The 128,140-nt window shown below is 49.5% G+C and overlaps 5 protein-coding genes and 3 long non-coding RNA genes across 22 annotated transcripts in view; 4 read left to right on the top strand and 4 right to left on the bottom strand.

Annotated features, from left to right (window-relative positions):
• LOC122373845 overlaps positions 1 to 13,474 on the top strand; it is a 16,882-nt gene extending 3,408 nt beyond the window's left edge. Inside the window, exon 3 of the long non-coding RNA XR_006255118.1 lies at positions 13,397 to 13,474. This is a non-coding gene — a long non-coding RNA (uncharacterized LOC122373845). The remainder of the gene's footprint in view (positions 1 to 13,396) is intronic.
• A 4,908-nt stretch (positions 13,475 to 18,382) lies between these two features.
• Positions 18,383 to 22,870, top strand: LOC122373844 (histone-lysine N-methyltransferase SETD1B-like). The gene has a single exon (XM_043352219.1). The coding sequence runs from the start codon at positions 18,383 to 18,385 to the stop codon at positions 22,868 to 22,870; it is 4,488 nt and encodes a 1,495-aa protein (XP_043208154.1).
• A 677-nt stretch (positions 22,871 to 23,547) lies between these two features.
• On the bottom strand, positions 23,548 to 38,159 carry LOC122373846 (ADP-ribosylation factor GTPase-activating protein 2-like). Of its 2 annotated transcripts, XM_043352221.1 has the most exons (14): positions 37,960 to 38,158; positions 32,592 to 32,680; positions 31,679 to 31,781; positions 31,132 to 31,263; positions 30,774 to 30,923; positions 29,521 to 29,682; positions 28,991 to 29,110; positions 28,497 to 28,675; positions 28,051 to 28,200; positions 27,501 to 27,807; positions 27,166 to 27,279; positions 26,863 to 26,964; positions 25,875 to 25,922; positions 23,548 to 24,602 (listed from the first exon to the last, which is right to left on the bottom strand). In XM_043352221.1, the coding sequence occupies exons 1-13, from the start codon at positions 38,032 to 38,034 to the stop codon at positions 25,920 to 25,922; spliced, it is 1,686 nt and encodes a 561-aa protein (XP_043208156.1). In that variant the 5' UTR covers positions 38,035 to 38,158; the 3' UTR covers positions 23,548 to 24,602; positions 25,875 to 25,919. The 2 variants fall into 2 exon arrangements, with proteins under 2 accessions (XP_043208156.1, XP_043208155.1); XM_043352220.1 differs by lacking the exon at positions 25,875 to 25,922 and having other exon boundaries at positions 37,960 to 38,159.
• Positions 38,160 to 39,256: 1,097 nt separating this feature from the next.
• On the top strand, positions 39,257 to 108,733 carry LOC122373847 (proton channel OtopLc-like). 12 transcript variants are annotated; one of them, XM_043352229.1, is made up of 16 exons: positions 39,287 to 39,379; positions 42,170 to 42,492; positions 57,595 to 57,738; positions 66,522 to 66,583; positions 97,349 to 97,463; positions 97,621 to 97,743; positions 98,010 to 98,102; positions 100,168 to 100,327; positions 100,666 to 100,826; positions 101,434 to 101,599; positions 102,039 to 102,293; positions 103,728 to 103,957; positions 104,445 to 104,638; positions 104,995 to 105,175; positions 106,679 to 106,852; positions 107,242 to 108,733. In XM_043352229.1, the coding sequence occupies exons 2-16, from the start codon at positions 42,286 to 42,288 to the stop codon at positions 107,374 to 107,376; spliced, it is 2,400 nt and encodes a 799-aa protein (XP_043208164.1). In that variant the 5' UTR covers positions 39,287 to 39,379; positions 42,170 to 42,285; the 3' UTR covers positions 107,377 to 108,733. The 12 variants fall into 12 exon arrangements, with proteins under 12 accessions (XP_043208163.1, XP_043208164.1, XP_043208161.1 ...); XM_043352226.1 differs by lacking the exon at positions 102,039 to 102,293 and having other exon boundaries at positions 39,328 to 39,379; XM_043352222.1 differs by lacking the exon at positions 98,010 to 98,102 and having other exon boundaries at positions 39,360 to 39,379.
• LOC122373849 (death-inducer obliterator 1-like) lies at positions 70,813 to 75,372 on the bottom strand. 3 transcript variants are annotated; one of them, XM_043352237.1, is made up of 2 exons: positions 75,066 to 75,372; positions 70,813 to 71,251 (listed from the first exon to the last, which is right to left on the bottom strand). In XM_043352237.1, exon 2 carries the CDS (start codon positions 71,244 to 71,246, stop codon positions 70,980 to 70,982), a length of 267 nt encoding a protein of 88 aa, XP_043208172.1. In that variant the 5' UTR covers positions 71,247 to 71,251; positions 75,066 to 75,372; the 3' UTR covers positions 70,813 to 70,979. The 3 variants fall into 3 exon arrangements, with proteins under 3 accessions (XP_043208172.1, XP_043208170.1, XP_043208171.1); XM_043352235.1 differs by having other exon boundaries at positions 70,813 to 73,569; positions 75,066 to 75,352; XM_043352236.1 differs by having other exon boundaries at positions 70,813 to 71,327; positions 75,066 to 75,147.
• LOC122373850 lies at positions 83,290 to 86,933 on the bottom strand. Its single transcript, XR_006255119.1, has 2 exons — positions 86,461 to 86,933; positions 83,290 to 83,985 (listed from the first exon to the last, which is right to left on the bottom strand). It is a non-coding gene; the product is annotated as an uncharacterized LOC122373850 (long non-coding RNA).
• Positions 108,734 to 113,264: 4,531 nt separating the features above from the next.
• LOC122373842 (early nodulin-75-like) lies at positions 113,265 to 120,686 on the bottom strand. Its single transcript, XM_043352217.1, has 4 exons — positions 120,646 to 120,686; positions 119,726 to 119,998; positions 115,306 to 115,395; positions 113,265 to 114,952 (listed from the first exon to the last, which is right to left on the bottom strand). Exons 2-4 carry the CDS (start codon positions 119,988 to 119,990, stop codon positions 114,105 to 114,107), a joined length of 1,203 nt encoding a protein of 400 aa, XP_043208152.1. The 5' UTR covers positions 119,991 to 119,998; positions 120,646 to 120,686; the 3' UTR covers positions 113,265 to 114,104.
• A 1,989-nt stretch (positions 120,687 to 122,675) lies between these two features.
• Positions 122,676 to 126,971, top strand: LOC122373843. The gene is made up of 4 exons (XR_006255117.1): positions 122,676 to 122,963; positions 125,691 to 125,818; positions 126,502 to 126,646; positions 126,889 to 126,971. It is a non-coding gene; the product is annotated as an uncharacterized LOC122373843 (long non-coding RNA).
• The last annotated feature ends 1,169 nt before the right edge of the window (positions 126,972 to 128,140 follow it).

Below are 128,140 nucleotides of genomic sequence, written 5' to 3' on the forward strand. Positions count from 1 at the left end.
AATTGGAATAATTAAAAATTCAATTAAATAAACGTTACTGCTAAACGTATTGATGAACGGGCTATTCATAACAGATAATGCACCTCCTACGAACGGTTTACTACACGCTGTTAGGAAACATAAAATGTTGTCGTTCCACACACGCCAGTGCGCAGGGCAGTTGTGCCATCTGGCCCTGTCCCGGTTCCCATACCCACGTGTTGTGTTGTGTAGCAGTTGGCACAAGAGGCTCCAACAGGACAAGCGCCGGCAGTCGGAGGCTCGACTCTGCCATCACGACACGCTTTGACAGGATGCGTGAATCCACGTATCCCGTTAGTTTGACGGGGTAGATTCGGAAATTTGACCCTTCCTGTACCGTCTGGCTGGGCTGCAAAGGTGTGGGAATCTGACCTTTCCAACACTGCATGGTCGGGCTGGATATGTGGAGACCGGATCTTTCCGACATTGCCTCTCCAGAACATGCTCGAATCATTGTTTCATTTTCTTGATACCGGAAATTTGGTCACGGTAGCTGCCCCCGTGCACGTGATGGTGTTTTTCGCCGGGCCCGCCCTCAGCGTGACCTTGCCTTGCCCAGTCGTTAACGGTCAGATTAGTGTGACTCGTCGTGCCAGCCATTTCACGGCCCGGCTGCGCGGCCGGCCCCGCCGGCGCCGGTTCCGACGGACCCTCAGCTGGTCCACCCCCGGCGTCAGGTCCCGGGTGAAGGGCGGCGCCGGCGGCACGCAGAGGCTCCGACTTTGCATCGTTGGACATCTCGTCACGCTGCTTAAGGACATTTAAATCATCCGAGATGATCAGATTAAAATGTATCACGAATAAAATCAGACACTGAATTGAATATGATCTGTCATCGAAATTTATTCTTTGTCATACAAAGCCCTTTGCAATAGGCATTTGCTTCCTAAATACGTATCTGGGGAAACGTTTATTGAGCAATGTTTGGTTCTGGTCTGTCGTATTGTCAAGCATCTAATTTTAGGCTTTAGCTAACGTTTGGTTTAGGTTGGTGCACTCGGTAAAGGTCACAACTTTGACCTTTCCATCGGGGAAAACGCTCAAGACAGCAGGCAATCGTATAATTTGTCGGTCGATATCCTTCTTCCTCTCCGTAACGGTCAGCATTGTAACTTTTAGGCAACGATTTAAATTGATCCCACATTTCGCTGATGTGCTAGCTCAGAAATGGAAATAATGTGAAACGGAATTATATTTTGGACTGAGTAGCTCTACATCAGTTTGAACTCACTTCGTACCGAGAGGCGCGAAAAGTTTTCAATCTGGGAAATGCACCACCAGCCCATTTATCGGGCTGAGAAATCGCCGGGTTCACTCGCCGTCCGCTGGTCAATACATGGCCTACTTGTTCATCGCCGTGGCTTGCAGTACTTCAATTGGATCTCGGGGATGACTATGCACCAATCGAGGCGCTTGTCGACCCATGGTGGCTGTCATTGTTGGTGGTTTGAAAAGCTCTGTATTCACAGCTAGGCAGTTTGCTGTTCAAGACAGTAAAAGCAGCTTGAGTAGCATACTGGTCCGGGGGATTATGCTGTAATTTGAATTAGTTTGGTGTGAAAATGAAGAGGTCCTTGGCCAGTTTGTCAGCGTCTGGTGGTCAGTCTGTCGGTCAGGTGGTCAGTCTCTCAGCCAAGTTCTCTGTCTTCTTCGCCACTTAGTCAAATGGTTGTTCTGCTAGCCCGATGGTCGTTCTACCCAGCAGCAGCTTGGGTCTGGTCGCGGTGGTCAGTCCAGTGGTCAGTTGTACGGGTGGTCAGTCTGCGTCTCCTCTGTCGGTCTCGGTTCCACTGAGGGTGTCGGTGGCGAAAGCTGGCGGCGCCGCCAGCCGCGCCGGCCGGCCGCGGTCAGTCTCCTGCGGTGCCGCGGTCACCGGCCGACGGCCGACGGCGAACGGGAGCAGGCCGACCGACGCCACTTTCGCTCTCACTGCGTACTGCGGTCACGGGCCGCCGGCCGCGGCCGGTCACGCGCCGTTTTAACGCCCGCCAGCTCCCCGAGACCGACGCCAGCCTCTGAGGACGGCGCTCACAGCGGCTCGCGAAATCGCAGCACAATTGGCGCAGTTGGCTCATTTGGCCTTGGGGATCGGTCCCCGCCATTACGAGTCCCCATGTTGCTCTCAATTACGGTCACAGTTGAATTATAGTTAAGCGATGCTGGCTGTACTGTTCCAAGGGCACTGGTAGTATACGAGCATACACATACCTCGCTGCATACCATCGCCTTTGCTCCCTGACCTGCACCGTATTTGTGTCAGTCGTGGTTTTGTCGCAGTTGAGTGCGTCGGGTAAAAGGTCAGTGTCAGTCGCGAATAGGTCGCCCTATGTCACCCTCCACTGATCTAAGCCGCAATTTTGTATACAAAGTCGTGGCACATGCATACTGTCTAGTGACGGTGCGGAAACTGGAAAGTTATTCCCAGGGGAAATAGTTTGAGCTGTCATCTGACGTGACTGAGAGCTGTAAAGGCGCGCCGCTTGAATAACACTGAATGAATACAGGGAAAGACTCAGAGAAGAAAAATATAACTCATAACTAGCATGCTGAGCTTGGTCACTGCATGGCGTGTTATATAAGGTTAAATCAGTACATGAAGGCTGGCGACGTTAAATCAGTGTATGGCGGATGCTCGGGTAATTGGGCTATGTAGACGGAACTCACGGAAGATCTTGGAAGCAGGCAGCGAATAACTATCAGATAAACTCACACTCCGGTGTACAGATCTCTTCAGGTGCATGTGGCCGGCCTGACCGCCATGTGTGACCCCGCCGCGCCGGACGCCGGTTGCTCGGCCCAGTACCCATCTGGGTCGCTGTCGGCGCCGGCGGCGGTGCCGTCTCGCCGTTGGGCACCTGCCACCGGCCACGCCTCTCCGGACGGACCGGATCTGAGTGTCGGGAGATCCGCGAGATGGACACGCCACACTGGATAATCCCACGCACCTGGTGCCCGTGGAGATGGTGGAAATCGGCTCCCATTTCTCGATAGTGGCGAATTTAACGTAATTTCTCGTGATGCTGAATCGAATTTTCAAAGCTGCATTGTCTCGTGATGCTGAATCGAATCAAATTGTCATTGTCAGAGCCGCAGTGCTAGAAGTGTCATCTTTGAAAAGGGGTGACGGAGAGGCTTACGTACAGAACACAGAACATATTACTAGACGGGCATCCAAGAAATAAAGCTGGAAAGTTTGAACTGAGGCCTGTTTCACTAACAAATAAAGTGTGTAATTACAAAGAAAAAACTTGAGTTTAAAAGAAATATTTACCAACATTTGAAATTTGGATTTCACGAAACCTCCGAGCATGAATTTTGAGTTTAAATTTTACCAACTTTTTACAAGAAAAAAGTTTGTAAGAAACATCGAAATTGCAAACTTTCTGTTTCACGAAGACCAAAAACTTGAAAGAAAACGTTGTACTTACAAACCCGAAATTCCAGTGGCTCTTACGTTCGGAATTTTATTACTTTTTGTGCAATGATGCAAAGCAATCAATTATTTAAAACAAATATGATATGCTGAGTCATTATATGTTCTTTTTACTTAGCACAATCCCTACGAACCAGCTACGAGCAATAAATAAATATCGTCATGTTTTGTCATTCGCGCGCCATAATTGCATTCAACAGTCTTCTGCTGTCAAAAGTTTTGCGTGTTATTTTCTTTCAATGATAAGATATTGTGAACTATCATTTATACCAATTAGAAACAGCATCATTATTTATAATTTATTCATGCATTTTTTGACATGAATACTAGACATAATTTGATAAAAAGAAGCAATATCTGTAACATGTTGTAGTTCTTGATTAAAGGGACCCTCCCACCTTCAAAAAAGTTAATGAATTGGCATGAAAGTGATGTCGCTCGGTTCAGAAAGAGCAAAAACGAATATCTACTAAATTTCATTGAAAAATATTCACCGGTTTTAAAGATATTAGACTTTTACTGTTGTTTACTTTTTGGGATCTCCGCTGTTCCTAGCGACTTTATTTGAAAGTGCGGCATTTGTTGCGCTCAAAGCAGCATATACCACCGCGTGCTACAAAACGTTTTAGTCAAACATTTAACTGACGTTCGAAAGCCTGATGACGTCATCAGATTCCCGTAATGGTTAAGAGATAGGGACCACGCTGGTCCCACCCTGCAAGTAAAGGGAAGAAATTTCTTGAACACCATAAAGCTGCGGGGGTTGCGACCAGGATAAATGGTGGTTTCTGAGCCTGGCCGCAAACTTGGCTATCTCAACTCAAAACTAATGTTAAGGTGGGAGGGTCCCTTTAAAAACATTTTTACTGTTTACAAGTTTTTTTTGCAAACTCTTTTTATCGGAGGTGCCGCTGGTGATGAAGTTTAGTGAAATCCGATTTTACATACCTATGTAGCAGGGGCGCGGGAACTACTTTCCGACTGGGGGGGCACACCATAATAGAGATCAACCTAGGGTACCCCCAAATCTAGTTTTCTCACCAGTTTTAGGCCACTTATTTTTCACCCCTCGGCTTTTTCAACAAAAAAAGAAAACATTTGCAAAAAAAAGTGTGGTATTACGTCTCAAAGCTGTGGGGGCACCGCCCCCACGGCCCCAGAGTTGGGGGGGCAAGCTGCCCCTACTGCCCCCCCGGCTCCCGCGCCTATGCTATGTAGTTTGCAAAAATACTTATGAATTGTAAAGTTCAAACACTTGTAATCGCAAGTTTTTAGTGAAACAGGCCTCAGAACCGTCAGCAATCCAAGTCAATTTCGCACCCATGTACTGCCTGAACGAAACCATACTGGCGGATACACTCACACTTTTTAATTCGATGTAACTTTGACAATTTCACATTCCCACAGGCTAAACAAATGTTTTACTTGTTAGCGTTTACATAGACACACATAGTGCTTCATATAAAAAACGAATAGCTGGACTCCATAGTGTCCACTACTACAAAAAAAACATGCAAAACATGCATTGTGAACAATAGGTATTCATACGATTCGCTTGGTGCGCACTGCAGTGCATACTGCACAGTGCACAGAACGGAATTATGTGAATATTTGGAAACATTTTTCCCGACTCGACTCTGCACTTTCTTTCTAATGTTTCATACATCATTCATGTATGTACTTTCGCATGTTTCTGCAAACCAGATGGCGTCGGGACAATAATGTCATAGACACGCGGGTCAATGTGTGCCGCTGTCGGCTGTCTGTCATTCTTTTATGCATCGGTAGGTATCGGTGCACTGGGATGCTCGGACAGCCTGTTTACCGACAGAAAGTGTCGTGATCTTCCCCGCGGTGAAACTGACCACCGTCCTCGGCCGGAGAGTACAGTGTATTGGCCGCTGACCGCGAGGAAAAAGACCTCGCCAGAAACACAGAGAGACAACCAAGACTGAAAAGATAGGGTTGTAGGGGAAGCGGGGGTAACACCGCCCCCCTAAGCTTTTCGCCAAAATGAGAGAATATGTGTGAAGTCTCTTGGTAGTTATTGTTTTGGTTACAATATTTAAACATTTTCTCACGTGTTTTAGGTACTTATTTTGCATGCTCCTAAAAGGTTTTCATGTATCACGACTTTTAAAAATACCTTGCATATTTGCTGCCTACAAATTGTGTGGGTAACCCCGCCACCGGTGTTGATGTTAACCCAACCAATTCCTACGAAAGCTTTTAATTGTTCAGAGATCGTGTGCGATGAGTTTCCTGTCGGTAAGTGGTAATTTTCGCAAATAATCGGTAATGGACACCTAAATAGGTATAGGTTCATCAGCTGTTTGCCAGTTTTATACAGCTGGCAAGTGCTTGGTCGGGATGCATGAAAAATATAAAGTAAAAAATCAAATAAGCTGCTTATTCCCGATTTAGGAACATCTACGAACATAAATAAAGCGTGTCTTTGGAGTTTCATCACTTATCACGCTACAAACAGGAAACACCGCAACCTCAATTGGGGTAACACCGCCACGGGGTGGCGGTGTTCCCCAATAAGTGATCACAAGCAAAAATCGCCAGCGGTAAGAATGTACTACACGGTTCAAGCAAACTTATCTTACTGGACAAAGCCGATCAGTTATTTTTCGATGTAATCAAGTAAATCAAAATGAGTCTATACTTAAAGACATTCAAAAGTGCTCCCAACTCATCGAATTTTTATAAGAGAATGTGCATTTTTCTTTAAATGCCCACATTGAGCTTCGATTACACTGAAACACCGGAACACAAATCAGAAGACGCTTGCCTGCGTGCGGTCAATAGGAAATAACGGATCTTTACACTTCACATTTCATACTTTCGCCGCCAGATGGGGTGGCGGTGTTTCCCACAGTGGCGGTGTTACCCCTGCTTCCCCTACTTCGCGACTGAAAGGAAAGGAAAGACAGGATTGGACACTATGCTAAAAAGTCTGATAATTCGAGCATTGGTTCCAGCAGGGTAGTGTTGGATCTGACATACCTGTGGGCATGGGAGTGACAAGTCAGGCGTGGTATAACCTAACCACTCATTGGTGGGTTTCTGATCATGTTGGGTAACCGGCCGATGGTTGGAGAAAACACGGACTCAGTCCACCACTCGCCACGGAGACGGCATTGTCGCTGTTCGCTCACACGCGCTGTAAGAAGAGAGGCAGGAACAGGGTCCAACTGGCTAGGTGGCTGGTATATAACACTTAAGACTCCAATGAGTAACTGGTGTCTAGCACCAGAGACTGCAATAAGTGGCTGGTATGTAACATCAAAGACTGCAACAGGTGGCGGATACATTGCATTATCAGTAGCCACTTATTGCAGTCACTTTGAGCGCCAAGGACAGTCACAGAGACTGCAATAAGTGGCTGATATGTAACATCAACGACTGTAACAGCTGGATGGTACATAACTCTAGAGACTGCAATAGGTGGCTGGTATATAGCACTAAGAGCTGCAATATGTAGTTGGTATATCACACTAAAGACAACAATACATAAGTGGTTGGTATATGTATAGCTCTGGAGACTGCAATAGGTAGCTGGTATAAAACACTACACTGGCGGATCCAGACTTGCGTTTTGGGGGGGGCCAACTCCTGCAAGTAACCAAACCTAGGGTACCCCCAAATCCTGTTTTCTCATCGGATTTAGGCCACTTATTTTTTCGTCACAGCCCTGAAACGATATTTTTTTAAAACTAAAAATAAAAAAATATAGAAATGGTAGCCCACCCAACCCGAGCCTAAATGTTACTTTGAAAACACTTCAAATTGCTTTTGTCGACCAATTAGCCCGCTCCGGGTCGGTGCGTGGCGCAGCCTTCGCGGGCTGGGAGGTGTCGGTTGGACCCCCTGCCGTTCGGCCCCTGATTAAGCTAGAGCTCGCGGAAAAAAAAACAGTCGTGTTGCCCGTGAGTGACGAGACGAAGCCGATGATACCCGATTTTAAGGTCCTTGGTCATTGGTTGACCTTCCAGGGCGGTGTTTCACGGTCGTGCTGACAGCCGCTGACAGCGCATTCCGCGAGCTAAGGTCAGCCTTCGGTAGTGTTGTGGGTATAGGCTTGTTGATGTCTCCATTGAAACCAAAAGTGCCATCAGCGCTGGCAGCGGCTGGCAGCGTGCCGTGAAACACCGCCCAGGTCAGGTCACAGACCCAAAAGACGGAAAAATCAGGACCTGTCAGAACCTCCTAAAGTAAGGCTGTAATACGTTTTTTTTTGTGCTGATCACAAATTTCATGTTAGTTTGGATCATAGATAATGTCTTCATGCGTTTAGACCATGTCGGGGCAGGTCAGGTCAGATCAACCAGTAGGGGTACTTATGGGCGTCCGTATAGCAGGTGTCCACTACCACTGGCAGCTACGTAACATGATACGAAGGCATCAAAACTACTTCGTAAATGTTCAAATGGCTGCAAAATGCTAAATTCAAAATCAGCTAAACGAAACTATCCTAGAAACATGTTAAACTCGGAAAAGTGCACCGAGGTCATCAAAGGTCAATGACCTGACTTGACCGTAAGGTGACATTGGCATCCGCCCTAATGCGTGGGAGCAACATCATATCACATGTTTGAGCGTTTTAAACCACGAAAAGACTATGAAAGCGCGGATAATGTGAGCCGACATACGCCGAATCGCTATTCCGGCCAAACATGGCCTCCAACATGGCCAAACATATGGTGCGTTCGGAGAGGCACATTCCATGTGGAATCCGTTGAATATTCCATGCGCGCGGAATATTTCCGGAGATTAGCCGTTCAGAGAGATACGCCTCCGAACGCGGCACGGGGAATATTCCCGGGGACGGTGAATATTCCATGCTCTCCGAACGCACGGATAGTCTCGAGAAATAGGCCACAAGTCAAAGTTCACTTGGGTCAGGGTCATGAAATTTTCAGACTTTGTCACCATGAGGGTACTAAAGTTTCGTCGCGATCGGCTTCATGATACCTTACACGATAACTTCACACGTCGATCGAGAGTTAAAGCATGGATGAAGGAGAACCAGGGGATGAAGGTTCTTTCATCCATGGTTAAAGTGTGCAATAAGAACTTCTTGGGTGAAGACAAGACCAACACTTTTATCAAGCTCACAGATTTTTAATGATACGGTATTTTCTCTCTACCTACTACGCCCTTCTCACATTCATTTTTCTTAAGTGTTTTTGGGGACAAAAAATATATGTTGTTCCCCTTTCAGGCTTGGGGGCATGACCCCTGGATCCGCTAGGCCGAAACCACGGAATATATAGTCTACGACAGACGTAGTGACGTGTCGTAGACGTGTCGTAGACTATATATTCCGTGCCGAAACTAACTAGGTCGTTTTCAAACGGTCTGATATTTCAGGTCATAGTTTGCAAACGGCCGGTGTTTTCAGGTAGTTTCATATGGCCTGACTGGGCCAGGCCGTTTGCAAACGGACCGAATTTTCATACGGCCTGTAACATATATTCAGATTTCGACATCTGTCGTAGCATCAAATGCTGATGTGGCGCACTCAAAAGCCGGAATTGGTCCTTGGATGCCGTAAGGACCCTTTTAAGAAATAAGTGACCCGACTGACCCTTAGAGATTGGCCTGAGCTGTGACCGAAATAAGTCTTTTACCGTTTCGCAGGAAGGGACAAAAAGGTCCCTCATATGCTTCTTGTACAATTACGAAACAAAACAAGTTTTTTTTTTCAACGAAAACTCAGGGAGTTTTCCTAAAAAATTTATTGCGCATATTCCGTGAATGAAAAGTTACCGGGTCATGTCAGGTGAGGCTGCCACAGCAAGTTTGTTAACTTGACAGCTCAATCGATATTTATGCAATAAGACCTTCTCGGGTGACGATAAGACATGACGACACTTTATGAAGGAAGCTAGTAAACCCGGTAGTTTCTCCATAGGCGCGGGAACCGGGGGGAGGGGGCAGTGGTGGCAGCTTGCCCCCACCCCCCCCAACTCTGGGGCCGTGCGGGCGGTGCCCCCACAACTTTCAGACAGAATACCGCTCCTTTTTGCAAATGTTTTCTTTTTTTGTTGAAAAAGCCAAGGGATGAAAAATAAGTGGCCTAAAACCGGCGACAAAACTATATTTGGGGGATCCTAGGTTGATCTCTATCATGGTGTGACCTCCCCCCCCCGTCTAAAAGTAGTTCCCGCGCCCCTGGGTTTCTCTACGCTATTGAATCACGCTGCTGATTCTAGTAAGTATCTACTACACAACCTTCTCACATTAATTTTTCTTCGAGCGTTTTGGGGGGCCAAAAGATTGTTGGCCCCCTCTTTCAGGCTTTTTGGGCCCATGGCCCCGGTGGCCCCCTTGAATCCGCCAGTGGGGGCAGTGCCCCCACAACTTTCAAACGGAATACCGTCCTTTTTTGCAATTGTTTTCTTTTTTTTTGTTGTTGAAAAAGCCAAGGGATGAAAAATAAGTGGCCTAAAACCGGTGAGAAAACTAGATTTGGGGGGACCCTAGGTTGATCTCTATTATGGTGTGCTCCCCCAGTCTGAAAGTAGTTCCCGCGCCCCTGACTTTCTCTACGCTATTGAATCACGCTGCTGATTATGGTATCTACTACGCAACCTTCTCACATTAATTTTTCTTCAAGCGTTTTGGGGGGCCAAAAGATATGTTGGCCCCCTCTTTCAGGCTTTTGGGGGGCCATGGCCCCGGTGGCCCCCCTGGATCCGCCAGTGGGGGCGGTGCCCCCACAACTTTCAGACGGAATACCGTCCTTTTTTGCAACTGTTTCTTTTTTTTTGTTGAAAAAGCCAAGGGATGAAAAATAAGTGGCCTAAAACCGGTGAGAAAACTAGATTTGGGGGGACCCTAGGTTGATCTCTATTATGGTGTGCTCCCCCAGTCTGAAAGTAGTTCCCGCGCCCCTGACTTTCTCTACGCTATTGAATCACGCTGCTGATTCTAGTAGGTATCTACTACGCAACCTTCTCACATTAATTTTTCTCCAAGCGTTTTGGGGGGGGGCCAAAAGATATGTTGGCCCCCCCTTTCAGGCTTTTGGGGGGGGCCATGGCCCCGGTGGCCCCCCCCTGGATCCGCCAGTGAAACACTAGAGACTGCAATGAATTGGTGTACAGGGTGGGGCAGCATAATCGGGAATAAATATCAAACGGGATTATTTGGTCATTAATTTAAAAATATAGCTCCAAGCACTATTTTAACAACATCCCATCAATCGGTCACCTTTTACCTATCCCTCATCCTATTTGACCGCCCTTCGCGTCGATGACCTTCTCAAGGCGGGTCCAAAAGCACGCGCATGCACGTGCAACCTCCTGCTTGTCCATGATCGCCCATCAGCTTCGTACCTTGCTCTGAAGACCGTCTTTACTGATGATAAGTTGTTCATTAACCTTCTACCAAAAAACGCTCCATGTAAAGAATTTGGTCGGATTTAAATCGGCGGAGTTGAAGGACCAGAAGTTTTTGGTTCATCTCAGGTGGAGGTGCCCTACACAATAACATGTCGTCCTCACTGCAGTACCAGCACGGACAGAGTCCTCGTAAGACGTGATCTGGACCGTCAGTGATCCTCTGTTCCGACGGCTCCACATGAGTCTGCCAGAGTGCGGATGTATTTACCAGAGGTGCTCATTTTATCTGGGCTCGATGAAGTAGGGTGCACCACGTGCACCTCCCTTGAAGACCACCCATAGGTCCATCACCTCAACAGGATGTTTACTTTGCATGACCGCTGCAATATTCTCGATACAATCCCCCATATGGCATGCCATTCTTTTTTATCGTATTCCAGTCGGTGATAAGATTTTTGGTCGTTGAAGTTTTGAACATTGTTTCTTTTTAATATGCTCAAGAGCTTCTTCCTTATATTCAAGTGAGTCATCTTGTATGTCCTCTGCTAAGAGTTATTTTACGACGATTACGTTAACTTTTTGTCCTAAGTATCCCCACACAATCCTTATCGTCCGTGATAACACGTTGACCTGTCCAGCAACCTTTACGTGGAATGGCATTGTTTTAAACAAAATGTTCTTGTTTTACTCGTTAAACATTAGTGTCTATGGGCGCGCGCAAAGCACTTGGAGCACCGTCGAACTATTTTGCTGCTCTTTTCCAGGAAGTTGCATGCTCATGGATGTAGTCCTGTCAGATGATGCACAACTTTTGGGCGCTTCATTGCCATGATATAATTTATCAAAATAATGCCATGCCTACTCATGACCAGAGCCCAAAAAGCATTCCCGATTATGCTGCCCCACCCTGTATAACACCAGAGACTGCAAAAGGTGGATGCTAGATAATACCAGAGACTGCAGCAGGTGGTTGGTATATAGCACCTGAAACTGCAATAAGTAATTGCTATATAACACCGGAGACTGCAATAGGTGACTGGTACACAACACCAGAGACTGCAATAAATTGCTGTAAGGTAACACCAGGGACTGCAACGATAAGTTGGTAAATAACACCAGAGATCGTCATTGGTGGCTAGTATGTAACACCAGGCACTGCAATGAGTAATTGGTAAATAACACACCAGATAGGTACTGCAATAGGTGAGTGGTACATACATAACACCGGCGAATGCGATAAGTGGCTGATATACACCACTAAAGACTGCAAAAGGTGGCTGGAGCATAACACCAGACTAATGCAATACAATACCAGACAACACCAGACTAATACAACACCAGACTTATACAGACTAATGCAATATGTCGGTAGCATGACTCATCGGATTTCGAAGTGACAAATCAACTTTACGTCACTGCTGGACGCTGATTTCAATAGGAATATGTGTTGGTGTCCCGCAACAACTCTCCCCTTCGTTCCATACTTCGCGCCTCTATTACGAGCACGCCCGCAAAATGTAGTCGCTGTTATTATGCATTCACCAGGTATTGTAGTCTCCTGCTACTTTTTCGTTGTGCCCCAGTCTTAAGTCTTCACCGTAAGATACGTTGAGGGTGCACTGCAAGTGCAGTTTATGAATACATGGTATGCATGTATTATCTGTCTGTTACACTATCTCAAGTCAAATGCGTTTGCTACGTAATGTAGCCGCTGGTGTTACCTTTTGTAATCACCCGTGGTATACACCAGCCTATTGTTCCAGTCTCCCATTCTGCACAGCAGCACAGCCTTCGTACATACTGCGCTGCTAAATTAGCTCCACTGCTAAATACACCATCTGCATACACCATCCAAATACACATCACCGGTCACCTATTGCAGATTTAGCGTACTCACCGGAGGGTCACGCAAATAACGATCAACTTCCCACGAACACGACCACCTCTACTTTACTCGTAATAACTCACTCCACGGACCCTGCACATTTCCTGCCCATCCCTGCTCCAATGAGTGGTAGTGGGACATGCGTCAGATCTGAGTCAGTCAGGCACTAGATACCTCTGCGCAGCGCGGAACGGAAATCTGCACAGACGTCTGGCGCAAGCATGGGGTGCCGCCGTACCATCTGTGTCACAATCTTTTCACAAGCTTTTGTCATCATTATCGCAAGACAGAGAAGCGTGACGAGGCAGTTCTTGGCGTGAAACGGTCTGATTTAGATGACTCAGACCTCTGAGAGTTAGCGGAGTCATTACCGATTTCTGTGTGGGTGTGCCAACTGCCAAAACTCTATTGTTTGAATTAAAAAATGAAAGTTGAGACCTCCTTTTAGCTTGTGTTTCAGCGAAATAGGACAGGTTCAATGCGGAAGTGTAATAAATGGTGAGAGTGTAGTTACTCGTATGCCAAGACGTCAACGACTTGGCCATTGGCTCAACCTCAGTGATGGGGACGACATGAGTTTAGATATCGTTGTGACTCGCAACGATTACCAGTTTGGCATTCTAGTATTGTTTAAAGTTTGGCCGTGAATAAACCAAATGTGTAATATCTCAGCAGTGTAGTGACTCGGTTATCACTTCACAGGTATTGCTGTGCTCGCGTCGGTGTTGGCGCAAGGTGATGATCGGTTTCGGGACCGCCCCATTCTACCATACCACGAGGTAAGTGGAACATTCACCACATCATGGGGGTCATCATCATCTACATATGCACTCATAACTCTTCGTAAATCAGATGAAGCATCGATAAATAGCCGTTAGGTAGTGTTTACCGGAGCGTGCTGTGGGCCAGTCTACTTCCAGTTATCAGCCGCGGGCTGGTCTCTCCACCAGCCACATCTTGTATTGCGAGGTTGTCAGCTTCTTTTCTAACACACACATTGAAGCAAAAATACATCATCGATCCAAATTCATATTCCTGAGTTAGCGCACATTTGCGCAAGTTTGTGCTATGTAGGCAATACTTAATGGATCAGTAGTTTCCACGGATCACTGCACATGGCACAGCACCATGAAATCACGAGCTGCTGAGTGCTGGAGTTTTCAAAGCATGCCGTTATAATGCATGAGGCGCAAATGGTGGCGCCGTTGGCGCCGTCGACACATGGCACACTGAAGCAGCGCCAGTTGCAAGGGTCTTATCACGTGGAGCGTGCTCTCTGCTCGCGGGGCCGTAGGCGGTGCAGTGATCCGAATCCGTTTCGGCAAACGGCGACTTCTCTAGGGTCTAGCCGAGAGCTCCGGCGCTGCAGTGTTGGCAGCTGCTGTGGTACTGGTTGCTGGATACTACTGAGCCTCTGTGGGTAGCACAGGTAGCTGCGGTAGTTTCTCTCGCAGGTCCACGTTGGATTCCCTGTTGGTTCCACATGAGTTGCACGTCGGCAGCACTGAGCTGCTAGGACTTCTCCCTCACGTTGACATTGATAGCTGCTGTAGTCACTCGGTATTGCCACCCGCTGTCGGCAGCTGTAGGAAAACTCTCAGCAGTCAGTCGGTATCAAAAACTGATATGGATAGACTAGTCTCCGTATGGTTGTCGGCTGCTAATAAGGGTAGACAGTTCTGGGACCGTATTTGCAGTCGTATGACTTCCGACAGCCACTGTCACTGCTCTAAAGTCTGGAAGGTATGATAACCAGTCCACCACTCCACTTCCGACAGCCACTGTCACTGCTCTCGAGCCTGCAGCCGGTCTGACAATCATTTCCCGCTCTCGGTTCTCGTCGGTCCGACATCCACTGTCACTATTCTCGAGCCGACCACCATCGGGGGCGTTCACCGGCCTACCGGAGACGGCTCCGGTGAGCCGTGACCGTCGGCCCCCATACGGACAGACGTCTCTCCACGCTGACCCAAATGGCACCGGGTCCGTCCGCGGCGGCCCTTCATCGCCGGCCACGGCAGAACATGACCGCCTTTCGGGTCACTTTCGCACGCCGGCTACCGAAGGCGGCAGAGGAGGAGGGCTTCACACTCGGGTCGACAGATAACAGCGGTCAGTGCTCCGCTGTCCGCAGCTGACGCCGCCGGGAAGGAGACGAGAGGGTCTGTTCTGGACCACTGGATCACACTCGACGAAATCGGAACGAATAAAGTGTAAGATTTTGAACTATAGCTCGTTTATAAATACGGTAAAGCGTTTTCCCACGAACCACTTCGACTGTTAACCCGCGCCCAGATGGGGTCTGCCGAGCAACGCGGTCTGATGGGGGGGGGGGCATTTTGGCCCCCCCTCAGATCTCGAGAACCACGCAACATAGCGACAAGCGCTAACGGTGTTGGATAGCCCCAACGGGGAACTACCTTGTGACCCAATTTCATTGACCTCGGTCAAACCGATGACGTCACAGGTCAGGTCAAAGGTCGAATTTTCACCGTTTACAGGCATTTCAAGAAATGCGTTGTAAAATCGTGTAAAATGCATTTCATTGAAAATCATCGATGGAGAAATGTTCTTCAAACACATATTTTGCTATTTGAGGTCACTGATACCAGGTCAGGTCACAGAGGTCAGGTCACTGGGGGGTCACAATATGAAAGTGTCGTGTGATACATGTTTTATGGTCCATTTTACATGACAAATGCGATTATGTGGGTCAGACAGACTTCAGGGCCAGCTTAGGTCACGTTTTGGTCAAGGTCAGGTCAAGGTCAGGTCAAGGTCAGGTCAAATTAGGTCAAATTTCAAAGTTGATATTTTTGCATAAAATGGGTATCGATTCGATGCAGCTCGTCACGGGGAGTTCAGTGATGGTCTCCGTTTTGCGCTACGAGGTCTAGAATTGCTAAAAATTGAGTTCAAAAATTTGACGTCATCAATTTTTAACAGTTTTTTCGCTATAACTTGGCCAAAAAAAGAGGTATCGATCTAAAATTTGGTATGTATATCGAAGAGCGCAGGGACTATCACATATATCCCGGTTTTTTTTCGAAATTCAAAAAAAAAATGGAAATTTTTTGAGTTTTTCTAAAAAAATCATTTTTTTTCATTTTTGGGGGTTAAAATTCCAAAATTTCGAAAATCCGAGATAGCAGTTTTGTAGCGCCGTTTTTTGTCTACACAACCACATAAAGAACTTTAAAATTGCTTGTTAACTGTAGAATTGGTGAGCGTTTCAAAATGTCATGTTTTTTGCTCATTTTTACTCGAACATGACCTCAGTTTGACCTCAATAAGTCCTGACCTGAGGTGACCTGTGACTTGAAATTTTGTGTGAAGGTGTCAAATTGATGTCCGGTAAGGTACCCAAAATTTGGCGGCGCTGCGCGCCGCCGTTTTCTCGCTATTTAAGAAAAACCACAGGGGGGCCAAAATGGCCCCCATCAGGGCGCGGGATAAGCGTGGGACGGATGGGAACAAACACATGTCCAAAGACTCCATGTGGTCAGTCAATCGGTTTACTGAAACCCTAAATCAACACGGCATGACGACATCACAGTCTTCTTTCATGGCGCACAAATGAGCCTAATACTCCCTCCCGCTCCCAACTGAGACCTCGACACACAGACATCTGTTGAGCCGCGCCTACAATGCCCACAGCTCCCAAATTGGTTACGTATCTTTGGCAATCGATGGTGTGCTGGAATGCGTACCCCTCACCGCGTGTTGCGACGCTCTGCGGTCAGCCGCGGCGACTGGTCAACAGCTGGGAGCCCCGACGGCGTGCGAAGCGTCCTCGCCCAGGCCCCGCGGGCTGTTTCACAACTGAGCGCGCAGCGCGAGGCGGGGCCGCGCGGCGCACCGCAGTGCTGTCGCCGGGGGCGGCAGGCATCGTGTGGAAACGGCCGGGGGCGGCCCACGGACACGGCGCCGCGCTGTCTACCTTGAGGTGACGCACGCACCAGCAGCCACGGCATGCAGGGCCGCGCCCCAGGTCACGGTTGGTAGACTGGGTGTGCAGGTCAGGGCGAGGCTCATGGCAGTGATGCATGATGACAAAGGTGTTAGGAATGACACGGACCGACAGAGATTGGTCCAAAACGCCTTAGTCATGAATGAATCAGAATAAGAGCCATGCGATTTGGAGAGTAAGATTTTTAACACGCACGCCAACGTATAGGCTTGGTAACGATTCGTTTACACACACGTAAACACGACACGATTGAAACTAGCAAACGTGAACTTGTGTCAGAAACATTGGTCCATCCCACGCAGCTGGCTGACAGGCAGATCGGTGTCAAAACAGGCAGAGGGGGACGCCGATCGGCCGGAGGTGACAGCAAACTGACAGGAAAGGCGCCAGGGGAGGGGTCAGGGAGATACGAAATGACAGGCGCCAGCGATCCTCGTAGGGCAATGCACCGATGGCTTGAAGTTATAGAACGTCGTGACTTGTCTACCTGTGAAAATCTGGCTGTATCAAAAGACTGCGTCAAACTGTTTGTGGGCATGCATGTATGTATGCGTGCATGTGTGTGTGATTGCGTGCGCGCTGGCCCTCACGGCTTACATCTGTCTAAATACGTTCTGTAAACGTGTTTGTAAGCCGCCGTCCACGAGCAGGCACCTACTGACCACAACTCGTAATAGTTCGGCTCACACTGTCGCGGCTCCATGCGCCCATCACTCCGTCTGAGCCCGTGGGAACCTTACGACCACCCCGTGTCTCCCCGACAGGAGAGAGTGCCGCCAGGAGCGCCGCCCGCTCAGCCGGAAGGCGACGACTACCCGCACTATGACTACGATTATTATGATGACGCACAGCCCAACCCTCCCAGCCGGCTGGACAAAATCCTGCCGCTGGTCAGGTGAGTAGAGCGATAGGAATCTCCCCTTTTACAAGGGTGTGGTCATTTGGAGCTTTTTTGTAGAGAAAGCCGGAAGGCTTCTCTTAGACAGCCAAGTGATATACGACATACGAGTGATATACAGGCACCGGCCAAACTGCATTTCCAGTTCATGTTGAGATATCGTGGGAGCGACGGAACTTACACGACTGGAAGATTTCAAAGATTTCATGTCCCTTTAGTATACTTTTTAGAGCGTCTTCCAGTAGACATATCATTACGGCCTGAGCAGACAGTGACCCCGAATGTGAGCTTAAAAGATTCAATGGAACCGCTGTTGTCTGACCAGACTGCACCTTTGTTTGTGGGCTGTGGTCGTCCCAGCTAAGCTCGCACTGTCTGACCGAGAATCCCTCTGCGTGTCCAGGTTTCAGTGCCGCGCCGAGGGCTACTTTGCCGACCCGGAGTTCAACTGCGAGGTCTTCCACTACTGCTCAGCCTCTGGAGCCCGGTTCACTTTCCTCTGCGGCGAGGGATCCAAGTTCCACCAGGTAAGACACCCGTATGCTCTTTTGCTGTTGCTCCTTCAACGCTATGATATTCGCACAGCTATTCGCATCGTTCAAAATCGATCAGTAGGTATTGTGATATGCTTGTGGGCATTTGATCCTGGTTCGTAGTTTAGGAAATGACGGTACTCTCATAGGATACTTTTGTGTTTCAGAAAACGTTGATCTGCGACTTCGATCACAAGCTGCGCTGCGGCGGTGACGGCACACTGGAAGAGTTACCGACACACTCTGACACGCTCTCCACCGAGCACCTCTTCCCGGCCGGCGAGATCATGAAGATGGGAGTCACCACCTCCAGCACTTCTGCTCCCGTTCAGCCCCAGCGGTACCAGCCGGAGAGCCGACCACTCGTGCGGCGACCGACTCTGGAGGCGCGCCGTCGGCACGACACCGCGCCTGTGTCCACTGAGAGGAGCGGACCCGAGCGCCAGCGACTGGAACCGCTCGGTTTCAACCGCGGCCGGCCGCTGGACCGCTACCACACAGCGGGGCCGACGATCGAGCGCAGTGACCGTCGGCCTCCCGAGGACGGATACCGGGCTGTCCTCAACGACATCCACCAGACGATCCGCGAAACGGAGGTACCCCAGCTGCCCGTGCTGCCGCTGCTGACACCGGCACAGCGCCGCCAGGATGAGGGTGTCAAGGAGAGTCCTGCACCGCCGCCGCGACTGCACATTCCCAAGAGACGACTGACGTCACGGGCAAGCAGACGACGAGACTCGTATGGCCCGACGCCGCTTCGCCGACCAAGTGTGCGTCACCGCCGCTCAGTGGACTGGGAGGAGCCCGGCCTGCTGGCACTCAGAGATATCGTTGACACCAAGGTTGGCAGGTTCTTCCCCGGAAGTGGCTCGCCTGTTGCCCAACGTCGCTCTGACGACGACCTCCTGCGAACGGAACGCGACTTCGACGCAGAGTTCTTTAGAGAAATGGACGGGGATAATTTCGGCGCGCCGTGGCCCGCTCCAGTGAGGAATGAGATCGCCGTGGAACAGGCGCCAGTGGGTCGACGGAGGAGTCAGACAGCTCGCCTCGGACGGGTTTCAGATAGCAGTTCTGTCTGGACCGGACAGACTCGCGAGGCGGTGCAACACGATTTCGGATACAAGCGTGGACGTTCGACCGAACGGCAGACTGCTGGAGCACAGGACAGGTCTTCAGAGAGCGACTCAGCGAGCACGTTATCTACAGAGACTGCCACCGAATCTCAAGACGACCTAGATTCCGCCGCCACTACTGAGCTCTTCGACGCTTCTGAATACGGCACACCCAAGTCGGATTCGATTCTGTCTGCATCAGAAACGGCCCAGCTCGCCGAATCCGAGGTGGCTGCGTCATCGCCGGTGCTCGCTCGGAGCCGCACCCGGCGTCAGCAGTTCCCGTTCATACCGCGGCGAAACGAGGGCGTGGACCAGCTACGGGAGCTTCAGCGGCAGTCTTTCGCCCAGCCAGTTAGGTTCCAGGCGCCGCAGCCCGGCCAGCCGTTCGTCAACACCCAATTTGTGAACGTCGGTCCTCAACCAACGCCGCCGAACAACAGGCAGGAGAGCGACAGCGATGACGACATCACGGACCGCCAGTCGGATTTTGGAGGAGCTCAACGTTTCCAGCCTGCGAACACGTTCGTGCTGCAGCCTGCGCGATTGCCGTCCCAGTCGGCATTCGGTGGTCCCATCTCATCGGGCAGCGCCTCTGCAGCGAGACCACCCAGCTTCCGAGCGATCGGCTCTCAGCCAGCCGAGCAGAGCTTCACACGACCTCTGCAAGACTTTGCAAGGCCCCAGCAACGATTCCCCCAGCCCCCGCCTGGCTTCCCGCAGCAGCAGAGATTTGGACAGCCAGCGTTCCAGGATAGTCAACGATTTGGCAGGCCCCAGTCTCCATCCGTGGTGGGAAACCTACCCACCTCGTTCCAAGCTGGCAGCTCCCCTTTCAGTCCCAGGCCTGGCTCTGGCATTAGCGTGAGCTCCATCTCGACATCGAATGGTCCTGCTGGTTCAACCGACGAAGACGAGAGGGGCTTCGACCGCCAGCCGAACGGTACCCCGCCGGGACCTGACGACAGTGGTCCTCAGCCGTCGGGTGGCGCCCAATTCCAGCGGCCTGGTTCCTTCCAGTTCGGCAGGCCAGCCGGCCCACTGCCCTCTGGCTTCCAGTCGCAGCCGCCACAGTCACAGCAGCAGTTCGGTTCCGGACTCCTGCCGGCACCAAACGCGCTTGGCTTTAACACGTTCGTGGCTCCGCAGTTCGCGGCGGCGTTCCAGCGCCTGCCACCACCTCCAAACCCGGCCCGTCCCGGCGACTCGGCGCCGCTCAGTGGTCCATCTCGTTTCTTGCCCACAACCCGGGCGCCGGGTCAAGTGTTTGCGCCTACCCTCGCACCGTTCTCCTTCAGTTCGCAGCCAAGCCCAGCGACCACCGCGAGACCTCAGACTGCAGCGCCCAGTGTCATTCCGCCGATCGCCGGCTCGGAAGCACCCCTTTCCTCATTCGAAACCCGGGATCCAACCGTATTCCCTGCCCTTGATGAAGAGGACGACAGCGGCTTCGGTGGAGGTGAAAGCGATTTCTTCAGGCCCGGCCCGGACGTGGTGAATCTCCAGCCCGTCGATGACGAGTTCTTCGGTCCGCCGACTGGCCGGCCTTTGCTCGACGACCCACCACCTCTGGAGACCACCGCGCCTGCTCCGCACATCTCCAGCCCGCTGCCCCCGGGTGTTCTCTCCGCACTGGCTGGTGTCACCGAGCCAACGTCTCCATCCACCACCGAGGAGCCGCGTCCAACCCAGGGACGGCGCCGCTTCAGGACCCGAAGGCCGGGAGGTCGCCGTCGTTTCCGTCCCACCTCTGCTCCGGAGGTTACCAACGACGTGGAGCCCGAGGACGACGGACTAGAGAAAGACTCAACCAGAGATCTTGCTTCGCCGACTCAAAACGAGGGCATCACCAGCCAGAGGAGACGTCGTCCGCCGTCGCGAAGGCGTCTGGCCGGTCGTCGGCGAACCACCACCACCACGGCTGCGCCGGTCACCGACGAGGCGACCGAGCCTAGCGAGACTGACACCGAGACCACAGAGGAGGCCGCGCCGGTCGCTCCAGTGAGGAAGTTCCGCCGACGTCGGCCGGTTGGTGGCAGCGGCTTCCGTTCCCGGCCTCGTGCCCGGCAAAGGCTGAGGACCCGCCTCCAGCAACAGGAGGAAGAAGAGAGCGCTGAGGGAGAGACCGAGACCGTGACCGACTCAGCTGCTCAGGAGACTGGAGCGAGTCAGCAAGCAGCTGAGGAGGAGAAGCAGGTGGCTCAGCGACCGAGCCGTCGGCGACGACCGAACGGTGCCTCCCGGAGGCCGTTCCGTAGGCGCAACAGGGTGAGAACCACCGAGGCTCCCGCCACTGAGGCGCCCAAAGAAGATGTCGAGGAGGCCGACGTGCCTGTGCAGCAGGAGACTGAAGAGCCGGCAGAGGAGGGGATATCCGACAGTGACAGCCAACGTCTCACGGAGGAGACCACTGAAGACACGACAGAGGCAGCAGAGGTGGAAGATGACGACGACGAGTCGGCTGCAAAGACGACCCAGCAGCGACTGCAGGAGCTGTACGAGAGGCGGCGACAGAACAGACTCCAACTCCGCCGTCAACGGCCGTCCTTCAGACGCAGGCCAGCCGCGCAGGACGACGAGGTCTCTGAAGGGGACCAGGAAGACACCGAAGTCGCCTCCTCCAGAGACTCTCGGGAACGGCGGATTGGCAGCCGGCGCCTGACGCAACAGCGACTGCGGCTACGCGTCAACCGACCTACCGACGCTGAGATCACCGTACAGGTGGCGCAGACACCTACTGAGCGCCCAGAGTCCGACGGGGAGCAAGCGTCGAAACAGGTTGAGACGGACGAGCAGCCGACCAAGCGGCCGACGGAACAGCCGACGGAGCAGCCCACTGAGCAGCCGGCGGAGGAGGAAGAACAAGATCAGGAGCAGGAGGAGCGGAGACGGCCAGGGCGGCGCCGGTTCCGCACGGACCGCGTCCGACAGCACCAGCGTCTCCGCCTTCCCCCGCGGACCGGAGGTCGGGTGTCCACACTGGCCAGTCTTCTGGTGGAGACCGGCGGTCCGACCACCACGCCGAGCCCTGCAACCACCAGCCAGCCGCCGACCGCCGCCGAGTCACTGGCAGCGGTCAACCTGGAGGGATCCAACATGGAGAGTCGCGGCCAGCCGCCCAAGCGGACCCTGCTCGGGTCGCTGGTCCAGCGCCAGTCAACGGCTCCTCAATTTACGCGCACCACACTCACACCGGTGCTAGCTGAGACGGAGAACCCGGCACCGGCAGCCACCCGGCCTCTGGGTGCCGTCGAAGAGCATGACCGCACCACCAGCGAGCCGGCGGAGACCACTGCCGCGCCTACACAGACTGAACGGACCACAGCCCAGACCACGGCCGAGACCACGCCGGAACCGGTCCCAGAGACCACGGCCAGGACCACCGCCGAGACGGTCCCGGAGACTACCGTATGGACCACCGCTCAGACGGTCCCTGAGACCACAGCGGCGAAACAGACGGCGGATACCACAGTCTCGGTCGAGGCTGTCACCACGGGACAGCCAGAGTTCATTCCATTCGACAGCACAGCGCCGGAGGTCGGCCTCGACATGATTGTGGAGCAGGTGGCAGCCACCGAGGCGCCCACAGAGCACCCGTCCATCACCATGGCCACTGACGCGCCACTGTTGCCGCTACAATCGCTGTTTGCCGGCTTCTAAAGGGGGCGTCACACGCAGAGAGTTCCTCTGATGTCATCAAATATCAACAGCCACCGCTGGGCTGAGAATACAGTGGTCAGTGAGGACAGTGCTTAGCACGGTTTTACATATGACAAAGTGTGTAGCTGTATATTTTCTATGAGTCTCAATGTGTGTACAAGTAATGCTTGTTTGAAAGAGGCTATGTAAGATGTGGCAGAGGTTGATCAAAGTGTGGGCAGATGGCACCCGCTTCGGCTGACAGTGCCAGCTCAGCCAAAGTAATCTTGTGGATGGTGCATCCATTAGTATTCATTTTTTGTTACTCGTCCTTCCTGTAGCGGGATGTAATGTTCGCTGCTCCGTTACCATCCCCATACATAGGCCGTCCATCTGAGTTCTGTGTACCGCATGCCGATGTCAGATGCAAGCTCAACCTGGCTGAGAATTGAGCACTGACCTATGACGTCATCGGAGGTGCGTGGGCTGGCCTGGAGCGAATCGGCAGCCTGCTATCGAGAGTAACCTTCCATGTTATACCATCAGCGTGCTTTACGATGCTATTTATTGTGAATAAATGTGTGTTGAATATCTTGTTGTCCGATGTGGCTTCCACCCCACGGTATCTACATTCCCGTAGTTAAAGGCTCAGGTTTGACGTACAATATGTCAACGTTCACCTCATCCAATACGCATCATACAAGAGGCACTTTATTCAGATAACATGAGAAAATTTAAAACAATAAGCCGAAGCACCTTTATTTTCGAATCCCGAAACGTCATAAAATGGCTCGCGAGCTCGTGATATCTATAGCTACGACTCTTTAAACCAAACCGTACAATCACTGCAACGTTCAAACCCCCACCGCATACACTATGTCTCGGGCGTCTCGCGGATCGCCCCGAATGCAGACAGAAGAGACAGTTACTCCCTCGCGTTCAACCACCGCGGGAGAGCGCAGTTATAGGACGGCCAACGGGGGCCGACTCACACGCCCGAATATATAGATAAATCAGATTGAACCCAACGGACAACATCGACATGCCTCTCACCGACGATCATGTTATATGAGGCTACATTGGCGCCCGGGGAGCGGAGCTTCAGGTCCGGAGATGGAGGGAGCCTGGTGTCAAACGCTCCGGACCAGACTGCCCCGACCGTCAGCCCTCCACCGTGGGAGCCATGAGCTGATAGCAACGCAAGGCTTCTCAGTAGCGAGCAACTCTGCTCCGTACACTTCCGAGCAGCCATACAACTTCGGCATACTCCTAGAAGTTCTGTTTGGGTTCGCAAGACTTCGCACATCTCAGTACGACTTGGTGTGGATGCAGACAGCTCAGAACGGTCAGACTTCTGCATCGCTTCAACCAACGACTCTGCATCGCTCCGATCAGAGGCGTCACATCGCTCTAACCAGAGGCTTCACGCAGCACGGAATGCGTCATTCGCGTCACACTCTTGCGCGCTAAGCTAGATAGATCTCTCCACACCCACACCCACACACGCACAAGCACGCGTGAACACCAGTGTCATCCGGACATCCGGCCAGCGCGATATGGCCCATCAGTGTCGCGCCGCGGGCACTTATCAGGCCTCCGGCAGTCCGCAGGATTGGCCTCTTGTCAGCGCGGCGCGGCGGCAGACCGCCAGTCGCTGGTGGCTGTCCGCCTCTCTATTTGTCTGTCCGCCCTAGTCGGCTGCTCCGCCGGCCGGGCAGTCGCCGCTGGGCGACTGTCAGTTCCACGATCGGTCCTGGAGAGGGGAGCGCCGTCAGCGGATAGAAGTGGGGATATCGTCAGTGTCAGAGGGAAGCGGTGTTAGCGTCAAGGTCAGATTAAAGCGGTGTCGGCGTCGAGGTTAGCAAAAAGCAGTGTCAGAATCAGAATCAGAGGTGTCAACATCGGTGTCAGTGAAGAGCGGTAGTGTCAGTGCTAGGGCCAACAGTGAACGGTGCGAGTGTCACGATCATGCAGTAAATAAAACGTACAAAGCCTTCACTGAATAAACCATAACATACCATCATCGCACAAAACAAAATGTTGAAGGGTCCACATATTCCCTCGTGAAATAGCATACCTACCTATTACTGACGTCATGAAGTCGGAAAACAGATAGCATACAATGCATTAGGATAAAGAACAAGACCAAAGTAATGTGGCTAAAAAAATGAACATAACAGTTAACACTCATAACCTTGACTAGCTATATGAACTGATTTAATCATCACTATCAGAGAAATAGCGCATGACGTGCAGTAGGGACAGGCATTAGCATAGCTTATTTGTTCAGGGCGTCGGAGTAGAAAATTAAGGTCAGTAAAGGAGGGCAGTGATTGGGTTGGTTCGTACACCGTACAGATATGAAATAACATCGCATAAAAGTCCAAGGAGTAGGCTCACCTGAACCAATCAGCAGACTTATAACTCACGGAACATGAACTTGCTTAAAATTGAATAAAACATTATAGATACTGATAATAATTATGAACGTATGAGCCTTTATGTAATTCAAGTGAAACATAATGCCATATTTTGTCAAAAAGGCAAAAAGAAAAACGTGACATACCCGAAGAAGCAATTGAGGTTATGGTGCACACACCAAGCTGTGTATGACACGATAGCACACGGTATGTCACAAAGGGGAGGCGGAAGGCACCGATGCCATTTAAGGGCTAGGCTCTTGGGTGATCAATATCAGCGACGTTACTCCCGCTTAGTGTTGTCCTCTAAGAGGAGAGAAACCAAGCCACAGCGGATGATATGAATATATGGAAAAGCGGGTGTCGGGTCAGTGGAATTCATCCGTGCCGGATAGGTCATGAAGACCTTCAACATCAAGCCTACCATGCACCACTAGCACCACCCCAGCCGCAGCATCGGACGGAGAGAGGTCCAGTAGCAGGCCATATAGTCTGGGTGCCTCACTCCCCACCACCACAACCAGTCACGGCGGCGGCCGGACGGGTATCGCCCACACCACATGCAGAACACACAGCGAGCAGCAGCGGCCAGAGCGCCCACCCACCGTTCGTACAGCCTTAGCGGAGCTGGGGCCGACGGAGACGAGCCGTTACTGCAAACAGCAGCGAGCCGGGTCAGCAGGGCTCGAGCCGTCCACAGAGCGGCGCTCCCGGGCACGGCAAACCAGAGATCACACGAAAACCACGGCACTCGCACGCATAGAAAACACACCGGAGATGAAAGGCACGGCGAAGGCACCGGATATCAAAGACACAAGAGCCCTACAATTACAGTAAAATGTACTGCAAATCTTAGATCAAACGCACAGCAAACCCACAGCACTCATTCGCACACATTTACTTCCCACCGTGGAAAGGGTATTAAACGCACAGCACACATCACAGCGCACATCATACACACAACACACACGTCACATCACACATCACTCAAACGTCACACAGCACATAACCCACGTTACTCAGCACACAGCACATAGCCCACGTCACACACAGCACACAACTCCCGTCACACACAGCACACAGCACACGCTCACCGACTACCAGGCAGCCACACTCCATTCTGCTGGCTGGCTGCGCTACGATTTGCGCTGTGCGCGGAGTGCGGACCACAACTCTGTTAGTAAGGTAAAGGGTTCCCGACGCCGACTGCCGCCGGGGCTTCGGTCCCGGTTTCCGGTTCTCTAAGACTATCGTTAGTCACTCTCATTACCCAGTCTGGTAGAGTATAACGTCTGACACCACGCTATCCACTAATGGTTCAACCACGAACCAACAAACCATTTCTACGCAACATGCATCTACAGTCCGTAATCACCCGTACCCTACGGTGCATCTAACTCATGGTTTGACCACACGTTCGTCCCTGAACGAATGCAGTACCGATAAACGGTACTGGATCATGACAAAGTAGAGCCTGTTGATCGATAATGGCCCTTACATAGTCAGAATCTGAGCCTAGGAAGGGCAGTGCAGCCTGTCTGATGGTGGGATGGGATAGTAGTTAGACGCACCGGCAGGTGACGCTGGACTCACCTGCAGGGAGGACATGACGCCGTTGGCCAGGGTGCCCAGTTTGCCGGCCACCTTGGTGACGCCCTGACGTACACTCTCTTTGACATCCTCCAGATCAGGAGTCTGCGTCGGCAGAGCAAGACGACAGAGGGCAAGAGAGCGTCAGGTCAGGTGTGATTAAACAGAGCGGATCAGTCAAAACTCACAGGGAACACTTACACTTACGGGAGACACAAGACTCACCCAGTCCACAGCTATAATGTCCACAAACGAGTAGGTACACAATGGGTTTATACCGACCAGCCGGCCCCACGCCATACTGACCTGCATCATAGGCCCTCCACCGCCACCGCGGTTCGTCTGCGGCTCGCCGAAATAGTCGGCAGAGGAGATACCTCGGGCACCCTGGAACCGGTTCATGTTCTGCTGCGACTCGAACTGAAACGGCGGGGTCCAAACGCGGGTCAGAAACTCTGAAGTCAGATCACATCATAGCAGAGGGGTGAGGAAAGAGCGTACGCGGATTAGTAATAATATGAGCGCTAACACGTTTAAATGGTGCGTCAATTAAGGCTACGTAAGCAGTTCAGGCTAAGACTATTTAGGCTTTAGTTCCAATCGTGGTCATGAAACAGTATGTGATGGCATCTGACACTCACCGATGGTCGCTCGTCACCGAAGTACGCTGCCGACGAGATCGCCTTGGCGTTGCCGAATTTCTTCTGGGCGTCATCACCGCATGACGCCTTGCTGGTATCGGTGGGCGGCGGGCGCCGGGGCGCCGACGAGGGCGTCTTGTCCCAGGAGGACGTGGGCGCCATTTCCCAGGAGGATGTGGGCGCCTTTTCCCAGCTGGAAGCCGAGCTGCTGGATTTGCCCCAGCCGCCGCCGCTGCTACTACCCAGACCGCCCAAACCGGTACCAGACGAAAAGCCGCCAAAGAAGTCGTCATCGTCGCTCTGTGATCTGAAACCACGAGGCGGGATGGAATAGTTAAGAATTCGCCCCACCTGGCGACTAGATAGAGCACACACAATGACGTTGCAGTGAGCTCAATATCGCCACGATAGGTACCATCTCTCCTGTCTCCCGCACCATACACAATATCCGCCAGTCTTCTAAAGCAGACTTTCAAATTAATATTTCCGTCTCACAGACTAGACAGACATTTTCCGTGACTCCCGGAGCACAAGTCCACGGCCCGCTCACTTGGCCTTGGAGGAGAAGCCCAGCTCGAACTCATCCATTTCGTCCCGGCGTGAGAACGCGTCGGCGCCGCGGCGTCCCAGCGGCTCGGCAGAGGCCGGCGCGCTCTGCTCGATCGTTTCCATGTCGCTGAACGCAGAGTGGCTGACGGCACTGTGGGCGGAACGGGTGGGAGCGTCAGTATCGAGTCAGGGCCAGTTTTGTCAAAACTGTCTCGCTTTACCTAGTACATGGGGACGTGAAAACGATAAAAAAAATAGCACGGTAAGCAATAATACAAAATAGCATTAGGTAGTCGTTCTATCAGTCCGAGCCAGTCCTACATCCCTACGTCGCAAAAACCCGTGTAAGCTCTCCCGTCCTACTCCTGTCCCAGGGAACAGCCACCCTTCCAAGGGACCGCCTATCTCCACGGGGACCGACCACCCATTCCCGTCGTATCTCCATACCCGGAGTTGCCGCCGCCGAAGCCCATGCCGAGTCGCTCCAGCTGCTCGGCCTTCTTGGGGTCCATGTTCTTCACCCTGTCGGTCTGCTTCCGCTGCTCCAGGCTGAGGTCCTGGTAGGCGAGCCGTACCGAGGCCAGCTGACGCTCCTGCTCCTCGGCCGTCTGACGGGCCTCCTCCTTCTGTGCAGGTGACCGGGGGCGAGTATATATAAGAGACGTAACAATGAGGGATAGACATCGCGGCAACGAAGTGCCAAATTAATAAAAACAGTTCATAAATCATAGCATATCAAGCGTGTAAGCATTGTACACAATATCCACAGAATTAATTTCATATAGTGCGCAGGCGCAAGTTAACTGTAGCACGTAAGTACACCGCAGTTTTAAATATCGACAGATAACAAGGGTGACGAGAATGGGCCCCTTTACCCCACAGATCCACGTATAACTGAGCCGGCAATACGGTGTCATTTGTCGCCCGATCACGCCGCCTACCTTTGCCTCGGCAGCCTGTACTTTCATCATGTCCGCCTGCTCGGCCTGACGCTCAATCTCCGAGAAGTCCTTCTTCACCTTCTGAGCGCCCAGTCCTCCTCCCAGTTTACGGGCCCCCAGCTGTCGGAAAAGGAGCGCAGTCAGTTAAAGGATCTGTCACTGATAAGGTGTGGTAGTGCGGAACTGAGGCGGCCGTCCCGGTAACGATAAGGCAGTTTCGACGATATATTTATGACGGTGTCACGGCAGCCGGCTACAGCCGTCATGCGACGCTCCGGCTCAGCTAACAGTGAACAAATCAGCTTCACGATACTGGAAACACACACATCACGTTACATTTAACCAATCATTGAAAAGAAGTCAACTAATATCATAATCCTTATCGCATCATAACAACATAAATCCAGAAACTCACTGATCAAGCGTCAAGATAGGTACGTATTACTCGTCCAACAGTGTGCCCGTGACAGTGTGTTGGTGCGTCGCTGAGTGCTACATCTCCACCCCAAAACCACCATTACCGCCCTTACCTTGCCGCCTGCCGGTCGCCGCTGTCCGATGGTCGACTTTCTGATCTGTTGCGGCGCCGCCTGGGGGCTGGTACCGAGCACGTGCTCCACACGCGGTCCGGCGCCCGGCACCTGCACCGCACCGTTCGAGGCCGGCGCGCCCGACTGCGGCTCCGGCTCCGGCTGGGCAAGATCAAGAAGGTGTCAAACATGGCAGTAACGGGCAGACAGACATGTTAAGTTCTCATTGCAAAACGATACGGGAGGTACAGGGTGTTTCACAATAAATGTTACTTTTGAATAGCTTAAATGAAGATCTTACTTGTTCGTAAGCGCGTAAATTTTATATGCATTTTGCTGCAAATTTGTAGCGGTTTTTAGTCCCTACATTTTTTTTTTTACAAACCGTTAACGGTTCCATCAGTATGGACGTGCAATGCCAACACCGTCAAAACGGGTCAATTCGCCGTGTACAGATGATGAGGCGGTATGGGTGGTCATGCATTACGGCGCTTTGCGGAGTCTGACCGCAGTGCGACGGAGTTTCGGTAGCCATTTAAAAGGAGGAAGGATATTCCGTCAAAAATGTCTTTCAAACGGGTAGTAGAAAGGTTCCAGAAGACTGGAAACACGAGACCAGCCCCGACTCCTGGCCGGACGGCGATCCCAGAGAATCTGGTTGAAAAAGTCAGACGGAAGGGTGGCATAGTGGAGAACCCGTGAAGGGTGCTGAACTGAAAGTTATATGTTCATCAGTCCTACTGTTCTGCTGTCTCATGAGGTAATACTCATGAGCCATATTGTAATACATGTCACTGAAACATCGTCGTTTGAAAAGCAACATTCATTGTGAAGGACCCTCATGAAGCTTAACAGCGAATTGACCTGTTTTGATGGTGTGGACATTGCACGTACATAAAGAATGCAGTTGATGATTCGTCATAATTTTTGTAAGGATAAAAAACCCGAAAGAATTTGCAACAAAATGAACATGGAATTTATGGGCATACGAATAGCTGAGGTCATTTTAAAAGCTTATCAAAAGTAACGTTTATTGTGAAACACCCTGTAGGTGTGAGGCAGACCCGGCGCCGGCAGAAAGACTACCACAGCTACAGATATCTGAAAGTTGTCCAAAAAAATAAAGGATAGTAACTAGACAGAGGCCGTTGGGTTAACCATGGACAAAGAGATTCATATGATTCAGATCGAGACACGAGAGTTCATTATTATGTCACATGTAATATCGGCCAGCAGCTGTGAGCACAGCTCACCTCGTGCGCGGACAGCTGGGCGGCGGCCGAGTACTTGTTGTCCTGGGCCGGCGGCTGCTCGAACTGAGCCGACGAGTGCTCGTCGAAAAAGTCCACATCGGGCTGCGCCTTCTCTCCGCCGCCGTCGTGGTGTTCCGACTCGATGTGAACCTGTGACATTGGTGACAAACACACATGAACAGACAGCAACACTGAGTGTACCGTCACGATGTCAACTACAGGGACATTTTCACAACACAGTGCAGTGGCGCGGCAATAACATTTGTCTCCTGCCATGTAACATTTGTCCAGTCAATGTCTTGTTGAGGCAGTCAAAAGGCGTTAGCATCGTTCTTACGCTAACGCGCCGCTACCGTACCTGCGTGCCGTACAGCTTCATGGCCTGCACCGCCATGCCATGCAGCTTGTCCCGGTAGAGCTGCGCCGCCCGCGAGTGGTACTTTTGCTGCGCGTCCGTCGTCGAGCAGTTGTGCTGGTGGAAAAACTTGCGCTGCCGGCGGGGAGGAGTTGTCAGCCAATTGAGGACGGCAATGAGATTATAGGTAACTGGCAATACAAGTAACCTATTAGGAATGGATCACGAAATACGACTTGGGTAATAACAAAAAGAAGTACCTACACAACGTTAAATCGCCATATCAAAAGGCACACCGCGATGACAAAGAATATAAAATGACCTTCAAAACTGCATTTAAATGAGGATGAAAAATCCATGGTTTTATTGTCATATCCGACTGAAAGCAATGGTGATATACTTAAAAAAAAAACTCAATTTATCAAGACAATTCATGGCCAATGACATTGTTTTCAGGAAGTGACGATAACGGTGTAACGCTGTATCGCGAGATGAAATAAATTGACGAAACTTTTGCACAAAATATCGAGAGAAAACTGCCGTCACTAACCGCGTTTGCGTTGCCGCCGAGCTGCATGTTGCGCAGCTGCAGCCAGGTCCAGTTGGTGTCGAGCTGGGTGGAGCGGACGAACGTCACGTGCACGCCCAGACCCCTGCCGGCCGCACACACACACACACACACACATACACACACAGACAGTCAGACGGTGGGAATCATACACCTTCCGAGAGATAAATATTGTCGATAACTGACTGACATATGATGATGGAACATGATGCAATGAAGAAAAATATTAAAAAGAGCATACACCTTTGCAGAATTGCTTAGGTGGCCACAGTTCTAAAAATGTAACTATCGCTATTCGCTCATCATTCATACAAAATCATCTTACTACTTTATCTTCCTTCCTACTTCAACAGTTTCATCATGCCTACAAAACGTGACTTTTATTACTCCTTGCTATGTTCCTCTGCATGAAAATGTAGCACAGGTAACTTGGTTCATTACTTCTTTACGACCGGCAACCTTTCACACAGAAATCCCGTGGAAATCCCTACGATTCACATAGAAATCGTATGGATTTTACACATTTCTGAAACCAAGCAGCATCTACTAGACCCGCTGAGAGCGCTGAGATAGCAAGTCACACACTAAATCCACCAATACAGCGAGCCGCCAACTAAACCCACAGACACATCCTGTTTCGATGGGTTTCATTGGTGGCCCCGGCGCCCGTCAGTATGGAACTGCAGTGATTGGCTGGCTGGGACAGTCCAGTGGGTTGGACCACTAATCAAAAGCTAGCAGTATTGCATGGGACATATGACACCTGGATAAACCATGGGAAAAACGTTTCAGCACAGTAGGTTGTTACCAATGCTGCACAGCACTGCGTCACTCTCCAAGGCTCATAGCATACAGCTCACGATGTGCATATGCATCTTCTACGCCACATCCTCACCTGTGCACAGCTGAACAGTCTATGCAGAGGAAAACACCATATGTGACACTGGCCCAGGTTGGGTTTTTGCAGCTGCAGTCAAAGCAGACCTGAAAAAAAAACACAGAAGCAAGTCTTGAAATAGCAAACACTGGAACTGTTGCCTACCTTATGAAGTGTTGAATAAGGGATGAACCCTGAACAGTCCTTCATGCTAGAAGCCTGTAGATGTGAACCTTAGAAATTCATAACCTCCAACCAACAGACAGTGTCAACTGATGACAGTGAAAGAGGCAGACATTCCATACTTTGCAGTCTTTCCTTGATATTTCTAAGTAGAGTGTTGGTAAGGGCGTGCTTTTTTAAGCAATGCTTAGCTATCACTTTTCAGAAAGAGAACCTACTAAACTTCCTGAAAATTAGAACCTGGTGCAGGGACAAATGCAGAATGCTCCCCTCGAGCCCTCACTCGATTTGCCACGAACATCGGCCACATCATTTTTTATAATAAATTTAGTCCGAACCTTTTGAATGGAAGGATTCACAAGGACAGAGCCTCCGCTAAGCGATGCTTATTGGGTTGACCCTGCCCTCTACCCTCCGATCGCGCAATTCCGGTTCTATGATAGAATTTGGAGTCCAAAGTTTAACGTACGCACATGTCCGCGCACGACCGATCCCCCACTGACTTCGACCGGTCCCCACACACTGAGTTCGCCTGGCTACGGTCTGCCACCAACCGCAACCACACCTGTCAGGAGGCCCATAAACGTCAAGCGCCCATCGCGCTTCGAGCCCGGACTGTTGTAACTTGTAACCGGGAACGCATGCTTTCACCACGCGGAGTCCAACGCTCTACTGAGTACCGACTGAGCTACGGGACCAGCCAATACCTATTATACCTACCGTAAAATGAGGTGTTAAGGAACAGCGGGGTGCTAAGGGATGGTTGCGTGGGAAAAACTTTGAGTCATGTGTTCCCAATTTGAGAAGGTTAAATAAAAAATTGAGTGTGTTAGTTGACACTGTTCAGTTTTGTTAAATTGTTCTTGACTACAGGACAAAATGACATGGTTGACATGGACATGGTTTTTCAAGCAAGTGATTTAGTTGAGAAAAATGGTTTTGAAAATCATGATACATTTTCACAAAATTGAAACATCTCCAAAACTCTGTGTCATGTGTGCATCAGCTGAGAAACTAGCAGGTGTACAGGGAAAATGAATGCATAGGTGTATTGTCACATGTATTGCACATGTCTCTTGCAAAAAAAAATTACAAACCCACCCATTCATTCATCATCCTCTTCCTCTTTTCCAGACACATGCATATTTTGTGGGGTGGGGTGCTACCTAAGGGACAGGGAAGACAAAATAAAAAAAAATATCTAAATAGAATTTCATAAAGTTTTATTTCAGTAGGCATGGAAAACACCAAATTCTACATAAAATGCTGGCAAGTTCATGCTTTTATCTCTAATGCATCTCAAGTTAACATCTCAAAACTCCCTTAACATTCTATTTTACAATGATGGGTCAATGAAGACTGATGTAGCCTGTAGGTAAATGTGACCTGTAATCATAAAAAGATGACAACAAAGAGGGTAACATAAGGACAAATGACTAGCTTCAAAGTGGGTTTTTGTTGCTGACAGAAGGGTACTTTTTGGTTCATTACACATAATTGGCTGAAAAGGCCATTAGTGGTGAATGAGCGTGACTTGTTTTGTGACAGAATATGCAAAACATTTCATTAAATAAATTATGCCCTTTCAAACCCCAATTGTGAGCATTTGATGGCCATTTCTTGGAATACTATAGGTCATAGGTCAGTTGGGGAAACTACGAGGTGAATGTCAAAAAATTGATTGGTCAATAAATGGACTTTTGATGACCATATATGGGCATAAATGCAGCCCCCGCTACTAAGGGTGAAAAATGGTATAACAAGCCGGTACTTGCCGTATCGCGTCCGCGTATTTGGAATTTCCGACCTCGACGAGCGTCTGTGGTAGAAAACCACCACTTTGGTAGGGGAAACTACTGCTGTCTGCTACAATTTGCACTGCATGTCAAGCTATTGTAGCGACATCTATGCATATACCTACATTTCCGACATCGACGAAAATCTCGCGGCGCTTCGCGCCGACCCGCGCCGCCCATTCATTCATACTGGAGACCAAAAGAGATTATGAGTTCAGAGTTGTGACAAATACCTAAAGCAACCACCACGTATGATATAGGTACCTATACATTAACAGTTAACTATCAGATTGACGGCATGTGTCAACAATTATACCCTGATAGAAGACCGGAGGCTCTGGTTACCCGCGTAAAAATGAATACTTCAGACGCGTACCGCGTAGGAATTCAGCCCAGTAGGTATCGTTGAACAGATAGTGCATCGGCCTGAAAAAGTACGGTAACGATACCTAATTTTGGGTTTTTAGTCGGCCGATCCGTCCCCCCTGTCGAAAATCTGTGGCGACGCCCCTGGCACGTAGGACAAAAGTATAGTATCGCAAATGTTCGTACAGTATAAAGTACGCATGGACAAAACTACGTCAAGGACAAAAGTACGCATGGCAAAAGTACGTACATACAGTATAAAGCACGAATGGATAAAAGTACGTCAAGGACAAAAGTATGTACGCATCGAAGAAGTACGTATAGGTGCATTATTAAGCACGCATGGACAAAAGTACGTCAAGGACAAAAGCACATATCGTAAAAGTGCGTACAGCATAAAGTACGTATGGACAAGAGTACGTCAAGGGCAAAAGTACGTAGGTATCGCAAAAGTACGTCGAGTATAAAGTACGTATAGAATAAGTACCTACGTCAAGGACAGCGTATCATAGAGGTAGGTACGTACAGTACAAAGCACGTATACCTAGACAAAAGCACGCCAAAGAACTAACCAGTAACCATAAACCTTGAATTATCCCACGATCATCCTCACCCAGAGCTCTGCCATATACCCACTCAATCAGTAAGAAGTAATGGAAGTTACAGGCAGTACGCCTTCTTCCGTATATATCAAGACTTCAAGACTTCAAGACTTCAATAAGAAAATACGCATCGGAAAAGTACGTAAATTATAAAGTACGTATATCGCTAAGGTACGTACCCTTGCTGACTTGCATAGATGTCGCAACCGGTCGCAACTACAGCGAGACATGCAGTGCAAACGGTAGCAGACAGCAGTAGTTTCCCCGACCAAAGTGGTGATTTTCTACCACAAACGCTCGTCGAGGTCGGAATTTCCAAATACGCATCGCGTCCACTTATTGGAGAGAAAAGGCTTCCATTTTTCACTAGGAATTAGCGTGATTTAATTAAATTCGGCGAATTGACTCGAAAATGGCGATAGGAAAACGGCTTTTCTGCAGGTTCTGGGTGTCACAATCAGCTGGCCATTCAATAAATGGATTGGTTTTATGAAAGAAAATTGTTAAAAGGTTTAATTTAATTACAATAAACAAAAAATATTAAATTCTAAAATAATAACATAACCACAATTAGAAAAACCATACCGTAAAACGGGGTGTTAAGGGACAGTTTTGAGGTGTTTTGTTGTATAACTCAAGAAGGGTTGGAGATAGAAGCATCAAATTGTCAGCATTTTATGTGGAATTTGGTGCTTTACATGCCTGCCACATTAAAGTTTTTAAGATTTATACCTGCATATTATTTTTTATTATTTTTCATGACTGTCCCTTAGCACCCCAATGTGGGGTGTTAAGGGACACTTATACATATTCCAAGAAATGGTCGTCAAATGCCCACAATTGGGGTGTGAAAGGACACACAATTTATTTATTGAAATGTTTTGCATATTCTGTCACAAAACAAGTCAGGTTCATTCACCACTAATAACTTTTTCAGCCAATTACGTGTAATGCAGTTTACGCTTGTGGAAAATGTGCTAATTATAAGGTAAACAGAACCAAAAAGTACCCTTCTGTCATCAACAAAAACCCATGTCGAAGCTAGTCACTTGTCATTATGTTGCCCTCTTTGTTTTAGCCTTTTTATGATGACATCACATTTCCCTACATCAGTCTCCATTGACCCATCATTGTAAAAGAGAGTGTTGAGATGTTTTGTTACATAACTTAAGATGTGTTAGAGATAAAAGCATGAACTTGCCAGCATTTTATGAGGAATTTGGTGTTTTCCATGCCTACTGAAAGAAAACTGAATGAAATTATATTTAGATATTATTATTTTTTATTCACTGTCCCTTAGCACCCCACATTCACCTCAAAATATGCATGTATCCGGAAAAGAGGAAGAGGATGATGAATGAATGGGTGGATTTGCACAAGTTTTTCAGGAAACATGTGCAATACATGTGACAATACACCTATGCATTCATTTTCCCTGTACACCCACTAGTTTATGTGGTACACACAGAGTTTTGGAGATGTTTCAATTTTGTGAAAATGTAGCATGATTTTCAAATCCATTTTTGAACCAAATCACTTGCATGAAAAACCATACCATTTTGTCCTATGGTCAAGAGCAAAACAGTGTCAACTACCACATTGAAGTTTTTATTGAACCTTCTCAAATTAGGAAGTTAATATGACTCAAAGTTTTTCCCATACAACTGTCCCTTAGCACCCCACTGTCCCTTAACACCCCATTTTACGGTAAACAAAATAATAAAAATAATGACATTTTTAAACCACGGTACTGCTTACATTTTTTGGCGCGTCTGTTTCAATCCGCCATATTTGCCAATCACGGTTTGACCTTGCGTTGTAACTCTGCGATTTAGAGCCGCCAGTTACTTATGCACCGGGTGAGTGTAGGTCTTGTGTGGTTAAAAAACACTTATGCCTTATTTTTTCATTTAAATGCTAAAATTAATTGAAAAGATGAAGTCTGATTTTATGACCATATATGGTCATCGCCCCGCCCACTCCAGCCGCTGATTGGCTAATCCAATTTTTGTTTGGCTCCTCGTAGTTTCCCCAACTGAGGTGTCCCTTCACACCCCACATTGGGGTGCTAAGGGACAGTGAAGAAAAATAATAAAAAATCATATGCAGGTATATGTTTTCAAAATTTAAATGTAGCGGGCATGTAAAACACCAAATTCCACATAAAATGCTGGTAATTTGATGCTTTTATCTCAAACCATTCTTGAGTTATATAACAAAACAATTCAAAACCATCACTTAACACCGTTCTACGGTATCATAGACATTTTGTGCTACTTACCCAATATAACATATCTCAATTTATTAAGCATGTACCTAATAATGAACGCCAAAAATGACACTAGAGCAAAATGCTGTTTATGATTCATAACACGAAATAAAACATAGAACAATGCTGATGCAAAATGTCAGATGAGATAAGGTGGTATGTCGCCTCACCTTGTTGGTAGGAATAGCACGTAATCTTTTGAATATTGCCATTATATCACCCTTGTGTGGTACATTGTCTGCCATTTTGAGGGTTTCTACACTGGATTCCACTTAAATATAAAAATACCCTAAAATAATTTTACAATAAAATTCCACAGCTGTCCTACGGTACAGCGCCACTTATCGCCTTGAGCGCCACCTCAGCAACAGTCAAGGCTCGGTTAAAAATAACTGATGACGATTTATTACTTTTTCCCGATCGAAAACACAAACCCTACCAATCCCAACAGCGTTATATTGGCTTAGTCACGCATTACGATATTCATGTCTTTGAATTGGATATACCTATAACTTAGACAAAAGACAGGTTCTATCGGTCCGTGGTTTTGCATGATACAATCATTTTCAGAGGATGACCCCAGACCCTACCTGATCTACACGCGACACTAGTGTTTTGATCCAATTAGACCACTGATTTAGACACATCCCCGGTCGTTGCTCGTAGGAAGCAAACATGCAAGCGGATCGAGAAACATCGGGCCGATTCGCTCACCGCGCCGGCTGTTTGGTCACCTTACGGCTGAGCATGGCGTCTTCCGGCCGAATGGACATCCCTGTGTCGGATAAGCTGATTGGTTAAAGCTGAGCTGGTTGGAGCTGATTGGTAAAAAACCAAAGCCTCGCCGCGGGTGGCTGTATTGTCGGATAAGAACGCATTCCTGGGATAAGGACGCATTCCTGGCGTATTTTCTTTTAAAATTGCCGATAACTACGAATGGAGGCCGAAATCGGCCGTAAGGAGGTAAACAGATAGGTTTTCGGACACGGGCTACAAGATGGCTATCTTAGTTTCAATCCCCATGTTAAAGGTGGCCCTTTTCCTACGATAGGCCTACCTTATAGGGTAAGGGTGAGCTCCTTTTGTTTGGAACCTCTTATACGGCCATGGTTTGAATTAGGTCACAGGCCATAACCCGGTTAGGCTGGGGTGGTGTGACCTGACACTCGTTGACCGGGAGGATGGAAAATGCACTTTTAAAAAGATAGTACCTAGGTAACATGGGGTGGTCCTGAGGATAAAAACACGGGTAAGGTAATATGACAGCATCCAAAGTGATTGGTGAGTAGCCAGTTTCTGCTCCGCTCCCGAAGGCATGACCGGGCCGGACGGACGGAGCTGAGGGTGCCTGTAGTGCCGTCATCTGCCGGTGGTTCCGCGTGCCGACCGGCGCTGTCGGTGCCGTGCCGGTGCCCGCGCCAAGTTTAATATCAGGTCAAAATTAGCCGGAGCCGGTCCGGCTGGGCGGTCGGCCACGTCCCGTCGGCGGAGCCGGAGCAGGGCGCGGACGGAACAGCGGCGGACCCGAGAGCCAGTGGTGGGCGCACGGGCGCGCCGCAGCCGACGAGACCGACGCGGCCGCTGAGACAGGTGAGCACCGCTGGTGAGCCGGGTGAGCGGGGCTTCTGAAACAGGTGAGCGGGATAGCTGAGATCGACCTTGGAACGACTGCTGAACGTATATAATATGTATCGGCATGGCTTGCAAGTTATAAGACGGGTGAGCAAGGCAGTGTTGAATTTTGATACAGGTTAAAGGGGTTGTGACAGGTAAGAACAATTTCGATGCCAGTGAGAGTGAGAGCTAGTGAATCAGCCAGATGAGCAGTGCGACTTCTGGGTTAGTCGTTCATGAGCGTGATAGCTGAGGCATGGGAGCACGGCTGGCGACACAAGGTGAGCAGTGAGCACGGCTGCAAAGAAACAAAAGTTAGAACGATTCCTGAGATCCTGGGACATATAAACACAGCTTATAGTGCCGGTGAGATAGGTGAGCACATGAGGGTTGCTGAGCCAACCCATGGGTAAGGCGTACTGCTGAGAACGATCCGTTGCTCTAGACATCCTATGCATTACGTATATAACTGACATATGATAGTGATACCACGACGTCGTCGAGTGTTACGCGCATTATGCTGTATGAATAAAACGTTTAACAATTAAATTCCAGCTATTGCTAGTTGGGTAACCGGACAAAAGATCGTAAAGCAGAAGATCGTATGACAGAAGATCGTAGGCAGTTGATCGTATGCAAAATATCGTAATGGATAAAGATCGTACGACATAATGCTCGTATGGACAAAAGATCGTATTCGCTAAAGATCGTCAAGGAAAATGATCGTATGTCAAAAAGTCGTAATGGATAAAAATCGTACGACATAATGATCGTATGGACAAAAGATCGTATTCGCTAAAGATCGTCAAGGAAAATGATCGTATGCCAAAAAGTCGTAATGGATAAAGATCGTACGACATAATGCTCGTATGGACAAAAATCGTATTCGCTAAAGATCGTCAAGGAAAATGATCGTACGCCAAATGATCGTATGATATAAAGATCGTACAGTCAAAATATGGTATTCACATGACAGGCACCGTTCCGTGCTTCTATCCTCAGGATACTGAAATCCTTCTCCTCCACGCCGCAACCTCCCTCCGGGCTGGACAGGCAACTTTATCTCATGCGGGCTGCTCCCTTGGAGCGGCACCGCTGCTCCCGAGGGAGCGCATCCCGTAGCCGGGTGCAGTGAGTGCCTTGGGGCTGGGTGGCCTGTCCTCTGGACAGGCTCAGCCCCGGCGACTCACTAGGGTGCCTGCCCAGACCAATGTCTCCCCCTATATCCTATCATCCTCCCGGCTCTGAAATGGTCTCATTGGACCGAAAGGGCCTAACCCAACAAAACAAAACAAACAATCACATGGCACATGGTGCAGCCCAACTCCAGCGCATACAAAGCTTATCAATTTCTATGTTCGCTTAGTAAGTGGCCGTCGTAAGCTCGACCATACATTGATGTTATTTCAGAGCTTAGATGGCTCAATGACACCTAAAAGCAACGCGTTGTATATGTGCCGAATAAATGAATGTATGTGCTGCCGTTTTCATGTACCTATTTGAAGTGAATACAACTAAACCCATGTTCCTCCCCCCCCCCCCCCCCCCACCGCCTAGAAGGTTAAAATGTTGCTTAAGCGGCTGAAGTAAACGGCGTTGAAAACACTTTTTCCTTCGCACTGTTACATTTTCATGTAGAATCGTCATCGCTTTACGAGTCATCAACAGATGTTTATCGCGTTATCACTATCGAAGTCGCAATCCTCCTAGTCATAGCATCCTAGTTTCAATCCAATCCTAGTTATAGGAGTCATTGTTATCGAAGGCCGGTTAAAGATGTCAATTGTCCATTATTGGTAATAACCACAAACAACTTGTATGCGATCATTTCTTTTGACAAAATGCAAAATACAAGCCGTTCAAACGACAAACACCCGGCCAGTTTCCCCGATAGCCTGCCTGCATCCTAACGAAAGCTCAATGCCCGCGGCCCGCAGACCATATCATGCCACTCTGTTCGCTCTGGCAGCTTCTAGTTCTCTGCTCATACTTCCAGCCGTTATATTGAAAAGACTTCGCTTCGCTCGCTGCGCTCGCTCGCTCGTAACAACACTATTCTATACGATTACTTACTTTACGAACGTAACGTTACGATCTTTTGTGGAACGATCTTTTACAACATATGATCTTTATCTTACGATCATTTTCCTACGATCTTTTTTGTACGATCCATTGCTTTACGATCTTTTGCTTACGATCCTTGGTCGTACGATCTTTTGCGACATACGATATTTATCTTACGATCATTTTCCTACGATCTTTTTCATACGATCAATTGCTTTACGATCTTTTGCTTACGATCTTTTTGTCGTACGATCTTTTACAACATACGATCTTTATCTTACGATCATTTTCGTACGATCTTTTGCATACGATCAATGGCTTTACGATCTTTTGCTTACGATCTTTTTACCGTACGATCTTTTACAACATACGATCTTTATCTTACGATCATTTTCGTACGATCTTTTTCCATACGATCTTTTGTCTTACGATCTTTTGTCACGTAATCGCTAGTTGCTACTTTTCTGACTAAAACATAGAGCTTCCATCTTGTTTTGCTCTGCGCTAAGTAAACGTTCACTGTCCAAAGTAAACGGCCCGGTAGAGGTTAAATGCAACCGTCTCATGATTGTGGCGGATCATAAACATCTAGCCGCGCTGTTGACGGTCGACAGTCAGTCTCTAACACTCTATCCGCCACGCAGCTGTGAGCCGCTCACCATCCGTTCTCTGTGAGTTGACTCTGACTCACTGTGTTGACAGAGTCGGGGTGCAGCAGCGGTCAGGTGTTACCGCAGGTGGCTGTACCCCGTGCCACTCCGCGCCGTCCGTCCGAACAGCACCGAGCGGCGACATGTGGACTCGGCCGCCGCCGGAACATGAGTAAAGCGGTGCATTTTGTCGCCGAGGAGCCAGGGTTGGTCGTTGAGGAGGCGCCCGGTCGCCCGGAGCCCGCGGAGAGGAACGGTGCGCGAGCGTCGCCGCCGCTGAGGGTGCGAGTGCGACTCCTAGAGACTCCTGACAGGGAGGAGCGGCGCCGAGTGGTCGACCAGTGGTGGCACGACTGGCGCGATGGCAAACTGCCGGTGAGTTCAAACAGAAGTTTGCCTGAAGGTCAGGTGTGCTTTCCAAGGACCCCACCTTTCCACCCGGTTAACCTGGCCTTTCTACCTACCCTTTCTGCTTCTGATTACTACTGTTTCCACCACTGACGACCTGAGTTATGTTTGAGCTGCCGTGTTTCTCGCTAACACCGCCTCAGTGACTCACCTGTTGCCGACCTGGCAGCCATACACTCGTCAGCACGTGTATTAGTGTGGCTGTCAGTTATCCGGCGCGGTTGCCCCAGGCGCCTGCATGGTTCGTCTGCCTGTCTGCCGTGTAGCGGGGCTGGCGCGGTGCCCCGGTGCGGCGCCCGTCTCGGCCGGATGTTGAGCAGTTGATGCGGCGCTGAATAAACTCGCCCAGTCGGCGGGGCTGTATCTTCTCTACCGCGCTGTCACCGCGGTACCTCAGTGTCCGCCCATCGGAGGTCGCCTGGTGTGACCGGCTCCAGGGGGCGTGGCCGAGATGTGTATATTGGATAGAAGGAACACACTGCAGTATACTTGAAATAGAGGCTCGAATCTCGATGTTGATGGAACGAGCCGGCAGAAACGATCATTGGTTGGGAAGTTGATTATCTGCGGGCTACAGATAAAAGGAAGCTTGTAAGCTTAGCGATTGGCAATTGATAGGCATGGGACAGACGTGACCGCCATGGACACTCGACGGCCCTCGACATTAGCGAGCAGCAGTGACCAGCAGTGACTGCGTGACAGTAGCGGCGGAACACCTTCAATTAAGGGGGGATACTGCCGACTTTTGGTCCCAATCTTTCCATGCAACGCCCATATAGGGCTAATGTTAAAATAGCAAAAGCAAGGGGGCACGGTGTCCCAGTGCCCCCCCCCCCCCCGTTCCGCCGCCTATGCAGTGCGTGAGCGACATTGAGACCGACAATTACCTGGCGATTATAACGGAGACCGACTGACAATGACCGACGGTAGCAAAGTAAACATAGTGGCCGACTGTGGGTGACAGCGACACTAGGTTTTTTTTTTTTACGTTTTGCCGAGAGCAGACGGTGACCGGACAGTGACCAACAATGCCGCAGCCCTCTGACGGTCGCGACGGTCTGACTGATTGAAAACCTGCGCTCAGCCGATGATCCCTGCGCACTAACAAGCCCTGTTGATGCGTGGTATACAATCACATAGACCTAACTAATCAGTCCAGGATTCGCATGACTGGCATAGCGCATTATACCCCGCGGTTCAATTGGACGCTACCTCGTGCCTTAACCAGTAGCTGTCGGAGCCTCGGCTCCCGAACGTGATTTACGTCATATCAGAAATTTACTAGGGGCATCGGGATAATTAAATTCACAAATACGGCTAGATAATGGCTACTGGTGGCTGTTTTGGGCTTCCTGGTTTCGATCGACAACCTGAGAGAGCACTTCGCTTAGTACCTATACGTTCGAAGAATAAGGTTGAGCCCTAGGAAATATTCGCTCGCCTTCGGTATAGTTGCATTTATGCACCTAATATTCCGATTAGATATAGTTGCTGAGTCGTAGAGCTGATGAAGCGTTGCTAGCATTCTAATTCACCTGAAAAATAGCACGATCGACCCTTAGAGAAACTTTATTCCCCCGCATAAATGATTATCAGTAGGTATCCCGTATCCGGCAGGGAAATAGAAAATGGGTGGAGGAGGAACTGGATACTATCCATGTAACATGCGGGTGGCATACCAATCCAGGCAAAGTGCCCACGTCGACTATCTAGCAGTTTTCGAGGGTCCCATAACGTTTACCGCCACATACTTGGGCGTCAGCGGTCACACAGTCTGTACCAAGTGGCCGCATCGGGTTCACGGGGCCGGAGGAGCTACGGATCAAATCCCGGGCTCCAGGCGAATGCACGCGGCCAGCGCTGCACCTGGGAGGGCATAACGGCCGGACGGGCGACGACCAAACGAATCTAAGCCAGACGAACGACGCAGGGCAGGCTGGTTTACAGGCGCATGGGGCGACAGATTGCACTGTCTGCTCGCATGCCGTCGTTATTAAATAGCAGTTGGACATATATGGGGGCATGAATGGTTAAGTTGTCTTGGTCTGCTGGCTCATAAGCGCCCCCCCCCCCCTGAAAAAAACAACGTAAATATAAATGTTAAGCATGCGATATCAATCGGTAACATCATCAAAAATATTGCTCTCTGAACTCATAAGAAGCAAAACATCGCGCAGATCATGGCTAGTCCGCTGACGGACGGTGCTGCCGCTGACAGTCCGTCACTTGGCACCGTGCAGGGCTCAGCCGGCCGCCGCGCTGCTCCGCGCCGGCTGAGCCTCGTCGCCACAGCTCGACGGCTGCCCCCACCTGTCCGGGCTGAACCGCCGCAGGCGTGTCTAACAGGCACTCATGGCCTCGGGCTGTGTGCTGTGCTTTACGTGACCTACAAACACGCACAAACAGACCGAACGTGTCGGCGCCCGGGGTGCGCCGAATGGTGGACTGTCGAGCCGACAGTGTGTGTGGGGGGAGGGGAGGGTGTCGTCGGCGGCGATGGGAGCGTCGGTCGAGAGATGTTGAGTGTGTGACGTGCCTGACGATCGGTGACACGCGATGGCCTTTGACGAGTTGGGATCTAGGGAAGGCCGGGATGCCTATTCGAAAATCTCCTATCGATTAAAAAAAAAAAATGACAGGTATGATGGAGGTCATTGGTTTTAATCGCCACGTAAACTTATTTTTGCGTTAGAATATCATATATGAAAGCAAAAAAGCGCTTATAAACTGGCTTTAAAACTTTTGAGTTTCTGTTCACTTTTCCGTTAACCTTCGCCCCAGTGGGGGGGGGGGGGGGCATATGTTACCACCCTGTCGCGTTTTTTGCGTATAAATAAAAAACCGCGGCGCGTAGCGCCGCGCCGCTTGGCATAGCTTTTTGTTCATCAATTTTGGGTAATGTGTGAAATTTTTGACCACAGGTCATGTCAGGTCAGGTCACCAGGTCAAGTTAACTGACCAAGCCTAAAAAAAAGTTTGCAATCATATCCAGCCTGCAGTGTTTGTCAGAAAGGTTTGAAACTTGGTGGATTGCATGCTGTTATGGGGGCCTACAATTTGTATATCTCGGATTTTTTATATCCGTGACCTAAGGTCAGGTCAGTGGCGTGACCTTTCCATTACAGGTCAATGGAGAAAAATGAAAATGCCTCTAGATCCGTGTGTACGCATCGGAACAGTCCAAATATTTCAGAATCACAATGATTTAGTCCACTCGTGATGACCAAGGTGTCATTTTTGCTGATAGCCTCTAGACAGGTCATCTGAGGTCACTTGAGGCTACAAACAGTTTTTTGCCAATAACTCGCGATTGGAAAGAGATAGAACGCTGGGGATGGTCTCATTGTGTTTGTCTTGTTGAGACGCATCGAATGATATGCAACATGACCTTTGCCGGTAAGGTCATGACCTTGACCTGAGGTCAAATTTTCAAGTTGACCTTTCGAGGTCAAATTATAGTTCATTCGACGCGTCTCGGCTAGGGGAACACGATTCTGGCAATAGAAATGTCGTAGCTTTTTGTAGTCGAAAGTTATTGTCGAAAAACACTTTTCGTAAAAACAGCTATTTTTGGAGTTTTTGCCCTCTGCAGGCTAAACCGTTGACCTGAGGTCAATATTGATAATGACCTTTTCAAAAGAAGAGTTCAAAAGCTATCGTTTGCACTTCCATCCGTTTTTCTAGCTACCATAGTTCCTGAGATAGCGGCATGTTTTCTGAGAAATATAATGACAATTGGCAAATTTTGACCTTTGGTGACCTCTGGTGACCCCAATATTGCTCTAAGGTGAAAAATGACCGAAATACTTTCAAACGTACGCATTGAGAGCTATCGACTGCTTTTTACCGCGTCTTTCTAGCCCTCTTAATTTTTGAGTTAGAGGTGGGTGGTAACATATGCCCCCCCTCACTAGGGCGAAGTTGGCTGAGACCGCCACTGGGGCGCGGGTTAAAACATTTGGGTCGAATGCATTGAGTTTAAACGTCATTCTTCACAAAATAAGCCTCAAATAAAGCACCGCAATTTTTCTCAACTTATGTGTCCTATTTGCTTTGTAAGTGGAGTTTTAAACGGCTCCGTCATATGATAGTGTCGTGGCAGTATTTAGAAACTCGTTTGCTACATATATGGACAGGCGAACCGATAAACTTATCGGTCGTTTTGCTACTATCGATCGATAGAACTACATAGATACCCTTGAAATTCAAGAAATGCAGCCCGAAGTTTTTGCTACTGCATTGCTAGATGTTAACCCGCGCCCCACTGGGGTCTGTGTATAACACGCCCTACTGGGGGGGGGGGCTATTCATAGCCCCCCCCCCCTCCTAACTCCGAAACTACTGGGCCGATCGTCAAAATTCAAACGGCGTCTGACAGCCCCGGAAAAACTGTCGAGCGAAACCTAATTTCATTGACCTCGAGGTCACCGATGACGTCACAGGTCAGGTCAAAGTAAAAATTATTAGCATTTTGGCTTATTCACATTTTGGGCTCTGGCCGCCGTCTTACAAGTCATATCAAGCTCATTTTTGGTTTCCACACTCGTGAACAGATGCTCTAGATACATTGAGGGTACCAAACTTGTACTTTGATTTTCAGGTCAGGGTCAGGTCATCACAGGTCACGGAAATATTATATCATGCGTCGGTCACGTGACACATGTTTTATGGTCAATTTGGGCCATAGACTTCGAATTTGATGTCGTCTTTGTCATTCGAGGTCATTTTGAGTGGAATTTAGCTTAGGTCAGTTCACTTTCCCAGCCAGCAATTCGCTTGGGCTAAACTATGGCAAACGTCGGGCAGCTTGGGCTTAGCTTGGGTTTGCCCACTTCGATCAAAACCAATGCATTTTTTACTTGGGCTGAGCTTGGGCATGTCGCAGCTATGCCCGAGTGTGGCCAGCTGCAGCTCAACCCGACATTCGCCCGCGCAATCAAAGCAGGCTCAACTTGGGCGGAGCGCGGGCTGATCAAGCTGGTTGTCTCCTTTGGCTAACTGGAGTAAAGCCGGAGTTGAGCCATACTTGATCGGCTGTTCACGCTTGCGCATTTCTGCGCCAGTCAGGTTTTGCTCGGGCTTACATCGGGCTACCGCCAATCGTCGCACAACTAGGGCTAAGCTACGGCTGTCCGGAGCTCGCAGAGCGGGCATACCTCCGGCGGAACATGGGCTTAAGTCGGCGTTTTTGTGTCATACGCCGACTTTAGCCCAAGCCCTAGCCGACTTTAGCCCGACTAAAATCTCGGGCAAGCCGCACTTCAGCCTGCTTGGGCCCGGAGTAAAATTGCTGGCTGGGTTCAGGTCAAAAAAGGTCAAATTTTGAAGTTATAATTTTTCAACAAAAAAGGTGCCTATTGGATGCAGTTTGAGCTCAGGAACACGATGGTGTCATTTATATTGGTGTACGATGTCAAATACGTACTGAAAAATTGATTTGAAAAATTAATAATTGTGAATTTTTTGCAATAATGCGTATAACTTGGCCATTTTTGAAGATATTTAGCTGAAATTTGCTAGAGTTAGTCATAATCATGCATTCTGTCACATATATTCCGGTTTTTTCTAAAAGTCAAAAACTTTCTGAAAAAAATATAAAAATATGAATTTCGAATATTATTATAATTTTTTTTAAAATTTTCAAAATTTTGAACATCAGAGATAGCAGTTTGATAGCGCGGTCAATTCTGAGTCCTTTCATGCAAAGAAATTGGATCTAGCTTAAAAACTGAGCTCTTGGGAGCGATTGCCGTGGTTCAATGTTTTGCGTCGAAATCGGACGAACATGACGTCACTCTGACGTCATTTCCGGCCGACCTATGGTAGCTACGAAGTTCAAATTTTGACACAAGGTGTCAAATTGATGCAGCCGAAGGTACTGAAAGTTTGGCGCCGATCCGTCAAGTGGTTTGGAAGCTATTGCAGAAAAACGGGAGGGGGGCTATAAATAGCCCCCCCCCCCAGTGGGGCGCGGGTTAACAGAAGATAACTGGGGTTTTATTTGGAATTATTGCGCCAAACCTTGTTGACGGAGGTCAGCACTCGTCGATACCGTGCCGTCTCAGACTTCGCCGGTCCATCGAACTGAGTTGAGCCGGCCGTCCAAACGAGCGGGCCAACCAGGAAAATAAACATTCAACTCAACCGTTGTTCCACTTCAACCGTCTCGAACTACGAAATGCTCGTCGGAAGTGATGCCATGTTCAGGATTGTTTTACGTCGGCCGCGATGGATGGGGTTAAATTCGACTCCTCAGCGAGACAGGGCCGCTATTGTTAGGCGCCCGTGATACGAGCAGTCTGGACTTCACCCGGTCGTAGATGTCAGGTTCAGAGTCGAGGTCGGCTCGACACTCGAGTGTTGTCATAGCTGGCTCAGCATCCTTGGGCTGAAGCTGACCGTGCAGGGGCGATGGATGCGCGCTGAGGCAGCATGGCTTAGCTGTTAAAAATATTTCACCGAAAAAGTCGATGACAATCTATATCATATATGTACAGGGGCGCCGCCATGGATTTTTGACTGGGGGGGACGGACTGACCGACTGAAAACCCAAAAGTATACATTCTTACCGTGGCTTTTTCGGTCGGATGCATTCAACGTTTAAAGCAAATACCTATGCCACTTTTAACATAGGGTTTTGAACTGAAGTAACAGTTTTGTGGCTTGAGCTGAGACGAGAACAAATCAGGAGCTTTTATGGCCCAACGATCACCCTAGCCAAATATATCGGTATCGATTTTAGGTTTGAAGACTGAAGTCATTCCCATAGATTACACTTTGTCATTCTCTTACCGAGGAATCCATTCCCTTACGGAAAAATGCAAGCCAATCAGCATTCAGCTGGTTTGAACCGTTTGAACCGTTTGAACTACGTACTATGCTTGGTCAACGCGCAATCAGCTTCCGCTGCAATATAGGTAAGTAGCCTCTACGAAAGATGGAAAATAGTGATGTAAAAATAAATATTAAACCCTTTTGCAAATATTCATTATTTTCTGACCATTTTCAGTTTAAAAACTAAAACTGTGGCAAAACAACTGGTTTGAGGAAAGTAGTTTAGGATTAGGCATTTCCTTAAAGGGACCCTCCCACCTTCAAAAAAGTTAATGAATTGGCATGAAAGTGATGTCGCTCGGTTCAGAAAGAGCAAAAACGAATATCTACCAAATTTCATCGAAAAATATTCACCGGTTTTCAAGATATTAGACTTTTACTTTTGTTTACTTTTTGGGATCTCCGCTGTTCCTAGCGACTTTATTTGAAAGTGCGGCATTTGTTGCGCGCAAAGCAGCATATACCACCGCGTGCTACAAAACGTTTTAGTCAAACATTTAACGGACGTTCGAAAGCCTGATGACGTCATCAGATTCCCGTAATGGTTAAGAGATAGGGACCACACTGGTCCCACCCTGCAAGTAAAGGGAAGAAATTTCTTGAACACCATAAAGCTGCGGGGGTTGCGACCAGGATAAATGGTGGTTTCTGAGCCTGGCCGCAAACTTGGCTATCTCAACTCAAAACTAATGTTAAGGTGGGAGGGTCCCTTTAAAGTAATGGCTATAGACCGCATTCCCACCGAGTACGCAGTTCCGCGATGACAGGTCGGATAAGAGCTGGAGATTTTGTTGGCCGAGGTGGCAGGGGTCGGCCAATGCATGTAGGCCCACACCCCATATACCTACTAACCCCGCGTTCGATGTCTCTCGGACGACGAAGATTCTACGTCGCCCGTCCAATCACGTTCCATAACCGCAGCCGAGCCCCCGCTGACCTTGAACGGGATTGGCCGGACGACGTAGAATCTTCGTCGTCCGAGAGATATCGAACGCGGGGTGAGTATCTAAACCTCCTGGACCCTCTCAGATTCGGAATCGGCCGTTCCATCTCTTCCATCCTCAGGACAGTCAAATCCTTCTCCTCCACGCCGCAACCCCCTGCTCCGGGCTGGACGGGCAACTCTATCCCATGCGGGAATAGCTCCACTGGAGCTGTAGTCCTTTGCCGGGTGCAGTGAGTGCCAGTGGGCTGGGCTGCCTGTTCAATTGGTCGGGTTCATCCCAAGTGGCTCACTGAGGTGGCTGCCCCGACCAATGTCTCCCACTAATTCTTTCATACTTGCGGCTCTCAGCTCTGAAATGGTCTCATTGGAACGAAGGGCCTAATCAAATTTCGAGTAGGATAACAACCAGTAAAACGCCTTTTGGGGCGACCAACGGAGCGAGCGAGAGGGTGGGGTGGGCCTTGCACGTGCGAAATTGCGAGGGGATACCTCCAACGGCAACTAACTTGTGCACTGCACCCTTCTAACCGGTCTCTAACGATGTGCCAAATTTGAGCGCAATCAGCCTAGCCGTTCTCGAGATCTGGAAGCGGCACCTTGCACGTGCGCACGTGCAAAATGGGTCCCAACTGACTTTTGCACGGCACTCTACTAACCGGTCCCTAACCATGTATCAGATTTCAGCACAATCGGTTCAGCCGTTCTCGAGATCTGGAATCGACCCTGCATGTGCGCACGTGCAGCAGCGCCCCAACTGTGGCACACGGATATGCATTGCCTAGTGGGTATACATACCTACATGCCAACTTTCAGCGCAATCGGCCCAGTAGTTGCCGAGATATTGAAATTGTTACAAAACTGACACCTCTTCGTTTTTCACGTGGCACGTGCATATGGGGTCACTCACATGCATCGGGAATAGTCCGATGCTCGTTTGAAGGAGTGAATCTAGTGCTACCCTACAAAAAAATTACCGCATGTAAATCGGTCAAGTGGTTGCTGAGATATAAGCCTAGCAAAAGCGTGATCACGGCATGCTCAGAAATTTCCGTTAACCTACGAAAGACTACGCTCGCTTCGCTCGCTCCGTAATGAGTTTGGGGGGGACGTCCCCCTTCCATTCTGAGAGTGGGGGGGACGCGTCCCCCCCGTCCCCCCCGGTGGCGGCGCCCATGTATATGTACAGTAAAACATTATGCGTAGTAGATATTTTAAGGTGCGATTTGACTCAATAGGATTGCAAGGATATACAGATGGGGTTAAATGCATTTTTAACCCTGATGCTGCAATTTTATTTGACATGGACGAAAATCGACATTATCTTATCGGTCAATTGCCATGCTCCGGGGCCCGGGCGGATACTGACGCAAAATAGACGGTAAAAACTTTCAAATCGGCATTTGGGGTACGCCAAAATGTCATTGCAAATGCTGCCATTTCGTGTCGGTCGTCCACCGACCATTGTCGTCCCCTGAGCCGGTCGTCTGAACCCCAGTTCCCGCTCCCCTCTGAGCTCGCGACGACCTTCAGATGTTGTCATGGTAACGCTTCTGCGCGGCGGCGGCGGCGGCGGCTGGCGCGGGACCGGGGTCTGGCCGATCGACGACGGCGGACCGCCAGCGGCCGACCGGCGGACAGTGGGCGCCCGGCGCCATAGGCCGCTGGGTCAGAGACTGGGGACGGTGGTCAGTGGACGTGCTTAGAGTGTGATTGCTGTAGAGTTGGTCTCTATTGCACGATGGCGACGGTTCGTGAACTGGGAGAACGATGGAGCCCGTGAATTCGGCCGACGTCGAAGCTGAGAATGAGGAGGACAATGTAAGTTGGTAGGGTGCAAGCAGTGGACTTAGAATGATTATATCCGATTCCGAATGTGTCGCTTGTCGCCATGGCTTGCCCTGTGTGTGTTTGTAAATTTGCGATTCACTTTGTTCAAATTATAAATAAAAACGTGCAGCCTCTGCCATACCTATTTGATTCTGCCTTGAATACGGTTCGAGCCTGTCGAGTGTCTGCAGTCGTTTTACCGGAACAGTGCTCGACCCCCGGTCTTTTGTTTGCTTACACAGCTTCTGCAACGCTACGACTGACGATACAGCCACGGGTACCTATAGGTCCTCGTAGCTTCGCGATAGAGACAACGTGGACGGACGGTATAGAGTTGGAGGCGAGCGATTAACGCCGAACGGGAGCGGATTAATGCCCCGTAAGACTTTCACTAATATCCACGCATAAAAACGGCGTCGACCGTGATGCGTTTTTCCGCTCATGTGAAAGTTTCTGACTCAAGCGACTCAAACTCAGGCAACCATGATGTAGGCCACGTCTAGTGACCTCATATCAAGCATTAAGTAAATGCTCGGCCTTTGCACATCAATTTACCGATTGCTTTGCATTTTAGCGATCGATTGGGTTGAATGGTCATCGAATGCATTGCTTAAACCTAAACCGTAAACGTATATCATCTCATATATATTCGACACCTTAATGTCAGGTTAACTTCATGTTTCAAGTCACTCACCTGGTGAATATTGAGTTGGAAAATTGTACTTGTGACCCCTTTTAGTTATAACCGTCAGGTCATCTTAGGCTACAAATGGTTATTAGCACTTCAGCAGTTTTCAACAGTATTTTTGACAACGCATGTCAGGAGAATGAAAACACTATTTATATGTTCAGTTCATCAATACCGATCGCCTGACATACCCATTTTCTCATACGTACAGGTCAGGTAACCTTGACCTTGACCTGAACCTTCGCCGGCCGTAAGGGGGCAGGTGCCACCCGCAGACGATTTTTTTCGTGATTGGTCGGAGTGTGCTCGCCATCGAGAGTTGAGAGTTTACATACCTGACCATTGATACGAACCAGGCGTGACACCAACCGGCAACCGCATTTTCAGGTCAGGTCAGATCAGGTTACTGACCTATGATGGCATAAGTGAAACTATGCACGGTCCTAAAATGACGCAACTTCTCAACGATTTCATGCATTCATGCATTTGGGTCAGGTCGGGTCAGGTCAGGTCGGGTCAGGCCAAGTCAGGTCAGGTCAATCAGTAGGCGTCCCGACGGCTATCTACAGTAGGTGTCGACCACCATTGGCAGCTTCGTACCATGTTTCATAGGCACCAAAATATACTTATCAATTGTTCGAACGGCTGCTTTATTCGAAACCGGCTACGAAAACTTCTGAAAACGTCGTAAAATTCGAAAGGTCACCAAGGGTCAATGACAATGACCTGACCTTCAAGTGACCTTGACGCCCACCGTAGTGCATGGGACAACCATAATTTCGCATGTTGGCTTGGCAAGTGTACCTATAGTCACAAAGAAGTGTGGAAACGCATGGATAATGTGCGCTAACATACGCCGAATCGCGAATTCTAACATGGTCTCGAGGAATAGGTCACAGGTCAAAGGTCATCGGGCTTAGGATCATTAAATTTTTAGGGTATGTATTATGTAATATGTATGCAAGTGATAAACTCGAGGTGCTGGAGGTTTCGTTGCGATCGAGTCGCTTTTTACGCGCGTTCTTTGCGTAAAACAGAGGAGGGGTCCATCCGAACTCCTGTAAGTGCGAGGGGTAAGTCAAGGTGCGAACTATGGAAGCTTTTATTTTGGCGCCGAAATATATCGCAGATAGCTGCAGGCTACCATAAGCACAGAGAATGGTGCTTCCCTGCACACCTTGCAAGATCCGATACCAGTCACGATACTTTATTTTTCACTAAAGTTATCGGAGCATTTCGCCGATCTCGATCAAACTGAACCAGCGGGTTGGGAAACCACCAATGGACTCAAGGAGCCCCATGGAATCGAATTTTTATGCGATATAACCTCCTGTTAATAACTTCGGGACCCAACAGACTGTGAGCTAATCTTGGCCTGTGGTCGACATCCAAAGCTGACCTATACTAAAAAAAAGTATATTATTGGATGCGTCTGATCATGACGAAGACGATGGTGCCATGCTATCGTGGCTCTGCAACCATGTTTAGCGAAGTTATTCGCCAAAAACAGAGTCCCTACCTTGGGGCACTTGACATGACCTCAAAGGTCACCGTTTGATCTGAGACCTGAAAATCTGATACTTATACCAGTCGCTGCGTTTCGCAACGCTGTTGTTTTCCGCGATGCTCGAGCTCACTTCGGGGCGAAACGGTGAGGGGAAGTTCACTCCATCAACCGTTTTGTACATACATTCGGATGAGGTGTGGAATATATAGAAAATCGATAGGTCCGGCGATAGTTAACCCGCGCACCGACGGGGGGGGGGCGGATATCCGCCCCCCCCCTGAGGTTTTTCGCGAATAGCGGGAAGCCGCGAAATTTGGTATGACTATAACCTCATCAATTTTACACATGGTGTGCAAGTTTGAACCTCCTACCTTTTAAGGTCAGGTCACCAGGTCACTTTGAATGACCCAACCTAAAGTCACTTTTTGCAACTTTGTCACCGTGCCAGAGCTACAGTAGATGTCGGAGGCCTTTGAAAGTCGCAGGATATTATTAGGTCATTAGTAGCTACAATTTGTATATCTCGGAATTTTGATATCGGTGACCTAAGGTCAGGTCAATTTCGCGACCTCCCCATTATAAGTCAATGGGGGAAAAATCAACTCCCTGTTTTTACCACTAAAACGGGTCGGAATGGCCCCATATACCATACATGACTTCATATACGATCAACCTTCACTACCTTGAGGTCTGTTTTGCTGTTGGGCAGCTCTGAGGTCATGTGACGTCATCAAAGGTCACCAAAGGTTTTTGGCCAATAACTCCGTACAGGAACAAGATACAGACGCGTGGATGGTCTCATTGTGTTCAGCTCGTCAAGACGCATCGAATGATATACATGATGACCTCGAGGTCACGTGACCTGAGGTCAACCTTTGACCTTGACCTTTCGAGGTCAACATATATATCATTCGATGCGGATTGACAAGAGGATCACGATGATGCCCTTAGTTTGTTCCTATCTTGACTAATTCGAAAGTTATTCGAGAAAAAACTCTCCATATCAAGCGCCGCCATTTTGACTTTTTCGACCCCTGTGACGTCATCTTTGACCTGACCTGAAAATGACCTTCGTAAAAATTGTAGATCTTGGCCGTGCGTATCCGATGCCGTTTACCGCTTGTCGCTATCTTGCTTCGTTCTCGAGATCTCAGGGGGGGGGGGCGGTCATCCGCCCCCCCCGTCGGTGCGAAGTTGGCGCAGACCCCCGTCGGTGCGCGGGTTAAGTTTGGCTCAAATTTTTTGGTGAACCTTTTTAAGCCAAATTATTCAAGCGTTAAGTTTAAGTCAATAATTCATTCAAACTTGCCATCTACCATGTGCCAGTGTGACAGTGTCCACCGGTTACTATTTTCCACGGACGTATAAGTAAACGTTTACGTTTATATAAAAAATAAATGTTTATTTATACGTCCGTGCTATTTTCAGCGCGACTTGCACAATGTTGCATATAGGCCTATCAATATGCAAGTATCGTCATTATGCCCAACAATCAATACGCTCCTTAGAGCGCACACATGGGATACAGTGAACCTGTGCACGGCAGAGGAGCTGAGAGCACAGCAAGGCTGGAGAGGTCACGAGACATCAATACATACTAGTAGGTACCGTATATCTTTCTTTCCGAAGGCAGTGTCGCCGATATCACCGTTACCAGAAAGTCAAGGTCGATAACGCACTTGTGAACATGGCAAGCCCAGCTATGGATGTTGCCAATGGTTGATGATCATTGACACCACGACTAATGTCGTCGGTGCTCATTGGCTGTCAGCTCCGTGTCTGCTGGTATTTGTGATCGATGGCTGGCGACTGCTGTCTTCTGTAACTGTCGTCGGTGACTGGTAACGGTCGGTGAAGACCGGCAACTGCACTGGCGGCCCCAGCCGGGGGATAAGGAGGGGAGGGGAGCTGCCGCCAAAACTGGGAGCAGCCGATGTTGGAGTGTGCAATGTGTATCCATGTTGACGTAGCTGACCTTTGATTAACCCGCATCTTTTGGCACGGATCGTATTTTTAGGTCAGGTCACCGACATATGAATCTATGACCTCAGGTAAACCTCTGCACGGCTCAAAAAGGTCGCGACTGAGTAACTTTCTCACTACAAGGGAATCTGTTGCTGGAAGTTAATCTCGAAAAGTAAATTCCTATGTATTAACAACATTCCTATCCATAGGCGCGGGAACCGGAAGGGAGGGGGGCAGTTGGGGGCAGCTTGCCCCCCCCCCCCCCAACTCTAGGGCCGTGGGGGTGGTGCCTCCACAACTTTGAGACAGAATACCACACTTGTTTGCAAACGTTTTCTTTTTTTTCTGTTGAAAAAGCCAAGGGATGAAAAATAAGTGGCCTAAAACCGTCGAGAAAACTAGAATTGGGGGTACCCTAGGTTGATCTCTATCATGGTGCGCCCTCCAGTCTGAAAGTAGTTCCCGCGCCCTTGTTCCTATCTCATATTTGTGTTCAGTTCAGGTCACCTGAGGTCAGACCAATCTGACGTGATTCTACATTAAAACTCGCCGATAAAATATGGAAACTGATCTTGCGTAATTGCGTGTCTACATTACGCCACTGAGGTCATTTGAGGTCATTGGAATTTGTTGTCAATAGCCTGTGATGGCAAAATTGAGTAAGCGAATCGGAAAGGCCACCTGAAGCCATTTAAGTCGAATGATATGCAGCTTGACCTGCCTTGACGTTTCCGGCTATGACCAGACCTTGACCTGACCTGAGGCTGTTCATCTTTCCCAAACAAAAAATTATAACAGAATACGATAGACCGTGACAGACGTGATGCTCTCCGGCCATTTTTGCCGGAATAAGATATCAAAATGTGCATTTTGACCATTGAGTCACTGACTTGACTGCAAATATCACCGTTTTTTTTTTGGGGGGGGGGGGGTACCTATATCTTAAAGTTGGGTATGATTTTCGAGGTTTTAGCGTGCGATTTTAAATTGTGCACGATTTGTCCTTTTTCGTGCATCTCGAGCTTAATTTCGGGGAAGGGTAACGAAGCAGTGCCCTCCTCTCGACCCCTATATATGTAAATAACCGATATACCTATCTTCCGAGAGGACCATGACCCCATGCTCCTGCTGCATCGCCAGTGGGAAGCTGCTGACTGACTGTCAGTGCCTCTCAGTGGCTGGTGCGGTGGGTGAAAACACCGACAGCTGCGACCGACTGTGCCGATGACTGACTGAAAGCCAGTGTCGTTAGCCGCCGGCAGTGCCGCTCAGTGACTGACGACCCCCTCTCGGCCAGCGCAGGCGGTCTACTACCGGACGATGCCGCGGTACCCGTACCTGCAGGAAATGAAGGATAAGCTACTCAACTCGTCACCCAAGGCCGAGATGGAAGACACCACTACCGAGACTGTCGAGCTGGGAGAGACGCCGGTGTCAATCATAAAGGTAAGACGATAAAACCCTCGCCTTTATCGACGCATTGTCTGGTGGTTTCGTTCCCTTATGTCAGCGATATTGATGATCTCTGGAATATCAGGGTTATTGGCGAAAGATATTTCAACATAATGGGACAGGCGACAGTCACCAACAGAAGCCAGCCTCTTCGGTGGCGAGACCACTAAAATCTCTGACGGATGATCAGATCATCTGATACTCCGGCGCCTCGATAGCGCGGGGTTAGCAGGAGCTGACTCGGGTCGCTCCGTCTTAGACAGGAAATCCACGGTGGTCCAACTGCCATGGAGCGCGAGACGCGGGAAACATTCGACCTCATGACTCATGAGAACAGAGGTGATAATACGGCGATCGCCTTCCAATCACTCTTAACAAGGAATACAAGTAAATGCAGGGTCCGTATACTCGTAAAACGGGTAGAGTTTAGACGAATGAATGATTACTTTCGCTCCGTCTAAAAATGATCGCCAAGATTAGTTGGGCCAGACGGAATGTGGCACCTTATGTTATGTGGTCTGCCAGGCCCTAACGACCACTCCGTGGATGCGTGGATTAATAAATATAATTAGTTAGGTACAGTGCATCGTCCTGCATATCCGGGACTGCTCAGTACATTACATATAACAAAGTAGCGTACCTCGTTGTGAATCCTAGGTCTTCGTTTGTTTGATTTACTCGCCCTTTGGCCGTTTATGTTGGTACGAGTTGAATCAGGAGACCCTATGATGTATCGATAAGGCCACCAAAAATAACAATTCTGTGTAAACACGTGCCGCGGCTGGTGGGCGTTGGAGGCTGGGCGCGGCCGTGGGACCGGGACCGGCTCTGGCTCGCGGCCACGCGGACCCAGCCCGACCTGAGCAGCGTCACACCGGGCGGTCAGCTGCTGAGCCGGGGCTGACGCTGTGCCAGCACAGGCGGCGGTCTTCCAAACGTTACGAACGACGAAGGTCTGGGCCAACTCGTCAGCCACCTGGCGGCCATCGCCGGTAGCTATTGGTTAGAGTGTCTGGCCGGTAGGCGGCGCGCAGGTCGGATGGTCTCAGGCCTCAATGTTCGCTACTCGCTAGAAACATTTTCCCGACCATAACGCCCATTCAGAAATAAGCAGTGGCGTACCCAGGAATTTGCGAAGGACCAGGGCATTGGACGAGAGGGCGCCAATCAAGGAGGGCGCCAACAACAAGGAGGGCGCCACATATCTGAAACTTGAATGTGTCAGTTATGTTCGTACACGTGCAGAACGAACATAACTGACATTGTATATGCGTACACATCGATCAGCCTCAGGCAGCGGTACACGTGCGGTACGAACATAACTCATAACTGCGAACGTGAAAGTGTCGCGGCCGAGCATTCTGGGTGAGTCTGTGGTGCGCGTTGCATCACTGTTCCGTTGCTATTTTGTATTACTGGTGTCATGTGCATTGCTACATTCAATATAATTTCCTCACTGAGAGCCGGCTTTACTCTTATCTATCGGCGCTACTCCGTACTCCGTAGGAGTAGGTATCTCCGTCACGTCTGCGGTCGAATATGTAATAGCAATTGTGTTTTTCTTCAAACGCCCTTAAACTGAATCGAAATGTGCTCTCGCAAGACATGTCATCAAATAGCCGATTACAAAAAGCAAAGTATTTTGCTCACAGTGCTGTATATTTACAAAATATACCTACCACTAACACCCAGCGACGGACATCTCTCACCTTGGCATATATCCACAAAATATAGCACTATAAACTCCCCACGAGGGACGTCTCACTCCTAAAATGATGCGGCGGTTTCTACGGAACATTTCTCATAAAACTTCCTTCCCACGAGTGACACCTCTCACAGTGACATAGGTATATGTTCAAAAAATATGAAACTTCCAACTCCCTACGAGGGACTTCTCTCAGAGACTAGAGCTGCAGCATTTCTACATATCCCATAACTGACACCATACTCATGAAGTCGGAGGGCGCCTTCTGACCAGAAGCACGCCAGTGAGCCGGGAGGGCGCCCTCTGATCAGAAGCACGTCAGTGTGTCGGTGGGGCGACCTCTGATAACAAGTACCTCACCGGTGAGTCGGAAGGGCGCCTTACGATCAGAAGCACGCCAGTGGGTCAGGAGGGAGCCTTACGATCAGAAGTACGCCGGTGAGTGGAGAGGGCGCCTTCTGAACAGAACCATGCCGGTAAGTCGAGAGGGCGCCCTCTGAGGAGATGCATTCCAATTAGCCGTGAGGGCGCCTTCTGATAAGAAGCATGCTAGTGAGTTGGAGGGCGCCTTCTGGTCAGAAGCACGTCAGTGAGCCGGGAGGGCGCCCTCTGATCAGAAGGACACCAGTGAGCCGGGAAGGTGCCATCATCAAGGAGAGCGCCGCTATCGACTGGAGGAGCGCAAACACTGGACAGAGGGGCGCCGCCATAATCTAGGAGCGCGCCGTTATCGACTGGAGGAGCGCCAACTCTGGACAGAGGGGCGCCGCCATCATCTAGGAGTGCACCGCTATCGACTGGAGGGGCGCCAACACTGGACAGAGGGTCACCACCATCGTCCAGGAGGGCACCGCTATCACTGAAGGAGCGCCAAGACTGGACAAAGGGGCGTCGCCGTCATCATCTAGGAGCTCGTCGCTGTCGACTGGAGGGGCGCCAACACTGGACAGAGGGGCGCCCCATCATTTAGAAGCGCGCCGCTATCGACTGGAGGAGCGCCAACTCTGGACAGAGGGGCGCCGCCATCATCTAGGAGCGCACCGCTATCGACTGGAGGGGCGCCAACACTGGACAGAGGGGCGCCACCATCGTCTAGGAGAGCGCCGTTATCACCAGAGGAGCCGGAGCGCCAACACTAGACAGAAGGGCGCCACCATCATCTAGGAGGGCACCGCTATCACTGGAGGAGCACCAAGACTGGACAGAGGGTTCGCCGTCATCATCTAGGAGCTCGTCGCTGTCGACTGGAGGGGCGCCAACACAGGACAGAGGGGCGCCCCATCATCTAGGAGCGCGCTGCTATCGACTGGAGGAGCGCTAACTCTAGACAGAGGGGCGCCGCCATCATCTAGAAGCGCGCCGCTACCGACTGCAGGAGCGCCAACTCTGGACAGAGGGGCGCCGCCATCATCTAGGAGCGCACCGCTATCGACTGGAGGGGCGCCAACACTGGACAGAGGGGCGCCACCATCGTCTAGGAGGGCGCCGTTATCACCAGAGGAGCCGGAGCGCCAACACTGGACAGAAGGGCGCCACCATCATCTAGGAGGGCACCGCTATCACTGGAGGAGCACCAAGACTGGACAGAGGGTTCGCCGTCATCATCTAGGAGCTCGTCGCTGTCGACTGGAGGGGCGCCAACACAGGACAGAGGGGCGCCCCATCATCTAGGAGCGCGCTGCTATCGACTGGAGGAGCGCTAACTCTGGACAGAGGGACGCCGCCATCATCTATGTAGAAGCGCGCCGCTACCGACTGCAGGAGCGCCAACTCTGGACAGAGGGGCGCCGCCATCATCTAGGAGCGCACCGCTATCGACTGGAGGGGCGCCAACACTGGACAGAGGGGCGCCACCATCGTCTAGGAGGGCGCCGTTATCACCAGAGGAGCCGGAGCGCCAACACTGGACAGAAGGGCGCCACCATCATCTAGGAGGGCACCGCTATCACTGGAGGAGCACCAAGACTGGACAGAGGGTTCGCCGTCATCATCTAGGAGCTCGTTGCTGTCGACTGGAGGGGCGCCAACACAGGACAGAGGGGCGCCACCATCATCTTGGAGCGCGACACTGTCGACTGGAGGGGCGCCAATACTGGACAGAGGGGCGCCGCCATAATCTAGGAGCGCGCTGCTATCGACTGGAGGAGCGCTAACTCTGGACAGAGGGGCGCCGCCATCATCTACATAAGAGCGCGACACTGTCGACTGGAGGGGCGCCAACACTGGACAGAGGGGCGCCACCCACCATCATCTAGGAGCGCGACGCTATCGATTGGAGGGTCGCCAATACTGGACAAAGGGGTGCCACCGGCCCACCATATCGTCTAGGAGGGCGCCACTATCACCAGAGGAGCGCCAATACTGGACAGAGGGGCTTCGCCATCAACTAGAAGCGCGCCGCTATCGACTGGAGGAGCGCCAACACTGGACAGACTACAGGGGGGCGCCAGTCACTGAGGGCGCCGGGGACGATGAGCCAAAGGGACAGGGCATGCACGGAATGTCCTGTATGTGCGTACGCCACTGGAAATAAGTTATGACATGGATATGGAGGATGAAGTCCTGCTGGATATCCCTTGCTTTTGACGTGCGTGAAGTTAGCGTCGTATTCCGCGACGGATTCAGCGTCGAGTCCGAATTTCAACTAAACCCAACCTATCCGATGCAGTTTGGGACGCTGATTCCGAATATCGTATTCATTTCAAATTTCAAGGTCATCTTCAAGGTCAAATCACGGATTGAAATTGAGTCCCCGATTTTTCCTACACCGATCGTCCGATCCGATTTCTGAAGGTCGCATTCGAAAGCTAGGGTCAGAATCTCGAATTCCCTAATATATACCTTATTAAAAATATTTGACCTTAAAGGTCAAATCACGGATTGAAATTTTGAGTCCCATCATTTTTTCTACACCGATCGCCCGATCCGAATTCTGATGGTCGCATTCGATAGCTAGGGTCAGAATCTCGAGTTCCCTAATATATACCTTATTAAAAATATTTGACCTTAAAGGTCAAATCACGGATTGAAATTTTGAGTCCCCTATTTTTTCTACACCGATCGTCCGATCCAATTTCTGATGGTCGCATTCGATAGCTAGGGTCAGAATCTCGAGTTCCCTAATATATACCTTATTAAAAATATTTGACCTTAAAGGTCAAATCACGGATTGAAATTTTGAGTCCCCCTATTTTTTCTACACCGATCGTCCGATCCAATTTCTGATGGTCGCATTCGATAGCTAGGGTCAGAATCTCGAGTTCCCTAATATATACCTTATTAAAAATATTTGACCTTAAAGGTCAAATCACGGATTAAAATTTTGAGTCCCCCTATTTTTCTACACCGATCGTCCGATCCAATTTCTGATGGTCGCATTCGATAGCTAGGGTCAGAATCTCGAGTTCCCTAATATATACCTTATTAAAAATATATGACCTTAAAGGTCAAATCACGGATTGAAATTTTGAGTCCCCCTATTTTTTCTACACCGATCGTCCGATCCAATTTCTGATGGTCGCATTCGTAGCTAGGGTCAGAATCTCGAGTTCCCTAATATATACATTATTAAAAATATTTGACCTTAAAGGTCAAATCACGGATTGAAATTTTGAGTCCCCCTATTTTTTCTACACCGATCGTCCGATCCAATTTCTGATGGTCGCATTCGATAGCCAGGGTCAGAATCTCGAGTTCCCTAATACATACCTTATTAAAAATATTTCACCTTAAAGGTTAAAGGACTCAAAATTTCAATCCGTGATTTGACCTTTAAGGTCAAATATTTTTAATAAGGTATATATTAGGGAATTCGAGATTCTGACCCTAGCTATCGAATGCGACCTTCAGAAATCGGATCGGACGATCGGTGTAGAAAAAATCGGGGGACTCAAAATTTCAATCCGTGATGTGACCTTTAAGGTCGAATATCCGTGATTTGACCTTTAAGGTCAAATATTTTTAATAAGGTATACATTAGGGAACTCGAGATTCTGACCCTAGCTATCGAATGCGACCATCAGAAATCGGATCGGACGATCGGTGTAGAAAAAATTGGGGACTCAAAATTTCAATCCGTGATTTGACCTTTAAGGTCAAATATTTTTAATAAGGTATATATTAGGGAACTCGAGATTCTGACCCTAGCTATCGAATGCGACCATCAGAAATTGGATCGGACGATCGGTGTAGAAAAAATAGGGGGACTCAAAATTTCAATCCGTGATTTGACCTTTAAGGTCAAATATTTTTAATAAGGTATATATTAGGGAATTCGAGATTCTGACCCTAGCTATCGAATGCGACCTTCAGAAATCGGATCGGACGATCGGTGTAGAAAAATCGGGGGACTCAAAATTTCAATCCGTGATGTGACCTTTAAGGTCGAATATCCGTGATTGGACCATTAAGGTCAAATATTTTTAATAAGGTATATATCAGGGAACTCGAGATTCTGACCCTAGCTATCGAATGCGACCATCAGAAATTGGATCGGACGATCGGTGTAGAAAAAATAGGGGACTCAAAATTTCAATCCGTGATTTGACCTTTAAGGTCAAATATTTTTAATAAGGTATATATTAGGGAACTCGAGATTCTGACCCTAGCTATCGAATGCGACCATCAGAAATTGGATCGGACGATCGGTGTAGAAAAAATAGGGGACTCAAAATTTCAATCCGTGATTTGACCTTTAAGGTCAAATATTTTTAATAAGGTATATAAAGGGAACTCGAGATTCTGACCCTAGCTATCGAATGCGACCATCAGAAATTGGATCGGACGATCGGTGTAGAAAAAATAGGGGACTCAAAATTTCAATCCGTGATTTGACCTTTAAGGTCAAATATTTTTAATAAGGTATATATTAGGGAATTCGAGATTCTGACCCTAGCTATCGAATGCGACCTTCAGAAATCGGATCGGACGATCGGTGTAGAAAAAATAGGGGACTCAAAATTTCAATCCGTGATTTGACCTTTAAGGTCAAATATTTTTAATAAGGTATATATTAGGAAATTCGAGATTCTGACCCTAGCTATCGAATGCGACCATCAGAAATTGGATCGGACGATCGGTGTAGAACAAATTGGGGACTCAAAATTTCAATCCGTGATTTGACCTTTAAGGTCAAATATTTTTGAATCCATGACCGGTTTCCACCGGCGGTATATTGCAAACAGTGAACATGATGAGGTGCAAGTTCATATACAGGTGGCGCTACTGGCGGGCAGGGAATAGGAACAGGGACAGTCACAGTTAATAAATTAGTAAAGTAGACATGTTATTTGTTAGAGGTTAGGGAGATGCCAGTAGCGTCAAATAGGCCATCAACCATGAGTGCAAGATAAATCAAACTCCGCACCGGAACCGCATAGTCGGGCGTGACACCGGCAGTAGGCATGTCGCCATGCCTACTGCCTACTGCCATGCCTACTGACCCTATGGTATATATATTGACCTTTAAGGTTTTTAATAAGGTATATATTAGGGAACTCGAGATTCTGACCCTAGCTATCGAATGCGACCATCAGAAATCGGATCGGACGATCGGTGTAGAAAAAATTGGGGACTCAAAATATCAATCCGTGATGTGACCTTTAAGGTCGAATATCCGTGATTTGACCTTTAAGGTCAAATATTTTTAATAAGGTATATATTAGGGAACTCGAGATTCTGACCCTAGCTATCGAATGCGACCATCAGAAATCGGATCGGACGATCGGTGTAGAAAAAATTGGGGACTCAAAATTTCAATCCGTGATTTGACCTTTAAGGTCAAATATTTTTAATAAGGTATATATTAGGGAACTCGAGATTCTGACCCTAGCTATCGAATGCGACCATCAGAAATTGGATCGGACGATCGGTGTAGAAAAAATAGGGGGACTCAAAATTTTAATCCGTGATTTGACCTTTAAGGTCAAATATTTTTAATAAGGTATATATTAGGGAACTCGAGATTCTGACCCTAGCTATCGAATGCGACCATCAGAAATCGGATCGGACGATCGGTGTAGAAAAAATAGGGGGACTCAAAATTTCAATCCGTGATTTGACCTTTAAGGTCAAATATTTTTAATAAGGTATATATTAGGGAACTCGAGATTCTGACCCTAGCTATCGAATGCGACCATCAGAAATTGGATCGGACGATCGGTGTAGAAAAAATAGGGCGACTCAAAATTTCAATCCGTGATTTGACCTTTAAGGTCAAATATTTTTAATAAGGTATATATTAGAGAACTCGAGATTCTGACCCTAGCTATCGAATGCGACCATCAGAATTCGGATCGGGCGATCGGTGTAGAAAAAATAGGGGACTCAAAATTTCAATCCGTGATTTGACCTTTAAGGTCAAATATTTTTAATAAGGTATATATTAGGGAATTCGAGATTCTGACCCTAGCTTTCGAATGCGGCCTTCAGAAATCGGATCGGACGATCGGTGTAGGAAAAATCGGGGACTCAATTTCAATCCGTGATTTGACCTTGAAGATGACCTTGAAATTTGAAATGAATACGATATTCGGAATCAGCGTCCCAAACTGCATCGGATAGGTTGGGTTTAGTTGAAATTCGGACTCGACGCTGAATCCGTCGCGGAATACGACGCTAACTTCACGGACGTTTGCTTTTGTGGTTTAGTTAACACACTGCCACATTTTGTGTGATGATGTGAATGGCGAAACAATGAGGTCCTAATGATTCGAGAAGATATTCGGATCTATATCTGCAGCAAAACTATAATCGTTATTAATAAATGCATTGCAAACTTTTAACTAGTAATCTTAGGCGACTCGTTAAATCTAGTTATATATAGTTGCATTAGAAATGCTTTAAACGTTTTGGGGTTATTTTGGGAGATAAAACGATATAGAGCCTAGGTGACACTGAAAATGAAACATCCGTTTTCGCACGTTTACCGATTCTGTTTGTTATCGATAATAGCCAGAAGTGAAAAAGATTCACTTACCTACTATGCCTCTAAGGAATCTAGGAATGGGTCTTCCACAGCTGTGTTGGTCAGACCTGGAAAAGGAGGTAATTTTTTATTCTGCGTCTGTTGCAGGTGACACCGGACCGCTGTGTGTCCAGTCCAGTGGAACGTCCTGCACCGCCACTCACCCCATCGTAAGGATCTCTCTCTCTCTCTCTCTCTCTCTCTCTCTCTCTCTCTCTCTCTCTCTCTCTCTCTCTCTCTCTCTCTCTCTCTCTCTCTCTCTCTCTCTCTCTCTCTCTCTCTCTCTCTCTCTCTCTCTTTCTCTCTCTCTCTCTCTCTCTCTCTCTCTCTCTCTCTCTCTCTCTCTCTCTCTCTCTCTCTCTCTCTCTCTCTCTCTCTCTCTCTCCGCCCCAAATGTCGGGCTAAAATTATATTCAGGGTCCGGAATAATTCATGTAATTCTGAAAACTATTGACTGCTGGCATACCTACCTATAAAAAGTCGGCAAATTTTATTTCTGTAGGTGAGTGTCAGTGTGTCCGATAAAGAAGGTTCGACGCTGCTATGAAAACCACACATCAAGATACCCTTCTCCCTGCCACCGGTCCGCGAACTGAAGCGATGCCGCCCCGTCAGCCGAGATTGAGGGCGGTCATTGTTGGGAGCGCGTCGGGCGCCCCGCTGCAATCGGGAGCGGGGCGGGGGCGTCCAACTGTCCGAGTCAATTGGCCAGACTGCCTGTCGACGCCAGCGTGGTCGGCTGAGTTACAACATTGAGGCCGACCGGACGCACGGCAGCCGCTGGCGGCGGGTCGCGCCGACTAGCTGCCTTCGATCGATGGCACGGCCACAGCACGCCAAACGGCCTTCCTCGGCTCTGGAGCCAACCGCCTGCCGCCCGTGAAACTTTACGGTTATAGTGCGTATGGCTCAAACTTCTATTTTACTATCATTATATCCTTATATAATCGTAGCATGCAAAGGAGCCGTTTTTAAGCAGCACGCTAGTGATGAATAATACAGACTTTGCAGAGTGCATAAAAGTCCTTAAATTCATTTGGTATTTTAGGGCGTCATAATTATCATCACCAACATGTTCTTATGCGGAAAGTATTTTTCCTTCAACAATCAACAAATGCTTGCTCATCGGCAGACATCCGGAGAATCATCTACCTAGGTAAATCGGTCTCGATCTGCAGTTCCGCCTCATGAAGTAGGCGGCTGTCTGGTCTGCCGTAAAATCACCGGGTGCAGGCGATGTCATTACCGGCCGGTAGCAGGCCGCCGCCAGCGCTGATCATTAACTCTGGGAAATTGCCCAGTGAAATGAGGCTGCCGGGGACCTGCGCGCCGCCAGGCTCCAACTGGCGGATCCCTGCAGACCCTCTGGGACCGACTGCGCCGCTCGGCGGGTCCTCTCGGCCGGCGCGGGAGCAGTGTTTATTGGCGGCGCTGCTGGCGGCACGCAGCGGTGAGCGGACGAACGCCGGGACAGCCGGGCCGCCGCCGCCGCGCGCGCGCCGCGCAGTGCTCAGTGCTCACTGTATCGATTCGCAGGCGCCGCCGATCCGGCTGGAAAGGCTGCGCGTGCCGTGCCGGGCGCCGGTCGATAGTGGAGCCGGCGCGCCGGCCGCTGGCGCTCCTTTGTTGTGGTGGGCGTTCCGCGCGCCAGTCGGCCGCTGGCGGGGCACGGGCGCGCGCGCGGCCAGCAGCCATGGACTCGGCCAGTGTGCCGCTGGCCACGGTGGACTCGATAGACAGTGAGGCGGACTTTGTGGACGGCGTGGACGCGGCTCTGGCCGTGGCCGGTGACACGGGCGGAGGCCATGACACCGAGCAGCGGCCGCCCGCCGAACCGGCGCTCTGCCTCTCCAACCGCGCCGTCACGCCGATGCTGGAAGGGGGCGGCAGCGTGGTGGCCCGCCTCAACGTGGATGCCAACGGGTCCGGCAAGTAAGTTCGCTTCAACGGAGAGTTGTCGGCTGCAGTGCTGCGTATAAAATCCAGCCTGACCGCCGCGCTGCACGGCCGCTTGTGTACCGGCAGTGGCTGGTTAGCCTCCGTCATTGTCGTGTTGATAAATGGCTGTTGTTCATCTAGCCTCATTCAGTCGCCGCCGAGTTGCGGATTGCCATTGTATTTCCAGTGAGCTCCACTGTAGACTTACAGCTACTGAATACCGATGTATCTGCTCCGTCACAATCTGAGCTGCGCGTGTGGCCTCGGCGGGTTGTTTCACCCCTTTACGACCGCTCTCCAGTCCATTCCAAACAAACTGTGCCGCCGCTAGCGGGTAGTGTGTGGGTGGTCGGGGCGACCCGGCTCGCCACTGCAGCTATCTTACTCAGTAGCAGCCAGCGGGTCACTGCTACCTGCCAGTGTGTATAACGTGCCACTTCCGCAACAGTTTGGGGCAGCCACCGGCGCGGTGGGGAGGGGAGGCTGCTGGCACGGATCACCAGGACTGCCGGCGAGTGACAGGCCCGCTGAAAGGCGAGGTCTGTCTCGGCTCGTCCCCTGGGAAATGTCAGACCGGTGTATCACAGGGTTCACGAGTCTCCTAGGCTGGCCGCAGTGGCTCAATGAGTCACTCTAAAGCCCATGAGACCCGTGATTTGCCATTTCTCTAGCTGTGATTTCATTAGATTAAAGCCGCTGCGATCCCACGGGACAATTAAAACGGATTCTATTCTCGGCTTTGGTTTATCACTTGGGCTGCCCTTCGCATCGGCAATGCCAAAGGTGTATAGCTCACCCGTCCTCAGCACTGCTATCGACAGCACATTAGGGTTCGACCCGATGTTCAGTGCCATCAAATATCAATCATGTTTTAGACTTTCAACGAAAATTCGCTGGAGAGTGGAGAGCTAAAATGCAGTTCGTACGCGTTATTCGCTTCAACCGAATTCGGCTTTACGTCGCCGTATGTCATGTGCGAGATAAATGACCAGGCCATGGCGTAGTAACAATTCATAACCTAGTCAGCCGACGTGACGGCAACATAAAGTTTCCGAGTTTGGCAAGGGATGCTGTGCTCAGAAACAGTCCGCTACTTCCAGCAGTTCTGCAAATACTCCTTCTCGCGAAATATGTAGCTGAGGGGCTGCATCGATTCGCCTCGTGTCGGCAACTGTAAAATTGATCGGACTGAAGAGTAATCAACAAAGCTTGCTTTTCTAATCGATCAGAGCTTTGTAGAATCACAATACCTGAAGTGCAATTGAAGAACTGCTTGCCTTCAAATCTGGCCAGTTGTGGCCATTTTATGTGCGGGATTCAGGCACTTGTCAATAACCAGAGTGGCGTGCCATTCAGACCCTGAGTGAGTCACAAGGACACGCAGTCGTTCCGTTTGAACTTCAAAGGCTTACATTGGTCACGCGGCCAAAACTTGTGCCTACACCACCACCCCCGCGTTAGTGAGCTCACCGACACGGAGGGGCGTCACGGCCGCTGGCGACCACCGGATGGGACTGATGGGCGGGGATCGGTCGGTGACCGCGCTGTCCGCTCCGTCCCACTTCCTCCCCTACTGACCCGGCGGTCACCACACTGGACCGTCCTGTCCTGCACCGCACCACTCCCCAGTCCCGTCCCGTGAACGGAAATGCAACTGGGATTCCTCTGCTAGCCGAGCATGGTGATCATGATCCATTGCAGATAATCATGATCCATTGCAGATGGACGATGTTTATTGCATGGTGAGAAGCAATGCAATGTTGCTTGCAACCTCCCCCTGTTGCAATTTGGGGAAGTACAACGGACACAAATGATGAATGAACGAATGCGCATTGAAGAAAGGACATTAGCTGATTGTCCTTATCGGTTTCAGTTCCAAAACCAACCGTTTTTCAAAGGAGATTTTGCTAAGTGCGGATTATATTACCTTCCTAGGCTTCGTACTTCCGGTTTCTGCTCGCTTCAGGACCGTACCAGAGCTCCCTTATTCAGCCCCGCGCCGCGCCGGTTCCGGCGGGGGCGGCCGGGTGCGTGCTCCACCATCTGTCGTTGGCCGTCTCCCGCCGCCGGGAGCCGGCCGCATCCCACCCTCTCCGTGCGGCGCCCGTCGCCGGCGACAGCAACAGATGGTAACGGCCGTCGGCGCTCGCTCAGTAGTAACCGCTGTAGTAGCGGCTGCACATCGGAACGTGCCACGAATACACGCTCTGCAGGACGGCGCCGCCGGCGTCTCGGCGATGGCCGCAGCCGGTACGGGCGCGGCGCGTCCTTCCTATTGTGGTCTGCGGTCGCACCCGCTCCCCTCCCACCGTACTGCCGGGTGCGTGTCGGGCCCGGTCGATGATTGGCCGGTGCGTGAGAGGGCGGCGAGCGGCGCGTGACGCCCGGCCGGCTGCCGTGTCCCGGGGCCGTTAGCCCGGCCAATGTGACAGCGGTGAGTGGGATCTGTCAGACGACACAGTGCGAATGTGCATCATTTATAGAGACACGAGACAACACAACACGGGGCCCCAGGCGCAACGGAACCACAACGAGTCAACGGACTCCACTGAACACATAATTCAGTCTACTCACATTGGACACTGACAGCCAGCTCGGTAGGACAGGTCTGTATCGCCGTTCTCGGCGTCATTGCCCGGCGGCCGGCTGACCGACGGCGGCCGCTGCTCGGCTCCGCTCGGCCTCGAGCCTCTCCAGTCGCACGGTCAGCTCCGGGTCAAACTGGGCCGTCAGCTGGAGCGCCACGGAGGCGGCACGCGCCTTCAGCTGGGCCACCTCGTCCAGGGCGGCGTCCAGCTGGCGGGCGGCCGCCTCCAGGTCGGCCACCACTCGGTCCAGCTGGGGAGCGTCCCCGGCCGCACCGCCGCCACTGGGCATCGCGCCGCCGCCAGACATCGCACCTGCCGCACACACGGGACGGTGCGACAGTGGAAGAGCACAACTGAGTTCACACACGCTCACATAACGATTGAGCAGCTGAAACGAAACATGAACAGTGTTACTTTCCGCACGAATATTTAAACGTATTCTTTTCTAATCAAGTACAAAGAGAGTTTCTTTGCACACCTCTTCCACAACGATGACAAGTATCAAATATACACATGACAAAGTATTGCGACCCCGCCCCCATTCCGCCATTCCACGAGTGGCCGACGTCACTCCCGTCCCCACGTGCTCTGCAGATGTCCTGAAGGGGAAGGGAGGGAGAGCAGCCGCTGCGCCGTGGCCCTGCACGGGGATGTGTATAATCAATCACTCAGCTTCCGGCGTGCCTCAGCCGGCTGCGAAAACAAGCTGATGGCCAGCTGACCGAACGTGAATGGAGAGCCGTGAACCGCGATGTGTCTACAAAGGACTGACAGAGGGCTGAGTGTCGATAGCCTGGGGAGGAGCTCAGCTAGAGTGGCGTGGGCGTCCTCGGGTGACCGGCGACGCACCCCATCAGCCGCCGGCTCCGTGCAGCGGCTCGTCACGGTGCGCCGGCGGCCGGGCTGGTTTGCACCGAGACCGAGCTGGTCTGCACACAGACCGGGTGTGGTGAGTCGGTCTGCACGCCGGCGTCGGCCAGTTCCACCACTAGCCGGCGCGGCGTGGCCGGCGGCTCCATCGGGCGGCCGTCCGTGCGGCGCCGGAGCCGGCCGTCCGCGATCAGACGCCACTGGTCGTCGAATACCTGTCGACCGGGACGGTCTGTCCGACCCCCAGACGGAGAGGCAGCTTTCTCGGCGGCCGGCCAGCTCGGCACGCACGGCCGAACGTCGCCGTCAGGGCCGGGGGCGCGTACGGCAGGCGCCGGCCGCCGAGGAGATTCCACAGGCGGCGGCCGTTGGGGCGATTCGACAGGCGCCGGCCGCTCAGTAGCCTCAGCACAGACGGGGTCGGTACGCTGCACAGCTGCAATAGGCCCGGCACTGTGTGCGTCAGGCTCTGTTTGTTGCTCCACGCCAGTTGGTGAGAACAGCCCGACCCGGCGCCGGGGGAACACGGCCCGCCAGTAGAGCGGGTCGCTCATCTCCCGCTCGATGGTGCAGTGGGTGTTGGTCGGCACGTACAGGAGCTCCTCTATTATATCTTCCAGTCTCCGCCCGGGGCCGGGCGCTGGATCTGAGGGCGCCGCCGGACCGTCGGTCGGTCTCGGTCTTATCACAGTAGGGATGTCTTCCTCTTGAGGCGGCCAGCGAGCGCCGGGCGGCGTGCTGGGCAGGCACTCCTGGCGTTCCTCACTGAGCCCATCGTCACCGCGTGACGGCGGGCGGCGCCCATCGCCAGTGCCACTTTTCCACTCCGGCTCTGCGCTCCGCTCCTGAAGCAGTCGAGTCCCAGAAACTCGGTCTGGACTTAGACACTGCTGTTTGTCCGGCACGGGGCGCCGCTGTTGAGAGAGCCGTGCTCCAGTAGCGGGGTGTGAGCTAAGCGGCTGATGACGTCCGTACTCCTGGTCAGGCTCAGCGCGCCGCTCACGAGGGAGCCGTGCTCTAGCGGCTCGGTTCGGGCTGAGCAGCTGCTGCTGCTCGTGCTCCTGGACCGCTTCAGCACGTCGTCCTAGCGGTAGTCGTGCTCTTGTGGTATGTTCTGGGCTGATCAACTGCTGACGCTCGCGTTCGTAGCCCGAGTGATGACGGCGCCGCTGCTTATCTCCCGAGGGATGTTGGTGCTGGTGCTGGTGCTGTTGGTGCTGGTGCTGCTGGTCCTCGATGGTGTGGGACTGCTGTGCGAGCTCTTCCGTCCCGTCTCCGTACAGCTGGTGGAACTCGGCCGGGGCCGGGGTCGGGCCGGTGGCCCCGGGAAATGTATCTGGGAAGAGCAGACTGCGGCCGGTGGTATCCAGGGAAGACTCGCTGGCGGTGGCCGGGTGCGGCGGCGACCGCTCGGGCCAGTTGCTGCCGCCGGCCGTCTGCCCCTCAGCCGGCGATTTAGGTGTGGAGGCGAACAGCCTGCCGGCTGTCGGCGGCCTCCTCGCCACCGGGGTCTCCGCCTCCGGCTGCCGACGGCTCTGGTGGTGCTGCTCGCCACGCGGCACAGGGTGCGCCATTCGACGCGCGAGCTGCAGTCTAAACACGTCTGGGTTGCGGTTCCAGGTGGCCGTCCTCCTGGAGCCGCCGGACCCGCCGGGCCGGGGCGCCGGGCAGGCCTGCACTGACGGCCGGGCGGGGGCGTGGTCCACCCTGCGTCTGTCCAACTTCTTCGGCTGGTTGTACTTGATCCAATTCATTTGAAGCTGGGGGGTATGATGCGTTATTTCAACTTGGTCGGTCACCTGTTCCATCACATTAGCGTGATTGATAAATGATGTCAGGTTATCGGAAGGTAGGCATTTACAACAGTTCGAACATAAAATACATATATGCTACCTGAACATGCATACCTGTCATTGTAATTTCTAATGTGTTGTACCCAGCGGGCAACAGTGCTTTTCATGGTTAACTAAATGACTTAATCGGCTTGTTTTGTCGTGGCGTTGGTACTACTAGTACTAGTACTAGTACTAGTACTAGAAGTCTCAGTGTCTAGTAGGTCTAGTAGGTACTAGTAGTGGTCTCAAGATAAGGGCCCAGGCGACCTGTAGTTCGGATGCGGTGAATACCCTCACCCTCGCCACACCTCGAGTGGGGTTGGCGCTGGGTGGGAGGAGCTGGGTGCACTCGGCCCGAGCTGTGGCGAGGGTAAGGATATTCACCTCATCAAAACTACAGGTCGCCTGGCGGGCCCAGGCTGGGCCCTTATCTTGAGACCAATAGTACATGCATTGTTAACTGTAATCAGTCGAAGCTAATGTCATCCTCAAAGTTTCCAACCAGTCAAAGGTGATAAAATAACAACCAGCCCAAAACTTCTATAGGTATCCTAATCTCAGGGGCGGAGCTTAGTTATTCAGTTGGTGGGGCGGCTGCCTCACCAACTTGCCATATTTCCCCACCAATAAGCGTTTTGCCCCACCAACTCAAGCTGATTTGTAGGACTTTGTTGCCTAGCAAACCAATCGTCTTCGCGTTGAGGAGCTTTGAAATGTCTGTGTAATGCAAAATATTATCTCTGTAATGAAAATAATCGATTCAGTGTTGTACATTCAGTGTAATTCATCTAACTTAAAAATCGGACGTTGCAGGTTTGACAACTTTTTTCCCCACCAACTTCCCTGGAAAAGCTCCACCCATGCTTCTGATCCCATCACCCATCATCTGATACACTACAGTCGGACACAAAGTCAAGTGGGTATATGACGTCCACCAGACACCGGTCAACAGACACGCGCGTCGCGCACCATTGAATTCGCCAAATATACCTACCTATGCGTTCGGGTTCGCCCGCTCAACATATCAGTTTCATGAATCATGTGAGCCATGGAATGATGCCTGGTTGATTGGTTTGATGGCAAAAGTGACAAGATTCAGATTGAGATAAAACAGCGAGGCAGCGCAGCGACATTAACCCGGTTTACATAGCATATTTGGCATATTTGCCGAGGCTCTAGCTCGTTAATTTGACGATAATTTCGATGCTGTGGTCTTCAAATATTTAGAGGGGATCATTTTGTTAATTGTTCAGCACCATTGGCATCTTTTGCAACATCACGGACGGAGATATAAGCTTGCAAGTTGCAACGAACCCTATGTAAACGCGTCTATTGTTTGCGAAGTGCAATCTCATCTTGCAGGCATGGATTTTGAACGAGCTTCGTTTCGGAGAATTGTTGCATTTTATGTTGCTGCTTACCTTATCCGAGAACGGAAGAATGGAAGAAAAATGCCCCAAAACAGCGAACGGTGCACCCCGAGAAGCGCAGACTTCATAAATGTTTGTAAACACTCATGACCTTGAATTTGTATCTTGTGAAGCAGAAATAATATGTTTTTTACTAGATATTAGGAAAAATCCATTTTTATAAACTCTACTACAATAAATCCATAATAAATGATAATTAATATAGCAGTTTGTTTGTAAGAAAAGTGTGAAATTGAAATATAAAAGCATCATCGATCTTATGTTCGTGATGTCACTACGGTATTTTGTAAACACGTGCAAGCTTTCTTCTTTTGATAAGGAACAGTGCTGCCAGATTTGGAGGATTTCCGCAAATCTGGAGGATTTTGAACTCTATTTGCGGACAAATTTCGCTTTTGGAGGATTTTTTATTCTGGAGGAAAATCTGGAGGATTTGTCGCCCGATTATTATGCTCAATTTCATGGAAAAATATAACACATTCAAGACTCAAAAGGCATATTCCTGCCCAGCGTCACCCTACCCGTTAGGATATATCTTCGCCCTTTATCACTGTGAGACTGGAATGTCTCAGTCTGTAGCTAAATCTAGTATCTACGAATAACATGGTGACTATTTGTTCCTCCTACTTCGTGTACGATTGTGCCGTATGTTTGTGAGGGTACCGAACTACTGGCGGAACTAAGGGTGACATTTGGGGCAAATGCCCCCCCCCCCCCCCCCTGCAGCGCCCGAAATCGACGAAAGTTTTCGTTTTTTCGAGGATAAAACGAAAACTTAAATTTTATTAGATAAAAGTATCTCTTAAACTGCACAGCAGTGCAAAAGGAATCGTAATCCGATGAGTTTTTAGAATTTGGAGAAACTTTTTTGGGGGTAGGTATGCCCCCGCAGCGTCCAAGACCGCCTTTCTGGATCCGCCAATGGGATTTGGAGGAATCTGGAGGATTTGTGAAACTGATCTGGAGGATTACAGCCTTCTCCACCTGGCAGCACTGATAAGGAACCTCGGGGCATATACAGGCCAGGGCACTAAAGAGTCATACAGGCATTTGTAGTTTGAGTTTTTGGCGGTATTTTGCGGCTTGCGGCGGACGGCCGCTTTTTGCGGTGTTTTGCGGTTTGCGGCGGGCGGCCGTTTTTTTGCGGCATTTTGCGGTTGGCGGCGGGCGGGCGGACGATGCGGGGCGCGGGCGGTTTTCTTTTTTGCGTCGTTTGCGGTGGAGTTTTTCGCGGTTGGCGGCGGTTGCGCGTTTTTTTTTTTAGTTTTTTTTTGCGCTGTATCCGTTTTGCGCGGGTGGGCGATTTGTAGGCGTTTTTGATTGGCGGTTGGCGTGCGTGCGAGCTAGGCGGTTTTGATTTTTTTTCGGAATTTTTGCGTTTTTTCGGTTTGCGGCGGGCGGGCGTTTTATTTTTTGCGACATTTGCGTTGGCATTTTGGGCGTGCGTTTTGCGCGTTTTGCGGCGGGCTGGCGCCTGGCGGAGTTCACGTCCCAACTTTTGGATCCGCAGTGCTGTTCGACAAGCGCTGCCCGGGCCTATACACTAATGGTTTGATATTTATATACGAATGTTTTTCACTGCATTTCATTTCATTTCACTGAATAGGACCTCCAGCATCGGTCCCACTAAGATACCGGTCATGCTTGAGTGCCTGTCATCGGTGCATTGGCGACGTGACAGGCGGTCATCCTACATCCTACTCACTCCTGGGCACGACCGAGCTATTGATTCGCTACCGTGCAGCCGTAGTAGGTGAATAATTAACCGTCGGCCGCTAAACTGTCGGTGGGGGAGGCCGTCGAACCACCGTCCGAAGGTGATTGGCGATTGAGGTCACACCGGTAGGTATACCTACTTTGACTTGGTAGGTATAGTAGTAGCCACTATTCGGGCCTGCTGCTCTGCACAATGCACAGTTGATAGTTAATGCTGCCGAAATTCCATTGATTCTGTATGCATTCTCCACAGTAGACGATTTTCTGTCGGCTCTAAGCCTGCGCTTCCGTGCGAAGCCCTATTCTGTGAACCGGCTACCTCGTGTTGTGGGGATGAGCCGCGACAGGCTTTCAGTTTCAGAAGCCGGAAGAGGGGACTGGGACGCTCAGAATTCGCTGTAAAATCCTTTTTAACTTCGTTTCTTCAGCCAGACAAATAGCGACAATCTTGCTAATGCCGTAATATATCGATGTTAGGGTGGTAGTGTAGTAAGAAGTTTATGAGACCACTTAGCGGTGTTACTCCTGCTTAAACTCCACTAACAAGGCGATATTTAGACGGTAGACACCAGCTTAAAAAGCGGAGACTGCACGGTTCCTTTGTCCGTTGGCGGGGTGTCGGGCCAGCGGCGCAGTGTATTGACCGTCTCCATGGGGGGTTCACGACCCGCCGAGAGCCGGCAGAGCGCGTCCTCATGACGGGCAGCTGGCGCGCGCTCCGACCAGATCGGCCCGATATCTCACTGAAATTCGGCGTGGATCATGACAGGTCTGGCTGACCGACCCCAGACGTGCACGTAATTCGCTTGGTCAGAACACTTCCAGCTCATGACAAGGTCGTGCATAATTTCAACGTTCCAGCAGCAGTTACGTTTGGTCGATTTAATTCATGAGGATGCCAAAACGGGTAATTAGACTCCGGAAATTCGTAGCTTATACGAGTATAATACATATCGCTGATTAATTAATGCCTATAAAGAACTGTTCTGCGACGATCATGTCCTAGATTTTCAGTGCAAATGAATGTAGCCGAATAATTTCCTTTTTCTACCATGTTTTTTTCTGCATCTTGGCGTTTCCTTTGTTTACGCTAATTATCTTAGGCCGTCGGGCGGCCTGCGGCGCAGCTTGCAGCCGGCGCTGCAATGGCCGCTCTCTGCGCCGGTCTGTTGCACCTCCTGCAACGTGGCAAGACGGCGTCGGCGGCGGTGTCTGCCGGCCGACGAACCGCGCGCGATCGATGTGCCGACGTGCCGAGCAGCCGGGGTCTACCGGAGGGAGGGGGGAGGGGGAGGGGCAAGGAGGCGGATCCTAAGGCGAAGGAGGCGGATTCTACAGGGAAGGTGGCGGGTTCTACAGGGAAGGGGGCGGAATTAACCGGGCAGGAGTGAGGTCGAGCGAGGAGGAGCAGGCTCTAACCGAGAATAGGAGCTAACCTCCACTGAGGTGGGTAGTTGTGAAGGTGGACTACAAGGGGGAAGGCGGCGGACTATGTCGGATTTAGGAAGAGCGGACTCTCCGTGGGGTAAGGGCTGAACTGCATAGAGCAAGAGTCGGACTTTGTACGGGGAAGAGCCGTACTCTTCTCGGAGCGATTAGACAGGCTCTACCGAGAGTAGAACACGGGCTTAAGGGAATTCAACCTGGATACAATCTGCATGACATCTAAAGATTTCAGGCTCTGCTGCGGCTGAGCCCGACCTAAATCAATATACCATGCTGCGCTGCAGCCGAAATGGACGAACCTGGCGAGATTGACATTTACGGCGAAGTGGGATGTACGATAATAAACAGTAAATAGCTCCGGACGTACGCCGGCGTGCAACAGTGGCCGGTGGCGGCCGGCGGCGGTGCAGCGAAATGGTGCCGCTGGCCGGCTCTGCAGCCCGCTGATGGCCCCGAGGGAGCAATTTTCCCTCGTGGTCAGTGGCGGCGGAAGGTAATTTTGGATGGGGGTGCAAAGTTTTCTCAAGGGGCCCCTCTGGAAGTTTTGGGCCCCTTCAGTTTTTTTTTTACTGATTTTTATTGATTTATGAAAAACGAAGAGTTTGGAAAACTCTCCCCATACACACGAGTTCTGTAAAAGGTTTGAAATTGCAGTGTACCTACCTGTCTCAAATAATGAAAGCATAAAGATTAGAGATGTCAATCGGATACCAACTTTTTGGTATACCGATACCAAACCGATACCAACTTGGTATTTGGTATTTCAATCGTAATGTGTTTGGTATTTTGTTGGTATCATTAACCCTCACTAATGTATAAGAGGCTAAGAAATCGGTAATAAGTTGGTATTTCCCTCATTTTCCCAAGTTGGTTTGGTTTCGGTATTTTCCCGTGGTTTTGGTTGGTATTTGGTTTGGTATCGGTATTCCGATTTTCCGTAATTGACATCACTAATAAAGATGCAAATGCAGCTAGTTTTTATCGGCTAATCTTTTAGTCTAGCCACCACCCGCAGCGTCTCAAACCACTTTTTCTGGATCCGCAGTGGACCATTGAGGGCCCTACGAGACCGTTCCAAGAAGACCGTGTTTAGAAGCCCCTTGGAAACCGACCACATAGAGACTCCTCCAGAGACCTACATGACTCCCCAGACTGAATGAACCCTCCGATCAGGGTCGGTCCCTTGAAATTTGCTGAAAGGTTTCAGAAGGCAGTATAGGCTCGAAAGTCTTTTGAGAGCTCTCAGAAACCGGCATCGGACCTCAAAAAAGCCTGTATGTGGAGGCCCTCCAAAGCCGGGATGGAGGCCACAGGAGCTGATGTTTAGCCTAAAGAGCTGGTATGGAGGACTGAATAGAGGAAAGGGGTCTCAGTGTCAGTGGGGCCTTCAGGGGCAAGCGTTTGAGCCCCAAAAGTATGTGTGGGGTCTTAGAGGCAGGTAGACCCCTGGGGTATGCACGGGGTCCCAGGAGCTCGCGTGTGAGCCCTAATATTCGGCTGGCGGCTACTAGAACCAGCATGGGGATTCCTAGAAGCCGCTTAGACCCACATTTCATGGGTCATGAGTCCCAAGAGTCGATGTAGGGGCCATAAAAGCCGGTGTAGGGCCCATGGCCCCATAAGTTCCGACATTGAGACTCTCAGAGGTTGGCGACGGGGCACCAAGAGCAGATAAAGTGCCTCAACAAGCCGACATGGGGCCTGAGAATCAGTGTGGCCGAATTCCAGGAGCCTGCGTGAGCTCTCGGAGACCTTCGTATTTCGTAAGGTCCACAAAGGTGGTTGGATCCTCTGAATCTGAACTCTGCGGGGCCCTCAGAGGCCAGCATGTCTCCTGGCACCTGCCTGCGTTGAGTTGAGGCCCTCCGAGGCCGTCGTAGGGTTCTTCAGAGGCCAGCGTTGGCCATTGAAACCTTCGTTAGGCCCTAGAAGCCGTCAAGAGGGCCCTCAGAGGTCAGCATGGCCTCTGGAGCCTGCCTGCGTCGAGGCCCTCAGAGGCCGTCGTGGGGCCCTCAGACGCCAGGCAGTGTGGGCCTTTGGAGCTTGCGTTGGGTCTTAGAGACCATCGTGAGGGCCCAGAGAGGTCGTCGTCAGGGCCCGCAGCCCCTCAGGGACCGTCCTGGGTTCCTCAGAAGTTGTTGTGAGGGCCTTTAGATGCCTTCGAGAGGATCATCAGAGGTCGTCATGAGGGTCCTTGGCCATATTGAGGGTCTTTATGGGCCGTCTGAAGCCAAATGGGCCCTCAGACTTGATTTGGGTCTAGGGCCGTCACAAGGGCCCTCAGAGACCGTCGTAGAGACCCTCAGAGGCCAGTGGGGCCCCTGGAGTCCTGTGGGACCCTCAGCGGCAGGCGCGGATACAAGGGGGGGCCATGGGGGCCATGGCCCCCCCTTGGCCGATTTTTTTTCAAAAATAAAATAAAAAGTTAAAAAGTTAAAAAGCTGAAAAGGGGGCCTCCTGAAAATAAAGTGGCCGAAATCCGATGAGTTTTTTTTTAACCTACCCACTTAGTTATTTCTTTGAAGACTAGCTGAGAAGACTTCTTTGTTAGAAGATTGGTAAAGCTTTTCATAACTTGGAGGTCTCTTATACTCACAGAGATGACCACTTTTACAGGGCCTCCTAACCTGCACAGAGGGCCTCCAAGCCTGCACAGATGTTGAGATGTTGCCTGAACAGCTAGATAAGCTCAATAGACGCAGTTTTTTTTGGGGGGGGGGCCAACAAGTGGGAAGATGGGGCCTCCAACAGGTGGGATTATGGGGGGGGGCCTCCTGGTTTCTAATGGCCCCTCCCTTGGAGATTTTCTGGATCCGCCCCTGCTCAGCGGTCGTCTTGAGGGCCCTTAGTGGTCGTTATAGGGCCCCAGGGGACAAAGCCCTCAAGTGGGAGCCCTCAGAGATCGTCATAAAAGGGCCATCTGAGGCCGTCGTGGGGCCCTCAGATGCCGCGTGGAGCACCAAACGCGGCTCGGGACACTTCTAGCCGGTGTGGGGGCCCCAAAGACTAGCACGGGGCGTTCCTGACCATAATTGGACATCCCGGATGATTCCACATCAGTGTTCGTTTCCCGATCACTGGTTTTCAGGAGAAATGTATTGGATGGTGCGACGGGCCCCTTGTACGGATTTTGGGGGTGCAAAAACATATGTTTGCACCCCCATGTTTTTCGATGGGGGTGCACCTGCACCCCCTGCACCCCCTATTCCGCCGCCACTGAATTAACGTACTGTATCACTTGTTAATTCTTCAAAAAGCAAGCTCTGAGCAATAACAGACTTCTTTGCATTGCTGTTGACAATTTAAGTTGCTTTTGGACGGTGGCTCGCAGCCCCAATATGCTGCCGCGTAACTCTATTCCAACGACGAAACGGCAACTTAGCGAGAATCGAAAATTTAACGAAGTAGGTACAGGGACCCGCAGTTGCTACTGTACACATATATTACCAATTTAGAATTGCGCTATTATTTGCTAAGTGCTGGCCATTGGAGAAATGAAATGTAGCGCAAAGTATGGAGGAATAACACATGTTTGCTCCTAGGACGTTTGTTTTGTATGATTCCTCTTACCGCAACAGATATTCTTCCAAAACTACAATCGTGCTATTTTTCCGCGCCGGTTGCCTCCCCAGAGCCCGTCCTTGGTATCGCCTATAGCTTCCGTTCCCGCTACGTGAATGAAAGTCACGTGACTACTACAGGTTTGCGCTCAGTACTAACACACCTAGCCCGAGGGCCGGTCCGTAGCGGGGAGGGGTAGAACGCCAGAGCTCCAGCGCAGTGGAGGTGGTGGTGGCCCGTATCATAAAGAGGCAACCGTAAGCAGAACTACAATTGCCGCAGTATAAGATTATGATCAAGTTTTCTTTAGATGTATTGATTGACAAGAAAGTGCAATGCTTATCCGATATAATAAAACGGTGTCCAAGGCCTTGGAAGAACTATAAAACATATTCAGCAACGTATAAATTTATGATACAGGCCATGACCTTTCACCTTGCCTCCGGGGAGGACCGCTCAGGAAGCCACATACCGATCGAATCGAGGCCTCGCAGCGCGGCGGCAGAGGAGAGTGGATAAACCATCGCCAGATCTTTCGTTTACTTATGTTTCCAGAAGAAACATAAGTAAATGTTTCCAGAAGAAACATCTCGGTGGAGGGTGAGGGCTGTTTTCAACCCACTCACCAATCCTTTCCTTATTAACTTATAGCTTACCGAAAAATGCAACACAATGGTGGCCGTCACGAGATGTAGCGAAAAGTGCCTCAGCCACACCGGCTTTGAGTAAACTTTAACCCTCGCCGGCCGAGGGGGGGGGGCGGGTGCCGCCCCCCCATAGGGTTTTTTCGCGATAGCTCCGAACACGCTGGCGATAGAGAGCTGAAACTTGGCATACCTGACCTTTGATCCAAGCCGCATCTTTTGACACCAACCGCATTTTTGGGTCAGGTCAGGTCACTGACCTATGACGTCATAAGTGAACCTCTGCACGGTCTTCAGATGTCGCAACTTCGCAACGCCCTCACTGCCAGAGGAGATGTCACAGGGAAATGAAACTTGCAGGATCTAGTATCCATTATGAGTCCCACAACTTGTATATCTCGGATTTTTCCTAAAGGTCATATGAGGTCAGGTCATTTTCGTGACCTCACCATTATAAGTCAATGGGGAAAAATGAAAACTGCTATTCTGGCGCCGGGAACGATCTCCAACTATCTCAAGCACACAGAATCGTGATTTGATGCACTCCTTGCAAACTTAGATGCGTCACTTTTGCAATGTTGACCTTGCGTGACGTCATTTATGACGTCATCAAGGTCAAATTAGTTTTTCGTCAATAACTCTTGATCAAATTGAGCTAGCGAGTCGGGGAAGGCACCAATGGACTCAGGAAGGCCTGCCGAATCGAATGATATGCGACATGACCTCTTTCGACCAACGTCGTGACCTGGGGGTGCTGACCTGGCCTTGACCTGAGGTCAACACCCCATGTGGTAGATACGCTAAAATTACAGGCCGATTCCTCTGGTTAGCAACTTGAAATTCCAACGTCAACTTCTCTGCCGGTTTATTACTTTACAGGCAGCGGTAACACGGCGACAGATGGATCCAGACTGACTAGAAAGGATAAAAACAAAACGAAATCGGCTCGGTGAAAAATGGAAGCATTACATCACTAACAAAAAGTGATGGATTCAGGACAGGGGCGGGCAAATAGAGGAATGTTTTACTGGGTGAGGAAAGGTAGGGTACATCAACACGGGTCACGGGTGAAGGTAAAAAAGGTAAGAGGCTACTAATCACAACACACTCCCCACTCGAAATCGAGCGCACGACCGATTTCGAAAAACAAACAGAACGATGAATACGACAAAAGGCACAGCACTCTGCGATAGTTCGCGGCGACGTAACTCGTCCCGATCACTGCACCGGTACGACTCAGTCCGACTCAGTCCGCCGCCTCCAGCAGGAACAGGCGGCTGACAGGGCGGCGAGTGCTCCGCCCGCGCAGGCTGATGACGGCGGCCCTCACGTGGCCGTCCGGCCCCGCCAGCAGCCGCGTCACTCGCGCCACAGGCCACCGGCCGCGCGGCCTCTCACTGTGGACTAGCACCACGTCTCCCACGCGCGGTGTACGGCTAGGTCGTCCACGGGGCGAGACGCTCCAGCAGCGGAGAGCGTTGCGGTACTCATCACACCACCGCCGGATCAGATGGTCGCAGACCCGCTTTTGGTGACGCCAGGCCCTGCTGATGGAACACTCTTTCAATGTTGGGCACAAGACACCGTCTATGCTCGTCACGCCGAACAGCAGGTGGGCGGGGGTAAGGAGATCTTCACCATCGCCCTGGGTGAGGGGGCGCAGGTTTATGAAAAAAGCGAGCTCATACATCGTGGCAGACAACTCCTCAAACGTCAGGTGGCACTGATGTAGGGTGATGCGAAGAGCCTTCTTTGTCACGCCCACCAAACGCTCCCAGTACCCTCCCCACCAGGGGGCAGCCTCAGGGATGAACTTCCACGTTACCGACCGGGGTAGGTGGCCAAGCAAGGCCCGGAACGTCCGAGCGTTGTCGCTGTACACCAGAGCTGGCGTCCCTCGGATGGCGCAGAACCGTCTCAGCGCCAGGATCACGTCAGCGGTGGCCTGTGAGCGAACAAGCTCTAAGTGCACCGCACGGGAAGTGGCACATGTTATCAAAAGCACCCACACTTTCGCCTGGCTCTGATCAACGTACAGTGGGCCGAAAAAATCGACACCGACTTTGGCAAATGGACGGCTCGGCTGTGTTCTGAAGTTGGGCAGTGCTCCCACAACACAACTCTGTACATCAGGTCGGCGCCGATCAACACGTCCACCGGCCCACCCTCAAAATCATCAGCAAGCAGAAGATGCGGTGTAAATACGGCAGTAGGCGGTCGGGCGGGGGTCAGTTGGGAACAGAGACGATCAGTCTTCCACAGATCGAAGACGTGAGGCTCCCCACCGTGACGGCTCCGCAGAGACAGCCTCACCTTCTCATACATCCTCGGCTCCTCGAGCCGCTCCTGGAAGCCCAGGCAGGCGAACACACCTCTCCCCACCGTGGGCAGACCGAGTAGCTCCGCTGCAGATGTCCTCACGTACGACGAGTCCGAGCCGCCGTCGAGAAGAACGCGAAGCTGGCATGTACCCCGCGGTCCAGACGCCTCCACCAGAGCTGTCTGCATGTAACACAAGTTTTCGCATGCAGCAGGTCGGTCAGACGGAGCAGCCTCCAGCAGGCAAGCATCAGGTGAGCAGTGAGCGACAGCACACGGCGTCATATGCACGTCGGGCATAGCACAAGCGGTATTCACCCTAGCGGTAGTGCTGGATGATGGCACTAGCGGCTGTGGTGAGACTGGCGTTGGTAAGACTGGCTGTGGCACATCAACAGCGCAAGCAGCGGTGACATTCATGGCCTGGCGGGGAACAGCGGGCGACCAACCTGGACGTTGAGGTTGCTGACCAACTGGCGGTGACGGTGGCAGATCTGGTAGGTAGCTCCCCTCGCGGCAGGGAGGCAGTTGCTGAGGACGGCTGTCCGCTCGGTGTGCGGGCGGCCGTCGGTCACGGGTACCAGCTCCGGGCTGGCGTCCTGGCTCACTGTGGAGGCTGGTGTGGTGTCGCTCTCCACACACACGGCAGTTGGAGCTGCGGCAGTCACGAGCAAAGTGCGGCCCCAGGCACTGATAGCACAAACCAGCCCTCCTCACTACAAGCCATCTATCATCAACAGACATTCTCTGATAGTCAAGACACTTGCTCAGGCCATGTTTATCCTTTTGGCAAGCCACGCAGGTCCATGCAGCACTGGCAGGGGTTGTTCGGTTCCGACTCACCGCCAGCATACTCACTGAGTGCAGTGGGCTCCGTTCCGGAGGGACAGGATGCCTGGCGCCGATGTTGGCTTCCTCCCTCATGTCCATCTCCTTGCGAAGAAACCCGAGGAAGTCCTCCAACCCTGGATCCGGCTGGTGCTGGCGCGCCCATTCGAGCCTCCACGACTCTGGCAGCTTTCCCTTGGCTATGGGAAGAAGCAGGCTCGACAGGTTAGCACAGCTTACTCCCATCGCGGTCAGTGTCCTCACATGTGACATCAGATGGTCTATGAAGGATCTCATGGCAGATAGGTCGTCACTGACACTGGGCATGTTCAACAACTTTTTCATGATCTCCTCCCTCACTCTCTCGATTTTACAGAATCGGTCTTTCAATGCCTCCACAGCTGACTGGTAGCAAGCATCAGACACTGGTATACCTTTAACACATTGCAGTGCTAAACCAGAGAGGTGGCTCTTTAGTATGCTGAACTTCTGTACATTCACATACCTTGAATTGGTGTGCACAGCAACCTCAAACAGGTCCCAGAATTCCGACCACTGTAACAGATCTCCAGAAAATACTGGAATCTTTACATCAGATGCCCTCAGGTCAGTAGAGTCAGACTGAGCTGGGGCTGGTTGAGCAGACACATTCTCAATCCTTGACAGATGACGTTTTGCCTTGAAAACCTCCTCCCTGATGCCATCTAAATGTGAACTCTCGTCAAACACTCCCTTGACAGTCAGAACATCCTGCAAAGAAACCATCTTCTGCTCTAGCTGCTCCAAAACATGAATTTTGTACGCCAAGTCATCTTGATCGACTACTCCTGCCCTGTAGTCTTTCAAGTCACGGGTCAGCTTTGTGGCCTTACCTCTAAGCAGAGTTCTGTCCTTCACCAACACCTCCACTTCCTCACTCATCTTGTCAGGCATCTTGATGTCAAATCACAGCGCAAATCTTCAAAGCATCGCAATCAGCAAAGAACAAAGAAACAAATGACTGAAAAAACAGTCATCCGGCCGCGGAGGACTATGTGGTAGATACGCTAAAATTACAGGCCGATTCCTCTGGTTAGCAACTTGAAATTCCAACGTCAACTTCTCTGCCGGTTTATTACTTTACAGGCAGCGGTAACACGGCGACAGATGGATCCAGACTGACTAGAAAGGATAAAAACAAAACGAAATCGGCTCGGTGAAAAATGGAAGCATTACATCACTAACAAAAAGTGATGGATTCAGGACAGGGGCGGGCAAATAGAGGAATGTTTTACTGGGTGAGGAAAGGTAGGGTACATCAACACGGGTCACGGGTGAAGGTAAAAAAGGTAAGAGGCTACTAATCACAACACCCCAAGTTGACCTGACCCGGACAAAAAGTATATCATTCGACGCGCCTGAGCGAGGCGAACACGATGCTGCCAAAATCGGCGCTCTGCGGCCGTTTTTTGCGAAGTTATTCACCAAAAACTGAACCGTACCTTGGGGCACTTGACCTGACCTCAGAGGTCACCGGTTGACCTAGGACCTTAAAATCGGGTACCAATCTCTGCGTCTCGTAACGGCGCACACGCTCGTTTTTTCCGCGACGCGCTAGCTCCACCAGGGGCGAAACGGCGAGGGGGGGGGGGTCGTACCCGCCCCCCCCCCCCTCGGCCGGCGCGTATGTAGAAAACCAATAGGTCCGGCGAGGGTTAAGCATTGGAATTCGGGCCAGTGATCCTGAAGCGATATCTTTTTTTGGTCGTGCATAAGCTGGGATGACGTCGTCCAAGTTAATTGCGAAGAAACTGTTTTAGTTTCAGAACATTTATGAGGCTAGTCGCGCCAAATAGTATACGTTTGTTGCAAAATGTCAAATAGTGATACCACAGAGTTGACGTGCTATCCAGATGATGGAATTTATTTGACACAAGAAGTCAACAAGTGGCATCGTTAGTCATCCTGCATACCTATAAATCGATTCGTCACCTTGGTTCGAGCTCAATAGTTCTTTTCGCGGTTGATCGGTTTCGTTTTCTTTCCTTTTTTTTGGGGGGGGGGGGGGCGGGGGCAGTTAATGAGCCAGTAACCACCCTCCCCAGTCCCCTAAACAACAATTGTTGACAAATACTGTGATGGCCTAAAAAATGCCCTCAATTGTGTCACGTAGGGGAGAATGAGGTAAGTTGAGCCGTTTTTTTCGTAAGCTACAGGCTACCTTACTGATCATTTTTCTGCGTTTACGGGTTGGACGGACTTTTGGACGGACTTTTGGTCATTTGCGCATGTAATGGTGGCCAGAAATGTTTCATACCGCTTATTTTTGTACTGAAAGGCTGCGTCAAAAATCATCTTGCACGTTGCTCATCTTACCCCATGGGCGGGGTAAGTTGAGACACGTCGTGGGGAAAGTTGAGCATGGATAGAAAAAGCGAACCTCTTCTTTTCCCGGGCGCGGCGAAGAGTGGGCTCTTTTATTTACTCCATGGGATACATACTTATGGCAACGTTTTTTCCTCCATCAAAAAGTAACTGTTTAAAGCCTTCCAATAACTCGTCAAGTTTTCTATCAAGGAAGAAATCATATTATCCTTCAGATAATCTGCAAATCACTTACAACTTGTGTAATCAACAAAGAAAAAACTATTTCCTACCATTTTTATTCAGCAGAAACAAGCGCAGCTCAGTTTGGTTTTCGACAGCGGAGACAACAATGGCTTATCCGGCTCATCTTACCCAAGGTGAAAATGGCTCATCTTACCCCACCCGTGGTCATTTTCGATTAATGGCTGACACCTGCTAAGGAAAATAACCATGCACCGCAGATAACAACCATCTCATTTTAAAGGCAAAACATGTCTTAGTTATTAGGGGTGATACCACATGTTACCGGGGCTGAGCGCGAGAACGTTGCCGTCTCACGTGAAAGACGTGAAAGCAGGGGTGGAGAAATATGCCGAGTTGGGGTTGCACGGGCGCAGCAAATCCCCCGCCGCCCTAGCGGTGACCTTGACCTCCGCTGTCTGGTGCGGCTTCAAAGCCAAGCCGGCGCAGCCGGCGTGGAATTGGTGAGACTCGTGCTACCCCAACTCGGCACATTTGTCCACCCCTGCGTGAAAGACGTGAACATCGTAAGCAAACGGCACATGGAAGCTCAAGTCAATTAGCGCCATAGGAGCTGAGAAACATGGGGTGGCTAAACTTGCCCCTTGGCTCATCTTACCTAACTCTCCCCTATTTGGGGCTCTCAACTTTGATTTGTTAAAGTTTTTTGTCTGTTCATTATAAAAGCTGTCAAATTTGCCGTATCATTAAACTTTTATTGAGTTTGTATTTCACACATATCTAAAATGAACAATTTTGTCACTGGCTTCTTTTATGAATGGAATTGGATGGTCGCATGAATGAACGAATGAATAGCTCCATTTGAGCATCAGCTGAAATCAATCCTAAAATTTAATCTACCAGTCTGCAACGAAAAGGTTTAAAAATCAGTGCAAGTTAGGTGCAGTTTCTAATCTATGCCGTTTTTTATTAAGTGTCTCATAGCTCCTTAATCTTGAGCCGCTTCTCTTACGATTCATTTTATGTGGTGCTTACATTGTTCAAGAAGCTATAGTATTTGAGCTCGTTGGTCTTAAAAACTGCTATCGAAGTAAATTAAAGTGTTTCGGGCTTCGGCACTTAAAAACCAATCGATATTTAACCCTCACCCACTTAGGCATTTCTTTTCAGCGTCTTACATGTAGCGGAGGGGCGTAGAAACCCTCAGCCATTCGGCCCTTGATAAAAATAGCCAGAGCTTCGCTGAAAAATAAAAAAAAAGAGCGAGCTGCTCGTGACGAGAGAAATCCGCGTTAGGCGGCACGGGCGGACATCGATAGCAGCGCCTCTATCGGTCACTAGGGAAAGCTGGGCTGTAGGCGACGAAATACCGGCTGAGTTGTCACAAGTTAAATTGGTTTATAGACATCCGTCTTGTGAAAAAGTTGAACTTTTGCCTTCAATATTTCTACAGGCAATTTTAGAAGTGCCTTCACATAGATTACAAAACCGTTTAAATTATTTTATTCACTTCAAGCCTTCCCTATTATTCTTGATGATGCGGGAACTATTTCTAATTAGTGTTTCTAGCTTAGTAAAAGAACATATTGTGTAAACGATGAAAAAAGCATAAATGGAAGATTTTAAATGCAATTTTCTGTAACAAATAATGGTAAATTCTCTACACATCAAGGAAAAGGTGCATGCTAACTGATAATTTAAAGTTCTTGGGGCCAGTTGGTTTCTTCTTTTCTTACGTCGCCCCAATGGCCGCGAATACACTTGTGATAACGCCTATCGGATGATTTGAGGGTCCTGGTCATCGCTGACGAGAGAAAGCCAATTATTTTTATGTCCCGGTCAATGCTGAGATCCTAGGTTACTGGATGCTCCCAACGCATCATTTTTAGAGTTATGACATCGAAATACACACCAAACGATAGAGAATTGATCAAGAATCACGATAGTGAAAGTTTCAAGTCGATACCTCTTACCGTTTTGCCGCAATCGGCGCGGAAATCTGAAAAAGTTAGATTTTTCCGAAAATTTGACCTTTGACCGGTCATAAGTAGGTCAAATGTTGACCTAGGACCAAAAAATATACCACCAATCGCGAGATCTCGTTGAGAGCAATCCGTTGGTCTTTTCCGCTAAGCTCTACGATGCTCCATTTTCAAACGCCAGGGGGGGTCGCACCAACCCCCCCCCCCCTGCATGGGCGAAGGTGGCAAAACACCGTTTACGGGCGAGGGTTAAAGGTAATTTGGTTCAAAGATTTAAAATTCTCAGACAAGATGGACAAATAATAAGGGCTATTCAATTTTCTGGAAAGTTGTAAAATTGATTAACTCCAGGGCACCAAAGAATCGTCGCAATCCTTCGCTTTGCCGCGATTTATTGGTGAAAAACAGGGGGCGCGGTCTACTTACATCTACTTATATGTGTGGTGAGGGCTAATATTCATTTTATCTGTGTTGATGAATATGCAACAATTTCTACATGAACTGAGACCAGTCCATAAGAGTATGTTTTTCTCACGGACAATGACAATATTGGAGAAAAATAAGTGTATAGGTTTAACATCGATGAGAACTATATGCGGCACCGTCTCGGTCTGGCCAGCCGGGTTGCCGATAAAATACACAAATGTTTATAAGCTTCCATGATGCGCTTAAAAGACTGCTAAAAAGATTTAAAAAATAAAGATAACTACTTCATCGATTTTAGCGAAAGAAAACATGTATGCCTAATTACTTTTTTTTTCCAAAGTTTTATTCACAAAATGTTCACACACTGAGAAAGCATCAGCAACACTATTAAAAAAAATGATGACGTATAATGAGAATACCCGCCCGTCTGGGCGGGCCGGGACGACACTTTCAGGCCATTGCCGCCCCAGCCCCAGGGAGAGCTAATAAGAGACACCTCCCTGGCCGGGGAGAGGTGTAGGATACCGTCCCCCCCCCCCCGGCGCTCCAGACGGGCCGCCCGCCCCCGCCCGCGCTGCCCTGCTTAATAATGGCGTATGGATATAAAAACGCATAGGCAAACATTCGCAGGGGCAGCGCCCCTATCACGCCGACCGCCCGAGCGGGACGCCATCGCGCAGTCCGGCGCCCCGGCCGAGCGGCCGGCGGACCGACCCTGCATGCAGCGTGCTAGGGCCGCCGTGCAGGGCCGGTCACGGGTTAGCCCGGATGGGTTAGGGGCGGGGGCAGCACAATGCACAGTCCATCACCAATGCCGATCAGTCAGCTGCGGATGGTCCGGGAGCACATTTGTGCTCACACGGAGGCTGACGTACGTACACCATAACCATACACATACAGCGACGTACACAGATACATAACAATCCACGTTCGGAGCTGCTACTAGTGGCGGTGCTCCATCTCCACAGTGTTACGGAAAGACAGTCCGAGAGGGGCCCACTTTCTATCGTGCTCATTGTTCTTATTATTAATTTTGGCATTATACTTCTCACTGTCCTTGTCTGCTTTCAGGATTGCAATTAAAGCCGAAATTGATGGTACTCTTTTTGAACAAATGATGTGCACTGCAGCACTTACACAGTGATTTGCCAATGCATCATCCGTTATTCCCAAAATTACCTTTTGTAATGCGATTTTATCAGCTAGAAAACCAAGTTGCTTGCCTCTAAACCACGCTTTCAACTCATTCCATAGGTCTTTGGCTCTCGGACAGAACCAGACTCTGTGTTGAATGTCATCTAGTTGCCCACAATATTCACATTCATCTGAGTTCCTGATGTTCATCATTTTTAACAAGCTGTTTGTCGCTAGTATACGAGTAATTATTTTATATTTCGTACTTCTGTACTGCATTGGAGTTTCTTTTAATGTTAAATAAATTTCACTCCAATTTAAGGCAGGGAACTCGCTTTCCCATTTCGCCTCCCATTTGTTGTTTTGGCATTCAGTTTTCTTTCTTACTAGGACATTGTACGCATTAATGACTCGAGTTTCTGGGCTTAAAATAAAGCCAATGATAGGATCAACAATTGGCTGTTCCACCTTGTGCCTGTCCTGTGATGTAACCCAATGATTGGGAAGACTACTAATTAAAGCAGAAAAGTCAAGAAAATTTGCCCCTACACGATAAGTCTGGTTAAACTCATCAAAAGTCATCAACATGCTGTTAGACTTCAAAAGATCATTTATAGTCCTTATGCCACTTTCGTACCATCTCCTAACCCAAGTGCACTTAAACTTTGTGAAGTCGGAAAAGAAGATATTACTTCGAGTAATGTCATCATCTTCCATTCGGTAACTATCTCGGAGATCTGCTAGAGCCAGCATTACTTCTTTCCAGAACTGATTTCGAAGTCCATTTGTTTTCTTCCTAATCGCTTCTGCTCCTAAACCCCAGATAAATCCTATTTTTCGCATTTCTTTTTCTACAATTTCGCCCCAAACATTGGGATTTATTATTGCTCTCTTAATCCAGCTAATCTTTAATGCCGATATATAAGAGTCCAGGTCAACCATGCCAGCACCCCCCTTCAAAGTACTTTTGACCGTTGTTAACCGGTTTATCTTATCATTCTTTCCATTCCACAGAAAGCCAAATAGCATTTTCTTAAGACTCTTCAGCACAGCTGTTGTAGGTCTGGGAATTGACAGAAACAGATAACTGACTTTTGAAAGCAGGAGAGTTTTTATAATTGTAACCCTACCTTGTAACGATATATTGCGGTATTTCCATCTTCCTATTTCTCTTGCGACGTCATTGATTTTGTCATCATATGCTTTTATAACCTTGCAGAGATCATTTTCAAATGTTACTCCTAGAGTTTTAACTGATTGACACCAATCTAATGAAACTTTCCTTTGTATGCCTAATTACTTATTTCTTGCCACTGACTGAGGCACTTTTTTGTGCGAAACGTCTGGTTTTATTCGTATTGTTATTGTATTGTCATTCCCTGTGAGAAAAAAGGATAACTCTTCAGTTAGTAACCGTAACAGCGAAACGGCTCAATGTAACACAATTCACTGTGTATACGAAACCTATAATTGTCCCTAAGAATAATCCTATTTACAACTTTTAAAAAGATACAGCCTATACAGCTTGGGCATACATTTTTTTTTTCTTGCCACTGACTGAGGCACTTTTTTGTGCGAAACGTCTGGTTTTATTCGTATTGTTATTGTATTGTCATTCCCTGTGAGAAAAAAGGATAACTCTTCAGTTAGTAACCGTAACAGCGAAACGGCTCAATGTAACACAATTCACTGTGTATACGAAACCTATAATTGTCCCTAAGAATAATCCTATTTACAACTTTTAAAAAGATACAGCCTATACAGCTTGGGCATACATTTTTTCTGCATTAAGATAATATTCATTTATCTCCACAGAATATGGTAAATTAGTGCTGCTGAAGTTCGCTTTCGAAGCGTCTCCTCCAGGCATTCCACAGCTCTCGTGCCATTTTGGATCACGGAACATGGCTGGGCGCAGGACAGGCCGTCTGCGAGCTTGGACGGACCACGTGACCACCTCCTCCCCTCCCCCTCACTCCCGTCCCCTTCCCCAGCAGGGCGTCCGATCTAACCGCGCCCCAGGCAGTCGGCTCGGTCCGACCCTCCCCTGGTCGAGCCACGGCCCGGTGCCGCCTGAGTTTGTGCCGGGTGCAAAACTGGAGCAGTAACTAGCGCCGGAACTAGTAGTCAGCACGACCATCGTCAGATGGCAGGAGTAAATGGAATAAGCGGTTCCAGGTTTCAGAAGGAATGGGGCAGGAAAAGCGCTGAAAACAATGTTTTGCTGATATAGCCATTAAAAGTTCACTGAATTAGGAGAGCAGCACATCATTTTAAAGCCCTTCAGATGGTGGTTTTAATAAGCACACAATAATTTCCCAATTCGCCTCCAACGGTGTCACAGGCAAAGAATACGCTGAAATACTAGTGTGTACAGAAGCAACTGCGGGTCCCTGTACAACAGGAGCTGGCAAGGCTCCTGCATTGGTGTATCCGTCATGAGTGACACACCGGGGTAATGTGTCACGTCAGGGCAGAGCTGTGTTCTATGCCGGGTCTGGATTCGGGTCTTGATCGGCATCGGTGGGCACGGCCGCCCTGGCCGGACTGCCGGCGTCGCTTATGCTCGAAGGATTGGATAAACGGCGCTTGATTTATATGAGTAGGTACTCCGGCTAATGTCTCTACTCATGTCTCACTTCGTCACACTGTCAGGGTGGCCACCCTGTCACTCCCAGACATGTTATGTTTTCTTTCGACCCGCTATTCTAAGTTAAAGGGACCCTCCCACCTTAACATTAGTTTTGAGTTGAGATAGCCAAATTGGTGGCCATGGCCTGAAAATACCGGTTTGGGCATTCACAACATCGAAAAATGCTTTAATTCGGAGATATGGAATTTCAAACTTGCAGTTTTCGGATTCTAAGGGGCTAATGCATTGGTATGCCCCCTTAGAATTTGTGACGTCAGCGGAGATCTAACGATTTTTAAATCTTTTACTAAAACGTTTGGCAGCACGCGGTGGTATATGCTGCTTTGCGCGCAACAAATGCCGCACTTTCAAATAAAGTCGCTAGGAACAGCGGAGATCCCAAAAAGTAAACAAAAGTAAAAGTCTAATATCTTGAAAACCGGTGAATATTTTTCGATGAAATTTGGTAGATATTCATTTTTGCTCTTTCTGAACCGAGCGACATCACTTTCATGCCAATTCATTAACTTTTTTGAAGGTGGGAGGGTCCCTTTAAACCTGGCGTCGATTCTGTTGCCCCAGCATCTGACATCAACGTATCTGAATAATGACATTGGTGACGCCTATGCTCGTCAAAGCCACCCCCAAACTTGGGCCGATGACTGTCGGGTATCCTCCATATTCTGTCCTTGTGCATACTGCATTGCCAGCCCCTGCTGTACGTATATCGTGAATTTTCGATTCTCACGAAGTTGCCGTTTCGCCGTTGGAATTGGTTGGAATAAAGTTGCGCGGCAGCATATTGGGGGTGCGAGCCACCGTCAAAAACTAACGTAAATTGTCAACAGCAATGCAAAGAGGTGTGTTATTGCTCAGAGTTTGCTTTTTGAAGAATTAACAAGTGATACGGTACGTTAAGAAGGCAGCTGTATTCTTAAAACGGATTGTTTCGAGGCAACTGCCCGGAATCATTCAGTATTTTCTGAGCTCTGCTTGAGTTATTTTCTATACCATCGACACAGACCACCGTGGCAGACGCACCGATGCTGCACTGAAACTTTCCGCCCCGAAAACATGGGATAGCTCACCCCGATCGTGTGCAATAAGACCACGCACTTATAACTTCCCACCGCCCAGCCGGCCGCCCGGCAGATGTCGTGGCGCGCGGTGCCGATAAGGCGCTGCCGCCGGCGCGCGGCGTCGAGTTCTCGCCCTTATTGACACAGGCCGGTCGGCGGGCGTAACATGGTCCTATTTAAGCCGTTTGAGGAGCCCCTAACAGTTAATACTTTTCAGAAAAAAGGGCATCATTGGTCTCAGAAAAGAATACCGCACCACATGAGCCATGAGCCCATATACTTTTTCCAAAATTCGTTTTTTTTTTAACAACCCTAGTGGCTATGTGCGCACGTTAAACTTTGGACTCTAAATTCTGCCATAGAACTGGAATTGCGCGATCGGAGGGTAGAGGGCAGGGTCACCGCAACAAGCTTCGCTTAGCGGTGGCTCTGTCCTTGTGAGTCCTTCCTATCAGAGGGTTCGGACTAATTTTTTTTTTAACATTAGGTCACCGATGTGAAAACTTTGAGATATACGAATTGTTCATACTGATTTCCTCATGCAAAAGCTCGAGTTTCAAACTTCTGGGATAAAACTGTAGGAATGACAGAGTCACAAAGTTTTTTGGAGGCATGGCTACTTTACCTGGTGACCTGACCTTAGGTGACCTGGTGTCAAAATTTTCACACATGATGCGAAATTGAGGTATCATAAGCCATACCAAGTTTCGCGGCGGTGCGCGCCGCGGTTTTCTTTACACGCGCAAAAAAAAACTGGCGGGTGTGGCCAGAAACACCCCCTCCCCCCCCCCCCCCCCCCACTTGGGCGAAGGCTGATCCTGAAATATAATATTTGGTCTTCGCGGCCCTCCATGTGGTCCCCAGAAACTTCAGAATCGTGGTTACGCGCCTGGCTATGACATAATCCACTCCCCGGCATATGAGCATTGCTTTCATACGTCGCTTACATGATTTCGTGGCGTAGTTTTGTGTTTTCATGGGCTTTCTATGACTTCACAGGTGACGTTAAGGTGATCCATAAGGGCCGTCACTGTGTGTCGTTAATAACTCAATGGTGGCAATGGCAATAGTGTCCCAAATTTAATTACCTATACCGTACCATGTCATGGCATCATATCGTATTGCCTCCGAAGTAGTAAATCGCATGGCTCACCCAAATGAAATTAAAGGGACTATCCCACCCTATCCCACCTTTAACATGGGGTTTGAGTTGAGATAGCCAAGTTTGCGGCGAGGTTCAGAAACCACTATCTATCTAGGTTGCAACCCCCGCGGCCTCTTGGTGTTGAATAAATTCGTTCCCTTCATTTGAAAATGGGCCTTGTACAAGGCCCTATCTTCAACATGGAGCGACCGTTAGTGTGACGTCACCTCGTTTAGTCATTCTGATTTAAATGGGTTTGTTCGTTGAAAAATCGCTTAAAACTTGGTCTGAACTTTGTTGTGGTGCCTACAGAGTAAAAAGAATCAGCTTTATGACAGTAATGTGGCCTGGGGAAGGAGGTAATTTTGGGCTGTGACGTCACATATTTGAAAGTTTGTGTTTGGAATATGGGAAGCCCAAGATGTTTAATGAAAAGTAAATGCCAGAACCGTGTTCCTGGTCATCCAATCTATAAAGTCGGGCACAATTTAACTGGTTTTAACAACATTTTAGAAGGTGGAATAGTCCCTTTAAGTGATAGTGAATGCGAGATAGATTCACATAATTAATAATCGCAGATGCTCTTAAAGGTAGTGTGCCAGCTTTCTTGGACCATATGGAGTTAATGACCCGGATAAGGAGAACCGGATTTTTAGAACTTATCCATACCTTCAAAACTTATGGAAACGTCTTAAATTCTTCAAATTTTGACTCGTGGTCGACAACGCCTGTCGCACACCCTGTGTGCTTAATAACTGGTGGATCACTTATTGTAACCACTTTCCTTCAGCGACTAACGGTTTTTACCTATTGCAGGACGGCGTGTTTCCGGATTCTCTCGTTAGTTTACGCCAAACTTCTGGTGGTGGTCTGCATCGCGTTTCTTATATCCGAGATCATCACCGACAGTGTGCCACTCTATTTCTACGAGGTAAGCCGAAAACACCATGCCTATGCACATGGGCCTATAAATGTCAAGGGCTCCATTCAACACAGGTATGTCACAGAAGTCGAAAATGACGATTAAGCTGGTCAGTGATCAGTGCTTGGACCCAACTGACCGGTGTCTGTCTGTGTGTCATCGGCAGGCGTTCTTCACCTACCTGTACGGCGTCAGCATCCTGTTCCTGCTGTACGTTCTCGTCTACCTGCTGCACGAGAGCAGTACCAAAGTCGGGAAGCAGCAGGAGGGCTCCGGCTGCTGCGGGAAGGTGAGCGTCTCACCGAAACACGGCACAGTTAGTACGGACAGCGATACCTTTCCAGAGTATCGACACTCTGTACCTATATACAGCGGTATCTGGGCACACACGGTGGTAACTGGCGCTCCGGCACAGAGGGTAGGGTCACACGATATTCAGTGTAACTGCACCCGACGTAAACGCTTTACATTTTGAGGTTTCAACGGCGACATCCGATATAGACGGCGGTGTGTTTTCGGTGCGAGCCGGCCCTAACATCGCACGCGCCGCTGCAGGGATCCTCGTGCTGTGGCCGCGCCTCGCGACGCCGCGGGCTCCGCAGTGGCTCCTACCAGGTTAACCCGAGTGGTGACCCCGGCTCTGCCAAGGTACTTACAGAGTGAATACTGCATACCTGCCAGCCAGCCTGCCGTGACCGCCGCTGTCCAATGTGCCAACTAACACACCACCCCGTGCTGCAGATGCACGGAACCGCCCATTAACGTGTCCTGATTGATAGAGGGATGGAGGCTACCGTCAGCGACTCGGTCTGCTGACACTTGCCTGGATTATCATTAAGCGTCCTAATTCCTAACAATGCGATAAGTCATTTAACCCTCGCCGGCCGAGGGGGGGGGGGGGGCGGGTGCCGCCCCCCCATAGGGTTTTTTCGCGATAGCTCCGAACACGCTGGCGATAGAGAGCTGAAACTTGGCATACCTGACCTTTGATCCAAGCCGGATCTTTTGACACCAACCGCATTTTTGGGTCAGGTCAGGTCACTGACCTATGACGTCATAAGTGAACCTCTGCACGGTCTTCAGATGTCGCAACTTCGCAACGCCCTCACTGCCAGAGGAGATGTCACAGGGAAATGAAACTTGCAGGATTTAGTATCCATTATGAGTCCCACAACTTGTATATCTCGGATTTTTCCTAAAGGTCATATGAGGTCAGGTCATTTTTGTGACCTCACCATTATAAGTCAATGGGGAAAAATTCAAACTGCTATTCTGGCGCCGGGAACGATCTCCAACTATCTCAAGCACACAGAATCGTGATTTGATGCACTCCTTGCAAGGTTAGATGCGTCACTTTTGCAATGTTGACCTTGCGTGACGTCATTTATGACGTCATCAAGGTCAAATTAGTTTTTCGTCAATAACTCTTGATCAAATTGAGCTAGCGAGTCGGGAAAGGCACCAATGGACTCAGGAAGGCCTGCCGAATCGAATGATATGCGACATGACCTCTTTCGACCAACTTCGTGACCTGGGGGTGCTGACCTGACCTTGACCTGAGGTCAACACCCCAAGTTGACCTGACCCGGACAAAAAGTATATCATTCGACGCGCCTGAGCGAGACGAACACGATGCTGCCAAAATCGGCGCTCTGCGGCCGTTTTTTGCGAAGTTATTCACCAAAAACTGAACCGTACCCTGGGGCACTTGACCTGACCTCAGAGGTCACCGGTTGACCTAGGACCTTAAAATCGGGTACCAATCTCTGCGTCTCGTAACGGCGCACACGCTCGTTTTTTCCGCGACGCGCTAGCTCCACCAGGGGCGAAACGGCGAGGGGGGGGGGTCGTACCCGCCCCCCCCCCCCTCGGCCGGCGCGTATGTAGAAAACCAATAGGTCCGGCGAGGGTTAACCTGATGCATATCATGCGAGTAATTAATCAGTCGCATCTCTCGGAAAACTCTGGTGTCGTATGACCGTATGTATCATAATCCAAGGCTCCTGGCTCGAATGTCTGCACAAACATGTCTGTTTGTTCGTGTCGAATGTCTGTACATGATCTGCACTGTTTGCTGGAGGGTCTTGTTTGTTCACCTTTGTCTGGTCACACTGGTCGGTACATACTAACGCCGGGTCGAAACGGGCCAACCATGTGCTGACAACATGGTATTCACTCTACAGGGGAAGTAGAGAGTCGCAAACGCGCAGTTTCACGGGGATGAGCGAGGGGATTTAAAACAGGATCTCGGTGGTGGTCGCCGTCTGTCAAAAGGCTCAGCACCAACGAGGCAACGTCGATCATTCAGCATGACCGTTTAAGTACCTAGCAAGCAACAGTTGCCTTTCATCTCAGCGTCGTGCTGTGCCACCCGAAGCCACTTCACAAAGCTTCTTATGAGCTTCTCTCAAACTTTCTTCCTATCCTGTTAAGCTTTTTAGCTAATAAGTTAAATTATCTGGTGATAATGTTATTTTTACTTATTATTTATATGACATATCCTGCTTGCATTTATTTGTCCGGCTGAAATGATTTCGCATCACACGAGCCTGGTCACTCCAGGGCAATAGTGCCAGAGCTGGAACGCTTCTCTCCTTCCCCCCCCCCCCCCCCTCTCCGACCATCGCCGTATAACAGTAGTGACCACTGACCGCCTTCACCCCTTTGCGCGGCGCTGTGCCTGAGTGCTGAACGCTGCTCGCCTCACACACAGAAGGCCAAACCGCCCGCCGATGTGAACCTGAACGACGGCGCCGGCGGCGGCGGCGGCGGCTCGCCCGAGCGACTCACGCGCGAATGTCGACCGTACAAGACCAAGACGAGCGACAACGAGCACAGCCATGGCGGATTCTTCCTGCGGATCGGCGCCATTGGTGAGTCAAAGAGTGTTCTGTGGTGCGAGTGGGACCCGTTTACAAGGTTGTGTTTGTCAACTGTTGCGCATTAGTGGAACATTGGAGTTAGGACACGCGTATGCGTATAAGTTTCGATGTTCCGAGTGGAATCCCAGTTTATTTTTTATTCGTGAATCACTTCAATTTAACCTTATGAAATAGTTGTGTTTGTTGCGACAGATCGAGCAAGTATTTTATTTGCAGTCCGTTCTGCTTCCAGTGTCTACGTTCCAGTTGATTGTCCTGAATTAACGTGATTGTTTTGTCCCTGCCAACTGGTAGTCCCCCAATGACGTCTTTCGGCCGACCTCCGGCAGCGTTCGGGCTCGGAACCATGGTGTACAACGGCCTGGAGCTGGGAACCTTCTTCGAGATCCCCGAGGACTCTGAGTGCTGGCAGATCCTGATGGCCGTCAACCCCTGCCTACAGGCCACATTCACATTCATGCAGATGTACTTCATTTTCATGAACTCTCGGGTAGGTATTGCCGAACGGGTACTGAATTTCGTGTCTGGAAACGATTTATTGTTACATAAGTTCGAGGAAGAATCAAATCAATCTTGTCCAAATTCACCAAGGCTTTGCATAACCAATTATTTTCAGTGAAGTATGAGATCTAAAACGTCATCCCTCCCTCAGCACGACCAGGACCTACCCCAGTAGGGCCCGGGTTCACTGCTGCTGCCAGCTTCCGTCAAACTTTGACGTAGTCCCCGCATCGACGGGCACCCTGTCGATGTGCGGGAGTGTGTGAAATTTGACGAGCTCGGCTTCATTTAGCCGTCTAACTATATCCGCGAGCGCCCCATCGTCAATTCTGTGGGATTTCTGTTAGTTGGAGACATTTTAGCAGCTCAGCTGTCATGTTATAATCGACAGGCTACCATATTGACTACGTGTGTCTGTTATTATTTGTTTGCTTATTTGTGTTGTGTATGTGGTCTTCCTATTTGTGTGGTGTGTGGCGGTGTTTGTCTGTTTGTTTGTTTGTTTGTTTGTTTGTTTGTTTGTTTGTTTGTTTGTTTGTTTGTTTGTTGGCGGAAGTACATTCGCGGCGTCTGAATTCCCTTCCCTTCGCCCGCAGCTCAACATCCACAAGTTCAAGGTGGTGGCTCGCTGCGGCCTGATGCACGTCGTGGCCACCAACGTGTGTGTCTGGCTGCGCACGGTGGTACGCGAGAGTCTGCGGGTCTACACGGACCACAGCCGCGCTACGGGCGGCCGACGCACCGAGGACTTCCTCATACTCGGTGAGAGGACGGCGGCGCGAGGTCCTGACGCGTCCGGGGCACGACGATTTCGCACGTTCTGTATGCCATGACTTTACCCGGGAGGAGTGAAGAGGGGGCAGGTATGCCTACAGATGAGTCGGAGGTGATCTGGTGCCCGTTTTGGCCTTAGTGGTGCTGTGGCTTGTATCTGGGACTGCGGCGTCCTCTATGCTTCTGTCGAACCGGGGAAGTGTTTTGTGAAGCTTGTGGGCGCTCTAACCATCTCTGACTAACCTGGGATGTGTTGTGTGTAGCTATCGGGCGCCTCCTACTAACTCGGACTAACAGACCCGGCTAGCCAATTCTAACTGACCTTAGAGGTGTTGTCTGGTGTGTGGCTGTTGTGTGGGTGTCGGGCTGTCCATGTCGCCCGCCGTGGCCCCTATAACAGAGCGGTCCGCCGCCGGGCGCCCCACAGACCCGGTCCGCCGGCTGGGCCGCAGGCTGCTCCAGTACTCCGACTACGACTCCGACTCCGACTCGGCTGACTACGGCTCGGGTGTGCTGGTCAACGACTCGGCTCTGGACGCGCTGCTGGGCGCTGGCTCTGTGGCCAGCGTCAGCCCCACCGAGGCACAGGACGGCACCACCATGTCACCGATTGAGCTCGTGCAGAGCGTGTGGAGCCGTCCGACGCAGCCGCCGCTGACCGACGTACTGGGCACAACCGACGGTCCGTGCCTCGCCACACTCCCGTCTCCGCCCCCGCACCGACCCTGCTTGTCGATACACTGCTGCCCAATGGCCCTGTAGAAACTGTCGGATTAATCGATTGACTGCGTCTCAATCACTCCAGCCTTCGATGTTTTATTTTTTTTTCAGATTGTTTCCAGCGGCATGGTGATCCGGCTTGATGTTTTCTTCGCTTCGTGATTGAATTTTGTTTTGTTACCAACGTTGTGCATGTTTTGATCGACGATTTTCCTTATTTTATGTATTTCTGTCTTCACGCAAGTGTTTACATGGAAATTTCTTTGAACGGTCTTACATTGAACCGCTCGTCTAGGATATGCATGTTAACTTTTCTATGGTGTGTTTCGTACATCAGGTTCTTTTGAGTTATGGTTCTTTTAATTGTAAAAATGATATTTCAATTTGTCTTCACCATCTTCCCACACCTTTTTAAAATGCGAGGCTCTAATGAAGCGGAAGACGTAAAAACTAGTATTTAATTTCGTTCACTATCCTTTGAATAATGAAGCTGATCGTAAGTGGATTCGGTTTTAGTTATGTTGCTTACACAATACACATAGGTAGTTGTGACATCGCTTTGTTCCACTAGCATTTCACTGTTAATTACGGAGCGAGCGAAGCGAGCGGAGTCTTACGTAGAATAACGGAAATTTCTGAGTATGAGCGGCCGGCCGGCCGGCCGGCCGGCCGTGCGGACGCTTTTGCGAGGCTTATATCTCAGCAACCACTTGACCGATTTACACGCGGTAATTTTTATAGGGTAGCTTCATTCCTTCTACCAAGTATTGGACTATTCCCGATGCATGTGGGTGACCCCTTATGCACGTGCCACGTGCAAAACGAAGAGGTGTCAGTTTTGCAATTGTTGCAATATTTCGGTAACTACTTGGCCGATTGCGCTGAAAGTTGGCATGTAGGTAGGCACCCACTAGGCACTGCATATCCATGTGCCAGAGTTGGGGTGCTGCTGCACGTGCGCACGTGCAGGGGTCGTTTCCAGATCTCGAGAACGGCTGGACCGATTGCGCTCAAATTTGGTACACAGTTAGGGACCGGTTAGTAGGGTGCCGTGCAAAAGCCAGTCGGGACCCATTTTGCACGTGCGCACGTGCAGGGTGCCGCTCCCAGATCTCGAGAACGGCTGGGCCGATTGTGCTCAAATTTGGCACATCGCTAGAAACCGGTCAGTAGGGTGCCGTGCACAAGTCAGTTGGAGGTACCCCCTCGAAATTTCGCACGTGCAAGGCTCACCCTCTCGCTCGCTCCGTTAGTCGCCCCAAAAGGCGCTATACTGGTAATTAAAGTTGCTACAGTAATTAGTAATGGGTCCTTTACCGGTGTACCTACGATAATGATTTGTTGCTTGATTTGCCGTCCCGAGGTAACATTCTAACGTTGTCGTTTATCCCGGCAGGTGATCCCGTGGCGGCCGCTGACAACTTCACCTGCGGCCGGGTCAACATCATGGGCGCGATCGTGCGCGACGCCTCGCCCTACCTGTTCCCGCTGATGATCGAATACTCTCTGATCGGCGCGGCGGTGCTGTACATCATGTGGCAGAACATCGGCAGGTGCCCGCGCTACCTGGAGGAGGACGACATCCCCGACCATGTCAGCGTCACCAGCCGAAAGGCGCACACCAAGGTGGGGAGGAGCGCTGCCCTATGATCGGTTTACATCTCCCATATTGACGATACTGGCATCCGCAGCCTTGTAACTTTGCCAGTTGCCACCGTGCATTGCCGGCATCAATCAGCGAGCATCATGTCGATGACATACATCAGACTCCTTCTATCCATTAGCATATAAGTAGTTACACAACTCCACTAGCCATCAGCCAGACAATACCGACATCTACCAGTCACCATCATAGACAGTCCGACACCTAGCGGGGAGTCTGGAACACGAACTGCGTCCGGCACGGAACAACGAACAACACATCAATACTTTCGAAACATGCGACTAGATTATATCTCGATTCGTGCTATCTACCTCGCTGAAGTTTAATTTGTTCATTTGTTCGTGTTTTTATTCTGTAATTACGGGCCGATTTCTGAATCTAAGATGATCAAGCCCTCAACCGTCTTTCTCCCAGATTTGATAGTGATCTGTGTTGATCTCCGTTCCTCAGGTGGACTGTATCGGCGCCTCGAAGGGCCTGTTCTGCGGCCTCCTGGTGCTGGTGGCGGCCATAATCTGCCTGGTCCTCTACTTTGTGCTGATCGAGAGAGAGGAGTACGAGAAGATGGCCATCTTCCTGGCTGACACAAGCCACGCCGGCATCCTGTTCCTCATGCTGCTGGCCACGCTGGTCGGATTCATCAGGTCAGTGAGGCGAGATTCAGATGCCGGCTGAGGGTACTCAGAGTCGTATGTCTCGGAACACCGGAGCTCGGCTCTGCCCGTGTAGCCAGTCCGTCTGAATGTCGTTTGGTCGCAGGGCAAACACAATGCACTCGGCACTGCTCAGAATTCGCTAATGATCTCCGTCTGTCCCTCTCTCCATTCCTCCTTCTCTGCCTTAGTTCCTGCCCTGTTCCGTCTTACAATTTCTTTATTTCTGCTCGCTAATGATATATCAGCTTCTTTCATCTAATTAATTCTTCGTTGCCTCTGCGCCGTCTCACCATCCTTTTTCTTTCTTTTTTAAAATATCTAACTCAATATCTTTCCTCCCACAGAAACCGTAAGCTGAAGTTTGCGCAGGACAAGCCGGACGAGCTGGACGCCATCCTGCAGCGTGTCTCCGGGTTCGGCCTGTTCCTGTACTCGGTGTTCTGCGTCATCTCGGCGGCTCTCTCACCACTGCCGCATGTACCGAACCTGCTGGTACTGATCACGTCGTCACTGGTCATACTGCAGGTCAGTCGGTCATACTGCAGGTCATAATGCAGTTCAGTTGGTCATACATCAGGTCATGCTGCAGGTCAATTAGTCAGACACCAGATCAGTTGGTTAACTGTAGGTCGTTCAGTTGATGCAGATCAGGTGCCCAATGGTCATTTTTTTTTTTTGCTTTAGATAAGCCGATCAGGATTAGCCGAAATCCGTGTAGATATGCCTGCCGTTGCAAATTCATGACATTGGTCGATGAATCAGACAATGGTATAGCGAGTGCCGGCCACCGGCTTCCGTCACCACACATACACCTAATCACCGCCTCCCCTCCTATTCCTCACCCTCCCTCTACCTCTCTCTCCCCACCAGCACCTCCAAAATCACCCACCTCCTCTCCCCCCTCCTCGATTCTTCGCACCACCATCGACCGTCTATTAGCGCCGTCATTGGGTCTCCGCTCTGCGCGCCGCGTACCGTGTCTGATTGAGACTGCCCGCCCGCCGCCCCGACCGCACAGCTGCGCGCAGTTGCGTGGCGCCAGTGGAGCTTGTCGAGAGGGATGATTGCGCCCATGTCTCTTGAGAAAGTCGATAGGAGACAGTGGGATAGGTGGTAATGATAGCAGTGTCATTTTGTTTCATTGTTCGGCACCGATTCGGTTGTGTCATTCGTCCATCGATGAGAATGTACAATGTGTTTGGATTTTACAACATAAACTCGGAGTTTGATTTCATGGATCTTGAACTCGGGTCATGATGATCACGTTGAATCATGTTCGGATCAGCTATGAATTTAGTTCGACCTTTTTTAATGAATCGATTATCGAAGCCAAATCCGACGCTAATCACAGCTCGCCGCGCAGGTCCCGACATCGTACAGTCTGGTAGTGAAAATTTGGGCTGGGAGGATTCCGAATTTAGAATTTAGCTGACCACGTAGCTGAAGACGATTTGTTCCACTCTCCGACCTCACTTGGCTGTGGCCGCTCCCACAGACCGCAGGCCAAGAGTCTCAGGAGTCTCACATATCGACCGCAGTAGCCATTCAAACCTGAGCTCTCACTACCAGGAACCTGATGACCTACCGAAAGGATAAATGTACTCGTAGATGCTGCATTCCTGTTTTGTGAAGAGGTCCATTGGAATAATAAATTTCAACAAGTTTTTCCTCCGAGTTTTCAGTGTCCGTTTTAGTGCTAGGTAAATGACCGTTGCTGTCTATCAAGGTATTTTCTCACAGCAGTGGATCACTGAACTTGCTTTCACCGTAGTTTCTATATTCTTCTAAACTATTCAACAAATGTTACAGCGTTATAAACGTTGCAACTTGCATCGGTATTGAATGTCTCCAAATTTCCCGTTAACTTGGCATTGGGCTGGTCGTGCTGACCGTTTACTGCATCTGCTCGTAACCGTACAAACCCCAAGCCATGTTTTCAAGTGTCAGCTGTGCAGGGCTATGGTAACCCCGTCCCAAGTTCAATGCCATCCCCTCGCTTCTAACGCCCCCTGGTCTCGTTGTCTTCAGGTACTATTCCAACTTCTCTACGTGGCCGACGTATCCAAGAGGGCCGTCTACCTGCCGGAACACGACCTCAGCAAGCCGGGACGTCAGGTGGTCACCTTCCTGCTGCTCTGCAACATCGCCCTCTGGGTCGTCTACACGTTCGAGATCAGGAAGGTCGAGGCCGACCCCGTGCAGGTGAGGAAGAATTGTGTGTGTGTGTGGGGGGGGGGGGGTCCGCTGTGGGCAAGGAGAGGAGTTGCATGTGGGAGTAAACATATCTGGTGGCGCTGCATTGGTCACTCTTTGAAATCCCGCCATGGAAAAGTCTGATAAGACGTGCCCAATGTTTTTGGCGAAACGTGGAAACCCGTGTGAGTGGTCTAACGTACCGTTTCACTAGCTAGTAACAGCCTGTCTGTAATCCATATAGCGTGCAGTGTGCTAAGTCATATGTCGCTCTCAGTCGCAGAAGCACTCACAAGTAATCCAAAATGGTACTTAGAACCAGTTTATCATACCTGCGAGTATAAACCCGCCCTAGTCGACACCTAACCTAACTGTGCCCCCGTTGTTTGTGTCCGCAGCTGAACTTTTACGGTCCGCTGCACTGGGCGGTGCTGCTGCGCGTCACCCTGCCGCTGGCCATCTTCCACCGCTTCCACTCGGCCGTGGTGCTGGCTGAGGTGTGGAAGTCGAGCTACAAGGCGCGCGCCGACTGAGCGCCCCAGCGCTGACTCCACCAACAGCTCCACACTCCCGGTCGGGGACGGACGCGCGCCGCTCGCCGCGCTGTTGTATGTGCTGCTGCGCCGTTCACTGTGTGCGTGTGTGTCGCCGAGTCTCTCCCCGACGAGCTGCTGCTTCACTCTGCGCGCCCCGCCCCGACTAGGGATGTGTGTTTGTACATGTACAACTCATCTCATGTTTGCTGCAGTGTAGCTGCGGTGGCGCGGCGGCCGTCCCGCCGCGGGCTGCGATCCCTAGTCCGGTGATCCCTCGTCCGGTCGACGGGCGGTCGCCGCCAGCGTACAAAAGGACGTCTTCTCTCTGGCCGGCCCCGGCGCCGGCTCCGGCGAACCAGTCCCGAACGGCCACCCGATTCCGGAGACGCTTTCACTGCCAGCCGCGGACGGGCCGGCGCCGCGGGCAGTCTGCCGGGAGCCATTAGCAAGACGCCCACTGGCCGGCCGCCTAATGCTCTCACGCTACTCACCCAAGCTGTACATAGGCGCGGCGCGGCACTTTGGGGTGCCCAGCGCCGCCCGCTTTCGCTTTCAGTTTTGCTACTGTACGCCGTGTTTTGTACCGTATTTGATATAGGTGCAGTTTTGTACCGCGAATGCTGGATGTCGCCGAGCGAATTGTGCGTGTGGGCTCAACGTCGGTCTCGTTGGCCGGTCGGACGGCCGTCTATTCTAGCAGCAGCTGCGGCAGCACGACGTGTAAACTAGTCATTATCGGGTGTGTTGAGGTGGACGTGTGAACCCGGCCACCAGCTCCCGACTGAGGCTGCCGAGACGGCGGTCAATCCAATACTCTCCGGCGCCGGGCCGATCATACCGATATTACCCAAGACCAGTGCTCCCGCCGAGTACCCGGAAAATCGGTCGGAGGACATCGCGTTCCATGATGAACTTTCGATGTTGACGACCGGGAGCGCGGAGTTTACGATGCAGTTTAGTGGCAAGGCTGGATCATGTGGCATTGTGGGAGACTGGGGAGGGGACGATCCCAGCGTCTGTGGGACAGATCTGCCGTTTGGAGGTGTGGGGGAGGCGGCCGGTGTTATATTCGGGCCGGTCGGAAGGGGAGGGGGCGGGGGCGACTCTCGCCGCGCTGTCAGTTCATGGGTCCATCGTCTGTGTGCTCACCGCCGCGCCGGCGCGCGCTAGCTAGCTTTTGCCTATGGCCGCCGGTCGATTCTTTGTCTTTGGTAGTAGCTGGTAGTGACGTGCTGGACGGTGGCGACGCCGCCCTGCGCCGGCGGCGACCACTTTATTGCTGCTTTACTAGCCGTACGTTGTCGGTACTATGGTGTCAACCCCGTGAATGTTCCACAATAAAACGTTAAAGTCACAGAGGGATTTATGGAATTTAATTCTGCGGTGCTGGATACCACTAATGTGCAAAGGAGCGTTCACAGCCTATTATAGCCCAGCTTGCATTTTGTGTAACTTGCCAACTCAGCGAGTCTCCAGACCTTTCGCTTAGATATTGCAATGTGGTCATTCTTATTAACGTGTGAGCCTTACGTACGCCTTAGTTACTACATTCTATTTCTGTCGCTGTCTTTGCCACGAATACCGCTACGAAACCACTGACCAGTGACCACTACCGTCACAGCCACTGAAGGCAGACTGATTTTCGATAGTTGCATTATTCCTCCTCGTCATCGAATAGAAGCATCTACATACCTCGTCAACGAGGTAACAGCTTTTCTATTTGCAGTAGTGGTCGAGGCGTGTGAGAAAACTGAGCGTACGTATCGGCTACAATACGGTTTTGTTCGGTTGTGATCGTTATGACTTGCATGTTTGCGCTTTAAATCTCCTTAACACACGACTTGAGGCTGTCAGTTCGGTTGTGGATCATCTTCCCAGCACAATAGCCTATTTATTAGACTACACACACGCATGCCTATGTCCTATTAGACCTGTTCGAGATAAATTTGGTACTTTGATACAACTGACATAAAATCTCACCTTATGACCTTATGACAAGTGTGCACACTTGTCAAATAATAGTGAAATAGTCATTACCGTATGTGTATGATGATAATTTATCGTTAGCGAGAACCTATTGTACGTTTAGTGCGTACTTCTCTGTGTATGGCTGAAGTTAGCTTGGGCTCTTGCTCCAACAGAGCCCACGGACCAAACCATTATCAGTTCGTAGTGCACAATTCCTTGACGAGTGTTGTGACAAGGCATATTACACACTGCGTAGTCGCTAATTCGTTCAGTTTATGTTTTGGTCGCCGTCCGATGCACCCTGTCGCTCACTGTCGCGACTCGGCGCCCACCCCACGGAACGGTGTCATGCCTGGGATACGTGACGGTAATTAGTTCGATAAACTGCCGGTGAAACTCACAGCGATCCGTGTGGCAGCGCGTCCCATGACGTGCAGCCTGCACGCGCGCTCCGACATCTGGGCTGACGAGCGGGCTCTGAGAGCGAACGACAGCCACGGCGTCCCACGGATCAGTGGCGCTGAACATTGCACGGGAAGCGGCCGCAGACGCTGCGCCGGGTGGGACAAAGATGAGCACTGCAGAGATACGGAACTGTTTGGGAAGTGTCAGGGAGATTGAAGATGGATGATTCATACTTACATGGACGGATAGACTACTGTTCCGCTGGGGATGGCGGATAGGCTACAACCGAATAGTTTTGCTAAGCCTTACGTTTATCCTAGTTGTATGTGTCTTTTTCCTTTTAAATGCGCATTCAAAATCTCGTCATGATTTTTTTCTCGTGAATTGTGAAAATAGCGGTCGTCGACTCGAGTTCCGGTTGCTTGAATTCATCTTGAATTGCACTGAAGTCCACATACAAAATATTGAAAGTCATATAGGGAAAATGTCTGCCCATGCACGATGATTATCACACTCTTTCTGTTTTTTTTTTCTTCAACTCATTTATTTCTTCTTCAGAGCCTTCCGTCACGTCCGATTCAGTTTTCACTAAATGACGATGTGCTTTTGTCTTCTAAATCGTGAGATCGGGATTTTCCAGCTGAAGGCGTCTATACAGCCCGAATTTCTGTGACAGCGCAGATACGAGATATCTTGAGATATGGGTCCTCAAGTCAGCGCCGTTTCACACTTTCTCGTTTATTTGGCATGGGTTCCTCGTAAAGTGTTTTTATCGTTTCTCTCCCCCCGGTTTTTATGTATTTACCTATTCATAGATAACATGAATCCCCAGTCCCCTACAAATACGAGGATGAATTCGATAATCTCAGGCTACCTAGGAGATTGTAAAAAGACTTCATAACCATCGCCAATAACCAGTGGTTTCCGCATTCGATAGGATGAGCGATAAACGATAAACGATAATTATCGCTGTTAAGCAAATCGGTTATAGTTATCGTTTATCGCTAAATTTTCAAAATTATCGCTCATCCACTTATCGCAAGTTACAAAAATTATGAACGATAAACGATAAAATGTAAAACGGGATGTTTTACATTTTATCATATTTAGATCAGAAGAAGGTCCGTGACCGAAAATTCATCACTTTTTTGTATCTTATCGAATAGCAACGAATACCAACGAATAAATATTTAGCTTTTTCGATTTTGGTAGTTTCAAGGAGATCCGGTCATTAAAACTTGTGTATTACGCTTGTATTATGCTCCTTGCTCAAGCACTCAACAGAGTAAAACGGGATGATGGAAAAATGGAAGACGATCGATCGACAGTGTGCCGCGCGACAATATGTGTGCGCAACCTGTTGCCATCTGCTAAGTGTATATATCTGCAAATAAACTTTAAGTACAGTTATTTAAGCTGTATTTCTCATCGCTTTTGTTATCGCTGTTAAAAACAATTATCGATCGTTATCGTTGTATCGTTTATCGTTTCGTTATCGCTTATCACCATATGCGCGAGAGTGACGTAAAGATTAAGCATGATACGATCCCACTAACATTCCGTGCGAGACTGATACGACAATGATTTCAAAACAATTACCGTTATCGTTTTTATCGTTTTATCGCTATCGCTGTTAATTTTTTGCAAATTTTTATCGTTTATGGTTTATCGTTATCGCAAACCTTACTTATCGTTTTATCGTTATCGCAGGTCCGAAAATCAGTTATCGCGGAAAGCACTGACAATAACTTCACGTCTATACTCTTCACCATATGCGCGAGAGTGACGTAAAGATTAAGCATGATACGATCCCACTAACATTCCGTGCGAGACTGATACGACAATGATTTTTCATCGATTATAAACGATCGGAATAACGAGCAGCGGGACACATGATAACTCATGATCTTTTGGTGGTGCAGCTAATTGAGAAGCTGTTGTTACATATATGTACATATGTACAGTCCACAGCAGAAGTAATGTGTGGTTTCAGTCATGGGTATGTTCTGCTTCTGAGGCCTAGGAACGATTAGCCAGACTGCAACGAGACTTTAACCCTATTCCTGGCGGGGGGGGGGGCTCAGGAGCCCCCCCCCCTGAGGTTTTTTGGTTATATCTCCCAAACGCTTTGAGCTAGGAAGCTCAAATTTTCTGACTTTTTCTAAAAGGCTTTTACGCAACATTTCTGAAAATTTTGAGTTGATCTGACCTCAGGTCAGGTCACCAGAGGCGGTTTGGTGACCCTACCTCAGAAAAGTTTGCAATCACGCCAGAGCTAGAGTTTTTGACCGATCAATTTCTTCTCTTCAGGCTTTAGTTAGGGTACCAGTATGTGCAATTTGTATATCTCAGAATTTTCATATCTGTGACCAGAGGTTAGGCCAGACTCGTGACCTTTACATTGCAAGCCTATGGGAAAATATTGAAACGCCTCCTGCTTCGTGTAAACGAGTCAAAACCACCCAGTTCTTTCAGTATTATGGAAGATTATCTCATCGGTGATGATCCTGGTGCCGCTAATTGATAGGGGCACCGGCAAAGGTCATCTGAGGTCATGTGACGTCATAAATCGTTTTTCTGTCAATAAATCACGACATGATGGTGCTAAAGACTTGTAAGTGGTACCAAACTGCTCGCCTGGTCAAGGCGCGTCGTTTGGTATGCAGCATGACCATACCCCACAACCTCATTGATGAATGACCTGACCTTGACCTCAGGTCAAATTTTAAATTGACCTGTGAAGGTCATCACATACTTATTTCGCATCGCCTCGGCGAGAGCAACAAAAAATGTATTGGTTTTATGTCTCTATGTTTCTTAGTTTAAAAGTTATATAGGTAACTAATTCCAAAACATTTTATCGTTGATGACCTCTGGTGACCTCAATATTGACCTGACCTGAAAATGTTTTATGTAAAAGTTGTAGATCTTTAAACGACCTATCAAACGCCGTTCGCCGTTTGTCGCTGCGATGTGTAGTTTTTGAGATCTGAAGGGGGGGGCCGAATCGGCCCCCCCCCCCGCCAGTTTCTTGTCCCGGCGGAGCCCGCCAGGAATAGGGTTAAATGTAGCTTACATATATCTTCACCCTTGCAGCTACAACTTTATCTATTGACGTCTTCTTTTCAATCAGTCCGCATTTAAAAATCGTCGGTCAAAGCCATCCGTTGAGATTGGTAAAACCACACATTACTGTAGCGGTGGGCTGTACGCTCCGCTGACTCATGCCGTGTATTTGTGATAACGTGCATGTAAATAATCGAGTTGTGCTATTGAACGTTTTATTTTCTGGCTTGGCCGGATTAATTAGGCGAACGCAAGACGACCCCACCCCGCGATGCATTACACAATACACGTAGTTATCAATCTTTCACCATCAATATTTCTTACCGATCAAAGAATAGTCAGTTGCCAGGTGAATGTTCTCGAGTGATAAGAGGGTGGGTAAAGGAAAGGTAAGTGGAGAATTATGCTTACACATAGTTGATAGGCACACCAAAAACACCAAAATCTTGTTTAGAAGGCGTTTTATTGAGCAATGATATAGTGTATCTCGGTACATGATTCAGCATATATGTACAGTACAACGCACAATGCACATATATTACATTCATACAAATAACATGGCAACAAGGCGTGCCCAGCGTCGCTGCAATTGAACTGGTAACGTTTTTAAATCATTTAAACGGTGGGATTCCGTTCGGTTTGTGTTATTGACCGGATTGTTAATTGTTTATTTGTTTATTTATTGGCATAGCGTCCACAGGCAAAGCCCCACTTACGGATGCAGTCGCACGGATGTTTCGACTGTTCCTCGGTGAGACCTCTCTCGGTGGCGCCGCCATGAGATAACTGGAATCACACGGCTGGCTGACCACAGACGGTGGAGACGGTGCAAAGACGGCTTTCACCCCCACACCGGCGACGGGAGCAGACGGCCACGGATCGCGACAGATGGCGGCTGTTCGGCTCTCCGCGAGATGACATGACACACACACACATAATAGTTTGTTACTGCCGCACAGCGGAAAACTCGTCACTGAGAGACGTGAAACACGAACGGTCTCTACGCGTGGGACAAACTGCCGTTTGCGCAGATGTGTGCTGGTATAAATATAACTTTTTGATGTAACAATTAAATACGCTTTCGAAACATTTTTTGATGATCACTGAGGTGTTGAAATAGTTCTATGTTCACAGTACGGTCCCTTCTGCCGTCCAAATTTGCCAACCGTCTATGTACATATATGTACTGCCACTCCTTCTGCTCTCAAGCTCTTGCCCCTCATGCTCACGCCTTTCAACCAGTCTTTCCCACTGTTCAAAATTGTTCTCTTCTGTCGCCGTTGTGCTCACGCCTCCTGTCCCATCTCCCCACTGTCCGCCGCCATGCCGTCAGGCTGCACTGTCGAAGCCGTCAGCTCAGAACCGGCCGTGGCCAGTGAGTAGAGCGGCCCCGGCAGCTGGGGCGGCGCGTACCGCAGCGTGGGCCGCACGCGCTCAAACAGCGGGTGCTCCCGGAACCCAGCGTGCTCCGGACGCGGGTGCTCCGGTCGCAGATGGACCGGCCGCGGGTGACCCACTGGGTGCTCCAGCTTTCCCTGACGGTTCACCCCGAAGTTCTTCTCGTTCTCTTGATAAGCGTTGGCGATCGCTGCGATGAACGGTGCCGGGTTCAGCGACTTAGGCTGCCGGGACGAGGAGTGCTCTTTTGGCTCGTCCTCAGAGTAGGGGAACCTGTGTGCGTACGGGCGCGGCTCGTGGTACGCCGGCGGCGGGGGCGGGGGCGGCGCGTGGTACACGGCCGGCAGCGGCCTCAGGTACACCTCGGGCGGGGGCGGCGGGTAGTGGGCGGCCGGCGGCGGCGGAGGCGCGTGCTCCGGCTCAAACTGAGCGTTCACGCGCTGGTGGACCTCCAGGAACGGGTCGGCGTGCGGCACCGGCTCCGGTCGGGCGTGACCCCGCGGTACGTACACGGGCGGCGAGTACGGCTCCGGCCGCGGACCGTCGTACCCGTGGTACGGGTACCTCGGCCTCGGGTACGGCACGTACTGAGCCGCCGGTCGGTACTTGGGATGCTCGAAGATCTCGTTCGGGTGGCGACTGCGACCGGATGGCGCCGAGGCGAACGGAGGTCGCATCTCGAAAGGAAACGGAGAGTTGTAGTCCCGGTAGTCATCGTGCTTGTAAGGCGTGTAGTCTGCCAATGGAAACGCCAGCTTTAGAACGATCAAATACTATCAGTTACCAGTGTTTGCCACACATCCTCGCACCATGAATCATTCGACATAGCTTACTCATTCTATGCAACTTTGTAATTTTAATATTCCCTGAAACATATGGGAGTGGGCTTACCCATTTACTTTCTCTCTCCCTAATAGTTGGACTTGCACAATCAGCAAACGGCAGAACCGCCGATTATGCGAAATATGCCGAACATTTGCGGTCTCATCCAATTGGACGATTAGCTGAGCCGTGCTCTGTATCCCGCCGCCGCAGTTTGTTGTGGTCGCGCTCTGATCCGAAGGCAGCAGTGCAGTGGAGGTGACTCACCGTCACGGTAAATGACGCTTCGCTCCGCCTTAGAGCCTCCATCCGATGCTTCGGATGCGTCGTTTGCTTGTGTCAGGAGCTGCGCGTTGTCTGAGACAGAGAGAAACAGATGTCAAATGATCCATCAATCTTGAGATGGGATACTTCAGCCCAGGTCACGGTTTCCAATATCCCTCTGGTGTTATCCTACCCCCGTTTATTTGTGTATCTATTGAACGTATACACTATAGTAATGAAGCCTTAGCCATTGACAATTAACAGAGTTATATTACAAAGCTGATTAAACAAATGGACCGTGCGGCATGCACCGCGAGAAGAGACCATTGATCCCAGCTGAGCCACGTAAACCCTAATACCCGCTCCAGCGCATCGATGTGACGCGAAACGTCTCGGGCGACGCGCGTCGAAACATCGTGAGCGACGCGCGTCGTCACGGCTCGGTTCCAATGGAGACCGAGGCCGGGGCGGTGACGATTCTGCCCGGAGGAAACTCTCTGCCGCCCCGGGTCCCACCGGGGATCGGTGGCGCGTGACACCCGAGTCCACACTTAGACCGCGCCGAGGACATAGTCATGAATTTCACTGGACATGTGAAACGGATCGTCAAACCTAGTCACCATGGCGTGACGAATTAAAGGTGGCCGTGTATCGCCAAGGCCGCCACAAGGGTGCTGTATTACGCAAATGGCCTGACAGTCCATATTTCAGTCAAAAAGTTCAACAATCGACATCAAGTTTCCGGCTCAGCTTATTTGCACATGTTTGACAGGGCCGAATTTATTGGAGTGCACACAATAACTTAACTTGACACGATGTATGGAATGAAATGCATGAGTTAAAAACGATGGTCTGGTAAAGATTATTGCACTTTTATGTAACCACCAATCGATTAGACCTTTGCCCTATATGTGCATATCGGGTCGAGGCTGCTGAGCGTAGCTACTAGAACGTGAAGTGGTTTCGAGCCAGTACAAGGCTGTTTCGTATATATTTAATTAATCATTTCGAGACTGTGAATTACGCACGCTGGTGCGATTTGCTGGGTGACTTTGTAACACCCGATGTCTAATGGATCCCGTGACAGGGGCACCCAGCACTTGGAAAGACAGCCATCCATTTCATCGTTAAAGGGACTATCCCACCTTCTAAAATGTTGTTAAAACCAGTTAAATTGTGCCCGACTTTATAGATTGGATGACCAGGAACACGATTCTGGCATTTATTTTTCATTAAACATCTTAGGCTTCCCATATTCCAAACACAAACTTTCAAATATGTGACGTCACAGCCCAAAATTACCTCCTTCCCCAGGCCACATTACTGTCAAAAAGCCGATTCTTTTTACTATGTAGGCACCACAACAAAGTTCAGACCAAGTTTTAAGCGATTTTTCAACGAACAAACCCAATTAAATCAGAATGACTAAACGAGGTGACGTCACACTAACGGTCGCTCCATGTTGAAGATAGGGCCTTGTACAAGGCCCATTTTCAAATGAAGGGAACGAATTTCTTCAACACCAAGAGGCCGCGGGGGTTGCAACCTAGATAGATAGTGGTTTCTGAACCTCGCCGCAAACTTGGCTATCTCAACTCAAACCCCATGTTAAAGGTGGGATAGTCCCTTTAAAGGGACACATTTTAAAGCATTTTATGATTTAAGAAATGATAACACTGACATTTGTTCCACAAAGTGTTAGGTATATATTTTTCAAACTGAGTTTTTTTTTAATGAAGAGGTCGCAAAATTGCCCTAGCGTCTGGTGAACGACGTAAAAACGAGATTAATGTTACCTACATCCCGTCGACCTTATCAATCGCTGATAATTTCAGAGCAATCGTTTGGTCGATGAGCCTGTCGCTTCTATCTTATTTATTTTATCATGTCGGATTTGCCTACTTACGAAAAAATGTTTTATATAAAGCACAATTTCTTTGTAATTTTAACCCGTTATTTCTTTTTTTACGAGGTTAACAAAAATCGGAACAAAGATCATCGAAGATGTGTAGCTCTATAAAGTTTTAACCTTATATATTTTGCGACTGCAAGGAAGCTATAAGCGTTTTACATTTCACTATAGTCAATGTTTAGATTGGCAGAGACCATTTTGGATAACGCTGAGAACACAGTATTATCATTCAAGGAATCGCTCGCAAAAAGGCATCAAATTATCCGAACTCAAGCTGCATATCTTCCAATGATAGGTACATATCTTTTTTCTGGATTTTTTTTAGCTTTCAAATTTGACCTTTTTGCATGCATCTCAGGCTGCATCATGTCGAAGTCATGTTGGTTTTGAGGGTTGAATGTAATTCCATGGATGATATAACACTGGATTGGTGTCTCGTGGAAATTAACATTGGGATCCGCGACATTGGGATCAGGCCTGCCATCTAGCGAGAGAATTATCGTAAGTTAGGAGCAAGCCGAATGAACGCCATCTCTCAGCATTATGACACACGTGGGTGTGGTGTGTTAGTTGGCTTGAAGTGCATATTCCCACGAGTTGGAGGTAATCTTACTGGTCCTGAGACGACAAAAAACGTCCTAAATGCTTGAAAGCCAAAAACGTCAAGCGGTCTTTAGGTAATAACGAAAATAAAATGCGTAAGACGGTGTGTATTGAAACGCCCAGTCACATCGGCTTGTACGACCTTTTATATGGTCATTTACTCACAATGGTAAAGCAGTTTGACAATATGTCACTTACATATTTGGTAGGTTCATTTCTTCTTCTCCGAATTACGCCCGATTTTCTTCATCTTAGTTAATGTTACGGCACGTGTCACGTGCCAACTTAGGGGTGTCGAAATTGTTCCACATAAAGTAACTCCGCAATGGCTGGGCCAATTACAGTAAAACTTCGTCAATAGTTAGGCACCCAGTGGCCAATGCATTTCCATGTGTCACTATGGGGGTGCTACTGCACGTGCGCACGTGCGGGGTGCCGCTTCCATATCTCAAGAACGGCTGGGCGGATAACACTCAAACTTGGTACACAAATGTCACATCGATGCTCGCACTGCATTGATCAGTGCTTACATTGGTGCAGAGCTGTTAGGAAAACGATGAAATGAGATGCGTGGTGTTTATGCCTTTCTTTTCCAGCAGCTGATTGATTCGCAACAGGAGATCCTTGTTTGCAAAGGCTTCGTCTCCCTTTTCCACCCCTTGTTTAAAATAGCATTAACAATGTACGAAGAAGATCACACATAAAAGTTGTTTTAGGCAGCTATCTTGGGCCAGGGCTGCGAAGTTGTAGTCAGAGCCAGCGGTTCTGTTCCGACTCGTAGTCGGTTGATTTTTAAAAGCTGTAGCCCGAGTATGAGTCGAACGTCACCGAAAAGTCATCACTCCACAGACTTACCAGGGCTGCAGGCGGAGTCAGAGTCGGAGTCTGCGTGAATTGACAGTTCTGCCCGGAGGAGTCGGAGTCGATATTTGGATACCGGAATCGGAGTTGGAGCCAAAGTTACTGAAATTTCATCGACTACGCACCACCGGTTGGGTCCTTTTCATAGAGCGTCTTGAATGACATATTGAGCGGCAATGACGTTAGCAATTCCGTTTAAGTTTTTCATTAGACTTATAGATAGTACTAACGTTCGTTTTGTTCTTTGATCGGACAATTTGTTTGATTTAGGCCAAGTAAAGACTCATGTGAAAAATAGCGAAAACGACACGTGCTGGCAAAGTCTCCAATAACTCCCTGTTTCACGATTTAATGAGGAAATAACATGGAACTGCTTATCTTATTACTGACCCTGCACATAAATCTATTAATTTCTTCGCTTTTACTGACATATAAAGACATAACCTTTTGAAAAATTGCACAACAAGCCTGCTACTACACCACACTCCCGTGTGTCACAATGCTAATCAGCGGCGTTCACTCGGCTTGCTCCTAACTTACGACAATTCTCCCGCTAGATGGCAGGCCTGAGCTCAATGTCGCCAAAAACTGCGAAGACACCAATCCATTATTATCTCATCCATGGTAATTCGAACAATCACTACGTTTCCATGACACGTCTAAATCGATTTAGCGAAATTTCACGTGCGTTTTTCTCGGAAACTATTTACCTTATGCAAAAAATGAGCGTAGATATGGTTTTAGCTAGCACCTAATCCTATATTTACATTTTTAAATTACGCCTAAATGCTATGATGGAGCAAATCCATTTTTCAAAATTGGCTTAGATTGTGTCATGGAAACGTAGCCAATGTTTGAAAGCTCCTGACATCTGGAGGCCTTTTACAGACCTTCACAGCGAAAGTGTATTCTCAGGAGCGTAGTTTAGTATTATAAGTTTCCCGACGTGCTTTGGTAGCGATGTGCAATGCAATAAATATGCATCATAATTATATGCATAATAGCTTTAGGGACTCAACCAAAGGAAAAACATTCGAAGCCACATACCTGTTTTGTCGTCACTGGCCAAACAGACTCCGGCCAGGAGGCAGATGGAGCAGAGATACGTGAACCAGCGCGGAGCCGCCATGGTGCGACCGAGGCGTATCTTCGACTGCGGATCGGCGGGTCCGTGCCGAGGTTTTACCGGCACCCTCTCTCTGAGGCCACCAGCCGAGCGGAACAGAGGCCCTGCGCCGCGCCGCGGCTCTCCCCGGCCGCTCCTTTCCCTCTCTTCTGTCTGTCTTCTCATCCTTCTCCTTTTCCTTTTCATGTCGCCGACTGTGCGCTAAGAAGGTTTGGTGACAGAGGCAGTCAACTGGACAATTTGGCCGACTGGCTATTCAAATGTGTGTGTGTAGGAGGGTAATGTGGCGGGCACGACTGATGCTTTATAGGCACGATCTGATCCATGATAGGAGGTAAAAAATGACAAATCGTGTTCCGCTGGAGCTTTTTTGTCAGCATCATAGAGCAGTCAGCAGACACAGTCACCAATCGGTTGTGCTTTCAGTAACTAATGCACTCTTGTGACTCTCCTCATGCGTAAAAGCAAGTCTATTGGGCATTGGCCTATTTAAAAAACTGCAAAACTCGTCTTTTTCACTTTTCAAGAGAAAGGCTCTGAATCGGGATTGCAGTCACATGATTATGACACCCAGCCAGACCGTGCATCCTTCATCGTGCATTTGCAATCCGAATGGCCCACAAGCCACCTGCACTCCCCGCCACCCAAACCGCCGAAAGGTCGGGCCCATCACCGGACATATAAATGGTATAAATGCTACTTTATTCGACTGATAACAAAGTGCACCCTCCACAGTGAGCCGTATACTACAAAGCCTCCTCGACCCCACCGCAAGTGAGACAGATCAAGCAAAGCTTTAGTTCCGTCCCTCTGACGCCAGACGGCGCGGCGGTGTCCTCACACTCGGGTATGCCAGTTTCCAGTCGCCTCGGCACTCGATATATGAAACTTCCGCACAGGATAAGTCTGCAGTTGGTGTAGGAGTAGCCGCAGCAAGTTCAAGTCCGTGAATGGGATGGATCAAGCCCGAGCATGTGAGGACGTTTCGCTTGGATCCTCCAACTAATCAGAAATTACCGATCGGACGATGAATGTGGACCCTGGCTTCGTCAACCCTTTCCGGTCCAAACGGTCGAATTGTGATTTATGTACAAGTACGAGTGATTTATGTATTATGTACGAGCAAAACGTAGTCGATACTGCAAAAGAAAGTAGCCACCAACATGGGCGGCAAGCTCTCTGAAATATGACACTTCTATTTGATTTTACCAGGACAGAGCGAAACCAGGATATTTTCACTGCCATAAATGTGAGCTACGTGAATGGCATGGACCATGGATGCAGAGCCGTTGAAATTTCAGACGGCTCCGGCTCCGGCTCCGGAGAAAAAAAACGGCTCCGGTTCCGGCTCCGGCTCCGGGTGAAATGTCATGGTGGCTCCGGCTCCGGCTCCGGCTCCTAGTAAAATAATCCGGCTCCGTCTGCTCCGGCTCCGGCTTCTACTCAGTACATCCCCTATGCGATCCATTAAATACGGGTGGAAGAAAAAAGGCAATGGGATTGGTACTCGTTGCTTCTGTATTTGTATAACAAGGCTATTTTGAATAGGTACCACATTGTTTTACGCCTGGTACCTACTGTCAAAACGAACTAGGTAAATAATTTTTTCCTCTTAAAAAAGGAGCCGGAGTCGCCCCCTTTTTTGACGGCTCCGGCTCCGGTTCCGGCTCCGGGATATATTGTTTCACGGCTCCGGCTCCGGCTCCGGCTCCGGGCAAAATATGCCGGCTCCGGCGGCTCCGGCTTCGGCTCTGGCTCCGTCTCCACTAGAGATGTCAATCGGATAGCAACTTTTTGGTATACCGATACCAAATCGATACCAACTTGGTATTTGGTATTTCAATCGTAATGTGTTTGGTATTTTGTTGGTATCATAAACCCTCGCTAATGTAAAAGAGACTAAGAAATCGGTAAAAAGTTGGTATTTCCCTCATTTTCCCAAGTTGGTTTGGTTTCGGTATTTTCCCGTGGCTTTGATTGGTATTTGGTTTGGTATCGGTATTCCGATTTTCCGTAATTGACATCACTAGTCTCCACATCCCTGGAATGGACCCATCACGTTTTGTGATTCAGGTCATTCAACACATGACTTTTGGCTTCATGTGTTTCCAAGCGTACACTAGGTCATAGGAAATTTGGTTCGCAAATGTCATTTGCCATATAAAATAAATATATTGCTTTTGAAGCTTGTCGGGCCTCTGCTTAGTGTCTGACCGCAGATTTCTTTTTTATTCCTTTAATGACCAGAAGATATGACAGGATGTTCTGACGACAAATTTCACTCCATGCTGCAGCGCCAGCCCGCAATGTCATTAGCCATCGCGTGAACATCGTGGCCCATGACTGTATGGGACTATGGGCCCATACAACAGCCTACACTCTACAGTAATTGGTCCTTATTCGTGATAAGCTTCTTTGATCTGTTTCTGAGCACAGCAGGTCTGGAGCGGCGCAGCATAACTCACAAAGAGCGGTTAGCTTTTGCGGATTTGCGGATTTGCGGATATAGGTATATCACATTTGGGACTTATATGAGCCTATTATTTAGACATTTCATAGTAAATGGATACTGTAGGTGAGCCTCTTTGATCACACCGATGTTCAAGTTGTGTGGCTAGCACAATGTGCATGCATTGTAACTTTATGTATGCGGGCACGTGCATCGAGCGTGCATGTGACCGGCCGGTCACACAACGTGCATACCTACACGCACGTCCATGAAACCGTCACGCTCTGCATCGTCATCTCAGCTCCTCTATCCGACCGACCGACACGCATGTCGCCGCCGACGCATCGACACCGACGCGGGCGGGGTGGGGAGGGGAGCAGAGCGCCGTGAGACCCCCAGTCGGTCCGGCGGTGAGGCGGCAGTCGGCCGACGGACGGTGGCGGAGCGTCGGGTGGTCCAATCCTTTGGAGGAGGAGAAGAACAGGGAAGGGAGACATCTTGAGGAGCCTGATTGACAGATATCACTGATTGACTGCGGCCGAGCGGTGTGTAGGGGTGTGTAATTCAACGCTCGGTGTTACTGGAGACAGATTCGATCCCGACCCATCACTGTTCTGCAGTATTATCGGTGCAGCGCATGCTAAAGTGCACACCGGTGAAGAACACAGATAAAGCAGTTCAGCTCAACGGCGTCTTACCGTCTTTAGTCGGTGAGTTTTTTATACGACTCATGTAATGATGATTAGAGCTTGAAGGTTCGGGACGCTGAGTTTATTGTGGCCCTCGTGATTAATTTGGTCTGACACGGGCCGAATGCATCGACAACTTTGAACTTCATCTGCATAATGTTTCATCAGTCGTTTCACGATGCTTCCAGATAAGTTTGTAAATGCCATCCTTTCGGTGTTTGACTTCTGTCACGGAAATAAGAGGTTATGTATCATGTAGGTATGAGTAGATAATCTAAGAACTAGATATCTTAGCGAAAATGCGTATAATCGGAAAAAATTAATCCTTTAGTCGATGACCAATTCGGCTATACTCCTGGCTCGTTAAGTCCGACAGATGTGAATGGTATAGGGGTATCATGCTCCCAAAGAGTAGACTGCGAAAGTGGACAGACCAGACCAGAGTTACCCCACACCGGTCAGTATACTCTGTCTAGCTATCATTGAGCGGGTGATAAATACTTATATCTTAAAGAGTCTTGCATATTTAAATTTTATTTTGGTGATTCTTTTACTGAAATATTTCCAGTTTTAATCAAAGGCGAATTTGTATTTTGATTACAGTTAGGTATCTTAAGTTATTCAGTTTTTTTTTTAAACTGTGGGCCAGCTTTTACAAAAAAAAAAAAATCACCTGCCACAATATTGTAATATCTAGGTATAAGCTAGGTATAATCTAATTTAGTTAATTTAGTTAATCTAGGTATAAGCAATATTTTAATAATCTATGCTAGTTATAATAGTTATAATAGTGGTAATTAGGTAGTAATATGAATAGTATGGCAGTAGTTATATGATAATTTATGGTAGCAATGGTAGTTATAATGCCGTCTACACTCTACAGATAACTTACTTAACCCGCGCCGTGCTGGTGGCCTGAACTTTCCGCCGAGTACTGGGGGGGGGGGGGCGTTTTCACGCCCCCCCCCGTCTAACTCGGCTCCTGGACCACGTAGCGACAGACCTCACCTTAGGTCACAGATATAAAAAACCGAGACATACATTTTATACATACTGTTAGTCTGTTACTCATAGCAATCTCTGAAAGCTTCAAAGTGATCGTTCAGGTGTACCTATAGAGAGCCTTTGAACTTTTTCTGACCTGACCTTGAACGACTCGGGTCTGATAAACGGCGGGGCGGAGCGCCGCCGTTTTTGGGACACCTGTTCATGCATCTTTTCTACACATGTTGTGAAAATTTTAGACTCAGGGCTCTCAAGGTCAGGTCACCAGGTCACGTCAAGTGACCTCACCTCAGAAAAAATTTGCTATACCGACTGAACGACCGCCTTGAAACTTCAGCGATTGATAAGAGTAACAGTATGTACAAAATGTATATCTTGGAATTTTGATATCGGTGACCTAGGGTCAGATCAATTTTGCGACCTCTCCATTATAAGTCAATGAAAAAATTGAAATGCGCCTATTTTGGGGCGAATGGTGTTCAAAACCCTCCCAAACATCGGTTCATAGGTAAACATGACACACTGAATCGGAAAAATGCACCTGTGGCCCCTCTGTGTGCCCCTGAGGTCATATCAGGTCATGAACGGTCACCAGCAGTTTTATTGGCTATAACTTTTGATAAGGACGTGCTAGAGCGATGAAAACACGTCAGATGTATTCAGCTCGACGATACAGATCGACTGATATGCAACATGACCCTTTTCGGACAGGTCATGACCTTGACCTGGGGTCAAATTTTCAAAATGACCTTTCAAGGTCAACAAATAGCTCTTTCGACGCGTCGTCTTGACGAGAGAAATACGATGCTACCAAAAGTAATGTCGTGGCTCTCTTGAGTCAAAAGTTATTGATGAAAAACTATTTTCGTGAAAACTGCTATTTTACAGTTTTTTACCTCTGAAGGCTAAACCGTTGACCTGAGGTCAAATCTGAAACTATTACTCAGAAAGGTCTATAAAAAGGCAATCGAATGCGCCGCCCCCCCCCCCCCCCCGGCCCGGCCGCGGAATCTCATAGCACCGGCCCGGCGCGGGTTAAAGAATAAAAATAACTATATAGTAAGATAATGAGCAGTCTCCGCTTGTTTAAAACTTCTTTTTTCCAGTAAGTAAACGCAAAATGTATGATAGATATTTAGGTATATGTGCTTCACTGACAGATAAAGTAGAACGACCATTGAGCAATTTGTAGCTTCCTCGCACATTATGGGGAATGCGCCTGTACATAATGTTAATGGCCCGCATGTGTAAAGAAGAAATTATAAATGGCGCAATATCTCACTTGTAAGCAAAGATGTGTGGTAATATTGGAACCTTTTTTAGCTCTTCAAGCCCAGATGGTGTTTTATTGACTCGTAGAAACCACTCTTGCTCGCGGATGGGGCGATTCCCATTGAGTTCATCACTCACCGCGCGGTCATCTCTCATCGTCTCTCATCGTAATGTATTCCGGCTGTCAACGGACGACCGAGGGCGTCTCGGCCGGCCTGCCATCCGGCCCCTCCTATCTGGCAGCGCATTTGGCAGCGCTCTGCTGTGACAAACGCAGCAGCGCGGCGGGGTTGAAAAAACGATACAGTCACCCTCCGACTGTCCGTATGTCATTATGCCACTGTCATCTGTCGGTCCGTCTGTCTCGGAGATCACTAGCACTTTTGCGCTTGTTGCCTAAGTATCCATGTCATTCGTAAATGAGCCGTGCTGATTACCTCTGGTTGTATGCTGACACGCGGTTCGTTACAGGTCTGACGGCATAAGTCGCCGATGGGTGCGGCGACGCGCGGCTGCTCGGCTCTCTCGGGCAGTGTGCTCACGACCCTGGCTGTGTTCGGACTGCTGGCTCCCGTACAACGGACTGCCTCGGAGGACGGGTGAGTGACACGGCACCTCGCCCCCACGGTGGCATCTCTACAGCCGTCCAGTAACCTGTCTGGCATCAACAGTTACCTATCGTTTGCCCTCCATTTTCTCCAGACATGAGTTCGCTTCTAGGCAGTACCCAACGCTCGCACCATTACGTTTGTTTATGGTAAGTGGCATGCTCCTTGTACACTCCATGCGCTATGAAAATATGGGCATCGCTATTCTCCCCTAGTCTGCTGATCGTGGCATTCTTTCACCATGCCATTACACCAGGGCCGTAAACTCAAAACGCTGATCGATTTACTACCTTGATAGGCGAACACCAAGACCTCAAGCCTCAGATAGACTTATGACGACCGAATGCACTAGCTGTGTGCTTGTTGCGAGTGGGTGAACGAGTGGTCCCAAGGTCCCCAAGCAGCCGAGTGCTCCGGCATGTTCTTCCGAATGATAAATGACACAGCGTCGTGGTCGCTTGTCGAGTGTGCTGACCCAACTGCACTTCTGCAATGTGTACTGAGCATTGTGCAATAATGGAGACTCGTGTGGGTGTTATGGTCTGGTGACAGTGCACCATGTTCGTCCACCATCTTCGTGGTTCAGAGAGAAACCGATTCAAGTCTGAATCACCTGAACTGTTGTTTATGAATACAAAATCAATCATCAAAGCTCACCCAATTTTATATTTCAGGCCACTACGATTTGAAGATCTGCTTCCTCCGGAGGTGCATAAGAAATACGATAAAATGAAGCCGCCAAAGTCCGACGGCAAACCGACAGAAGTGGGTTTTCACGTCACCGTGATGCAGTTGGATTCTATCAACGAAAACTCAATGGTAAATACGCGCCAGAGAATATGTTTTGTGAGTGCTTCATTATTGATGAGCCACTCTTCAGCCATCAGGCCTTCAATGTTCAGAGGATTTTCTTTTTATACATAACTATCTCCGTTTAGGTACAATATTATGTGTGGGTGAATGGCACTACCAAAAATGAAACGCAGTGGGATGCTTCCTAAGTTTCTATCGGACGATCTGAGGCTCTTCCTTGTTTGCCCTAACTGCCTTTTCTTTCTCAGACATACGTTGCGGACATTTTCTTCGCACAATCATGGAAAGACCACAGGCTTCATTTGCCTGAAAACATGACATCGGATTACAGGTAAGAAGCCTTAGCAGTCTCATACGGTGTTTACGTTTTACAGATCCATATGTATTTTCTTTTTACCGTTTTTGTTACGAAAACGTTACGTTGCGTTTTTGTTTACCGTTTGCTTACGAAATGTTAAGCGAAATAGGTACTTACAATCAACATTGATGACATTTTATTTCAGCGTTAGTTGCGTTTTATCTCTTTCATCAGAATATGAATACTATCTTTTAGTTTACGGATTCATTCAACAGAATATAAATGGCCGCTTGACATAAGGCTTAGCGCTAGTTATGACGCCTTCTTTGGTGAAATATTTCTCTCTCATTGTGGAATCACACGACATCGTAATTTACGTGGCTGGACCACAGGCGAGCTAATGTCTCAATTCCCGGCGCCGTTTTTCGCTAGCGAGGCCGTTCAATCAAATATGGCTTACCAAAAGCATGGCCTTGTTAACTTCGACCCAGAGCTCGCCGGGGTGAATCACTCTACCCAGTGCTATTTCATAAATCCAGTACGTCCTTCATGGTGACACTGCACCTCCAAACACACAAGTTAAAGTTTACCGCCTACTGCACAAGATCCAATATACTCTACCGCTAATCCCCCAGCATATTTACACGTTACCCCGTCTGCCAGGATAGCATCTATTAACCGCCAAAGCAGCCTGATTGAGAGCGGCTAGCCCATTAAGGCACCAAGTATAGTAACAATGGCAAGGAGCGAGGGCTCGGCTTTCGTAGCGCCGTGCTGCATGTGTGTAATTAATTGGTCACTCTCTGATTGAGCACTACGAGGGGGATAGCAATCGTTCGAGGAATTGAAGGTTTTTTATGTCGTCTCCCTCTTTCGAAATAACATTAGCGGCTATAAATTAGATCAAAATTTGTACGAGATTAGCCCACCTAAAATACACTGCAATCCTGCCGATTTCTGCGACTGATGTCTTCCGTTCTTCCCTGAAAAGCAATAAATGATATAATACAATGCCAAAGAAATAAACGAATGAATTAAATCATTAATGAATCAAGTAATGAATAAACAGTGGGCAACACGAGCAATACTGTTCATTACTTACAGAATAAGGTCTGTTTGACACATGAGGTCCCGGGACATTCGTTGTTCCCCGCCCACACTATCATTCGCTGCACGTTCCTCTCAGATCACCACTGAGTTGT

Source organism: Amphibalanus amphitrite, unplaced genomic scaffold (genome assembly GCF_019059575.1).
Source record: "Amphibalanus amphitrite isolate SeventyFive unplaced genomic scaffold, NRLGWU_Aamphi_draft 001561F_arrow, whole genome shotgun sequence".
NCBI classification, from domain to species: domain Eukaryota; kingdom Metazoa; phylum Arthropoda; class Thecostraca; order Balanomorpha; family Balanidae; genus Amphibalanus; species Amphibalanus amphitrite.

Excerpts from the sequence above, each read along its gene's own strand:
- LOC122373844 (XM_043352219.1), top strand. The coding sequence starts at position 18,383 with ATGAAGATGGGAGTCACCACCTCCAGCACTTCTGCTCCCGTTCAGCCC.
- LOC122373846 (XM_043352220.1), bottom strand. The coding sequence starts at position 38,034 with ATGGCAGACAATGTACCACACAAGGGTGATATAATGGCAATATTCAAA. Across the intron at positions 32,681-37,959 it reads GTGCTATTCCTACCAACAAG|GTCTGCTTTGACTGCAGCTG; the intron begins GTGAGGCGACAT and ends TTTTTTTTTCAG. Across the intron at positions 28,676-28,990 it reads TACAGGCTGCCGAGGCAAAG|AAGGAGGAGGCCCGTCAGAC; the intron begins GTAGGCGGCGTG and ends TCACCTGCACAG.
- LOC122373847 (XM_043352229.1), top strand. The coding sequence starts at position 42,286 with ATGAGTAAAGCGGTGCATTTTGTCGCCGAGGAGCCAGGGTTGGTCGTT. Across the intron at positions 42,493-57,594 it reads GGCGCGATGGCAAACTGCCG|GCGGTCTACTACCGGACGAT; the intron begins GTGAGTTCAAAC and ends CGGCCAGCGCAG. Across the intron at positions 105,176-106,678 it reads CGTCACTGGTCATACTGCAG|GTACTATTCCAACTTCTCTA; the intron begins GTCAGTCGGTCA and ends CGTTGTCTTCAG.
- LOC122373849 (XM_043352235.1), bottom strand. The coding sequence starts at position 73,563 with ATGAATTGGATCAAGTACAACCAGCCGAAGAAGTTGGACAGACGCAGG.
- LOC122373842 (XM_043352217.1), bottom strand. The coding sequence starts at position 119,990 with ATGAAAAGGAAAAGGAGAAGGATGAGAAGACAGACAGAAGAGAGGGAA. Across the intron at positions 115,396-119,725 it reads GGCCAGTGACGACAAAACAG|ACAACGCGCAGCTCCTGACA; the intron begins GTATGTGGCTTC and ends TCTCTGTCTCAG. Across the intron at positions 114,953-115,305 it reads AAGCGTCATTTACCGTGACG|ACTACACGCCTTACAAGCAC; the intron begins GTGAGTCACCTC and ends TTCCATTGGCAG.